General features: G+C 38.7%; 3 protein-coding genes and 1 long non-coding RNA gene across 5 annotated transcripts; 3 read left to right on the plus strand and 1 right to left on the minus strand.

The window, feature by feature from the left end:
• Nucleotides 1-2,485: 2,485 nt before the first annotated feature.
• tent4b (terminal nucleotidyltransferase 4B) lies at nucleotides 2,486-21,041 on the plus strand. Of its 2 annotated transcripts, none has more exons than XM_007889438.2 (12): nucleotides 2,486-3,244; nucleotides 8,559-8,682; nucleotides 9,060-9,106; nucleotides 9,856-9,976; nucleotides 10,650-10,757; nucleotides 10,935-11,063; nucleotides 11,528-11,741; nucleotides 12,908-13,034; nucleotides 13,129-13,232; nucleotides 15,768-15,958; nucleotides 16,192-16,332; nucleotides 16,885-21,041. In XM_007889438.2, exons 1-12 carry the CDS (start codon nucleotides 2,673-2,675, stop codon nucleotides 17,059-17,061), a joined length of 2,055 nt encoding a protein of 684 aa, XP_007887629.1. In that variant the 5' UTR covers nucleotides 2,486-2,672; the 3' UTR covers nucleotides 17,062-21,041. The 2 variants fall into 2 exon arrangements, with proteins under 2 accessions (XP_007887629.1, XP_007887630.1); XM_007889439.2 differs by having other exon boundaries at nucleotides 13,132-13,232.
• A 2,195-nt stretch (nucleotides 21,042-23,236) lies between these two features.
• adcy7 (adenylate cyclase 7) lies at nucleotides 23,237-69,067 on the plus strand. The gene is given in 27 exon segments (XM_007889440.2): nucleotides 23,237-23,637; nucleotides 47,447-48,038; nucleotides 48,570-48,767; nucleotides 49,808-49,975; nucleotides 50,764-50,913; nucleotides 52,633-52,787; nucleotides 53,372-53,483; nucleotides 54,031-54,158; nucleotides 54,335-54,493; nucleotides 56,958-57,090; nucleotides 57,251-57,442; nucleotides 57,535-57,572; nucleotides 57,980-58,060; nucleotides 58,356-58,425; nucleotides 59,863-59,960; nucleotides 60,098-60,182; nucleotides 60,449-60,586; nucleotides 61,540-61,611; nucleotides 62,402-62,586; nucleotides 63,450-63,543; nucleotides 63,647-63,805; nucleotides 63,925-64,071; nucleotides 64,422-64,529; nucleotides 65,915-66,002; nucleotides 66,005-66,028; nucleotides 66,377-66,501; nucleotides 67,521-69,067. Coding segments are annotated over 26 exon segments (3,210 nt in total). The 5' UTR covers nucleotides 23,237-23,637; nucleotides 47,447-47,864; the 3' UTR covers nucleotides 67,650-69,067.
• Nucleotides 69,068-69,207: 140 nt separating this feature from the next.
• Nucleotides 69,208-81,618, minus strand: brd7 (bromodomain containing 7). The gene is made up of 17 exons (XM_042340319.1): nucleotides 81,462-81,618; nucleotides 78,901-79,103; nucleotides 78,447-78,576; nucleotides 78,118-78,172; nucleotides 77,615-77,759; nucleotides 77,013-77,123; nucleotides 75,946-76,139; nucleotides 74,914-75,043; nucleotides 74,644-74,719; nucleotides 73,904-74,011; nucleotides 73,531-73,666; nucleotides 73,104-73,215; nucleotides 72,259-72,315; nucleotides 70,955-71,048; nucleotides 70,190-70,333; nucleotides 69,715-69,858; nucleotides 69,208-69,423 (listed from the first exon to the last, which is right to left on the minus strand). Exons 1-17 carry the CDS (start codon nucleotides 81,508-81,510, stop codon nucleotides 69,320-69,322), a joined length of 1,992 nt encoding a protein of 663 aa, XP_042196253.1. The 5' UTR covers nucleotides 81,511-81,618; the 3' UTR covers nucleotides 69,208-69,319.
• A 20,550-nt stretch (nucleotides 81,619-102,168) lies between these two features.
• On the plus strand, nucleotides 102,169-125,774 carry LOC103176083. The gene is made up of 3 exons (XR_487561.2): nucleotides 102,169-102,349; nucleotides 122,468-122,561; nucleotides 124,726-125,774. It is a non-coding gene; the product is annotated as an uncharacterized LOC103176083 (long non-coding RNA).
• Nucleotides 125,775-144,179: the final 18,405 nt, after the last annotated feature.

Genomic DNA, 144,179 nt, shown 5'->3' on the forward strand with positions numbered 1-144,179 from the left:
GTATGTTACAATTTGACGAGTGCCTGGTAAACCTTCAATTCTGTGTTCATTCTGCCCATATCAATAGACCTTCCCACTGACTTTTCTGTACAGTACATGATTATAATAGTAAAAAAAAAGTGCTCTGTGTGGGTTGAAAATGTTGGCTAGAAAGCAAAATAGGCCAACTGCGTACTTCTGTGCAATGTATATATAAACACAGGACCTGATGTTTTAAAACAGCACATGTGTGAATTTTCAACACAATATAAACTGAAATTAGAAAAAAACACAAATAGATTATTTTCTGCGCTGGACATTACGTAAGACTATAAATTGATTTGAGATTTTGTTTCATTGAGAAACCTAAATGAAGGGTTAAATCAAAATGCAGACCCTATAGTTATTAATATTGTATTCCAGTAATTCATTTTCAAAACATTTACAGTACTTCCCACATTTCACTATTAAGTGGAAGGCATCACAGTCAGGTCTAAAACACTTATTAATGTCCTCATTACCAACCCTTTTATACAAGGACATCACTGGATAAACAGGAACATTCTTGTTTATTGATTGCGTGTGTGATTTTCCCTCTGGTCCACGTCTATTTGAAGTTTAAGAGGACATTATTTTCCAGTGATGCAACAACAATGGTTTTGGTGGAGCTTTTTTGTAATGTGGTTTCTTGCAAAAACACCTGGCAAGTGTCATCCCCTTGCAATCAATCTCCTCTGGTTTCATGAGGGACAGTAATGTCCCTTGTAAATTACACGACTCCCAGTACCGCATTTCGCCCAGACATTTGCAGCACAGAAGGTCATTCTGTCCAGCACGTCTGTGGTGGCAACTTTTCCACTTCTTGTCTTGATTCCAGGACCACTGATGTTCTGGCCACCTGTCTGCCAGACATCAAGGCCTGGATGAGCTTCAACTTCCTGAAGGTTAATAAGGAGAAGGTGGAAGCCATCCTCAACAACAAATTACATTTGTATAGTGCCTTTCACATCCTCAGTTCCTGCGAACATCTCTTCCCAGTTCTGATCTCCTGCACCTGAACATGCTCAAATTCTCAGTACGCAACTTGGTGTCAGCAACTTGGTGTCCTTACTTCCTCACGTTTGGTCCTTGAGAAAGACCTCCTTCACCTCCGCTACATTGCTTACCTCTGCTTCTATCTCAAACCAACTGCCTTGACTTCTCCAATGCACTCCTTGCCGGTATCACTTACCCAGGAGTAATAATAATAATCCGAACATTCCTTGCATTTGAATACAGCGCCTTATCACGTAGTCACAATGTCTCAAAAGCGCTTCACAGGATATACTGTATTTTCTTAAGGGCAAGTGGGAAGAGGGGAGATTTAAGCTCCCCATCACCGAACGAATCGATTTCCTTACTCCATACACCTGATAATAATCCCTCAAGAAAAAAATAATAATTGCTCATTTCAATCCACGACTGTCAAGAAAATAATAATTGCTCATTTCAATCCACGACTGTTTGTGGGACACTGCTGTGGGCAATTGGCTGCCGCGTTTCGCCCACAAATATACGGTCAATTCACTTTACAGCATATTCTGCGAAGCGCTTCGCGACGTCGAGAAGACTTGAAAAGCGCTCGCATCAAATGCAAGGATTATTATTATTATTATGATTACCTCTTCGACCTGTTTACTCCCCAACCCACCACCCGCTGCCTCCATTCAACTGGCTCCCGCCCTCCTGGTGCCCTCCGTTCCACCATCGGTAGCCGCGCTTCTCGCCACAACGCCCCACCCCCCCCAAAAAAATCTTTGTCTATCCCTCCGCCTTACCCCCTCCTCCGCCATCTTCAGGTCGCGACTTAAACCCCCTCCCCCCCCCCCCCCCCCGGCTTAGCGTCGTGAGATGCTACCCTCGAGAATGAGGAGCCCGGGGTGGGGTGTGGGGGGGTGGAGGGGAAGGGGGGGGGTGTGGGTGGGGTGGAGGGGGTGGAGGGGAAGGGAGGGGAAGGGGTGGGTGGGGAAGGGGGGGGGTGTGGGTGGGGTGGAGGGGAAGGGGAGGGGGTGGAGGGGAAGGGAGGGGAAGGGGGGGGGGTGGAGGGGAAGGGGGGGGGGGGTGGAGGGGAAGGGGGTGGGTGTGGTGGGGGGGGGGTTGGTGCCAAGATTCCATTTGGCATCATCACCCGCCTGGTGAGCCTGAGCGTGCGCGTGCGCGCGCTCTCCCCCATTCCCTGCCCCGGGCGCGATCACAATGGGGGGGGGGGGGGGCGGAATCCGACGGTGGGCGCGCACGGCGTGTGTTCACGCGCGCGTCAGGCGCGCCGACGCTGCCCCGCCTCTCCCCCCCCCCCCCCCAAAGCGCCTGCGCACTGACGCCAGGAGCCAGCAGCGGGCGAGCCCGAGCAGCAGCAGCAGCAGCGGGAGGAGTCACCTCACAGCCGACGCTGCCGCCGCCATTTTCCGGCTCCCCTCGTTACGGCCCAGCGACGGGGTCAGGGTCCGCCAGCGGAGGTGGGTGGGGGGGGGTGGGAGTGGGGGAAATAGAAGGAAAGAAGAGAAGGGAAGAAAAGAGGGAGCGGCGCAGCCGTCATCAGTGCCACCGCTGAGAGGCACACAGGGAATAACGCGGCGCTGTTGGAAAGAGGGGAAAAGGCGAAGGAGCGAGTTGCCGGGGCTCGGCTCTCTTGTTGAGGAAACCGACTCCGTTTGATGGATCCGAGAATAGCCTGGTTTCAGCCAGAACAGCTCGGACCTGCCAACATTTTGTGGATGCAGATTTGGGAGACGACGCAAGGCCTGAGGAATCTGTTCTTTAATAATAACTGTGCGGCGGCGGCGGCGACGGCGACAGCAGCGGCGGCGGCGGCGACCACCACCACCACCGCCACCACCACCACCACGACGACGACGACGTCGACCACATCGACGACTCCGGTCGTGGGCGGCGAGAGTATGTACAGGGAGAGGGGCGGCCAGCGTGCAGGAGGAGGAGGAGGAGGAGGTGGAGGAGGAGTAGGAGGGGACTTCTTGGCCAAACAGGGCGACTTCTTACCGTTGGAGCCCAGTGGGAACAGCAACCTCCAAGCCGGGCCCGGCGGGGGCTGCTGGAGGAAACACTACCCCGACCTCATCAACAACAGGAACGTGGTGGGTTCGGGCAACAAGCGGAAACGCGACAACAAGGCCAGTACTTTCGGCTTGAACTACAGCCTCCTGTACGAGAGCGGCAACTACACCGGGACCCCTTGGAAAAACCGTAACTATAGCGAGGGAGTGGTGGGGTAAGTCAGAAAGCGTCTTCCCTTCTTCCTTCCTTCCTTCCTCCCTTCTCTCTCTCTCTCTCTCTCCCCTCCCTTTTTTTTTGGTCACTTCGCAGAAAGAAGGCCTTTTTTTTGATGGAGCGGCTCTCTCTTTTTTTTTTGAACCGGTTTTATGGCGCACGCCCCGACTCGGGGTGTGAAATGGAGTCTGTCAAGGGCTTCCTTCCACACGCCCTTTTAAGGATATCTATCTCTCTTGTGCCCGTGTGAATTATTTATATATATATATATATTTATGTATATATATAATGCTGCCACTTTGGTGGCACAGGAACGCATCCCTGCGTTTTATTTTATTTTATTTTTAATAATTTTTTTTTAAAAAAAAAGGGTGGGGGAGGGGTTGGGGTGGATGGAGTTCACCGCGGGAGGGAATGCAAATTATTCCCCACCGCTCTCAGACGGAGAAAAGTCGTGCTTTTTTTTTTTTTTTTCGGTGATCGGACAGAATTTTGTTCTTTTTACCAAAAAAAAAGTTGACGTTTTGTGCGGCCCGTCGTGTTGTTTTTTTTTATCGTTTGTCCGGGGGCATCGAGAAATGCCCACTTTTCTTCTCTCTCTCTCTCTCTCTCTTTTTTTTTGGAAGACTGTCTGTCCCCCTTGAAAGTCTATAAAATGGAGTTGCCTTAACTACAAGGGAGGGCTCGACAGTACTGTGTGGGACATTGCAGTGACCGGTCTCTGGGACACCTGCAAACTGCCCACTCTGTTCATCCTAATGCAGTCACGCCGGTAGCCATGTGGGCCCCTCCTTCAGTAATGTCACCACGACTGAAGAGCATTTATTTACCCACATTCATTCAAAAGAGGATTGTGGAGGTAGGTAGGTGGGTAGATGTTCAGTTAGATTCATTGCAGCCATGAGGATGCAGTGACTGTGTGTCCCCTTTTTGTGGGTTTTTTTTTTGAAGGTCACCAACGTGTCCCATTTGTATTTCAGAATGGCTCGCTTGATCATGGCAAAAAAATAAAATTTGGGGGGGGAGTACGGGAAAAGTTTACGATAAAATATCTTGCAGATTGATTTGTAGTAGTTAGTCATTCAAAAACTGATGAAGCAGAAAGCCTTCTGCAGTCAGTTCACCCATGTGTTATTTCTAAGGTCAAGTGTAAAGGTGGTTGTACTTCTATGTGCAGTATAATTAAAATATTACTGCATATATGTCTTACAAGCCTACGTTTTTTTGAAATTCAGAAATACTTACATAACTCATTTCCCTTACCAGAATCAGCAATAAACTAACCTGTTGTTCTTTGCTAAAACTCGTTTCTTACTGAAACCATCAATAGATATCTTGACATTTTAGGAGGGGATAACATTATTTTCTTAAGACATCTTTTCATGAAAGCAATGCTCCACAATATTTGACTCAGTGAAAACTACTATAAGATGTGCTGAGTCATACAGAGCAAGTCTCAGGTTTGATTCTTGGATTTGCTGAGTTTCAAATCTCAGCTGGAGTGGCAGTAGAGGCGATACAAGTGGCTTTAATATCCCTTGGCTAGTGAGGAAAACCATCCGTCAAAGCTTCATTGCCTGATCTATATCCTGTGACCTTTAGTGTAGGATTATATGTGTGAACATTAACCGCAACTGTGGTTTTCCACTCCTCTTTCTCTTCCCCCTCCCAATTATCAAATAGCCTCTCAGAACTCACTGTCTGGGCTCTGATGATGAATGGTTACTGGGACAAAGTACCACAATATTCCTAGTGCTTATTGAACTCCAGTATAATGCTCACATCTTCGGGAAGGGAGGAGTAAGAAAAAGAACTGATCTGTTACATCTAAAATAAAATTTAGAGCATTGATTTCGAACATATCTTGTATTCTTAGCATTGCTGAAAGTTACAGAATTTCTAAATAGTGATTTCATAAGTGTCAGTTAGTTATATTTACTGTGAAAATAGGACTCAGATTATTTTCCTCTTTATTGTGAATCACTGTTCGCCCACTGGATATCTGTTACTTGTACATTGAATTTCTGACCTTGAAGATGCAGAGCAGAGACCGGTGATTCTTTACAAGTAGGACATTTGGAATGTGAATTGATTCATTCTGCTCTTGCATCCCTCCAAGTGGCAGGTTTCCGGGGGGAGTGGTGGTGGAGAGAGAAAGGGAAGAACATGAATGTGTCCTCCATTTGTTATTGAAACCCCTGTGTGAAATAAATTAGACCTGCCTCAGTTTAGTTTATGGTGGGCATTGGTTCAAAGTATAAAGCTGCCTTGATTCGACATTCAAATTGTCATTCATTCAGGCTGGTGGTTTGGTAAATGGAAAAATGTTGTGCTTTGATACAGTTGTGAGTGCTGTTGTAAGATTGGAAGCTTAGGTAAATTATTGTGGTTGTGCGACATTATGGTACATTTCTAATGCAATGGAATGTTTACAATGTTCCTTGAAACGGGGAGAAAAGATGATGGGGACAGGATAAGCATCCATTGAATATTTCAAGCTAAAATCTGAAATTTATGGATGTTTGTTTATTATGCCATTGCATCTGAATCTCATGACAAGATATTTTTATTCAGTGCCCCAACTTTTGAATTTTTTATTTCCCTTTGTCTCAAGTTCTACATTTTCCCTGGCTAAAATTTTCAGCTGCAGCAAGGCACAGACTTTTACAAAGCTGTCCGTTCGCAGGACTACTAGATGTCGTGCCTGGACTGTAATGTCATTAGGTCAATAGAGTAGTGTGTCTCAGGTCATATCTTAGTGTTCTCGGGTTTCCTGACATACATGGATTTTAAAATAAATATCTGGACTTTGTTGTCTCTGGACTGGCAATATTGGACACTTTCACAATTTTGGCTTATGCTGCAGACAAGGAGTTAGTACTAAAGTATGCTTTTCCAAACTTCCTTACAGTTAGGTACTTCTGCTGTTCTTGATCTGATGATGAAATGTCTGCCGTATGCTATCTGGGAGAATGCCTGAGACATGACAATTATTTCATGTATAAAGTGCCTTTCACGTAAAATGCTATGAAGCATTTTCCAAAATATAATTGATTAAAAATAAAAGTATATGTTGAATATTTTAACTAAATTGGATTCGTCTGGTGGATAATACTTTTGGGGCTGATGGTTCCAGTGATGTTCATCCTGCCAACAACAATGAAGTCTGATGTGAACATGGTGATCGCTGAAGAGAACGAAACAAACTTTTTTTTCTTAACATGTAAAATTCTCCCAGCAGTCACTTTTGTGGGTCTTTTACTACCATAGCTAGTGTAGGCCTATTTTTCTCAAACCATCTTGCTTCGGTGCTGTCAGTTTCTTTTTCATGTTTGGCGGAGCTTGCTCACTGTTCAGCTGTCTGAATAGTCGAAGTTCAACTGCAGGTATTTCTACTTGATGAAATAAACTAGGGTGTCCCTTCATTGTTGAGTTTTACATTTAACAAGAATACTTAATTTAATAATTTACTATGAATTAAAATTTATACCAAGTGTTGGTTTGATTTGTGAAGTTTGGCAATTCTAGGATTTAAAAGCAGCAACCATATGGGCGAGAAGCAAACACTGTATTCTTGGTTTTTTGTATCTGAATGCTTTATCAGAGAAAAAATATTCTTGCCTCAATCAGCAGTATATTTGACATCCTGGAACCTTGAAACGACCTGTTTACTAAATAAAATGTCCTTATCTTGAAACGAGTCAATTTTTAACTTTTGAATATTTGAAATAGCTTTGTAATCGAGGCAGTGTAAGTCCATAGGTTCCATTTGAGTACAGATATATTTGTAATACAGGCCCACTTGCGTCTGTTCAGAACAGTTTGAAATTTGCTGTTTTTTCAGACTCCAGCATTATTACATGTACCAAATATTATTTTTAAATTCTATCTGTTCTGTCCTATATGTAAAGATATTTTTAGTTATCGTGGTGGGGGGGGGGGGGTGCAAGAGGGGGCAGGAATCTTAGTTGTGCAGGACACCTCATTCTTATTGAAAAATGTGTGATGAAGATGAGGAAATCCCACAGGGAGATTAAAGATTCTTACACATTACTACCTTATAATCTGCTTGAGTGTTTATTCTTGCAATTTGTATAACGAAAATTGGTAGCTGCTTTAAACTTTTAGTAGCCTGTGAACAGCAGGTGTGTTGTAATAATCGCTATTTTAGGAATCTCAGTAGTATGACGAGTGATTTGCCATTTCCAATGCATAAATTGCTGCGTTAGGATAAATGTTAGTATTCGGCTACACACCTCTGAATGGGCAGAGTGTAGAAAAGGTGCAGTGGCTTAATTTTAAGGGATAAGAAAATGCTTACAGGATAAGCTGTCAATGAAATTCAAGCGAGTTAGCTTATTTTCTTCCTGAATACAGATAAATTTGCGGAATCTCCAGCCTGATTCAAGTGGCATTATAATTGCTTGTTAAAAGGTGACTGGATACATATTCTGAAGTTGCTCTGATAACATCATATAATTAACATGAAGCCTGTAGCACCATCATAGTTTTTTTTGTTCCCACTTATCCCATGCTTTGCAAACTTGTGCATCCTGCCCTCAAAGAACTGAGTCACTAGTCCTTAACTGAAGGAGCTGGTGTGTTGTTAGGGATTTGTCAATATCACTCCTGGTGGGCTGCTTGGAGATATGAAAAAAGAGCACCTCACCAACCTTGTGGCTAAAATTATGAACTCTATGGGGTATTGTGGGTGTGCAAGCCAACACTTTGGCACAACCCCTTGAAGCACCAATGCATTGTGTAATTGAGATGTCTCCTACACATCTACAGTAGAATTTATCCCAGAACAACCAGTTTTGCTAAAAGTTGTGATGCTCTATTGTGTGAGTTTTGGTGTTATGTCAACTTGCCAATATGTGTTAGCAGCCAGCATGCAGATGTGCATAATGAGCCTGTGGACAGTCTTTGTTGCTATCCATGTGACAAAAAGAGCTTTGTTTTAAAAGCAGTTGTGGTAAAATTATTCCTGGTATCAATTCTATATTTGAATTACTTGTATTTGGTTTCTTTCTTACCCAGTGGTTTTGATCTGCCCTTTTTTGTAAACTTGACTAAATACACCTCTTAATTAATCTTGTTCTGATTGTGGTTCAATTAATCTTTGGGCAGATATATATAAAAAAGTTTACTCTCTTCACACCCCAAAACAACTTGATCTTACAGGTAGTCTGCACCAAACTTTAAAAGTGCGTGGTTTGCTGATGCAATTATTTGCCCAGTTGTATGGAAGAAATGTTAACATAGTTTATATAGTATATTATACATTATTATACATATATCTATTTTAATTTTAGACTTCATGAAGAAATTATTGACTTCTACAATTACATGTCACCTCGACCAGAAGAGGAGAAAATGCGAATGGAGGTAGTTGCAAGAATAGAAAGCGTCATCAAAGAACTGTGGCCCAGTGCAGACGTAAGTATTAAAGTGAGGGTTTTCAAGGGTAGGTAGCATAAAGCTTTATTCATGGGGGGTGAGAGCCATCTCCTGCTTCTGAAGGTAATCAAAAACATTGTATGTTGTATGATGAGTTCTAAAGTAACATATAAGCAAAGTGCTTGCGTTTCCTAGCACCTTTTATTTGGTCAGACCAACCAAATCTCACCGTTTATGGCAGTGTCTCAGATAGAACAGTTCAAAACTTCATTGTTGCCACCAGTGGGCAGTAGATGTCAACAAACTAAGTTGCTCAAGGCTGTTTTTACTGTGAAATTTATACTGCATCCTAATCATTTGCTGTATTGCTAAAGTTACATAGCCATTGTACTAATGCTAAGAATTTTATATTTCAGGTACAGATATTTGGAAGTTTTAGTACTGGCCTGTATTTGCCAACAAGGTAAAGCATTTTGGAAATATGGTAACTGTGATATGCTTGGATTTACAGTATTTGCTAATAATTTACTAATGATTTATAATTTTTATATACTTCGGTGCCTCCATCAGACTATCACGATTAGGGACTAATTAGAAAGTAATGAAAAAAAATTAATCTTGGCATTTGTTTATAGCGCCTTTCAAGTCGAGGAAGTGCTTCACAGGATATATGTTGTAAAGTGGAGTGACTGTATTTTGTGGGCGAACAAAATTTCCACACAGCAATGTTCCACAGAAATCCATGAAGTGATTGACCAATTTTATTTGGGCGATTGTTGGACATAATTAAAAATATGGGATCATATTGCATAAAATGAAAAAAGGCAACTTAGAAAGTACATTTCAGTTTTTTTAAAAAAAACAGCTTATTTTAGTGGGTTGAGGCGAATGTTGATGCAATATAAACGTGTCTCAATAAAACTAGATAATTCAGCTGTAGTAAGGACTGCAACTCATCCATCAAGTCAGCATTTTGAAACCTAAGCACTACTACCCTGTCTTGGCTTGTTGTAGTTTTCAAATCCCATTTGAGCCCTCTAACTGTCGCAGTTATTCTAAATCATGCAGATTGCCTTTTCGCTTTGTATTTTCATTTAAACTCATTTGTTTCTAAGTGACTAGAGTATAAAAGGTTGCTCCATCATATCATTTTTTAGTTCAGACTAAATTGTGTTTTGTAAATCCAGCTCTCTTCCCCCCATTTTTATTCAGTGATATAGATTTAGTGGTGTTTGGAAAGTGGGAAACGCTACCTCTTTGGACACTAGAAGAAGCACTTAGGAAACGAAATATGGCTGATGAGAATTCTGTTAAAGTATTGGACAAAGCAACTGTAAGTACTTTCTTTATGAATACTTCTTTCTATAAATGGGGAAGTTCGAATAGTGTTTTTTGCATGGTGCAAGATCTTGTAGTCTTTCCACTTTAAGGACTTTTTGTGAAGGGTAGAGGGCAATTGATAGCTTGAAGCTTGACCAGACATCAGGTTGCAGTGTCTTAATGAAAAAGTAAACAGTTTCTTACCATGCATATTTCAGACAAATGTAAGTGCATTATATTTTGGTATTTGTTGTTTAATATATTCACTTGTGGAAATGAAGAAAAAAAGTCATTGTCGTTATGCAGTGATAGGACTATTCATAAAATGTTCTTGGTGGGGGAGGCGGGGGAAAACTTGCTGGAATTGTATATTAAAGTTAACTGTTCAAAGTTAATTTCTCCTTTTCCCCCTTCCCCTCCCTTCTCCCCCCCTGACCCCAGCTCGGGTCTGAAATGCTATACTCTGTCCAGCTCCTTGGGATGTCCTCCCAATGTGAAAGGCGCTATACAAATTTAATCTTGTTGTTTATAATCTTCCTGTTCCACAAATTCTTCTTTGAATTCTCCCCAGCTCTGGTACAAATCCTTAATTGTCCAGCGTCTTTGGACCTCCTTCCGCCATGTAAAGCTAATTTGTGTTTTTGAATGTAACTTATGGTCTGACTTTGTTTTTGCTGATGCATCAGGTGCCTATTATTAAACTGACAGACTCCCATACTGAAGTAAAAGTAGATATCAGCTTCAATGTACAAAATGGAGTGAAAGCTGCTCAACTTATCAGAGAATTTATTAAGGTGAGAAGATATACAGTGTGATTCCACGTAATCCTGTTTAAATATTAATTGATCCCTACTTCCTTCTTTGATTTATTTTATTTTTAATTATAGAGTTCATTAGAAATGTACAGAGTTTTTGATACTGGGATGAAGTAGTTCAAGCTTGCATTTAATTGATGTTTTACTTTTTTGTAGAAGTTTCCGGTTCTCCCTTGCCTGGTTCTAGTGCTGAAACAGTTCTTGCTGCAGAGAGACCTAAATGAAGTGTTCACTGGTGGCATTGGCTCCTACAGCCTTTTTCTAATGGCTGTTAGTTTTCTACAGGTGCAACTGCATTTCTCTCTTTACAAATGTTACACAAATACAAGTGGTATATGTGTAGTGACATTTTAATTCTTCCATTAGATACATGTTTAATTTGCAGTTTAAGATAGAAACTGTTGAAACTAGATTAAAACAAGTACGTATTCAATACTTTACAAATAAATAAATTCTGTAATACATTTCTATCAATGCAGTATCCTGTATATTATTTTCTTTAGTAGTTTACTGCTTAACTGTCAGCCAAGTGGCCCTTGTTAGAAATATGTTTGGTTTCAGTTGTGTAAGAAGGATTGTGACTTGACAAGTGGTCATTGACAGTTCATTAAGAAAACCATGATCCAGTCTGTCTTGTCCTTCCAGCTGAAGACAACTTTGTCACTATGGTTGGCTGTTTCAACAAAATAAATAAGGTCAGTTACAAATAAAAACATGAACTAATATTCATAATATGTCTTTAATTGTAGTTACATCCACGGGAAGATGCCTGCAACCCTGATACTAACCTTGGAGTGCTTCTAATAGAATTTTTTGAACTGTATGGCAGACATTTTAATTATCTTAAGACTGGCATTCGGATAAACGATGGAGGTTCCTACGTTGCTAAGGATGAAGTGCAAAAAAGTATGACGGATGGATACAGGCCATCAATGTTGTATATTGAAGACCCACTGCAACAAGGTACAGTTCTGCCTTTTCAGTGTTTTGATAGCAATTTAATAGTATCTATTTGCTGAAATTAAGATTATAGAAGTACTCAGAATACTCCATCTTACATTTTCGAATATAGTGACGTGATGCTAGAGAACGAACAGCTATTGTAACACTAAGGCAATAGTCTGGCTGCTTGAACCTTCTCTTTTTTTCTCCCCAGCATTTGGGTCAGATTAACCTGAAACTTGTAATCACATTGTCATTATTGACATAGACACTTCAGATTACATTTTTTTAAAACACTCTCCTTGCTATTTGCCTGAATGATCAGCTTTTCAGATTCTCATTCCCTTGCTGAATTCCTTGTTTCTCCCTGTTTTTAATTATTTTGGTGCTATACTCCCACTTTGCTCCAGTCTCCATTGTTTCCCTGACCTCCATATCTCAACTGCATTTTTGGTTTGCTCTGCAGAGGTATCTTTAATCCAATCAAAAGCTTTTAATTTGATTATTCTATATCTAGATTTTTTCCCTGAGGTTTCTAAAAATGCAATGAATAAAAATTTATTTAGGTTGTATGGGGTATTTTTAGGATAGGTATTTAAGAGTAAACCAATGAAATTAATATTAAAGCTATATTCAAAAGACGTGCAACATTTTCCCTTTGTGTCTTTATGATATTGAATATTATATTTTATATTAGCACTTTTCACCAAAACATGTACTGAAAACCAGAACCTGGTCTGTATATTTTTCTTGCTATTGTGTACATTTTAAAAATGTAAGTTGGCATTGAGTTTTCTGCTGAGCACTCGCTGTACAGACTGGAAATGTCCATTCGTTTTGCCGTGGGAATTCAAAAACTGTTTCTGTACCAAGGTATTTGGGGGGTGAAGAGAGAGAGAGAGAGAGAGAAATCACGTTGGTTGGTAAATTTATCCATCTTGCTGTGCAGTTATATTGGTATCATTTTATTCTAAATGTACAAAGTGTGTTAACTTTGCCAGTAAATTTGTCTTTCACCCCACTTGACTTTGTATGGTGTTCGCTTGTATTACATAGGGTAATTCCAGTTGCATTAGATTGCTCTATAAACCAGTGTGCAATTAAAAATTGAGAGAATGTTAAAGAACTATTATTGAATCTTAATGGTATGAGTATCATTACTGATGATTGTGTTTGCTCTTTTGAAGGAAATGATGTTGGTAGGAGTTCATATGGTGCCATGCAGGTAAAGCAGGCATTTGATTATGCCTATGTTGTGCTAAGCCATGCTGTCTCTCATATTGCCAAGTACTACCCAAATAAAGAATGTGAAAGGTAGGAAACTTTTAACTTCACATTGGTTTGATGTTAACAATTTATATTGATGAAATTATGAGCTGGTGTAAGCTTTAATCTGTGTTTATATTAGCAGCATATTGGGTCGAATTATCCGAGTAACCCAGGAAGTTGCTGACTATAGACGCTGGATACAGGATAATTGGGGACCACAGAGTAGCTGTACTGCATTCAATGGTGGGTTTGCTGCCTTGATTATTCTGATTTGCAATAAAAGCCATGGTAAATTAAATTTTGTATGGAATGTTTCCTAAAACGTTTCTCTTTCTTATTCTCTGTGCTGTGTGTTTTAATTTTCGATTGATTCTCTGGGGGAGGGATCTTCTTCCAGTTTTATCCCTTTTATTGAAAGTAGTGATTTGTGATTCCACAGTGATGGGTGCCCCCTCATACTTCACCCAAGTGGGTATTCTTGATGTGTGAACCTAAACAGTGGTTCATTCAATCATGATGTAACTTACCTGAAACATGACTCTATCATCACTTTGTCTATTTCAGCAGAGCTCTCTGATCAAGAGATGTTGAGGCCACTTGTAGTGCCCCAAGTGGATATCAGCTTACTCAGCATGAATTGCAAATTGAATTTAGCACCTTCTGAAACTATATATGGCTGACACAATGGGGGAATTTATTTACCAACTGAGCCTTTAAGGACTATTGGGTTGTTACTATTTCTTTTTACTTCAGTTTTGACAACTCAGATGCATATGTTGCACAAATGTTTTCCGATATTCATTACATGAAAGCTTTTTCCATTTCCACCCTTAGAAGATATTTATTTACCAAAGTGTGACCAAATTCAATTTTTTTTAACAAATCTAATACATTAAATTTGTTTTAAAACACTAATCCCAATTGGTATATATCTTTGGATTCAATGATAATCCTCATGATTTTACAGTTTGCAATATGTACCAGTGAGTTTTAGCTTACAAGAAAAATCAATAGTTTTAACAGAAATGTGTCTACAGAATTTGGCCTAGTTTAGAATTGCCTGCCCGAAAAGTACTCGAGACAAAAGACTTGAATTTCCCACCACAATGGAAAAAATATTGACCTCTGAATTTAGTGTAGTATATAACTCGTTTTTTAAACGGGCGTCTGTTGTATATAAAAACTTTTAACCACCCATTCCTCTGAGCACAATCCACTGTTGAGCAACAGTTTCCATGTAGTCCTGCTGTGATGCTACTGGAAAAACTTTGCAAGCTGCCCAGCAACAATAACAACTTGCGCTTATATAGCGCCCTCCATGCAGGGCAGCGCTTAACAGTGGAGGGTGTGGGAAGGTGGCTGCAAGCACGGTCGAAGAGCAAAGGTTTTTAGGCGGGACTTGGAAAAGGGGAGAGAGTGGGCAAGGCTTTGACATTGTACTAAGTGGGGCTGTAGGTTTTGTAAAGCCACTGAACACTAAACATTCTAAAAATGTATAAATGAAATATAAGGTTATATGACTAGTGCTGGTTCACCAAAAATGAAATATCACACAACAGACTCAATAGGTGAATGGTTTTGTTGTCGTGTCAGATTTAATTTTAAGCTTTCAACTTCTTTATTTTTGATTTTTATGTGGTTACTTTTACTGATCAAATAGTTTACATTTTCAGTAAGTCTGATTATTCAAGGAAACGGTAGCAAGGAGTGAAAGCTACAATGTTACAGAATGGAGCTGAGATGTTCCTCTGACTTTATGGTGATGAACCTGAGGTTGTGAGTTATGTAAATTAGATATCATGATTAGTCAAACCTGTAGGAGAAGTGGGCTATTAATAGAACAATTTTACCGTGGTAGGTGAGAATTATTGTAGGTTTAGGAAGTGATTCAAGTGCATCTGCTTGGCAGAAGCAGGAGGCTTGTGTTGGCAGAACCCCAATGGGAATCTACAATAACAATTTACATTTATATAGCACTTTTCAAATTGGGAGGATGTCTCCAAGCACTTCAAACAGCTGACTGGACTCCCAAACTGGGGGTGGGGGAGAGCTGCGGAGGATGGGTGAAGATAGATGATCGAAAGGATGTCTTAAGGGGGTTTTAATGGTGTCATGAGGCAGAGGACTCCAGGGTGGAGTTCAAGAGGGGGACGGGATGGCTGACATCTCGCCTGCTGAGGGTCGAGTGGATCAGGCCTGAAACAAAGCCTGTTTTGGTTGCTGAATAAAGGAAGCAGCTGGGTTGGTAGGAGGTTGTTGAGGTAGGATGGAACGCGACTGGAGAGATTTGAACTTGAGGGTGAGAATCTTAAATTCGAGGGAATCTAGCAAACCCTGCCCATCATAGATAATAATAATAATTGCATTTGCATTTGATATAGCACTTTTCATGTCTTCTAGATGGCTCAAAGCGCTTCATAAAATATACTGTAAAGTGAATTGACTGTATATTTGTGGATAAAATACGGCAGCCAATTGCGCACAGCCATGTCCCACAAACAGTCATGGATTGAAGTGACCAGTTTTTTTTCTTGAGGGATTGTTATCAGGCATGTTGTTAGATACTGTTATCAGTGAAAGTCTTCAGACGAATGAAACTTGCCCAAGGTTTTACCCTGCCGGGCATTGAACCCAAGTCTCTCGCTTGTAAGGCAAGTGCTCTAACCACTGAGCTACAGGACTCCACAAAGATGATCTTTGGTAAGAGATGCTCCTTAGGAACAGGATGACAACTAAGTAAGTTAATTCTTTTCTTTTGCCCCCCCCTCCCCCATTCAGGGAATGATGTGACATTGTTTGTTGGCCCACAACAGCTGGACAAATGCAACAACAATGTTTCAGAAGACAGTGAAGTTGTAAACGAGTCCAAGAGCAGGACCTCTGAAGCATCTCTTAGTAAACATTCTTCAAATTCATCGTCTGGACCATTGTCTTCTGCTTCTTCCACCTTGTCCAGCTCAAGTGATGTGGTAAGCAACCAGAAATTCACATCTGCGTTGAGTGGGCCTGTTTTGGTTTTTCAGTAAAACTGAATTTGAGTATGCAAACTTTTTTTATTTGTTTTGGTAATAACAAAAATTTGTTCATGTTTTGGGTTAAACATTCTACCCACTGCAGATTCCAGAGTTAGTGTTGGTGATTCCACATGGTGTGTTTTCATTGTTAAAACTTGGCAAAACCAGTTATGTATTCTTACACTTAGGATTCTGATGGAACACCTTGCAAAACGTCCAAACAATCTGGCAGCGCTAACAGACCAGTGGCACAAGAATTACCAGCAGGATCTTCACAGTCAAGTTTGAAAACGCAAGGTGGCCCATCAAGCAACAACAATAAAGCACAGGTTTGCAATGATTTTGTGATGTCTTATTGGTATGCTATTTAGCTCCAGATGGAATCTCCTTCAAATTATGCTGTCACTGTTCTAGTGAATATTGAATGAAGTAGAGAGGGCCACTGATTATTTTAAAGGGTATATTCCTCACTACAGGAAACTGCGTTTATAGTGTTTTCCCCTTTTTATATTGTGGGAACATTTTGAACAGAATTCTGCTTCTGATTTTTTTTCCTTTTGAGAACATGTTGTCGATGGGGTTTAAAAATAATGCACACCATGAAATTATGTGCATCAGCATTAAAATTTGATTTAAGTTATTCGTATTAAATTCAAAATGTTACAATTTTCTGAACACATTGAAATAAGTTAGGAAGTCGACCTTATGAAGGAGGTGAGTCAATAGAAATGAAAATTAGGCCAATGACAAAATAAAACATTTTATATTGTACATGTCGAATTATGTTCTTTTAATCATGTATCTCAGGACGACAACTACAGTAAATGCTTTATAAGATTTTTTTGTGCTAAATAAATGCTTCTGGTATTGTTCTGTTGCAGCATGGTGCAGCAAGACCATTTTGTTCCTCTATCAAAGACTTCCAAGAGCAGCAGAACTCTGGTCATGTCGGAAGTGTATCGAACAAACAGAATTCAGGCAACAAAACATACCAGATATGCTTTAACAAGAAGCGAAAGGTCAAGAAAGGATCTGGTTCGACAGACTTGTGTCGGTAGTCTGCTGTTGATCCAGTTACAGTTTACTCTTGCAGTGATCCCATAAACTACAGATATTGCTAGTACTCGATGGGATCTGCTCAGACGTTTCCAGGAGTATGGATTTTGATTTTTTTTCCAGCTTGCCGTAAAAATGATCATGGGTTATGGTGTCGTCACAAACATTGCTTCCCTTAATAAATAGGCCATGAGCTGCAGTGGAGCAGATTTGGAAGAAGATGGAATCGATGCACAAAAATGACCCTTAAGTGTAAGTTCTGAAGGAAGTTGGTCAAAAAAAGGCATCAGAGGATCTTAAATTTACTGAAAAAAAATCATTTGTTTTGTTTGGAAGGAAAATTCAAACATAACAAGTAAATGTATACTTTATGCATGATTTTAAAATTATTTTTGCATATACTGAGATTTTTATTGTGTATATACAGGAAAGATCGTATCAGTACAGTATTTGCATTAGTAATCTTGTGGTTTTTGTAATAGTTTTTACATGTCATTGCAATTTAAATTCAAAATTGAATTTTTCAGTACTACTTGGTAAGTTAAGGGATCCCTAGAATGTCTCTGGCTGCTTATATAATGGAAACAGACTATACAGTATGCTTGAAAGTGCCGTACTAAAACACTTCCATTTAGCAACTTCCTAATTCATTTATATGTGTTTGAAGTAGAAGACATTGCTCCAGCAGCTGTTGAAATACACTAAGTTAAAGGCTTAACATAGCACACGGCATCTGGAAAATTTAAAGCAAGTTTTTTTTATATATTGTAATTCTGTGCACAGCATGTAGACATTTGTACAAGCTGTTGAAGATGCTGTATGAACAGAATTGTTCCTATTGAATATTTTGAAGGAAGTTTTAATATTTCCTTGTCCTCTCAGGTGTAAAACAGTAAATATTCATATTGTATTTTACCAAATGGAGTGATCATGAGTTTCCTTCCAAACACATCCTTACGTATGGCAAAGTAAATCTATGTAGGTCCCAATTTCTGGCTTTTCTACCTTGCAATCATACCTTGCTATATTATAATCTCCCAGCATTTTGCTCACAGGTACTTCTGTTGAACTTAATGCATGCATATGTGTTTGTTTGAGCCCTTCCATCCTGGTATACATGTACTTTTGATTTAGTTCTTCTCGTGAATAAAATGACCAAATAGCATTGAGCAAACAAAAAAACTAGTAAGTTGTTCCCAAATTCAGCCAGACATCTGCCTTTTACAAACTTGTTTATTTAAACTAAAACATGACTGAGAGAGATTAAAGGTATATTGCTTTTAACTGTCGATTCATCTGTTTGGTATTGATTTTAAAGTCTTCAATTCATAGCTTGCTTTTTTGAATAAAAAAAGTGTATCACAATACTAATATTCCAAGGAAGAAAGGTCAAAAAGGGCCTTCATAAAACCAGTTGGGGAGGGAGGAATTAAGAGTTTTTTGTTTAATTATTTTGGGGGGAGGGAGGAATTGCTTTTGCTAACGTTGTTACCCACCAGATGTAAAAATAAAAAGGGACTATTGATGGATAATGATCTGTGAATGGTAAACACTTTATTATTCTGCTTGGGCAAGGTATTGGTTAAAAGGAGCAAACAAGTATCCTTGGATAGGTGCTTAGTAATAAGGTTTGCTTAGCCAAATACCATCACAAACATTATTTATTGGGGTTAACCATTCTTTAAGTTCAATTATATTGGGGTTTTTTAAGCAGCATTCTTTGCAGTCAGTCAGAAATCACCAATTGGGTAACTCATGCAATCAGCTTCACAATCTGCATATTCCCAGTATTGAAATCGGCAAACATTGATTTGACAGACTGTATCCCACTTCAATTTTCACCAAGCATTTATAGCTGGAATTGGAGGTGCTAATAAAAATCAGCATTGATTTTTCACATAAAATCACCATTTACACAATCTTTTTTTTACAAAACAAGTACAACAATAACTAACAATCCTACGATGAATTAATGTAACTCCTACTATCAATTACACATGAGCACTTGCCAAATTACATGCGTGCTTCACATGTCTACACAAATCTTGATGTAGATTTATTTTAATTGTAAATATCCATGTTTTGGAATTGATAACAATGTTCACAAAATTGAAAAAAACTTATAACCAAGATTCCACTAATATTAGATGTTGATCTGAAATTGAGCCAGTATCTTTAAGATTAAAATGTTAAGAACATTTGTGTTAAGGTATATAAAGCAACAGTAAAATAATTTGTCTATTCAATAATACTTGGATTATAATTCTTGCATTTTTGACTGTAGTAAATTTTACTAATCTAGTAGAGGATTCATGCAAGCGATACTCCAAACTAATGTCCTTTGTTTACTGGTTAAATGTTTTATGTTAAAGAATGTTTAGATTTGTTTATTACATGCAGTCAGTTTATACAATTTACAGTATGCTGCTAAATTATTTTTTAAACCAAACTGGTACTGTACAACAAAGGATGTTGAGGTAAGCCAAAATATATATACTTGGGAAAGGGTGGAAACCATCATGCGATACATGTAAACTTTGTTTAAAGAAAAGAAGGCAGGTGGTTGTTTTATTTTGTCAAATAGCTTGTTTCACATTTTTTCAAATGAAATTTGATCAGGCATTTGCTATTGTTTAGGTTGTTTTACACCATCAGCTTGTACATCAACTGCTTGTAACATGATAGCCATTGAAAAGGATCTCGAAACATGCACACCAAATAATAACTGTGGTAAAATGCCATAAAGGATGGGCAGTAGTTGGAAGATTATATTGATTCCTTTGAGAATCTTTGCCAGCATATTAAGAACTTTTGCTATTTGTATTAAATAATTAGTTTTGTTAATTGTTGAAAATGAACCTCAGTTTTTGAGACAGCACAACACCCTTGAAGCAATGTACTCGTACTTTGAAAATGAAAGATCAAACACAAGAGGTTTTTTGCCTTAAACTTTTTTATAGTCATTCATAAAAAGTGTAAAACTTCCAAAGTTCAAAACATTGTTTATTCATAGTAACAGCTGACCTGTTCATTTTTGCCTAGCAATTTGTAATTTCTTACTTGTATTGGGTTTGCTTGCTCAGTTCATTCATGGTACACGTGTACAACACATTATTTTACAAAATTTGATTTACCAGTTTTGGGTCTCAAAATTGTCTATGACAAAATGGATCTTTATATACTGTAACTTAGGGATGTATAATTTTATGTAATGAGAACAAACTTTATTGCCTCTAACAATGTTAAAATATTCAACGCACATCAAATCTGAGATTTTTCATGAAATACATGTAAATTTGTGGTTTATTTTATGAAATTTAAATGAAACCAGATTACACTCAGATGTTTTTGAATCTGACACCACAGTTAATCTCACTCCTCTATCAGATTTGTTACTTATGTTTTGCTCCAAAGCTACCTTTCCATTTGTCCAACTGCCGGTTAAAACTGTTTCATGAATAGACCAGGCACACTAATTATCTCCTGCCTTAATTCTCCATTGATGTTGCTAACACTGCTGCCTCAACTCTTACCTAATAGTTTTTCAACTGCTGCTTTAACTTTTATCCCTCTCTCTGGTTGCTAAATTTTAATTTTTCCTTTGGTTCACCTTTCCTTTTTGAATGCCTGGAATTATTTATGCAATCTCCTTGAAAGCTTCCTTCCGTCTTTTGCGGACTTGTACATTTGGTTCTTCTGTTTCTTCAAAAGTCACCTGTAATCACTAATACAATAAATTATCAACCCTTGTCCATGACTTGCTGTCTCAAGTATTTTTTTTTAAAAAAAACAGCTGCATGGGAACTTTGATCTGGCAATTCAAACTCATGATGATTAACTCTAGACCATGTTTAAGCAGGAGATAGTGTGAATGTAATTAAAACTTGAGATGTGCATTGAAAAACTCCTTTGTAATTTAAGATGAATGAAATGTCTGTAAACTGGTATAAATATCAGCAATAAAATAACTGGAAAAAAAAAAGCCTTTTGAGAGATTTTTTTTTCTTTTCCCTCTTTCCCCCCCCCCCCCCCCCACCCCCGAACCTCACTGCTGGTGAAAGAAATGAGTTGATTCTGTATGAGGCAAATTGGAAGAGTATCAATGATCTGCCCACTGGAGGAGCTAGAGGGGCACAGGCCGGATGGGCTGAAGAGCTTCCTACAGTTCTGACATTTCTATGATTGATCAATTCGAAATTGTGCGCTTTATATTCCAGGCAGGTCAGGGTGAAACCTTGGGCAAGTTTCCTTACTCCACACGCCTAATAGTAATCCCTCCAAAAACCCCAAACAATAATAAATTGGTCATTTTCAATCTACGACTGTTTGTGGGACATCGCTGTGCGCAATTGGCTGCCGCGTTCGCCCACAAGTACAGTCAATTCACTTTACAGTGTGTTCTGTGAAGCGCTTTGGGACGTCCTCCCGACGCGAAAAGCGCTATATCAAATTCAAGGATTATTATTATATTTCCTTTGAGAAACACAATGCGGTTTCAATGCATCTTTCGATAGGGCCGCCGGAGGAGGGAGGCTTGGTTACAGAGATGCTGATTCTTTTTCCACAGGTGGGTGTATTGGGAATTTACTAATTCTTTATTGGCAAAAATAGTTTTTTTTAAAAAAGAGCAAAGTACGTCCAGAATCTGGACAAGTGGGACGTTTCGTAGCATATTTAAACTGATTGATTCCGATAGCATAATTAAGAAAGAACGAGCCTTTAAAAGGGCTGGAAGAATCATTCCGGGCGAAGCTTTCCTGGAATAATTCTCAAAGCCTTATTCCTTGCTCTGAAATGGGGGTTCCTCTCCGAAGTCTGCAATCTGTGCGGATTCCCAGACAACATATTTAAACTGAATTAGTTAAGATTTCGTCTCTTCTCAACACCCCCGAAAGGTGACACCATTCAGTTTTTAAAGCGTGAAGAACAAGTGACAGATTGTAAATGATAAGTCTATACATATATATATATACACATATATTTAAATAAGAATGGTTATCTATGTAAATGATAAGAGTGTGTGTGTATATATATGTAAATGATAAAAGAGTATATATATATGTAAATGATGAGTGTATATATATATGTAAATGATGAGTGTGTGTGTATATATGTAAATGATGAGTGTGTGTGTGTATATATGTAAATGATAAGAGTATATAGAAATAAGAATATATAACAAATATATATAATAAATGTATAATAAAACATATATATATATATAGAAATGATAAGAATATAAATATATACAGGTAAAGGGTCAGTGTGTGTGTGTGTGTGTGTGTGTGAATCCAGCCATGTAGACAATAAACCCATGTCTCGGTTTATGTTTGGGGGGTATCTGGTGGTGGAGGAGAATTATTTGTGCCGAGTGTGTCAGGTTTGTGCACACACTCACAGTCAGAGACCGATTTATATATATATATAAATCTGACTGATTTCCGTCAGAGAGCTTTGGCCAAGTTTTGCGCGAATCACTCATTGTGCGCGGCGGCTGGAAACAGCCTCGGCCATGTGCACAGCCCCTGGAGATCAGGAAGGAGGGACACACGAGACACGCGCGCCCCGGGGGCAGAGGTGGGGAGAAATCGGACGGGGATTTAACCCCCAAAAAAAAATAAAGCCGAGTAGAGGTGGAGGGGAGTTGGTCTGACGTGCGGCTGCTCGTTAACTCACTCCTCTGGTGGAGAGTCAGAGCGAAGGTGCGATCTGATTGCTCACAGGCGAGGGAGTGACTGACTGACTGTCTGGGTGTCTGGTGCAGGTAACGAGCTGCAGAGACAGACAGAGACAGAGAGAGAGAGAAAGCTTTTGCACTGGAGATGCTGCAGGACCAGACCACCACCACCACTACCACCACAACCAACCAACCAACCAACTAACTAACTAACTAACTGCCAGCTCACCCCACCCCACCCACCCTCGTCTGGATGGATTTCCGAATCGTCCTCCCCTTTTTTTCTCTTGGAAAACAATGAAGGAAAGTCACCCGACACCAGGTCTGCCATTCATTCATCGTGGAAAGGTCACTTAGATCAAAGCATTCTTTGTTTCACAAAACTTGCAGAGGTGCAGTGCAGTGCAGGTGGTTTCTCAACCCCCCCCCCCTCTCCCCCCCTCCCTCCCTCTCCCCTCCCCTCCCCACCACCCACCAAACCCCACCAAAAGACTTGGCCGCTGGTCCTGTGCTCTGCTCAGTGCTGCTTCGCTTTGCTGTGAGACACTGATTCGGAGAGATCTTTTGTTGGAGACTGTGAGCCTTTCTGAAGGTTCATTTCCGCATTTCCCCCCCTCCCCCCCTCCCTCCCCCCGATCTGAACACACAGATACATATATACATATATTAAAAAAAACGCACCTTTTCCTGTTGGGCAATCACGCAGAAGCTGCTCTTGAGACGGAAGTTTTTTTTTTAAAAAAAAGGTTTTTTTTTAAAAAAAGAGACAGACTTTTCGCCCTGTTTGACTGTGAAGGATTATCAGCTCCTCGTTGGGGAGATTCGGTGCTGATCTCTCCCCTGAAACCTCTGGTACGGAATGGCTTACGATTTCCTCTGTACAGACTGTACAGACTAAAAGGTAAGGATCATCCTCTAAAGGCTGAGACTGTGCTCTGGGTCAGTCTCTTTTTTTTTAAATTAAAAAAAAAAACCCCTATGTGCATGTCATGTTGTTGGACACAGCCTTTGTGTTCGGTTTCAGTAGACATTACTCGTTGCATCATCAATTAAAGTGATCAGAATAAACCAGTCACCAGTCACAAACGACACTACTGTTGCATCCAAGTCGTATTTGGCATTTCAAGTCCCAAATGTCGAGCGTCAGAGAAGTTAGTACATTTGTGTCATGAACTCGGAACCGGTATAACGTGCAATCCATGTTAGTTGGGAAGAAGTCGTCACCAAATGGTGTGCTTTGTTTTCTAGACGTGGAGGTAAGATGCACAGGTATGCGTCGTAGGAGAGAGTTGTGCCAAAAAAAGGAAAGGTCTTTGTTAACCAGAAGCTAAGCCGGGGGAACTGAAAGACCACGAGGCCCACCATTTTGCCCATAAAACATGCAGTCAATTGACTTTATAGTAGTAGAATAATAATAATAATCCTTGCATTTGATATAGCGCTTTTCACGTCTTCTAGACGTCCCAAAGCGCTTCACGGAATAGACTGTAAAGTGAATTGACTGTATATTTGTGGGCGAACGCAGCAGCCAATTGCGCACAGCAGTGTCCCACAAACAGTCGTGGATTGAAAATGACCAATTTATTATTGCTTTTGTTTTGTGGAGGGATTATTATTCTGTGAAGCGCTTTGAGACGTCTCAAAGACATGACCAGATGTTCTATCAAATGCAAGGATTATTATTATTATCAAGCTTGCTTTTTCCACAAACTACTCACAACCTAAAATTCAAGTTTCCACATGAAGCTTTGTTAGTAAACTTACTGTCTAATTGAGCAGAAACTTGAGGGTGTTATTGTATTGATCTCTCTGCTTCCCCTTTCCACCCTCCCTGACCCCGCCCCCCAGCTTGGGTCCGAAACTCTGTCTGTCCAGCGCCTTGAGACGTCCTCCCGACGTGAAAGGCGCGAAACAAATGTAATTTTGTTGTTGTTGTATCTACACTGTTCAATCCAGGCCTCCTACAGGATGGAAACCAGGAGTTTTTATTGACTTTGCACCTATCCTTACTGTCCCTTTAAAACTGTTCTCAAGCAGATACAATCCAACCCTGTAGTAACATGGTAGGTGGGGGTCTGTTAAAATAAGACCCTGAACTGTAACAAATCTATACAAATGTAATTTTATTGTTGTTGTTGCCACTGTCAAGCACTCGCACTACCCTGTGTGAGGGGCACTATATAAATGCAAGTTGTTGGGGTGGTTTTGTTCCACCTGGGGTATGGCAGATTTTAAATACCTTTGTTAAAACCAAGGTCAAAAATAGGGTTTTACTTTTAGAACAAATAGTAAGACATATTTGTTTCACAATGAAGTGTGCAGTTATTTGATAGAATTAACAAGTCAACTAGCAGTTACTTGATAGAATATTTTTAGAAATATTTTTATTTCCTGTAGCTCAGTGGTTAGAGCACTCGCTTTGCAAGTGAGAGACCTGAGTTCAATTCCAGGCAGAGGGCGAAACCTTGGGCAAGTTTCCTTACTCCACACGCCTAATAATAATCCCTCCAAAGCAAAACAATAATAAATTGGTCATTTTCAATCTACGACTGTTTGTGGGACACTGCTGTGCGCAATCGGCTGCCGCGTTCGCCCACACATATACAGTCAATTCACTTTACAGTATATTCTGTGAAGCGCTTTGAGACGTCTAGAAGACGTGAAAAGCGCTATATCAAATGCAAGGATTATTATTATTAGAGCACTCGCCTCGCAAGCAAGAGACCTGAGTTCAATTCCCGACAGGGCAAAATGTTGGGCAAGTTTCCTTACTATACGAGCTTCTGTTTACCTAGCAGTAAGTAGGAACCCGGTTGTTAGTCGATTGGCGGATCGCTTTCCCAGGGATAATAATTCCTTCAAAAAAAATTCCCAAGTATGAGAGCCAGTATGGATTCATGAAGGGGAGGTCTTGCCAATCTAATTTACTAATCATCTTTGATGGTGTGACAAGGGAACTTGATAATGGTAAGGTTATGGATGTTGGATATCTGGATTTCAGTAAGGCTTTTGATACAATTCCTCTTGAGAGGTTGGTACTGAAAGTAAAGAAAACGGGAATCAGTGGAGATATATTACAATGGATAGGCAACTGGAAAGGGAGCAGCTAAATTCCCCGAACATGTTCATTTTACTGCTTCACATATTTGACTTATTCGAAATTCAATGGGAAGACATAAGTCAGATGGAGTTGTGACATTTTTATTTGTGGACAGCTTAAGTTTCTCTGTACTGTGTGCAACTCTTAATAGGAAACTTTTCAAGCCTGAGCACACAGTATAACCACCATAAACTCGAATGAGTAATAGATCATACATCAAAAGTAAAGCATTGGAATTGAAGAAATGGTATCTACTGTCTTTATGACCCTCTTTGTTTTGCTCAAATTTATAAACCACAACATTTTTTATTGAAAGAAAAATAGACATCCTTAAAAAGCTTGGAAGGTATTTCCATGTGGCAAGCTTAGATGTCATTGAATGAAATATGTCATTTCAAAGGTACAATTTACATTAGAGCAATTCTTTCCAGCTAAATTGTATTCAGTAAAATGAGCTTTCAAATGTAGTCCTTACTTATAGAAGAACTCTACAAAAACAGCGTTTGATGAAAGGGGGAAAAAAAGCTCGCTTGCCAAACCAGAATTAAGTGTAACAAAACTTGTCCTATTACACTAACTCATGGTTCCTATGAGGAATTTATGGTAGACTATCTGTTCTAAATTCTGTTCCAAAAAATATCTATTCTGTTCCAAAAAGCATCTATCCAGAGATATGTTTAGTGTTCATTGGAAACATGACTTAGTTTGTTTCCTGTTACTCCTTGTTCTCTTCAACTTTAGTCTTTCTCCGAAGCAGAGCCTGTTGCTTGAGATGGTTAGGTTTAATTATAAGGTACAGGTGGCACACTGTGCCATTGAACTGTATAAAAATAGAACACGCAGTGGTAGTTCACAGCAATGTAAACTACTGAGTGACCCATTACTTTGGCTTGTGAGTTTTACAGGTCAGTTCACTTGGTTTATTTTAGAGTAAAACACTGAGTCTGAGTTTTGTGTCTTATTTTTAGTACATATTATGTGAGCAAGATTAGATTTTATTGGTTCAAGCCGAACATAGTTGATACAAATCATTTACTTATTGTGGAAATGAGCTGGGTTCATTTTAATACCTAAGCATTCCTATTGCTGCCTTGGCTGCGATCGGCTAACTCCTTGCAGGCTGAGGAGAAAACCTGGGATTGCACAAGTTTGTGTGGCTGAATTTCATCCCAACAGCTAACTTTATCAGATGAGCTTTGATGGCAAAATTGTTGGGTGGAAGATTTAGTAATAATGCAAATCTAATTTCCTGGCTGTATACACAGGTACCTTATAAAGGCTTATTAGTACCACATTATTTTGTTTCCATCCAGCTATCAGTGGACCTGGAACAGCTATTGATCTGATCTTCATTATATATATATATCTGGTAATAATCTGTATTTAGTGTAAGGGGAGGTTTCCTATGTTAAATGCAATAAATCCACCAAGAAATGCGAAGTGTTCAAAATACTGAAAATTGTCTCGAGTGCTTTAAAATCTGCAGTATGGTATTTATATTTTATTTAATTCACACAGTCAGAATAAACATAATTGATTCCTTTTTTGCCCAGTTTATTTGTATATGTACACAACAGAAATTCATTTCTGTTACAGGTAATGTGTTATCATAGGTACTTTATTATTCTAGTAATGTCAAAGCAATATTTGTTACAGTCAATATTGTAAACTCAATATCTAGTTAAAATCTGGAGTCAGAGAGATGTATGCAGAATCTGAACATTGTATCAAACTTCATCAACAAGCTGTGTGTGTTTAAACTAAAAATACTTCTACTAAATCACAGCTATGGTCTTCGATGAATTGATTTTAATTGTTGCATATTATTATATTATGTTGGATAACTAAGCTTAGTTTATCTATATGGACAAACAAAGGTAGTGCTCTCAACGGAAAGCTATGTGATTTTAGCTGGTTAACCTCCAGCAGTAACCCAATGCACACTCTGCAGTCTACAAGCCTTAGTTAGTGCCAACTTTTGCGTAATGCTCTCTGGGATTAGGTAAGCAGGATGTGCCGCTCCAGGGAGAGAACGTGGATTCCATCCCAACGGATATCTCTGGAAATTCCATTTACAGATGGGATGCGTAGAATTCTCAGTTTGGTCTGTATCTCATTTAAAATCAATGGTTTTCCTTTCCAGTAGATTGAGGCACTTTGAGGAATAGGGACAAATACTGAATTATTTGAAAGTTACAGTTAAGGAAACAAATATCGTTTTCAACTATTAAAACAGTGAGAGGTTAGTGAAGGATATCAAAGAAGAACGGGAAGAAATTTCAGGCAGGAATTCAAATGGATCAATAGGTTCAGTTCTTTTAATAATCGTAATCCTTGCATTTGATATAACGCCTTATTGCTTCCTCCCTTACCTCCTTCAAGGCCGGTCTCAAGACCTTCCTCTTCGATCGTGCCTTCAATCGCCCTCCCACCTCTCTGCCTTCCCTCACCCCTACCCCACCCCTCCCCTATGCTCGGTTCCTGACCCCGGTCTGTCGAGCGCCTTGGAACATCCTCCCGACGTGACAGGCACTCTATAAATGTAATTTTGTGGTTGATGTTGTTATCATGTCTTCGAAACGTCTCAAAACACTTCTCAGCTTATATTATAAAGTGAATTAGCTATGTTTCGTGGGCGTACCTGTTATGCAAAATTGAAAAATATAGAACAATAGCATTCCTATTTTGAGCTACATTACAGAGTGGGTATTTATAGAGCCAAACGTTTTTCTGCTAGTTTGTTTCCAGGCAAGCAGTTGCATTCATTATTAGGGGTTCCCACCAACACTGATTATTGTATTGCGGCAATGTTGAAAAAAGACATTTTAGGGAGGACTAGAGTTGGGGGAAAAATTCCACACAGTCCTGTTCCACTCCGAGCAGTAAATACTGCATGTTGGTATGTTCAGTTTATAAGGTTTAATAGTTATACTGGATAATTGTTTCATAATCTGTGAGTTTCAGATTGACCGAAAATATTGAGATCACGATGAGCATTGAATTGGAGTCCTGTAGCTCAGTGGTTAGAGCACTCGCTTTGCAAGTGAGAGACCTGAGTTCAATTTCAGGCAGGGCGAAACCTTGGGCAAGTTTCCTTACTCCACACGCCTAATAATTATCCCTCCAAAAAACAAAACAATAATAAAATTGGTCATTTTCAATCCATGACTGTTTGTGGGACATTGCTATGCGCAATTGGCTGCCGCGTTCGCCCACAAATATACAGTCAATTCACTTTACAGTGTGTTCTGTGAAGCGCTTTGGGACGTCCTCCCGACGTGAAAAGCGCTATATCAAATGCAAGGATTATTATTATTATTATTCATTATATATACTGCTTAGTAACATAGTGGCTGAGGGTATCTGTTGATGTATTGATTGCATCAGTTTTACTCTTTTCACCATCTTCAAATCTTTTATCAGCACTAAGAAGAATAAAACCATTTGCAGAGTCTGCGGGTCTGTAGACAACGTATTTTACAGCTCAAAGTGAGGCTATTTGGTCCATTATTCGTGTGCCACCCTAGCAAGAGCAATCAAAATCTTCCCACTTCCCTGTTGTTTTTTAATTTTGACATATTAAGACTTGTTTTTAAAAAATTAAAAGATACGTCAGAAATGCTTATTCACTTAGAGTGGTTTACTGTAAGGGAATACTGTGCTCCTATATGCCTAGCTTCTTATTTTTCCAATTTGAAAAGGATGAACTTCAAATTATAGACAGGGGTCAGGTCAGAAAAAAATAGATTTGTTTTAAATTAATTAAAGTTAAGTAAAGCCTTTTTTTTTACATCCCAGTTTCCACTGGCAGGAATTGGACTTCAAGTGAGTCAAGATTTAGTGACTTCAATTAAAGTAAGGATTCAGCATGGTGCAGTCTATTAACATGATAAAATGCCAGAACTGAGCTAATATTAGTAACTGTTACAAAATAGTTTTGTAAATTCAGCCAAAAGTTTAGGCTTTACATTTTAGTTGGGAGTTCTCCAGATTTTTAATCAATTTCACATTAGCGCGATTGTCTTTATCAAGGAAACAAAAGTAACCTGCTGAGAAACTACAAGGTGCAGAATTGTTGCACTTGAATTCTTTGGCTTGATGAATGCTAAACAAAACATTGAACTTAAAGGGACAAGTCCATTGCAAACTGATGTTACTTTGCTCTTTGACTGCTGGGTTGTGATAAAGATTCTGGCAACATTTAAAGATCCCTTAATCTTCATACAGATCTTGAAGTACTTTTGAAGCTATAAAAGTAGACATTGTTTTATGAAGGCAATAAAGGATCAGTACTGTAAGGAAAGCGATCTGCTGTATCATCTGTGTGATCTTTGTGCAGTGACACATGTTTGCAGTGCCTGTTTACTTTTGAAAGCTGCACAAACACTTTCAATCTGGTAATTATTTTGCCATGTACAGAAGAACCGTTTTCTTCACTCATCCCACCTTGCAATTGAAAAAGAATGATTTTGATGCCTCTTTGTCAAATCATTTCTGAAAGATTGTACTTGAGATCTAATTTTGACCAAGTGAATTTCTCAGGTAGATTCTGGGACAGTATTACTCATTAATAGAAAATCTCCCAACATCTGTAGAATTGACAACCAACATGAACAGGCAAGGCAGCCCATGATGACGCATTTGTTGGTACATCAATTAATATCCCACACAATAGAAAGATTTGGGCAACACCCTTTGATATCCTCCACAGGACAACCACACTATGACTTCCTCATCACTATAAAATAATGATCTATTCATTACTTGTTCATAATGGGATTTCCTATATTGGAGGCAGTAGTCACATCCCTCTTGGCTTATTTCTAAAGTGGTCCAGATAGTCTGCAATACCTGAGCAAAGAATGATCACTGGAAAGGGAATCCAAAATGAAAGAGGGAATTTGTTTTAAAAAGGAAATAGAAACAACTTCAAGAATGAAACTGTAAACATTGACCAACAAATCAACCATACAAGACAAATCAGTAGAAAAACACTTCACGCATCTGTTTATTTATTTTATTAAAATATTTTATGTTAATCGTATAGACTCATGCATTTAAGAGGAAACTTGATACATACATAAGGGAGAATGGAATAGGGGGGTATAGGAGGGATAGACACTCGTGGAGTATGAAGATCGGCACGGACTAGTTGGACTGAATGGCCTGTTTCTATGTCTTCTAATTCTATGAATCACAGGGTAAACTCTGCCCAGTGCTCTAATGACTCTATATAAAAGCACCTCCACCATCTGGCAATTTAGGGTTTGAGTCTGTTTTCTTCTCTCTGCTTGTAGCCTCAGCTCCTCTTACAAACATCACTGGGTGTTTGCAACCTAGCGTCATTACTTATTGTCGCTTATTTTTGCTCCACTTCGTTTTCCTATTTAAAAAAAGTCTTGAAATTAAATTAATATGATTCTTTCTAACCCTTAAAGTTGCATTCAGTTAATCCACAGGTAGTTGTCTTGGGGTTAGTTAGTAACTACATACATGTGTAATTCCTCTTTACACATGGTTTACACCTGTGTTTCGTATGATAAGCACAACTTGTAATTTAGAACTCCCATACAGTTGTGAACATTTCATAAGCTAATCTGTTTGATAAATTGAGGCACATGTTTCTGATCTCAGATATGTTACTGAATTCCTTTAATACACTCCAGATGTAAGACTGCAGGAGCAGGTGAAACCAACCTAACCTTCAGTTAGGTCTCCTCATTATGGCTGTTTCATTTTTCCCAGTGACAGCTCCTTTGTCTCCCTTAATCTTCCACATACGCTCTCTACACTTGCGACTACAAAGTTAAAGAAAGCTGCAACTTGCAAAATAATAATCTGTTCATTCGCTATAATGCTTTTCATGTTGGGAGGAAGCCTCAAAGTGCCTCACAGGATAATAATCCTTGAATTTCATATCGTGCCTTATAATACCTTTCAGATGTCTCAAAGCATTTCGCAGGATATACTGTAAAGTGATTTGACTGTATATTTTGTGGGTGAAACATATGAAGGATATACTGTAAAGTGTAGTGACTATTTTGTAGGCAGTTGTGCTTATGGATGCATGCTTCAGAATTCTGTTTGCTATGTAAAAGGATAGATTTATTTTGTGTAACTATTTGAGCTGAAACTGCAATGTGCTCAGCTATAGAGCTGCCAAAAAGATTTTTCCCTTCAATTTTCTCCTAACCTCCCCTGAAGGCACTGACTTGTGAGAGTTTAATTCCGTGGGCACTATAAGCATTTCAGTGCCTCATAACAGAGCCTGTTCTTCATCCATTCTTCACAAGAGTGTCAGCAAACTTTGCAACCTTGGGGAGACTTTACAACTTAAGCTCCCCCTGTAGAGTTGAGACTCAAGTGTAGTTCAATGGTGATGTACACATATAACAGCACGGATTAGAATTGTAGCATTTTAGTTCTTCGGTGTGTTGGTGCTAGATAAACTGTGCTGCTTTTATTGCTTCTCCTGACTCGCTCCAAAATCTCTTCATCTACAGTACTTGCGCCTGCGCTCAGCAATATTTTATGTTCTGCAGAATGTCACATTGCACAATTACTGCTACCCATACAGAGGTTTCGAAGCACAATGGTGCTCTTAAAATGAGTGATTGTTAGTGGTGCAAGCTGTCCATTGCCTGAGTTACCACACTAGACTTCATGATTTAATTGTATTCACCTCATAAACCATTCTGTCTGATGGTAGGGTGGTACACTATGAACTGAAACTTGTACTGATAGTCCGAGCAGGGTTCAATGCTGAAGTTGATTGAAACACAAATTCCGGTATTATCGCAAGCCATTTTAATGCTTCAAGGATAAGTGTGGGAATTGGGAATGACCACAGCCATCCCAACACACAGGACTGCTGTTTGAACATCGAGTCATAAAATTATTTATTGAAGGTAAGCTTCGTTTTACATTCGATAGTCTCCTATGCTGAAGGGAAGTTTGNTTTTTTTAGGAAAAAAAAGTGTTAATGATCCTTTGCTAATGGATTCTTTTTAAACAACAAATATGTCAAATCCTATATTGGTGGTGACCTCATCTCTATGCTACTCTAGAAAAATGCTGACCCTTTTGAATTGTTTCTAAGGCAACCCCACCTTCTCTCCCAGGAATTTAAGTGTAATGGAAAATGCTGATGAACAACATTTACGTGTCGTCCTGCAGAAATGATGCACAGTTGAAATTTAGGGCCATGTTGATAGATTAACTGAATTGACAGTGGATTAAATAACTGATTTGTCATGAAGCCATTTGTCGTAGTACTCTTTATAAGACCCTGGATTTGACCTGTTGGACTGCATTCTACAGAAGACTGCTGACATTGTTTTAATAACAAAGCAAATGCTGGTATCTGATGTGATTGATTGGAAAACCTAATCCGAATGGACTTCGACTCATTCATCCCATTGCTGATATCATCTTGTGCCAGATGCTGAACACACAATTCAACAGGATGTTCTATCATTTTTTAAGGTTTAAATATTTGGTTCAGCTGTACAGACATTTTGTTACAGCACTAGTCTGGTTCAGTGATGGTCTGTCTGGCCCAGACATTTTCAAATTTGGAAGCACTTTCTGATCAAACACTTTGGGGGGAAAAAATGTGTAGAATGTCAGAATGAAAGCTTTGCTCTTGCTTTCTCCAAGCTGCAGTTTCCAGGTCCATTCAGTGTAGAGTCTGGATGAGAAAGAGATGACCAGGGTCACTGTGTGAATAGCTGATGATAGTGGGAGAGCTGTAAGTTATGGCCTCAAAGTGGAACAGTTGCCATTTCACCATGTTTTATTTTGTTGTTGACTATGCGCCTCTCTATGGCAATGCCAGGTGGGATGGCAATTTCCTTAAAAGTCTGATGCAACATTTTATCAGCCAAATTATGTGATGTTCTTTCAACATGTTGGCTTGCAGTTTGCCTTACAAGCATGACTCAGTATGGCTCTAACCAGTGTAGATCAGGGTTTAGAGCACTCGCCTCACAAGCGAGAGACCTGGGTTCGATTCCCGGTAGGGCAAAACCTTGGGAAAGCTTCCTTACTCCAAGCGCCTGATAATAATCCCTCAAGAAAACAAAATAATAAATTGGTCACTTCAATCCACGACTGTTTGTGGGACACTGCTGTGCGCAATTGGCGGTTGTATTTCGCCCACAAATATGCATGCAGTCAATTCACTTTACAGTATATTCTGTGAAGCACTGTGAGACGTCTAGAAGGTGTGAAAAGCGCTATATCAATTGTAAGGATTATTATTATGACAATGTTTGAAATTGTAAATATGAACATCATGAAAAGAAGCACGTAAACCTGTGCTCGGTAAACCAGAAATGCTAGGTTATTAATGGCCAAAGCTCTCCAGCAGTTATAAAAGTCTTAACAATGCTTGCAGACTGATGCTCCAGTGGATTGGTTCTTTTGCTTTAGCTGATTGCAATCATTTTCTGAACTGTAGCTAAATTTGTAGCTGCTTACAGTCTTTGGTAAATTGTTACTTATGTGCCATGAATAATAACTGTTCTGCGTTTAGTCAGTCACTTTTGTGACCAGCATATTTCCTGTTGAAGCCACATCCTATATACAGTCGTAAGGTCCCAGATGTAAGATCAGCATAACAAGACTAGTCACCCCTAGGAATTTGCAGTAAAATGCCATTGAACAAATTTCTAAAAAGAAATTAGCCGAATGTTTACTTGGTTTGGTGCTGTTGTATGATTCCATTGAATGAGTGAGAAGAAACTGCAACAGTATTTACCAGACACAACAGTAACAACTCCTAGTACTGCTCTCAGGAGCACATTCACCAGACACGGTAAACATATGATGTAGGGCTCAAACTGTAGTGTGAAGATATAATCATTATGAAGTGTACATTTTGCTGAGCACACTGCAAATCATTCTTCAGTTGCATTTAATTTACAATTACGTTTCGCCCACAAAACACACAGTCACTACACTTTATAGTATATAATGTGAAGCACTTTGACATATCATGGTGGCGTGATAAGGCGCTATGTAATAATAATCCTTGATAAAGCGCTTTTCATGTCTTCTAGAGTCTCAAAGCGCTTCACAGAATATACTGTAAAGTAAATTGACTGTATATTTGTGGGGGAAATGCAACAGCCAATTGCGCACAGCAGTGTCCCACAAACAGTCGTGGATTGAAGTGACCAATTTTCTTTTTTCTTTTTTTTCTTGAGGGTTTATTATCAAGCGTGTGGAGTAAGGAAACTTGCCCAAGGTTTCGCCCTGCCAGGAATCAAACCCAGGTCTCTTGCTTGCGAGGCGAGTGCTCTAACCACTGAGCTACAGGACTGCACAAATGCAAGGAACATTGTTATTATTTAATTTTAAAATAATTAGAAAGAAGCATTTTGCAACTATGTAGTTGAAAGGTATTCTAAGGAGTCAACAAATGAAAAAAATATACTTTTTGAGATATTGTCATTTGAATAATATAACAATTGCATCTTCTTAATTGGAATATTGGTAGCAACTGACCCAATTACCAGTATTTCAGGATCATTCAGTACAATAGAAAGCAGTCAATACCTGAGCTACCCGACACGGGATTGAATAGCCCCCACTCATCATTAATCATTAACCCTCTTATTATTCACATCTAACAAAAGTCTGATGAGATGGACACAATCTGCATTGTTATTACCTGATGCACAATGAAAGGGGTTAGACTAGTCAGTTATATATATAAATGTTTCATCTGGCCTTGCATGTACATCTGAAGTGGACAGAAATACAAAATGTTAAACACAAGTTAAACAATAACCTGAATTGTTATTAACAGAACATTGTGGTGCTCTTTGTAGTATTTGGTTGATGAGCAATGGTTTAAGTAGATGTGGGAGACACACCTTGTGCTACTGCAGCATTCTTCTCACAGGTGAGTGTCAGGATTGATCAGCAGCTTTATTTAGAGTAGATCTTGACCTTCCAAGACATTGCCACAACATAGTTGTTTAGTCAGTTTGCCTTTTGGGGCAGAAACAGAAGTCGCTGGGAACACTCAGCAGGTCAGGCAGCATCTATGGAGAAAGGAAGGTGTGTTAACATTTCAGGACCACAACCCTTCGTCAAAACTGGGCATGTTGGGAGGGCGAGGCTTAAGTTCTGAAGAAGGGTTGTGGACTCGAAACGTTGACTCACTTTCCTTTCTCCTTAGATGCTGCCTGACATGCTGGGTGTTCCCAGCGACTTCTGTTTTTGTTTCAGATTTCCAGCATCTGCAGTATTTTGCATTTTGTTTACCTTTAGTGGAATCAGATAGATAGCTCCTCGATCAAAGAGACACTTGGAATGTTATATGAAAGGCATATATTCAAGTTTTCACTCTACCATTGAACAAATGAGTACACAGGAGAATTGCCTAAATAAAAGATTTCTGAAATCTTATGTATTTAAGATTAATGCTTTTGACTGGCATAATTGATGTTCATCTTAAGTTGGATCCATGTTCTCCTATAATACACTTAATGGTGGTGTTTAGTTCCTATAGTAACACTTGTGTTACTACTGTATATATTCTTTTCTGGGAACTTGATTGCCAGTTTTGCACCTAGGGAGTATGTGTCTGAATAATTTAATGACAGATTTCTCCCAGCTTTCATTCTCTTGCATGCATCTTTGATGCAAAAGGCTATTTTATCTGTGCATTTTTTCCATAATTTAAGCCTGGAATGAGTCTCAAGGAAATAATTTTGGTATCTTGTTCATAGACCTACAAGGCACTGCAGGTGTTTTAAATGATTTAAAGACGTTAAGTGGCCCATAACTGCATCAGGGCATTTATAAACGTTACGGTAAAACACCACTCAGCAATTCAACCAACCAGTTCATAAGCGGAGGAGAAACATCAACATGTATCCGGATTTATTTATTTGTTAAACTAGCTTAACCTACCCCACCCCTCCCCAGTGGTAAATCATCTTGCAAGATGACTACTATTTTGGTCTTTAGCTCTTTAGGCACTTGAACAATATAGAGCCAGACCTAATGTAATAAATATTTTATTCTCTGCCTTTCATTGTTGTGTAGCAGACAGTACCTACCCGTCATCATAAAAGTTAATTTGCAAATCTTATTGTATTTTATTTTCTCCATTTATAAGAGTTGGATAGCATTGCTTTGCCTCATTGCCTAAAGTTAGTGTTGGCTGTACGTTCAAGACCGACTGGAATTGGATGGTTTCAAGCATTTTGTTATCTGAATATCTGAACCAGTTCAAATACACACAGTTCAATGTGACCCGTTTTCAGGTTGATAATCAGTAGATCGGGTGTTGTAATTCTTAGAATCTATTACTAAGTGTCTGTTTAAATAGGCAGGAATGCATGAATACAGTATTCCAGGCATTATTAAAATTGACCCCAGTTTTTATAACATGACAAATAATTTTATGTAGTTCAAAGTAACTTGTAATAAAGTAACTTAATACAGTGACTCTCTAATGAAATGTATTGGACATTAATCTTGTTAAACTTGGGTCACAATACTTTACCACAGGGAAAGTGTTAAAGTAAACCATATAGTGTGTGATTTTTAAGTTATGATGTTAGTATTCATTAATGAAAACTTGCATGCATGTTTCCTATGACTTCATTTGACTTTGTGTGAAGTATATAGGATATTAAGCATGTCTCATTTTAATTAATATAGTAATCTTCCCCTTCATGTAAAGTTTTTCATACATTTTGTGAGTTAAGTACAGGATGTTTTGACACAGTTGATGAGACACACTGTAAAGCGTTCCTCTGGCTCCGGTCTACTCCACATCCCTTGCCCTAACCTCCTTACCATCGGTGGCCGGGCCTTAATAATAATAATAATCCTTGCATTTGATATAGCGCTTTTCACGTCGGGAGGACGTCCCAAAGCGCTTCACAGAACACACTGTAAAGTGAATTGACTGTATATTTGTGGGCGAACGCGGCAGCCAATTGTGCACAGCAATGTCCCCCAAACAGTCGTAGATTGAAAATGACCAATTTATTATTATTTATTATTATTATTTATTATTATTATTGTTTTTGGTTTTGGAGGGATTATTATTAGGCGTGTGGAGTAAGGAAACTTGCCCAAGGTTTCGCCCTCTGCCTGGAATCGAACTCAGGTCTCTCGCTTGCAAAGCGAGTGCTCTAACCACTGAGCTTCAGCCTCTCAGCCCCTAGGCTCTGGAACTCCATCCCCCAGTGCCTTCGCCTTGCTTCCTCCCTTTCCTCCTTCAAGGTCGGTCTCAAGACCTTTCTCTTTGACCGTGCATTCAGCTCCCCTCTCGACTCTCTACCCCCTCCTCGCTCCCTCCCTTCCCTCCCCTCACCCTGACCATTTCCCCCCTGTTCGGGTCCCGACCCAACTGTCCAGCGCCTTGGGATGTCCTCCGACGTGAAAGGCGCTCTATGAATGAAATCTTGTTGTTGTTGTAAAGCTTGCACATTATGGGGTGCTTTTCAGTGCTTCCTGGACTTTCCTTTATATCAATCCCAGTTGCAGTGATGTCATGTAATTCTCTTCCACTTCATGCAAGTGCTTCAAAGTTTTAGGATGTTTGTCCTAGAAATAAAACGTTTCTCAATAGGTTTTCATTATTTTTTGGAGAGTTGGCCTTTGGACATATAGCATTCACCTTCTCACTCCAGTTGTGGAAGTGGTTGGTTTTATTTCTATTGTGGTAGGAGAATGGAACCACAGATAAGACTCATGTGATGAATACGTTCTCTGCTGGGAATTCACCATCTTTTATTCTGACTTTACCAAAAAGCTAAAACTCGAGCGTCCGACAACGGGAAGATTTATAATGCCATATTTAATTAATAATGTAGGACCGTGTTCTAATTTGCTGAATCAAATGTGCTTTTAGGAGTATTGAAGTACTCAAATTAATATGATGTGTATTTCAGACACTCCTGAATTATTGAGCTGGTTCCCAAAACAGCTCAAGAGTTCAGGAACTCACAGCCTGATAAAAGAGAGAGGGCTTTAATACCCCATTTGATAAATCATATGGCCACCACTTGCATCAAAATGTATTTTCTTTGGCTTGGGTTTCCATTGTTCTGTTTTGCTCTCCTCTCTCATCTTACTGGGGCTTCTATTGTATTCTATTGGGACTGGTTTAAAAACATTGAAGAACAGCACTAGACTAGATGTTGTTCCAGAAGCAGGGTTACTCAGCAAGTGAGACAGAGGTTATGTACAACGGTATGAGCTGGCCATCGGTGGGCATGGAACTGACTCATCTTTTTCAATTGAATGTAGGATAGAAACACACCTATAATATAAATGGAGCGTTATTCCAGAGCTGGCTGGTGCAGAGGGATGAGATTAAACAGTGGATTCAACACAAAGCGAAGGCCACATCTCACTTGTCTTCTAAACAATACCAAAATTACATTTGTAAAGCGCCTTTCACAAACATCTGCATTTGATTTCAGAGCAAGTCTAATCTGAAGTTTTGCCCCAAACTCATTGACGAGAAAGACCTTCCAAAGAAGTTAGTTAAGATTAACAAATCAAAGCCTAATAAGGTAACAACTTGCTTGTGGGTGATCCTATTTGGGTGGGTGGAGGGGCTTTCCCAATGCTGAAATTTCTAATCTTCTGGCTGTTGATTTGACATTGTGCAATGTAAGATTTACCTCAATTCAAATGAATGTGCATGAACTAGCATTAGCTAAATCGAAAATGTGTCCCATAAGGGTTTTGTGGTAGCAAGGAACTAAGTGCATGAAACAACCGATTGACGAAGTTTAAGTTCAGGAAATGGGGACTTAAGAGTGCAGCACCTCTGGTAAAATATCTTTTGAATAGTGATTTCATGGCCTCGAACAAAAGTCAATATCTGCAACCCAGAATAGGAAGTGGGAAGAGGTCAAAGTATATCTGCCCGTGGAGGGTAATTATGGTTGCTGTTTACAGAGTCATCAAATTTAAGCAGCATATGTAAAGCAACAGTTTATTGAATTGTTCTGCGTAATGCAAAGGAGCCTTGTTTTGAAGTCTGTTTGTAAAATTGTGCTAAAGATTGTAGTTGTTCAGTACCTTTGGGAGATGACCAGGAAAACATTCAATGATTAATGTTGGAAAAAGAGCAGGTAATCCTGTGGGAGACCATGTACCATTTTCCCAAGCAGGTTAAATGTGGGAGGAAATGTGAATGTTGGAGGGAACTAATCAAAAGGTCAGGATATTGAGATTGAATCCCATTGATTTAAGATAATGTTATTAATTGGGGGTGGGGGGGGAATCACGTGAGTCAGATATTTACACATTATAAATGTATTCATGTTTAAATTTTAATTACCTTCATTATTCTGTGTATGATTGCTCCTTTACAAGCATAACAAAAAATCAATAAAGGCAGATTTTGAGTCTCTGTATAAAGCAGTTTGTGATGTTCCAAAGAAACCTGATATGTTAATTGTTACAGTCATAACAAGGTTGCATTTAACAACATTATAAAAGAGCAGATTGGTTGCTCCTCATACAGTTTTGAAAGTGTATTAACAAACCCACTTGTTTCATACGTAATCATATGTGTAATTTTTCAGATTGCGCAAATGGAAAAAAGCTAGATAACTCTGAAGTAATATTCATGCATTCCACATTGACAGTTTAAATGTCAATGAATCCTTCAAATGTGGTTTCTTTGGAAGTGACACAAGAACCATGTTGTGGCAATGCTACTATATGTGGATCATGACAATGTTGAGTTATCTATATAGTTTATGTTGAGTTTGTAGGAGCTGAATCATGAATGAATAATTGACCTTTCCTTTCTCATTTACTGCTGTTATCAATAAAATTTCACCAAAAAATTTAAACCACGATTTTCCAAAATTTTATGGCAAAAAGTGTAGCTTTGGCTTTGCTTTCCTGCTACCAGAAACCAGTAGCGGCTAAAAGAACAACGTGGTTAACTGGCTTCTATTCCTATTGCTACACAAGCTTTTTTTTGCCCCAAATAATGCTTGGTTCCTCGAACTGACGTACATTTCCCTATTTATTTCAACATTTAATTATTTTGATTCTGTAATGATAAGGCGTGGAGCTAGTAAGTGCTCCAAAAAAGCATTTAAATTGTGGTACAATTAGCAGTTGGCCTTCCTCTGCTTCCTCCTCGCGGGTGAAAGGTCCTCCACAGTATGAGACAGCAGAGCTATTGCACCAGCAGGAGCAAGAAATTACAAATGTACGTAACCACATTGAGTCCGTTCTCACTATACATTTTGAAGACAATTTTACCACAAGGCCCCACTTTACTTATTTTGGATTTTCTTGCATGAATAAATTCTCAACATTTTGTAACATGGTTTATTTGAAGCAATGATAAGATCGCACATATTAGGGGCCTGTTTTGGGGTTTTATCCTACCTTGTTCTGTAATTTCAGCTTTACTTGGACAAACAGAAATTCTCTCATCTTCCTCTTTTGTGTTCTCGTTGATGAAAATTTACACATTGACATCAATGGCAGATATGTTTTCTTGATCTGGTCAAAATAATTGATTGCATTAGTTGGATGTGTTGTAGTAACAAATGCTTGTTGATGATTGAATTGATTGCTTAATAGTGTTTCCATTAAAGCCATAATCTGTTGGAAGAGAGAGGGAGAGAGTTTCTGGAATAATAACTGGTATCTGGGCACTTATTCCTTTATCAATACATTTGGCTGTGTCTGTTATCTGCATTCGTGTTTGTATTCACTTGTTTGTCCATCGCTTTGGCCACATTCATTGTAATATAAGATTAGTCATCTTAGTTGGTAATTATCAAAGGTAATCATTGTTACACAAGTTCAGTATATTGTATGTAATTTATGCTTAATTTCTGTGTGATCTGCAGAATTGAGTCTTGAATCCTTAGTGACAGATGGCATTTAACCAGCTACAAATGCCCTATTGACAGAACAGCAAATGAAATAGAAAATTTCTCAGTTTAATTGCTCCAGTTGTTTACTTTCCTGATAACTGTTTTCTTGTAAAACTTAATGTTGAATGTTGAGCTCTGCTAAATTTAGGTAAATCTGTCTCCACATTTGTTTTACTCGGTCTATGTTTTTTCCTATCTCTCTATCTTCCTATCTACCTCTCCTCCTTAGCGATGAAATAAACCAAATTGCATTGCGAACAAGTTACCAAAGGCCTCAAAATGACTGCTTGAAATATGCTGTGTGATCAATAGACATGTTCAAGCAATTTGTCTTGTGTGATTGCACACTTCAGTCAGGGGCTTTGTTTGTGATTCAGAGGCTTGTCTCATATTAACCTGTCGTCTGTATAAACAAACCAGCAGCAGAAATGGAGGAAGCCCATTTGAATTCGCTTTTTCAAATTTGCTTTGTATCCACAGAGCAAACAGAACTTCACCCTGAAACCATCTTTTGCCTGGTTAAAATTAGAATGTGAGTTCAGGATTGGAGAGCAAGAGCTAAGTAGTTCTCTCATTTTAACAACTTGGGAAAAGGAAATATCCTAAATGTATGGGACATTTGATGGCACCTGTAATCGGGACAAGTTTTGCTTGCTTATTCTGGAAACTTACTGTTATCGATTAGTCCAATCCTAGTTTTGTGCTAGGTTTATTTAGACTCAGTCTGACATATAAAGGTAAAGATTAGAAGAATGAGATCTGTCTGAACGATGTTTGCAATAGAAATATTGCAGCTGAATACACAACTATTAAATAGAATCACCAGGCTGAATGACATTGAAATTAGCATGTATTTTTTTCACGTCAAAGCATTTGGTAATGTGTTCAGTTGATACTGCTGAGCTTGATTCTAATACAATATAAATTTACATTGATATTGTGCCTTTCACGATGGGAGGATGTCCTAAGAGGTTAGGATGATTCATTATTGCTTCTAGAAGCAATGATAAGGATTTGTACTTCCACTTCAAAACTCTACTGGGTGTGGTGGGAAACCTGGCACATGCTGGCACTGGAATATCGGATTAGATTTAACACTCTGCAGCGATCTCAGTAGTCAGGTTCCTGAGCCAGGTGAGTCAGTAACTCCAGGAAGATGGTGGCAATGCTCTCATGCATTTGTTGCTGAACTGTGTTGGCCACCAGGAAGCTTGCAGGGATTTCCTGGTACATACCATTCACCAAGTGAGAGCTTAGACCCGCACTTGTCGGATGTCAAACGCCAACTAGTGACTATTGTCCTGGTGGGGTGAGGTAAGCAGGATCTTGTTGGAGCTGACCTGGCTCCAAGGGGACATGTTTGGCAATGGAATGTCAGAATCGAGCCAGCCCTCTGTGTTGGTCTTAGTAGTCCTTCAACTCAGTTACTGTTAACCCTGCAAGCCAAAGCTCTAGGGTGGTCCTTGCTGAACAAGCAGCGGGAAAGCTGCAATCAATGGCAAACTATGTGATACTATCTGGTTGGACTCCAGCAGTACCCTAACACACACTCTGGAGTACCCAAACCTTGGCTCTTGCAAAACTTGGCCTTAATACTTTCCGGAATTAAGTAAAGAGGATGCATCTCTCCATGGAGAGAATGCGCATTCCATTCCAATAAATATCTCTGGATTTCCTTGTGTAGGTGGGTTACATGGAACTCTTTGGGTTTGGATACTCTTAAGCATCATGAAAAGTTTCCACATGTGTCAGACAAAACCAACCACAAAAGAACTTCTGCAGATGTGTGCTGCCCTTTCTGAGGACTGAAACACATCCTCTTAAAAGTTATCTGCTCAATATAGTTTACAATTTAAACCTTGTTTTAAGTAAAAGGTATTTGACTCCAGCTAAGTTTTTGTTTTGTCCACAACACCCTCTCCCACTCTGGGTAGAGAATGTTTAGTTGAGTAGCGAATGCAAGTTAAAGGTGCAGTATGGAATGATTGATATGGGGAAGTGACTGGTGAAGGAATGCTAAACATCAATGCCTTTTAAGTACAATTGATGTTTCTGCTTCCCTTTGATTCCTCTTTTGAAGTATTAAAATGTTTCGAAGTTCCTCAAAACGAGTCACTTCCACATCAGCCACATTTTTTTCCAATCATCCGTTGTATCAAAAATACATTTGAGTGAATTTACCCATCCCCTTTTTTAAAATGGTGACAATATCCTAAAACATGATCATAAAGAGAGGGAGGAGGGGGGGGAGTGGCAGTCATAATGTGCATAACCGGTTTTGATTATATTTTCAGATGCTGCACTTTAAATTAGTTGCGCAATGTTGGAAATTTTACAGCTAACCCTTCGTTAAAGGAGCAGTACTGTGTTTTGGTCTTTAAGGCAGTGAAACCCACAAGAACTTATTTGTAGCTCTCTGCTCCTTTGCCGGTGGCTCTTGGCAAACCTGACTCTATTTCAGGGTCCCCCAAAGCCGTCCAACCAGAGAGATCCAGGACAATGCTGCTGGGAGACCAGTTTTAATTCCAGCATCCACAGAACAAGTACTACTTGAAACCCATTGGAATTACAGTCGAGAAATTGGGACCCCACCGGGTAGGGAGTCATCAGTGTCTAGAGCATTGGCATTAAAACGTTGTTCAGAGCAGTGACACCCCACCCCCCCATGAAAGATTAATAAGTTAACTCTGGTATATTGCACAGTTCTCTCCTCCCTCCAAATGAAATCTATTTTAAAATTAATTTTGTTTTTCTTGAAGTTGTTTTAAGGCTCTGACTGACTTCCTCCAGATCACTTGGAGCGAAACACGTCACTGTTGGCTTGTCATGTTCATCTCCACAACACGTCTGAATAAATACTGAAAATAAATACTGCAGGGGATAACCAAGCCTAGATTGTGAGGAAGTTTTATTACTGTAATATTAATGTTTGTTTCCCTGGCCCGGGTGCCTTTAGAAATCTTTTCAGCTCACTTCAGGCAATTAACGTCAGCTGGACTCATAAAGTGTAATGAGTGTGTGAGCAATGTTGTTTTTATCTTCTGATTCTCGGTCCTAAACTGGAAGTGTGGTTTTAAAATAATAACAGCTTTTGCATTTGATATCGCACCATTCAACGTAAGGAAGACATCTCAAAGAGTTTACAAATACACAGTCAATCCACTTTACAGTATGTCCTGTGAAGCGCTTTGAGACATCTCGACGACATGATAAGGTGCTATATCATATTGCAAGGATTAGTATTATTGTGTATTTTACAGATGAACATCTATATATTAGTACAGAGCATGGAATACGTTTATCCTGCAGTCTCCCCCCATTTGCAAAGTTCAACCATCGTTGCCCGGGACCTCTTTGTACAGCTCTCATTCACTTGCTTCAAGAGGCCATGTTTTGAATAATTTATCACTCTGCTGATTTGGTATTTCATGCTGTGCAACTCATCACAATGCAGCTTTCTCTCGTAGCAGAGATATTCTCCACAAATTAGTTCCCCATTTGGCAGCTGGAGAAAAATTCTTCAAAACAGAAGTCAATCCTGAAGCATGTGATGGAACGTGTTCCTCTTTTTGACAAGCATTTCTGTTTTTCAAACGTCAGTATCAAACGTTAGAAAATCAGATTTGCTCTGTGAGATGTTATTAAAACCTGCTGGAGAGTATTTTTATCTTGACGGTAAACGGAATGGGGTGTGGGCAGGGGAGGAGAGGAAGAGGATGCATGCTAAATGGGAAATTTACTGACAAGTGGATGTGATTGGACTGTTGGGGAGAACAGGACCCCACAACGTCCCTGATCTTGTCTGCCAACCATCACTGTTTAAGATCACACGTGATGAATGGATACTTGGACAATGCATTATAGGGCAGCCAGACTCCTGTGGAGTGGGATACTAGAGCGAGTCTGTGCTTCAAAGAGTGAAGGAGAAACAAAACTGCTATTTAGTGCTGGTACTACGCTCCACTATAGCTGGTAAGCTCGGAGACGCTGTTGTTGTTCTGGTTGTTGTTGTATTTCGTGTCGTGGAAGGTGACGGGTGACACTGGAAGCTGAGAGCCAGCACGAGGCTTTTGAACTGTTGCGTTGGGTCAGTCGAGGAGGGTCAGTGCACTTTGTGTTGCAGATGCCGCAGAAAAGCTTAGAGTAGTTTGGCACTGGTTGACATGGTTACAGCTGTGCATTCGCCCTCAGAGCCAGGGCACAGTTGTCCCAACCCACGCACCACCCTCACAGCTGTTGTGGGAGAGTAGTTGTGTTCGAGCGTAGGGAAGGAGAAGTTATTATTTTGGGCGTGGATAATAAATCCCATCTTATGTGATGATCGTTGGAATGTGAGCGATCAGCCTTGCAGAGTTGTTTCGTGTAACGCTGATTGTCCGAAACACTGATTGTCCAGCGCCTGGGGATGTGCTCCCGACGTGAAAGGCGCTACGCAAATGTAATCTTGTTGTTGTTGTTGTAAACGTGTTCTACATCTTGTTCTAAACCCTTTCGTGCTCCATTAGGAGACACTCCACAAGGCGCTCACAGCATGTGATGTGTGTTAGGTCCTTCCACAGGGCTGCGCCGAATTCCTCATCCGGTCACCTGAAATTTCAGATGTCCTTTAAATACCATTGTTCAAAGAAAAGCCCAAACTTCTCCTACAACTGTAACCAGATTTAAGTCTTAAAATCACCAATGAAGCAAGAATCCACTTTGTGATCATGTTTACAACATTAATACCCTGGCTCTTCCACAAATTTACCAAATTATTCCCATGTGGAGAAGAGCAAAGAACTGCCATGGTGATGGTAAATTACTGGTGAAGATGCAGTGACCATGATGATCAGTTACTAGTGTTCTCTCTCACCTCTCCTCCCTCCAGAAATCCTATTCTTCACACCATAGATATAAAAAAATCACAGTCTCCAGAGTGCTGAAACAAGTTCACTGAAGCATCCTTTCATGACCTATTGGTCATAGATGTATTCCTCAAACTCTGAACGCCCATTGTTTGCCCCACATTGCTGTCACCATGGAAGTGCTGCCAATAAAAGCTCTAAGGATTAACAGGCATTTACAGCTTTCCTGTTTCTGACTGAGAAAAAGTATGCAGATAGTGTTTTTTATCAGTGTCAGCTTTCTTTATACATTATTTATTTTATGAATGGATTCTCGAAGTTCAGCACATCGATGGGGGAGAGAATCTATGTACTTTAAATGTTTTTATATATGAAATTAAATCAACAAACCACTGACTCTCTGTACGAGTGCCAAGCAATTCTGCGTGCACTGTAACCTTCACAACAGTAGATGGAATTAGCAGGGGTTGAAGGTCAGCAGCTCGTAAGCGGATTGAAGTGCTTTTTTCTCATCCACTGATTGTTCCTGAGCTGTTATTTGATAGGAATAGTGACAAAAATGTGGCTGACTGACTTTGTTTTAATGTTTGAATAATTCCTCCTTTGAATTTGACACTACTGAATTGCAGTGCATGCAAGTTTCAATTCTAATTTATACATTTAGCGTTTTCAGAATAAATGCTGGACAAGAGAGACATTTATGTTCCTTTAAAGAGAGGTGAGGAGGTAAGCATTAGACAAAAACATGGCCCATGTCCGTTTAACAAAGGAAAGATTCAATACCAGTTTACCAAACGTACACAGCAGATGGAAATGTCAAATGTGTGTGTCTGTATATGCTTAAGCCTTTTGTTCTTACTGTCTTTCTATTAGGACTGACGTCACTGAAAGAAATATTAAACCACCAACGCCACAACATTATAAAGAAACTAATTTATTTGACGATGATCATTCAGAAGGACTGGCAGCAAGAGGGTCTTACAAGCTCAGGAGTTATGCTAAACAAAGTTGATGAAGAGCACATGGTGGTTCGAAGCGTCAGAACAGACTGGAAAGAGTGATCTCCCGTTCCTCACACTGTTTGTGTTTGTACTCAATTTGAACTGGAGGAAAAACGGCAGCCGCAGAATGCAACTGAACCAAGAACACTGCCTTTCAGCTTGCCAGAAACTAAAACAGCTGTTCTAACAGGGAACCCAAGTGACCATGTTGTAAACTGTGAACTCCCATCGTGTTACTGCAAACTCTGAGGAATAAAGCCGGACTTGGATTCACATTTGGGGTTATAACCATGCCATCCAAAGGAAAGTACTTTATTAGTGAAAGCAAAGCTCAGATAAATAAAGACTCGATGTATGAGGCTTACTGCTCTTTGAGCCAGCAATATCCGCTTGTTGTCCTTCTCCTCTTGATTAATATTGGGAGCTGTGTAGCTCTGATCATTGTTTTCTTTTCCATTGGATTGGTAAGTACCACAATCTAAAACACTTCACACTTTTGTACCATATTAAATTGTTTAGTCACAATGCAGACTCATGAGCAGACAACTGATTTGCTCATCTTTGGAATGTGTATTATTCATTTTCACCGCTTCCCATCTCCAAAGAGGTTCATGGATTAGATGCAACAATCTTATAAATGGTAAAGTAAGTTAGCAAATTTTGATCCTGACATTTTCTACAAAGTAAGCTATCTTGCTTGTCTATGATAACCTCCAGCACTGTAGGAGAAAAGGAACTGATATAAGGGTTTGAGAAATAAAGTGGAGTTTCTTTCATGTCATTTCATAAGTGAATGAGGTTATACCTACAACCTATATGCATTAGTAGTAGAATGCTTGCAACACCTCACTTTAATTTAATGAAAAATTGCATTGTTACACTGTAAACATGCAACTCCAAAGTCACTACATTTCACAGCAAGAGGTACTTAACCACTTATTTTCAAAATCTGAAATCTTCTTTTAACATTCGTTTTTTTGTTTTCTTTCGCACAGGAAATTCATGAACACCTTCTCTTCACTGTTACATTATTCATTGCTGTGGGAATATTTATAATCATTTTTATTCTTGTGTGTACTGAGGCGTTGTTTCAAAGATGGATGAAGATATTTGCATTGGTCATTTGGATATGTCTGCTTGCAATGGGATATGTTTTCATCTTTGCTGGTAGCGTTATCTCTGCTTGGGACCAGGTAAAGCACATCCCAGTTTTAAGTGTGTAGTTATAGTCGTATCCTGTAGCTGCCTCAAAAACATTATGATTTTCTTTTTAATATGGCATACAAGCTTTGTAATTGTTGTGTAATTGTTTTGCTGTGTTCTGTGTTGTGCTGCTATTGCTCTTTATTGTGAAGCTCACATGACCATTAAACTACCACTGTATCTAGCATTAGCCAATATGCCAGACAACCTGTATACATTGTATTAAAGACTGCTATTTTAGATAACCCAGGAGCCAAACTGGATTCAGTCCCAATTAGCACAGATATTGTGTTTTATACTTTTCTTTGGCTGGGGAGGAATAGAAACATTATTCATTCTAAAAACTGCAGTTTTTTTTTACATTTTCTGCTATAAGATGTTTGTGTGAGAAGTAGCTCTCTTCTACCAAAGCTATGGAAATGTTAGAAAAGAGTTCAACTCCTTGAATCAATTTGAAAGAATTTTTGTTGCGTTCCTTGCTAATTCATATCAGGAGCTAAGCCAGTCAGTGTTCCTTCTGCATATTGTATACTGATTAGTCTACGATCAAATTAAATATCCCGGGTAGTGATAATCACACAAAAGCACGAATGATCATAAATTGACTACTTAGCATGTTCAAACCATGTTTTGACTGCTAGGAAATGAAGTTGCTATTAATTACTCACCATGTATTAAGTTTCTGAGATGCTGAACGCCCATTTGATGATTGCTTTTGAATAACTAATAAGTGATTCCCAGCTATTGTAGAACTTAGGGTGTGACTGCGTATCAGTCAGAGTCAGGTGAGGAGGACACACAATCATGCTTGCAATTTTCCTGCATTACAATTAGAAATAGTCACCTGTTTGTCTGACTAGGGAGTGGTGCACAAAACAGGGAGGAAATGTATATTTTTTTCCTGCTAATTTTTTTAAAAAAAGTTTGTTTGTTCATAAAATGTTCTTAGTCATTTTGTGACATGGCGGTTGTAAATGGGCCAAGGTGCAAATCTTTACAGCTCGTGTAACAATGTCATATTTTCTTCTAGGTGCCATTCTTTTTGTACATAGTCTTCGTTTTATATACCATGCTGCCATTGAGTATGCGGGATGCCATCCTTGCCAGTATACTTTCATCTGTCTCTCATATTATAACCCTCAGTATTTATCTAAGTGTAAATGACTCTCCATTGTCAGCTAAGCTCCTGGCTTTTCAGGTGAGTAATGTTGACTAACTTGCTTCAAAAATATCTGAGTGTAAAATATTAGCGCATGACTCCAGGCCAAAACTGCTGAGAGAAAATGTGCTGTAAAATGTGTACCTTCTAGATCTTAAACCCAGTGTGAGTGTGGCCTCTCCTATTTAGAGAGCTGACATTTGGCTAATTCCACACTCTGTAGTGGAGATTTTACGTGGAATGAAGCTTATTTTACTCAAAGGTGTTATTAAAATTTTCTGCTATTCCTCAAGCTAGAACCCAAACATCGCCCAAACACATACAATAACAGCAACACAGTGATGCACGGCTGAGTCTTTAATATCCTATGTCACGTACAGTGTGATTTTTGTACCTATGATTTCCCACACAGTCAGCCTTCAGTTTCTAATCTCTGTGAAATAGGGAAGTATATTTCCATAGAGGTAGTCTTCAGCCATTCTTGTGCACTTTATAGTGGTGTTGTGTGAGTTCTGTGGAGTGGGTCTCCATAGTGCCTAGATTCAGCAAAGAATGAACGTGAACAAGAATAGTTTTTTCTAAAAAAAATTGACGTAAACTTCTTTTACTCTTAGCATATTTTTAACAATTGTTTAGAAGCCACTTTTTGCCACCTTTTGTATTTCTTTGGATTAGAATGGGATTTAGGCCTTGTTTTGAAAGCAACTAAAGGTTCCATTAGTTCGCAAGGGTGTAATTTTTTTTAAATTAGAGGTTATTCAAATGTTCAATGCATTTGGCAGATAAGAAAAAATGATGCCATAATTGTTTTATTCCTGTTATTTCAGATACTGGCCAATGCAGTGATATTTTTGTGTGGCTGCGTCGTGGGCATCTTTCATAAGTTGGTAATGGAACGTGCCTTAGAGCAAACTTACTGGGACACTTTAAGTTGTATTGAAATAAGAATACAGCTGGATGTGAAGAAAAAACAACAGGTGAGTGCTGTCTTGTTTGCGAAATTGCAAACTTCTCTTTCCTGCCTATTGTACATACTAATAGATTTCATTTTTGAAAACTCCATTCAATTGGGATTTGTGATCAAGAGAGGGAGAAGTACACATAATAAGACCATTCATTGAAAAAGATTTTCAACATGAAGCTTCTCGTTTTTACCGCACTTTTTCCTTTTTCAACTCCTTCACCAGCAAATAATGATACTGTATAGATAGAAATGCCATTCACACTATCTGTCAGTACAAAGGTGTTTTATACATTCTTGTAACAGACCCGAGTTGGACTGGTAATGGTTAAAATCTTTATTATTGTTATCAAGTGGATTACCTACTTTCCCCTGTTCTCCGAAGGCACTAACTAAAGTGCATTTCTATTAGCACCAATAGCCTTCTGTTACCTCACTAACATTCCAGGTATGGGTTCCCAATCCTCTCCCAATAGCCACACACTTTCCACTAGGAGTTACTGAGTACTGAGCCCATTTATAGCATGCATAATGCTGCCATTTGCTGAATGAGGCTAATGAGCTCAGAATAGGGCAAGGATTGAACTTGGGATCTTCCTTGTCTGTACAGCTCAATACCACACGATATCGTTAACTTACCCACTGAGTCATTGGAGATTTGCCGTGCTATTTTTTGCCTTGTAATCAGTGGCTGCAAAGGTATTATTGATGAGGTTGTAAATATTATATGTGGCTGACATCCGAAGAGTTTAAAGCAGGAGTTGTTATTATAGGGTAGGAAAATGCATGATAAGTAGCACGTATTGTATGTCAATGTTGCTTTGAAGCTGCAATGGACTTGGGTTGAGTTGAATTAAACCAGGTAGTGCAGTTCGATCTTTCGTGACTGGGATCTGGTTTTGAATACAACCCAGTTGTTAACATGCAAGGCACCACAGCATGAAGCTACTGCAATGGATTGAAACAAAAGCCTCCTTCAAGGCCGGTCTGAAGACCTTTCTCTTTGACCGTGCCTTCAGCTCCCCTCTCGACTCTCTACCCCCTCCTCGCTCCCTCCCTTCCCTCCCCTCACCCTGACCATTTCCCCCTGCTCGGGTCCTGACCCAACTGTCCAGCGCCTTGGGACGTCCTCCCGACGTGAAAGGCGCTCTATAAATGGAATCTTGTTGTTGTTATTGTGCAGGAAATGGAAAAAAATTAAAATATTTACAGGGGGAGAGGGAAGGAGAAGAATCTTCTGAACTGGCACCTGGTACATAGGAGGGGTACTAGAGAGAGCTTTAGTTTTGCTGACCTGACACTACCTGACCAATGTTGGAAGGGTTCATTCTCCAAAACATTCGCATTCAAGAGCACAAAACATCGTCAAACAATATAGATTTCATTTTATTGGAGAGTGGCACAGATTGTCGTCGCATTTTCCCCTGTGTTTGCACAATCAGCCATTTTCACAGCTCTTCGGTTTAAAAGAAAAAAGTAACTGGAAGATGAGAGAAATTGATTTTATTAAGTAATAATAATAATATAAAATTCCTTGCATTTGATATAGTGCCTTATAACGTAGATGTCTCAAAGCTCTTCACAGGATATACTGTAAAATGTAGTGACTGTATTTCATGGGCAAAGTTACATTTAACCCTAACCCTATATAAATGCAACTTGTTGTTTAGTATTTCATTTATGTTACATATTACCAATGCTAATTTTTAGAGTCTTTTATTTTTTTTAATTCCAGGAAAGCTTGCTGTTATCAGTACTGCCAGCGAATATTTCTATGAAAATGAAACTAGCTATTATTGAGCGTTTGAAGGAAAGCAACGACAGTCCACACAAACAGGATGTGTCAAACAATTTCCACAGCATGTATGTGATGAGGCATCGAAACGTGAGGTATTGAGAAAATATTAATTGGTGTTTCGTTCACAGTGATCGGAAAAGTTGTGTTTACATTTTAAATAAATCTGTCATTTTGATTCAATGATTAGGGAATCAGAAAGAAATTAATTCAAAAGAAGAAGGGAGTTTCTCCCAATGTCCTGACTAGTAGTTACTCAGATAACAACAACAACAGCTTGGATTTATACAGCGTCCTCCACCCCGGATGGCATCTCAGAACGCTTCACAGTAACGGATCCCGGGGCCGAGCCAGGGGGAGGGGGAGGAAGGTGACCAAAGGCGCGGTCGAAAAGAAAGATAAAATCGATAATTCACATTGCTATGCGTAAATTGATTGTCGTGCTCGTCCATATCATACATAGTCACTTCACTTTACATTAAATCCCGTGAAGCGCTTTGAGATGTCGTCCTGACTCAAGCAGTGCAGGTGTCAACAGAGATGTGGGTAAAGTTGGAAAGTTAACCAAGAAGATGACCAGTTGTCCTCTCCAGGCAGAGTTGTTTGAAAGTTGCCTTAGAAGTTTGTATTTTGGTGTCCTGCTCTTATTCCCATCTTTTTGATTTTTGGTTGCTGACAGCATCCTGTATGCAGATATTGTAGGTTTCACCCGTTTGGCTAGTGACTGCTCGCCCAATGAACTGGTTGTGATGCTGAATGAACTGTTTGGGAAGTTTGACCAGATAGCCAAGGTAGGCATTAGTTCTATTTCCCCGTATACAAATTGAAGTCCCATTATCAGCACTCATTTTAGAATGAAATACTGTGTAACTGCTTTTCTTTTATCTCAATCGCCCTGATTCTTGGTTTGCGAACGTATACGTTTGTGCACTCTTTAATAGGGCAGGCGTGTCGACTTTTGAGAATATTTTGATTTGGGTCTGAATGCAAATATTTAAAGAAGTCACCCATATGAAAACTACTGTATTACTTCTCCTGTATACGACTGGCTGTGATGTTTGAGATACTTTGCAGAAATGAAAAAAAAAATTTTTTGTTTCTAAATGCACACACAAACACAGTGGATATTGCAGTTTCAATTCTCTAGCGTACTTAAGAGTTTCTGTGTATTCCTCGTGGCAACCAACTTCAATGTATCCATTTCTAGACAGCAAATGTATCTAATTATAGTTATAAGGGAGTCCCTTATAGTATAGATGGTTTAATGTTTGCTAATAGTCCAAAGAGTTTGCTATGTTATAAAAATAAATGTTAATAAAATTTTGTTAATTTCTGTAGGAGAACGAATGTATGAGGATAAAAATACTGGGTGACTGCTATTACTGTGTCTCAGGACTTCCTGTATCGTTACCAAAACATGCTCAGAACTGTGTGAAAATGGGCCTTGACATGTGTGAAGCTATCAAGTAGGTAACTTTATTATATGATAAGCACTTCGGCAAATACTGTTTAATTTAGCAGCTAACAAGATTGGTTGTCGAATTACCATCGCTGGAAATTATTATTAGCCACAAATTTGGACTGTAAATTGAGAAGAAGGTGGAACTACGGCACCAAATCATGAGTTGTTATCCTTTTGCAGGCAAGTCCGGGATGCCACCGGAGTGGACATTAGTATGCGAGTCGGTGTTCATTCTGGCAATGTATTGTGCGGTGTCATTGGTCTCCGAAAGTGGCAGTACGATGTCTGGTCGCACGACGTCACCTTAGCTAACCACATGGAATCTGGCGGACTGCCTGGGTAAGATCTCTGTCTGACACTCTAACAGCAAACGTAGATTTTAAAGTACAAAACACTCCTGTCTGCCAGCCATCGTCAAAATTAAATAATTTTTAACAAGGACTGTCCTGGTGGCTCAGTATATGTCTGAACCAGACTAAACTGAAGCTGTCCCAGGTTGAATTCCTGGTTTATATGACAAATTAGCTGTTCTCCTCCAAGCAGGGCTTGGTTCAGGTCGATTTCTGCTATGGTGCTGTCCATCTCTTAACTTACAAAATGAAGCAAATCAATATTCTAATCTTTTCTGTATCTGAATCAAACTTAGTGAATCTTCAACTTATCCAACTGGGTCAAATTGAATGATGAGGATTCCCCAACCAGATTTTTGTTTTGAAAGTAAAGCACCATCTCATCCCTCAGCCAGACAGAAATGTTAAACCCAGGCATCAACAGATCTTGCATTAAGGTCATTGATTGTGTCAGCCTGAGTCAGGTAACTTTTGAAATGTAAAAAATCTGAAAACTCAAGGATAACTCTTTTTTTGTCAAATAAATTACAAAAGTTTGAGAAACTGGGGAAAGTCAGAATTAAGTTCCATCTGCTTTTTGCTTCAGTCCTAAATGGTTCCTTTAAGGAGAGAGCAGGCAGTATGGGAGTTTTTTTTTTTTACAGCTCTAATGTATGGCAACAACCGGCATCGCAAATTTTGGAAATTCATTGTTTTGTATTTTGAAAGTGTAAAGCTAATCCCCGATTAAAGAATTAATTAAGATAGAAGTTGAGACAGAGGGTGCAAAAAAACAGTTATTCATAGTTACAGGTATCCTGTCTATATGGTATAAATCTTGTGTTTTACACAAGGTGTTTGAGAACAGAAGCATTGTCAAATATTTCTATCAATATATAAGCTTTAGTTAGCTGCGGCAACAAAAACCCTTTCTTTTCATAGTTAATTTTTTGTGAATGATAAGAATAGCCTAGCCCTTGTGTAAGCTCTGGTCAAAATCAGAAATAGAATTCGAGACAGGAGTTGCCATGGAAATTGGCCTCACAGAACAGAAATGGAAGCCAATGGAGACATTTGTCCTAATTTTCACACCATTCACACCCCTGTTTGTTTTTACCCTGAGCAGTGACCAATTGTGGACTAGACGGAATTTGTTTCGTCTCTCACGATTTAGATTAAAATACACAGCAGAACTCTGGAGTGCAATGCTCAGATGCTGCTTTCTCACTGAAGTAACAGAATGTAGCTTAACTGAAACAAAGAGCATATTGTGCTTCAGTCGAGCAGCGCTGCCATACACATAAGCGATAAAGGTAAAGTAGAGCAATATTATGAAAACCCATGGGATAGACTCTTCTCACAAATGGGCCAACCCGATAATTCACCAGCCATCAAATTGCACATGAAATGTGATCAGCAGCACAAGTGGAATGTAAATTGCTTGGCACAGGTCTCGATGGTGTATTCTCCTGTGGAATAAAGAGATTAAATTGGTGCCGTGCCATCGGTGCTGGAGCGTAGGTTCCGTTTCCCGCTACTGTGCTGAAACTCTGAATGAATGAAGGTTAAACATGTCCCCATAGTCATGAGCATGGGAAATTGGAGTGCAGTCACTGACAACAATTTCAGACCCCCTCCCCCCACCCACCCCACCCCCGAGTACAAAGCGTGAGCAAACTGAGAAAACATTTGTTGGAAACGAGCAATAGAGCCTGCAGAAGAAAATTCAAAGGGCAATGAACTTGTTTATTGGTGTGCTGTCGTTTAGTTTCCATGGCACCAGCGGCAACAGAAGGCTAATCCAATTCCTGTTGTTCGATTTGTGTGTCAAGATTTTCTTCAGGCTATTGTTCATAATAATAATATGACCGTTGTTAACTTTAAATCTGGATATTTTGTTTGGGAAAATGGCATTTCACTGGACACCTTCTATCAGCACTGTGAGCTGATGGTTTTTCAAAGTATCAACCAGTCAAGTGCAGCAGGGGATGAAACTCACTGGTGTGAGTGAGCTGATGTCGGTCACAAACCAAGTTTGCTCTCCATTTAAAACAAAATTAACAAACATATTCACAAATAATTATTGCTGTTTAATCTGACACTCAACGTAATTTGGTATCTTGGTGTCAGAAAATCACTTTTTGATGTAGAAAAGTTTTATTATTTACATAGTGCAGAACCTGTAATCATTTTTTTAAAAAAAACATTATGAAAAACTTTTGTGTTGTTGCACAATTTATAATAAGCAGTAATACCTGTTCTTTTACATAGAACACAGAAACAGGCCAATCAGCCCATCTAGTCTGTGATGGTGTTTATACCCCAAATGAATCTCCACTCCTCCTTATGCCCTTTTCTGTGCCTGCCCTATTTCCTCCTCCCTCGTGTATGCATTCTTGCTTGAGAATGCTACATAAATATTTGGAATGTTAAATGTTTGTTGGTGACTGTACTTCACTTTTCTTTTGGACTAGTCGTGTACACATCACTGAATCGACATGGGACCACTTGAATAAAGAGTATGAAGTGGAAGAAGGAAATGGACACCAAAGAAATTCCTACCTCAAGGATCTGAACATAAAAACGTATTTGGTCATTGATCCAAGGGTGGGTGTTTTCATTTAAAATGTAGCTTTTCACTTTGTTTCAGTAATCTCTTTGTTTTTATGTGTTGTCATATTTTTGCATTACCCACCTAACAGTGACGTTCTTTAAGGCGTTCAGGTGTTTCAGTTTGTGTTTGCCTTCCTGTTCCATTGTATTGCAGACCAAGCAGCAAAGTCAGAAGATCAGGCAGCTCCAGAAGCCAAAACATGTAAACGACGGGCTGAAGATGAGAGCATCTGTCCGTATGACACGATACCTGGAGTCGTGGGGTGCAGTGAAACCATTTGCTCACCTCCAGCAACGAGAAAATGTTAACAGTGAATTCCCAGCAACAAATGGAAAGATCAGGAAGGCAAGGCCACGAAATCTGATGCATATACACATTTTTCATTGGAAACCTATCGATCAACATTTTCTGAGATTTTTTTTCCTCTTGTGTTTTAGGATATACCACTGCGTGGTCTCCACAGGACATTAGATAGGTAGGTCTTTGTAAACCGCATTCCAGATTTAAAAAGGAAATCAAATTTACAGAGGATATTGAGTAAAAATATTCAACAGCAACAATTTTATATAGCACCCTTCACACCGGTAGCCTCTCAGAGCACTTAACAGCAGTCTGGTTGGTCTGATGCTGTTCTGTCTGTATTCAGAATCTTTCAGACAAAATTGCTATGCTACTTCGTAGATTTATTACAAATATTAATTGCTCAATTTTTTCTTTCACCACTTTTGATTCTTGGGTTTTCTCAAATGGCTGCAACATCTATCTAACAAAACATTGAACGACTCTTTCCTGCATCACGCTAAGCTCAATAATGATGGCTTGAATTAGATGGTGAATAGTGCACATGGCTTTTCTCTGACGACTGCATTGTTAACTTCCTAGAAACCAATCGCAAAAGAGACGACTTGAAGAGGAACTGCACGATCGGATGTTAACAACGATCGATGGAATCAATTCACAAAAGTATGCAACTTTTTAACTTCCTTCGGTTGAAAAATGCTTTTATTATGTACAATATAATACAAATTTACATTTATACAGCACCTTTCATGTCGGGTGAACATCTCAAGTATTTGAATAATAAAAGATCTTAGGGTCAAAAAAGACTTGAAACATAAAATGCATTTTGTGGTGTGTAATTGAACCATAGAGTCAATGAATGTGAGTGAAAATCTATTGCTTTCCTTAACCATAAGCACATTGTATCTTAATTACATCTGGCTCATGTCCTGCTCTATTTGTTTCCATTTTTTCACAGACAATGGATTAAATCTGATGACTTTTTCAGTATATCACTGTTTTATAGTGAGAAGGGATTGGAAAAACAAGTGAGTATGCATGCTAATGAACACTGGCTTATCACACTGCATGCTGAGACATGGTAAAGAGGTAAAGAGGTGTTATCGTAAAGTAAAAGAAAAATGACTGTCTCTGATATGTACAAAACTCAAAGTAGGGAGAAATCCGTAGTTTGTTTCTTTCAAAGACGCACAGAGCCCCAGTCACTGGTGTTGTCATCTTGAATCAATTAATGTAAAGGTTTAAATCTATTTTGTTACAAATTGTAGGTAATGGTCAATATCAAACAATAATAATAATCATTCCTGACATTTGGTTTAGCTCCTTTTACATCAGGAGGACATCTCCCAAAGCTCTTCTTGGAATACACTGTTATAGACAATAGACCGTTGCTCAGAATTGAAAGAGTGCAAAGAACTAGGCATATTTGGATAGCACTTATTCAATCTATCGTATGCTGTCTTTCAATAATGCAGCTCTTATCCTGAGATATCAAATTCAGCTCAGAATTGTGAAGCAGAACTGAATTTAGCCTCAATTTTCTGAATGAACCTTTGTCCCGAAGCAGTTTATGTGTTTTTACTAAAACACTGAGTGGATGTATGTTCTGTGCTGTGGTGTATCCAGAGCCCGAAAAGTACAGGGATTTAAATAAGGTTGCTAATGCCACACCGCTTCGATTCCCTTTTATTTCGGAGCTAATTTTAAGGGGATAGATAGCAGGCTAACTCCAAGCCATCATGCTCCACCTAAACCAGCCCACGTTGTATTCTTCTAGATTTAAATCATTCTCGAAATTTAGAATCCAAATTTGCTCCTGTAGCAAACCTAAGGATTCTGCTTCACTTTAATGTAAGATCTGGTTACATGCCCTGTTCGGTTGGGGCATGTTTTCTATATGTAGTGAAAATACAAAGCGTTGATAGCATTTTACTTTCATAATGCTGAATCCCGATTCTTAAAAGTTGGTGATGTAACTGTGGTGCAGCAATTCAAATCTACTTGAGGGAATGGAGTGATCTGCTCATGTCGTGTTCCAATATCTCTTCAGAGCAACTTGTCAGTAGCAATCAGTTTCAGTTCTTGTGCAACCACTCACACTCCAGACAGTCACACAGGCAAGTAATTCTATCTTTTATTAAAGCAGCAGTCAGAAGAAGGCCGATGCAGATTGCTGTAAGGACACAAGAAAGAAACTCAGTCACAGAATCCCATTTGCAGTCTACCCTCCCTGCCCTCCTCCCCTTCCTGATCCCAAACACTAGCTTGGTTTAAAAAAAAATGCTGTGAGGAGAAAGTACATAATAATAATCCTTGCATTTGATATAGCGCCTTATCACATCTTTGAGACCTCTCAAAGCGCTTCACAGGATATATTGTAAAATTGACTGTACTTTGTGGGTGAATAAATAAAATGGAAGCTCTGTTGTTTATTGTATCTTACAATGGTTGTTTTTGCTTTGCAGTATCGTGCAGTCAGTATTCCTTCCTTGAAGTATTACATTGGTTGCGTCATGTTCATATTTCTCTGTATATTTGGGGTCCAAATGTTTGCAACCGAAAGGTAAGTACTGGCCTCATGAATCGACTTCATATTTACGTTTAAAGGTGCTATACAAATCTTGTTGTTGTTAAACATTAAATAACCGATTCTACCTTAAACAATTGTTTATTTATCTCTTTCCCCACACCACCCAAAAGGAATGAAACACTTGGAATATCATTTGGAATAGCTGCCTTTATTCTCCTGATAATTCTCTTCATTTGTTTTGCCGGGCACCTAAAGGTGAGTTGGTTTTAAATCAAATTCTCATCGGTCACTGAATCTGCCAAATTCTCTTTCAACAATTCATTACTCACTGCAGAACAATTGTAATTCAATATATCTATTGTATTTATGTGTAACCTTTAAAAATATTACCAAAAAAGCTTTTTTTTCTCTGAACAACTTTAAAATTTATTTCTGTCGCAGACAGTTTTGCGTAAAACATCTGTTATAAAGTGTAACAGTGAAACAACTGTCGACTGATCTCTCCTCTCTGTTCCGCACAGCAGTACTGCATAAAAACATCTTCCTCTTCAAGTTGGTTCAGTCTCATCTCAGAAAGTGTTACAAAGAAACCGATTGTGCGATTACCGTTGACTGTCATTGCGATGGGAGTTGTGCTACTCATTGCAGTTATCAACTTGGTGAGTAATCATCAAGAGCCATGACAAATAGTCCAGTACCTAAGGATATTAAGAAATATGGAAAATACAATGTAATGTAATTAAAGAGTTGGCTTGGACTTAATAGTAGAGTGGGTTGATGGGCCAAATGGCCTCCTTTTTCAATGGAATTTAAAATAATGATCCTTGCATTTGCTATAGCATCTTTTTTGATGTTGAGAGCACTTCACAGGAATTACATTAGAGTGTTTGCTCACAGCAATGTCCCACAGAGAGCCATGAAATGAATAACAAATTTTATCTGGGGGATTATTGGCTAGGACACAAGGTGGAACTACCTTCTCTTTTTGCAAAGGTCCACGGGGATCTTTATCATCCACCTGAACTGGCAGATGGGGCCCTTGGTTTACTGTCTCATTATAAGGGTAAAATGATGGAGTGCTCCCCTTGCACTGCACTGGAGTGTCAGCCTGGACTGTGAGTTCAAAGTCCCGGCATAGAGCATTCAACATGCGGTCTCCTGATTCAGTGGGCATGTACTACCAACTCAGCCAGACTAACACTTACAGCTGGAATGGGTTACCAGGAAAGATGATTGAGTCCAGGACACATGATTTCATTTAAAGTTCAGGTTGTAATGGGTGGCTGCAGACTGGGATTGCCTTGATCAGACTCCATAGTGATTTGGAGAGGTGCTGAGCTGTAACTGGAAGTGAAATTTCCATTTTGTTTTTGACACTGCAAGTTAGCCATCAGTCAGATTTATAAAAACAATGCTTTTCTTAGACTGTGTCTGTTCCAGTGAAAGCTTTAATTTTGTTTTTAGATTAAATAATTTAATTTTACCCACAAGATATAGTCAATTCACTTTGCAGTATATTCATGACGTCTCGAAGACGTGATAAGGTGCCATATCAAATGCAAGGATTATTATAACTTATTTTTTTATTATCATTATTATTTTTTGTCTTCAGTGTATCAATCCCCCTAAAGCGATGGGCAACATGACAATTGTTGAACAAACGAATGCTCTCTCCTGCCTTCCTGTGAGTATAAATACTCATCCAGCCCTTTTTACAACTTTCTTGACCAAAAACATCCATTCAACTACAATGCCAACAGCTATAAAGTACCTTGTGCATTTCTTAAAAGAATGATCGTGTAGAAGTTAATAGGTTTTGAATATTTTATGACTCAAATTTGATACATACACTTTATCTTTGCAAATTTTTCACAAAAAATTTCCAATGTTCAAAAAAAAATGTTTGTGCAATTACAGTTTCTCAAGAAAAAGTTTAACAGCAGAATAAAGATTCTACATTACAATCTCTTCTTCCCTCTTCAGTGTAGCTAGGAGTGGAGTATTTTTATATTTCAATCCATATATATATATATACTCAGTAATACAATCTAATACAGTCTGGTCAAGACAGATCTAATGTTTGATAAATTTGGTGTGATAATACAGTAGTAAAATTACTCCTGATGTTGAGCAGCTATTATTATGATGATTGTTTTCAGTACCAAGGCAAAAGATCTGTTTAGCTGCAGTTTCTCAGGACCTGCTGTTGGTCTGAGGGTTGAGCTAGCTTCCTATATTGGTGCCTAGCAGGACACTCATGTTTTATTTTTTTTTGGTGTGGCTATTCTGCGATTGTGTCAGGTGCCCTGCTTCATTCACATTGATATAAAAAAGGAGCGTTAAATCGAGAATCGATGCACAACTCATTGCGCGCTGGCCAAAAGGTTGTTAAATTGGGTTTGTTTCCACGAGATGGTTGCTGAAGACTATTGTACATTCTAAATTGTTTTTTTAATTTGCTTCTGTTTTGGCAGTACTACATCTATTGTTGCATTTTGGGACTCATTGCTTGTTCAGTTTTTTTCCGAGTAAGCTTTGAACTCAAAGCAGCCATACTAGTCATTGCCTGTGTGGCTTATAATTTCATCCTCCTGGACTTCCAAGCTTCCTTGTTTGACGTCTACAGAGACAAATTGTACACGAATGAAAACGGTACCAGGTAAGACTTTATTAAAGGTGGAAATAAACACCTAAAAGTAAATCAGCCAAATGAATAAGGATATTTGACACTGGAATGCATTTAGGAAATCTCTTTACAAAAATGGATTGCAACATCTTCGGTAACAGCTTCAAAACGCACCATTTAGATGTGTCATATGTAAAAGAATGCCTGTAAATACTTTTGTTGAAATATTTTAAGAAAGTAAAATGTGAAATTGTAAACTTTGCTCGTTTTATTTTAGTGCCACACTGTTACCTCACACTTAAAAGAATTACCTTGTTTAGTCAAGGCTGACTTACAGCAAATTCAACTCAAAAGCTTTATATGTGCATCAAATTTCTCATTGACTAAGTCTCAGATACACCGATTATTCATTGCTGCTTTTATGCGTTATAAATTACGATGTGCTGAATCTAAAATTAATTAGGGATGTAATGTGTCTCTACTTGTGATGTTGAATGGTGTTGGAAGAGAAACAACTAGACCATGCAGTATTAATTCCACTTACTGTGAAGCGTTGTTTATCTCTGTGTGGAAAAGCTTGTCCCAAATCCGAGTGAGACCTGCTGTGTCTCCAACGTGCATTTGGCCTGGCTGCTTATCAAACCTTTTTTTTGAGTTGACTTGTATCCTATTATATATGGAATTTTTCACACTCCATTAGAGTGTCAACCTAAACTCTGGGAGTTCAAAGTCCCAACGTGGGGTTTGAACTCACAGCCTTCTGTCTCAAGAGGCGAGAGCGTTGCCAAATGAGCCAGCTGACGTTTTGTTGACTTGTTATCAAATTGTTGGTTTACGTGAATTGACGTGGAAATAATTTGTCGTCAATTACAATATCCCTGATTTATATTTTTCAGCATTGAAAAACCAGGCCCTTTGAAAAATCCAAAGATTATGAGCTGTTTTTACCTGATTCTGTTTGTCAGCACTCTGCTGTTTTTAACAAGACAGGTAACAAAAACAGAAACTCTACTGCATAACAATACAGTGTACACTTTGTTTTTCTGCCAATAGTTTACTGATATGTACGAGTGTGTTTTGCTTTTGCTCGCAGAATGAGTACAACTGTAGACAAGACTTCTTGTGGAAGAACAAATTCAAAAAAGAAAGGGAGGAAATCGAGACGATGGAGAACGTGAATCGACTTTTATTGGAGAACGTGCTACCAGGACATGTGGCCGCCCACTTCATTGGTGAAAATAAAAAGAATGAGGTTTGCTTTCTTGATACTCGACTGAACTCTCCAGCACAGGGTCCCTGACAACTCAGTTAACTTAAACGTCACGTAATATTAATAATATGTTAACTGTTGCATGTTATTTTCTGTTGCAGGATTTATACCACCAGTCCTATGACTGTGTTTGTATCATGTTTGCTTCAATTCCTGATTTCAAAGAATTTTACACAGAATGCGATGTAAATAAAGAGGGACTTGAATGCCTCAGACTATTGAATGAAATAATAGCTGATTTTGATGAGGTAATTATGGGTTCTGATTCCTGGAAACTCGTTTGACACAATCTGACAGTTAAACATAATCTGTTTCACCGGCTCTCTAAAAAATCTATTTGTTAATGTTTTCTTAAGAATTTTGTTGCTTTCCAACATACTTGCTCATTGCAATTGGCTATTTGCTTTCAATATATACGAAAAGCATTACTTTTTCTGTTCTTCCACGCATTCCATGCGTTATGCACTTCTGACTATTTTATAATAATAATCTCTGCATTTGATATAGCGCCTTATCACGTCTTCGAGACGTCTCAAAGCGCTTCACAGAATATAATGTAAAGTGTAGTGACTGTGTGTTTTGTGGGCTTTTGTTTTAGCTTTTGTCAAAGCCGAAGTTCAGCGCTGTAGAAAAAATCAAAACTATTGGTAGCACCTACATGGCAGCTGCAGGTCTCACTATTGCTCCAGGTCAAGAAAATAAACAGGTAATCGCGAGTCACTGTAACATAATCGGTGCAAATCTATCTATTTTTCATAGTACCGTCGACGATTTACCTATTAAAGAATGGTTTGCAACTTCTAAAACCTGCTTGTTCACCTTTGCTTTATTCGCTTGAAGGTAAATTTTAGCTTTTTGTTCTTAAAGCATGTGAACCTGCTACATTTACTGGCATAAAAAGATAATTGAACCTTCTCTTGCTCACTCATCCCCTCCGCCCAGACTTTGCTCTGTGTTAGAATTTAATGGCAGCTGCTCAGCAAAATGCTAATGCTTTGTTTGTCAATTTTACAACCACCAGTAAAATGTAACCAGTGGTGGCTTACAAGCCAATATCTTGGGATCCCAGCCCTCTTGCTTCCATTTCATTCTCACTTTACCTCTGAGCAGGCGAGCCAGTGGAAACAAAGATGTGTTGCAGCTGTTTAGGAAAATTTACGCTCCCGAAAGTTATTTATTAAGCTTCTTTGTTTGCGTCCCATTGAGCAAGCTTCTTTTCAGCATTTTCTTTTAAGAGAAGCCAAGTGTTTTTGTTTGTTATCTTTTATGTTAATATACAATTGTGTACATATTTAAATTGGTCAGTTAACACCTTTACGGCTGTGCAAATTTTCTGACAAATCGCCTTTCCAATTTAGATACAAACATAACTAATGACAATATAGTGATCAAATGATCNTTTTACTTTTCCACAGATGAAACAGATATGGTTCTTATGAACCTAAATAATATATTTTATTAGCAAAATTTGCTTGTGCAACATTCATATCTCAGGATTTGCTCTGAATATAAATTCTTACTGAAGTGGAATCCATTGGTCAGCTAAATGTCTGATTTTTATTTTAATTATTTAATTGATGATTGACTTCAAAAATAGAATCAAAGCGACCGATTTCCCCTTCAAGCAGGTTGTCCAGTGATCCAGTGTTTGACTTTTTAAATCACATTACCAGTCAGCGAGGAGACAATACTGTATGGAAATACTTTTGAGTGCTGCTCTGTTAGACCGTTGGGAGTCTCGTGTAAAATTAACAATGGGACCTTGACGGTTGTGAAAAGAACATGGTGCCATTCTGTGGGGAAAGTGTTGTTGAGCGGGACACACACACAAACACATGGGAGAGAAACACAGACAATCACAATAGCAGGGCCTCCGAGTGGAGTGAAGCCCATTTGCCGCTTGCGCTACACCGCACAGCTGCGTCCAGAGCTGTCTGTTTACCAGACACAGGCTGCGCTTTTCTATTAGCCCAGGTTATGACCACGTTATAATTTTTTTAAAAAGATCCTCCTTTTTCATGTATTTCGTATGCATTTCAATGAAGCAAACGCATACCTTTGCTTTGTTGACTTTTGTTTTCTTTTTAACAGGATGCTGAGAAGCAATTTGCTCAGATTGGTATCATGGTGGAGTTTGCCATTGCCTTAATAGGCAAATTGGATGGTATTAACAGACACTCGTTAATAATTTCAAACTGCGTATTGGTAAGTTGTATTTCTAAAACCTGGAGTGTTACAACTTCTTTCTTATAAACTGCTACATTGTCGATGAACTTGCAAGTTTTTAATATCCATTGATATCCTTTTTTTTATTGTGTACCACAGACATTTGTGCTCACACTTTAAAACTCTTCTCCATTTAATAATCAGTACAAGTGTAACTTTCTTTGTTGTGCACTAGACCAACTGAATGAAATGCCATTCATTATATGAGAACTATTAGTGAAATGTCCACAGTATTCAAATTACAAATTGCACAGAGGCTTTTTGTCTAATCTAAAAAAAATTAACTAACTTGTTATTGGATCATCCTTTTGATACGTTTATCCACAGGAATAAATCATGGACCAGTGATTGCTGGTGTGATTGGAGCACAGAAGCCTCAGTATGACATATGGGGGAATGCAGTCAATGTTGCTAGCAGAATGGAAAGTACTGGTCAGTTGGGCAAAATCCAGGTAACATGACAAGCTCCTAATTTCCTTGTGGACTTGCTTTGGGAATTCACATCTGTATATATTCGTGAAAACTTTAAGAGACGGTGACCACAACACTCTTAGCCGTTTTTACATTAACCTACAATTATTATCTTCTAAGTCAGTCAAAGTTTTAAAATCAAGACTGATAATTAAGACTCAGCTCATAATGTAATATTTCTTTGAAAGAATACACTCTCGTGTACTAATTACTGGCAGTCAAATGACTTGTATTTTCTATGTTCTGGTGCAGCAGAGTACACACACTGCCGTTGCTTTAAATTACAAAGGTGGGCTTCTTGCTTAGCCCACCTCATGTTCTGCTTTCCGTGCACTTTTGCAGTGTTCTCTTGCACTCGTGCCTGTACCAACCACTATGAGGAACAAAGGGATTTTCAGTAAATCGCGCTCCATTTACAAAGGTTACAAAGACCGTACAGTACAGAAACGGGCCACTCAACCCACACCGGTCCATGCCGATGTTTTTACCCACGAGTCTTCACCCTCACATCTTTCTGTTCTCCTCTCCCTCATGTGAAGGTCTAGCTTCCTCTTGAATGCATCTACACTACTGCTTCAGCCAGCGAGTTCCACAATCACACTGCCAACTGCATGAAGTAGTTCCTTGTAAATTTTCTTTTAGATCCCCCCAGTTGCTATCCTATATTTGTGTCCCCAAGCAGTGCAAATAGCCTTATTCAAACCCACGTACCCCCACCTCAGTGTTTCTTCTTTAGCAAAAGAAAGCCTTACCTATCCAGTCTATCTTGATCGCAGTAACCAGCCGACCCTGGTGACATTCTTGTAATCCTTCTCGTATGGAGACCAGAATTGGGCACAATACTCCCAAATGTGATCTAACCAAGGTTTTGTATAAATTCAACATCACCTTAATTAATTAACGCTTGCTGTGGCATCAGAAGCTTCAAGTGAACTCTTCACATACAAGTTGTTGTTGTTCACAGTGTATGTGCATTAACAGCAGTATTGTATGATTTTAGGTAACAGAAGAAACATGCAATGTTTTGGAATGCCTGGGCTATTCTTGTGAATCTCGAGGATTTATCACCGTGAAAGGCAAAGGGGAACTAAAGACTTATTTTCTGTGCACAGACATCAAGTCACATTAATGGTGGCAAGACTAACGATACTTCGTAATAAGCCTTGGATCATGGTTCTGTGTGTGTGCACTTTCAAGAGCAACACTGTCGCAAAACAGTATCATTTTCAGTTCAAAGGCAAACTTTCCATTGCCATTGCTTGTCTCACAACAGGCATTTTATGAAAGAAACGGTAAGGAAAATGATTTCTGCCTGCAGCGATACAATTGAAAATGACATAGCAAACTGGAATGACTATTCCGCATGTCTTATTCCAATTGCTCAATACTGTGCTCACTTCCATTTGTGTGGGAATATCATTTCTTTGTTTTGGCTACATGCTGAGCTCTGAAGATATGTCCCACTCTCATGCTGCGTATGGCAGTGATATGAGTATATTTTATGTTTCAAGTCTAATTTAATTGTATATACTTCTGTATTGATGAAGACTGTCTTAAAACAAAGCACAGATGTCAACAGCAATGAAAAAGCCAATATTTGTGCCTTTTTTGCATCTTGAAAAATGAACAAACGTATTCTGCAAAGGATGGTTCCTGACTAGCTCAGCTGATGTTACAATTATGCAAAAATGTTTTAGTTCTTGTTCCCTGTTGATAGTTAAGTTGTGGCTGCTGCAAATGTTGCAGTCATGCTGAGTGGATGCTTTTTATATTGTTTATTACGAAATCTGGTTATCTAGTTATGATATCCTGTATTTAAGTCCTCCTCAGCTAATATCCACAAGTATACACTGAACTCAACTACTCTTTAGACCTGCTTTAGGGGACATTTTCATAATGATGCTGTGCCTCAGATTTTTTTTGGAGGGGGGGGGGGGGTTTCCAAACAACTTCTATAAGTAATTCTTTACCTAGTCTTGTTCTACTGCTGCTGTCTCACCAATTACTGTGTAATTTCTTACCTGGCAGCCACCACATCTTAAAGCTCTGTGTCTGAAACAAGATTGTACTGTTTAACTTAATGTGTAATCATTAAGCTGCAGAATTGTTTTAATCAGTAATCATTTGACTCTAGATATGCATGTGTCCATATTCCTGATTTAACCATTTAATCTTTTTCAGTATATTTGACAAATCCTGCCCAAACCTTATTCTTGCACATCTCTCAATTGCCCCCCCAAATACTTTGTCTTTCGAGGTACAGCCTTAAATTGCTGAGCACAGTAAATTCAGTAATTGTAGTTTTATATTTGGGAGATATCTTCAAAGTAATACCTTTTCAATTTAGTTACAGATGCACTTCATCTTAATGGTTCATGTTCTATGTCTGCGAATGAAAATAACTAGAGCCTGCACATTAGATAAGACTAGTAAAGTAACGCGTGGAATCCTATTGGGATGGAATATAGAACAAAGTTTTGGATTTTGTTAATGTTTTTTGTATTATAATAAAGGAGGTTGAAAAAAAAATTATGCATTTTATCAAATGAGGATTATTCTCCACGGCGGTAGAGTTACTGGCAAAGAAAGTACCAGCACTGGATAAGTAGACCAGCTGTAATCCAAAGGGACACTAAATATTTCTACTCATTGATGTGTATTAGACGACAAAAAATGAATGCAGAAAGTTATAAAAATCTACATTTATTATGCACACACTTTACAAAAGTCATACAAATGTTTCACTACTGCCAATCATTTAGAAATGTTTAAAAGTACACACTTAAGCACACCGACGATTCATACAGAAATAACAATTGGTTCTTCACCACTGATGGTAATAACCTGTTCACATCGCTCACACTCTGTTTCCATCGCCTCCACTTGGTCACCACTGTTAGCCCCTGTTAAAGCACAAGCTCCACTTAGTCTGTTTAATTTATACAATTAATCTTATTTTTGATATTTGGTTACCACATGTAATTTTTACTTTTCCACTGCAACTAATAGGAATTCCCCCTACCTACCACAGTCAAACGCAGACTGCTATTATTCTATAAGAAATAAGACCATGACTATAAATGGTTAACCTTTTTTCATCCTGAACTCAATTTGAGAATTTGCACAAACCCACAGGCTATAGGTCCAAGCGGCTGTATGAAATGTTGTACATCATTAATTCTGATGCAACTCACCATGTAAAGAGTCTGGCAAAGAGTCTTCCAGCATTTCCAAAGGAACTGTGACCCCCATGGCCTTACGGATTCCAGCAACACTGGTGATGTCACCAGGAGTCACCTGGCTTGCCAACTCTTTAAGGTTTCCAGTCACCTTTTCAGCTGAAAAGACAAAACAGAATATGCCACATACTTTGAAGTGCAGTAATGAGTTCAACTTAATGGATGATGATGTAAATTGCAGAAGTCTGAATGCTGCCGAGTGCACAATACCAAGAATGCAGTTAATGGTTGCCATATTTGAAGGTCAGATGTAAAGGCCACTGAAACGCTAGTTATTCCCATGTCATCTTATCTGCACTGGAGTGGATGCGGGTTGCAACATGCATATATTCAAGGGTTTCTCCACTCTGAAAAATAAACTCATTCTTTGACCAAACACAAATTGCCTAATACTCATTGCATCACAGGACACAAAATCCATCTCACTTACCGATTTGATACTCTCGGATCGAAGGGCCCAGTAGGCAGAGCATGGTTGATGAGGGTTTGGTGCTGAAACGCTCATTCTGTGCTTGTTGCAGCTCTTGTAATAACTTGGTTGTTTCATCCAACTTCTTTTGGAGAATCCCAGACTCTGAAATCCAGTCAGAAAGTTAATGCTTAAAATCAGTTGAACAGCACAAAGCGCCTGGGTATCTTGAAGGACATTACATTTTCTACAACAGCGTGAATTTGCCCTGCAGTGCCTCAAAACAATATTATTAACACTTGTGGAAATTAGGAATAGCCTGGGTTACTGTGGTGCTGGAAAGGCTCCAACTTTACAATCTGACCATTTCCCCCCTGCTCGGGTCATGACCCAACTGTGCAGCGCCTTGGGACGTCCTCCTGACGTGAAAGGCGCTCTATAAATGGTAGCGTTTTCAAATATACAGCCAAGATAGATGGCACACCGTTTTATTTCAAAGTGAAACGTGCTCTGCCAACAGCTCAATATGTAATACATAGTGTAAACTGATACTGACATATTAAGTCGGAACAAGACATGACATCCAGTTTCCAGTATAAAACTCAGGGACTTTCAACAATTTCTGATGACATTTCTTCTGAAGAACCAAATTAGCACAATAGGCTTGAGCAACAGTTCAAACAACTACACGAATAGAGTAAGTTAAACTTTAATCAGTAACAGGCTATAAATAGATGCTAGAGAATTGTAACAATTCCCCTTTTAAAGCAGTCTTTCATTACACACCTTGTGACTCGGTTTCAGTGTTAATTACAGGCCGTAGGGAAGCAAAGCTATCCTTGGTGTTCCCGTGGCCACATTCCAACTCGGCTGGAACAACCTAAATAAAACACAATGCAAATCAATCACTTTACTCGACTGCCCTCAATCCAGAGGTATCCCCATTTTCTATATGGCTATTAGTTTCACATGTACTGGAGCTCTAGTAGCATTCATCGCTGCCTGGAAATTAATCCTGCAGCTACCTTCCTTCCCTTTGTTTAGATGGAACAACTCTGTTGTGTGGTCCCCACCTCACACTATACTTAACTCCTAGGAAGTGCCAGAAATGTTTGGATTAGAGACAACCCTAAACAACCATAAAATGAAGGAGAGATCACTTGTAGTAATAATTTCTATCAAACCTTCCAGGGCAGCCAAGAACACTTTGAAAGCAAGTAAAGTGTACACACCCAAAGATATAATGTGCCCTTTATTCTTGAAAGCCACCCGATGGGGAAAATAATTTCCTGCATACAATATGGGGTTGATGTCAAACGAGGGTCATCTTTCCATGTATCTGTTTCCCCACCACTGACATATTTTCAGACAGACTGAGGCCACCTTCCCTGCCCACCACTCTCTTAATGTCTCTCTTTGTGGCTTTAGCTGGTTAAACCCAAACAGTACTCTAATAACACTCTGGGGCCCTGAGCTCTCCCAACCCCCTCCTAATACTCTCCAAAATTAGGTAGGCAAGATGTGTCTCTCCAGGGAACGTGTGTGCATTGCATTCCAGTCACGTGGAAATTTCACATATACATATGGAACTGTCTAGTTTGGCAAGTCTTACATACAAGTTTCCACATGTGTTAGACACTCTCCTGACCAAAACAAGTTGAACTAAACATGTCCATGATTGCTATTCCTTTGCCTCCCATTTCTTAGAATCACAAAATGGTTTCTGCTTATCTTTACCTACTAATTGATATATAGACACATTGCTACTGAGTCTGGGAATCTACAGAAGAGAATTTCTGCTGAAGTAATCAAGTGCACAGTTCAAGTGAACTATGGAAAGTTCTTAATCCCTCTTAAAACCTATACTGTGACTCTGAGGTTAATTTATTCTTTATGCTGCTTTGCTATTTCAGGATCATGAAGATGTTTGGCATTTTTATTTAAATAAACCATACAGGAAAAACGTCAACGGTTACAACAAATAGACCCCATCTGCATAACAAAACTTACAGCAGATTTAAATCTACATAATGTGAATAATTAACTGCACTTCTAGTAGAGAATAGTCTATAAATAAATGTCAGTGTTACCTGTACATCTTCAGAGGCTTTAAGAACATTCAGATCATTTTCATTGTTAGATATGACCTGCAAGATTGCAAAAATAAATGCTAAATACCAACAAAAATATATACAAGTTACCTTGAACAAAATTAGGTTGAAGAGAAGGAGCAAAGATTCTTGTTTGTTACAGAGGGACACAAAAGGTTTTCCACTGAGAACATTTTTTCGCTTGCTGGTCAAAACAAACTGCGATAAACGGTAACATAATGTATTTAAGTGAATGCAAATATAGTTGCATTCACTTAAATACATTATGTATCAAAACGAATAGGACTGTCAAAAGCAGGTGGAGTACAAATATTTACATGTAAGTTTGATAGACTGAGACATATTTAAAATCTCTGATACTATCCGTGGATGCAAGAAGTCACAAATCTCCTGTAGCTATTCCTGATGCAGCACCTTAAGGTGAATTAAATTCTTGTAGCAATGAGCCGGGCTTTAAAAATACTATACCTCAATTTGATGTAATAAAAAGAGGGGGGGATAATGCTGTAGTATTTGGTTTTTTCAGACCAACTCACATCTGTAATAAATTACTTCCATATCTGAAGAGAACTTTCTGGAATTTGGAAGAACTGCATAAAAAATGAAGCCAATCCTGTCTCTGCTTATTGCTGCTTTTTCCAGGGGTTAACCAGTGATCTTCCAGGTCTAGATGACCAGGTATTTTACCGTATGACACACTGAACCCTCAGCCAATAACTTGGTTAAATGTTTCAGCCTTACAATTTAACAGGATTGTTGGGAAACCACACAAAAGCAAACACTTTTTAAGAGCACCACCACTTTTATACAGAACACAGACTTACTGGTTGCAGCTCTTTCAGTGCTTTCGAATGCTCGCCATTTGTTAGTGAATCTAGCAAATTATCCACCATGTCAACACTGTAGTCACTGTTGCTCGCCAAGAACTGTTGAACACTAGAAACAAATAGATTGCAAGCTACTTCGGTTTTGTTCAGCGTATTTTACAGATAATGCAATAATACAAGTCATTTGCTTTATTCAGGATGAAATATACTATTCCACTTTCCTGAAAGCATTTGATTTTCTCTCCCTCTTCCCCATGCACCTAACAATGCATCTTTTAGACACTATACTTGTGTTTTGATTATTGATCTTAAAAAGGTGAAAAAACTGACCACGGTTCTGAACTTTCTGGCCCCAAGGCAATCGCTTAACCAAGTCAGCTATTCCATGGCATTCCTTCTGTGAATAGAAGGTGTTGTTACTCACCTAAAGGACCCAAGCAAGCTTGAATCATCACCATACGTGGAATACAACAGGTCAGAATCCTCCTTGCTGAGATTAGCACAGGTAGAATCATAACCTGGAGCATAAGAACTGAATGGTCCATAGTTCAAGTACATCACTGCAAGAAAATATCACAGAGAAACATTACCACAATAGTCAGATTCACATTAAACAGTCAGCTGAATCATTAATCCAGGATTAAAGTTAAACATAGTTCCTAATGATAATTCAGTGATAATTCTACCAGAATCTAATCTCAGCTAGACATAGAGCATTTGCTTGCTAGCCAGTTATGCTTTTTGCTCTACTTCCCAATCCTCCTTGCTATTCAAATCAAGCCGTTTGCAGTACTAACCTGGTATAACTTTATTGCGTTTATCCTCTTTAAATCCTTGAAGTGTGTTGATACCAGACTGCAATCTGCCTGTCATCATTCCCAGCTTCACTGGACAGTAAGTTGGATCTGCAACAAATAGCACATTTTACAATAGTGCACTGGAGGAAGAAATACTGAAAGCCCAAGTATCAGTGGAAGAAACTAATTCTCTGGAACCAGGAGAGGGACCGAACATAGTAAAACTATTGTTTATCCGTCAGGACTTGGATTTTAATTCAGCTCCAAATACAATGGGACGAAATCTATAGTCTGCTGAATGCAAATCTCAACCATTTCCTTGCAAGAACGCATTTCAGGACAAACCTGGCCAGCAATTAAAACAAAAAGCAAAACCAGGGAAATGGAAAGTGGTGCCTGCGGTTGGCAAATAACCAGAAGCAGTCGCAACACAATAAAATGGGCTGAATGACCTCCTCCTGTACCGTACATTTCTTTGGTCTCTATATACACACACACACACACACAAAAGCACCAAGCTTACAACCCAATACTGCATACATGGTATATTACCATATTTACAATATAATGTACATAGCACTTTTACGTCAGGAGGGTGTCTCAAAGCACTTTTCACTCCTACAACACACATGGTTACAAATAATTCATAGTGCAGTTGAAGCTTAAACTCAGAAGGTATTACATGCCACAATATTCTGATATTGAAACACAACTGAATTCCAGCTTATTCTCTTACTTACCTCCCATGTCAGGTTCTGTTGGATTCCTGATTCCAAGGGTAGTGGTGCCATCATTTTTTCTTCTCTGGAATTCAAACTGCAGATAAACAGGCACAGCATGTATGTTATTAGGGGAAAGCATTAAACTAGAACTAGTTGGCTGAAGGCAGAGTATTTTCCCCTTCTGCCAATGCTCTTTCTCTTCTGAAGGTGACACTGGGCCACTGTTTGAAACAGTAAAGAAACAGTAGAAAAATTATAATATCTGTACGAAAATGATGACACCTGTACCTTGCTATCTGTTTTACGCCGGGTGAATTTTCCAGAGGATTCTTCAATAATGCGATCAAGCTTTTTCGTTTCTTCATCGATCGCATGATTAGCACCAGTTAGTGCATCCTCGCCAGTGTCTTTTTCTGACCTGTGTAGAGCATTTCAACACAAAAGGATCATTCAAATTGCAAACCTTGCTACTCTCTGTCTCATTCCTAATAATACACAACCACCATTTGACTCTTATTTGAACTATTTTCGAGTTATCAAATGATGACTATAAAATTCTGATTTAATGCGAACAACTTCTTTTAAGTGCAATATATTCTTATGTGCAATTACAAAAGCATTAGACCATTACTTAAACTTTATCTGATGTAAAATGTATAATAATTTGCAAAGTTATTTTGAACACCGCTGTGTTTGCACGACAACAACAACAACAAGATTCCATTTATAGAGCGCCTTTCACGTCAGGAGGACGTCCCAAGGCGCTGCACAGTTGACCACATGGTACTCTGCACTGATGACAATGTTCCTTCTCGTACTTGCACATGAGTTGCAACACATCAGTTCCATATCACGACAGGAAAGATTCACCTAATGGCTGATTCAATATGCTCTGAATAATTCAAATAAAAATAGAGCGCAAAGCCTCTCACTGCACCTGGGAAACAGGGAATATCACGCAACATTTTACTTCTGATGCACTTTCAGTAGTCAGGTTAAAAACTCAAGGCAGACAGAATAACTGATGGGATGCACTCGGCTATTTGTAAAAACAATTTTGAACAAATGTCATACAGAATTAATGTTGCAAAGCGTTTTAATAGAATGTGACTGCTGGAAAGAGCCCTCCATGAGTTGTTTTTGAATAGTCTTTTTCTAAAATCTTCTTTGACCCCCCCTCCTATCCTGATGGCAGTAACTCACACTGGAATAGGATTCCAAAGGTACCGGTTGAAATTAACTAACTCCATACAGAACAGGAATGAGACTTGGAATCTTCTATGTCTGTGTTTCATACTTCCAGTTTCCACATCACTCTACCTGTTGTCTTCACTCGTTTGGTTCGCTGAAGCTCTTTCACCCTTCTCACTGTCCATGGCTTTCCATTTTTCATCCTTCTCGTCCTTTCTGCATTCCCCATTCGATTCTCCCGTTCTGGTCTTATCCCCTTGCTTGTGGGATTTCTCCAGGTCCTGCATGAAGTCTATACTTTGTTTCAGAGTCTGGATTCTCTCCTAGGAAAGCAATTCAAACATTGCTCTATTAAAATTCATGTACTACTACCTGAAGATTTAACTAATGGAGTCCTGTAGCTAAGTGCATGTGAGAGACCTAAGTTCAATTCCAGGCAGAGGGTGAAACCTTGGGCAAGTTTCCTTACTCCACACAGAGCCTAATAATAATCCCGCCAAAAACCAAAAACAATAATAAATTGGTCATATTCAATCTACGACTGTTTGTGGGACATTGCTGTGCGCAATTGGCTGCCGCGTTCGCCCACAAATATACAGTCAATTCACTTTACAGTGTGTTCTGTGAAGTGCTTTGGGAAGTCCTCCCGACGTGAAAAGTGCTATATCAAATGCAAGGATTATTATTATAATAGCCGCACCAATATCAACACTATTTCTTTACCTCAAGTATTCTCAAACTCACAAGGTAACAATATACTACAGCCTCTACAAAACCATAATGATTTAAAAGATTCAAACCCCAACACATTTTAATAACAATAGTAATAATTCTTCACCTTTCAGTGGCAGCAAATTGGCTTAAGGAAAGGAGTTCAGCAAATGAGTTAGCGGAGAAGGATGAGGACATTTCAATCCGACTCCAGTGCAGAATTTGAAAATAAAAATTCTGAATCATCTAAAATTTTAAAACTTTTTTGATAAAACAAATTGTTTGTAGAGGTCTGAAATGTTACACTCCACTCCCTTTGCTTACAGTCGACTGTCGTTGTGTTTGTGGGGATAATAAGCCTGAGTGGAAGGAAAATTGCTGAAGCATTTATAACATTAATAAAGGCATAAATTTAGTCTTTTTTAAAAAAACTGTATGGCAAATTTGTTTTCAAGTGTATTGAAATATATATCTGTTGCCTTTACCGGGCTTAGGATTTTCATCCCAGAGTGCAGCAGTTTCTTTGCAGCTTTGTAGTAAATAGTTTCTGGCCGGTTGTACGTCATTGCATTTTCACACATGGTTCTGAGGTCTCCCTGAAAATTAAAAACAATTAATCTCCAAAATATTTAAATAAAATATACAACTGCAACAGTAAAACTGACTTTTTAAATAAAATTACGGAATAAAGTATTGTAACCATTTCTGCTGATGCTGTATACCGTCCAATTTATTTGCAAATCATAAATCTCTTAGCAATGAGAAAAAAAAGCAAGTTACCAATTGGTCTTTTGGAGGGGAGATAGATGTAAAGTATATTTTTTAAGTTGTCAGGGAAAAGCTAGAATAGAGACAATGAAGCCCAGTTAAGTATTTTGTGATGTTAACTAGATTAAACTGAACACGAGGGATTGGCCGTGTCATTAATTGTTCCAAACTCTAGATTTTATCTTGTGTGACACAGGCAGGTACAAAGGTTACTCTTTGAGAAGAAAAATATGCTGTGAAAGTGATACTTCACATGCTTTTTCAGACAGGTTAAGGTACGCGTCTCAGGCTGTTTGAAAGCGTTGGTTTCATACTGTACCTTCAACTCCTCTAGACTCTGATACTCGTTCTTCTTCACCCTCTCTTTCATCGTACTGAAGTCCATTGGATGTTTAATGATCATAGTGTAACCAGGGGCGATAAAATCAGTAACGGGGAATGAAAAAAACGCATTGGGGTCTTTCCTGAAAGAAAGTAAACAACATAAGAAACCCTTTTATTTGTGCATGCTGCTGAGAATGAGACCTGTACAGTGAAGGTCTCGAAAGTGACTGCATCCTAAGGGCAACGCTATTCTCTTTGTGTGTTTACCTGATGGTACAAATTCAACACAGCCTACAAACTTCACAGTTATGGAATTCATAAAGCATCACAGCACCTAGTTCAACTTGGCACCACCACTAAATGTTATATTCCAGCTTATCAAGTTTCATGATAAGTATTATACTATATTAATTGCAGAATTAAGCTAAAACCCTGATTTTTGTTTAATTAAAGTGCACCAAGCAGACACTAAGATGAATTGGCAGCACAAGTACTTGCCTCTGAAGTTGACGCAACACCTGATGTAGCAGTTCTTGAAAGGGAGTTTGGTATTCTTCATCATGAAGGTAAAAGAAATACAGGTTAGAAAGAACAGTTAAGTAACACAGCACTGAAGAGGCTCATATATATAGGGATTGAAAAGCTTAGCTAAAGCACAAGCATAATAGTTGCATAAATCATGGCTAACTATACATTCTCTCAACAGATGAAGCAATTATTTATCAAGAAGAACTGAACCTTGCAGCAGCTTAAACTCTATCGAAGTTTAAAATGCAGAATAGAAACATTTGGTTGATATTAAATGCTCCATCTACAGTAGACCTTACCTTCTACCTTCAATAAAGGAGAAGCCATGAGTCTGTCCACTGGCATCTCAAACCTTGTAGGTGATTGACTCTTCTCCTCCTCGCCCCTTTCACCAGCGGGTGGCTCTTTCTCTCGCTTTTTCTTGTCATCCTTAAAGAACAAAATTAAAAGCAAAACTTTTAGCAATGTATTGATAACTCACATTTATAGAGCACCTTTCAGGAAAATAATTGATTAGACATAATAATAATAATCCTTCAATTTGATAAAGTGCTGTATCATGTCTTTGAGACATCCCAAAGCTTTTCACAGAATAAACTGTGAAGTGAACAGACTGTGTATTTTGTGGATGAAATAAATGTGAATGTTACATAAGAAATTAAACTTTACATCTTTGCGTTAGCAAGGAAGAAACAACTTAGCACCAGATGTGGATGAGACAGGCAAAAACCAAACACATGTACTGACACGTACTTTTTTCCTTTTTCGTTCATTTTCAGTTGTGCGCTTCTCCTTTTCAATCTTCTTTTTTTTCTTTTTCTTCTTGTCTTTGTGCTTGTCGTAATCACTTTTGTCTTCAAGTAAGCTGGACTCATGTCCTGAAGTTGCCGTCGACAGTTCTGTTATTTCATTCCCACCTACTTTAAGCACCAGTTTCAGAGGTTTATCTTTATATTCTGCAACACAAAAGAACCATCTTTGACTATGTTTTCTTTGTAGGCTGACAAAATACAGAACTAAGTAGATGCAAAACATTTTCTCGTACAAAAGGTGACATGGAAAAATAAAATGGCAACGGTCGTGCTCTTACGTACTTCATAGAAGCTGAATAAAAATTGTCTGCTAGCAGCCCTCCTGGGCGGAAATTACATCTCAAAGTGTCAACGGACAAAGTGGGGAAGGAAAGAGAATTTTTTTTTTTTTGCGAAGACTACATTTGCTTGAAAACCCAAATTAAAAGAAGATGCAGGTGCTCCTTTTGATAAAATACATAAACTGCAAATGATATGCTGCCACCTGAAGGCTCCAATTTCTTTACAAATTGCTGCAACAGTGGCATCTAGTGGTGTTATAATGGTGTTCCCTTATGTTGCTTACAATTTCCTTTGAGAAGTGCTGTTCGAGTTCTATTTCTAGTGATCCTCAAAACACAGGATGGCGGTTTTAAAATTAAAAACGTGCATTAGATTGGTCATTGAACTAAAGGAAATGGAGGCTATTGGCTAAAGGGGTATTTCTTCCCGAGATACTGCATCAGCCATTAATTTCTCACCTCAATCATCTCATTCATAAAATCGTATTCTGCATCAGAAAAGTGCGGGTGCTGTTACTTCTAACGGCGAAGTTAAAGTTATATTTAATAGGAGCTACTTCAATCTAGAATACATATAAACCTCATATTTCAGTGTGTTTTAATTAAACAAGCTTAACACACCATTGGGAATATCCAGTAAATGACAACAGGAAAAAAAGTGAAGCAATGGTACTCTTAACCCTAGATAATAGAAATTCCTTCTGCAAAGACCAATTGCAGATTTCTTCATGTCCCTACAGCTATATTCACCAAAAAAAATCCTACCCGGCTTCTCCGATTTGGCTTCACAGAGGGAGTTAAAACTCTGGAGTGTCGCAGTACGGTTGAAATACCAAAAGGAAATCTTTAGAAATTGGTTCTTTCGTACGGCAACATTTTTAAAAGTAACCGTTAATCTACTTATACAGTGCGATGGGCTGAGCGAAAGGACGGCACAGGCTGATGATACGGGGGAGGGAGAGACCAGAATATTAAGGGGAGAGATTGCAACAGCGGGTTCTGAGAACGCTGTGAATAGTTCTGTCAGATTCTAAACAGGAACCTTTTATTCCGTCGCGCGCCCTGATCGTCAACACACACCGCGACGCGCCGTATCACACGCACAGCTCGGTGGGGGGGAGGGTGGGGGTGGGGGTGTGGGCGGCACTGTTTTTTTATGGGGGCGGTCGGCCGGGGTGTCTGACACACGCGGAATCCCGTCACCGCGTTAAAGGACATCTAAATCTGTTAAATCTAAATCTAAATGAAACCGATTTAAAACAGTTCACCCGATCCGCACATGGAAATCCCAGATAGATTGGGATGGAGTGGAATGCGCGCTCTCTCTCCCCCCCCCCCCCCCCCCCCCGGAGGGATGCATCCTGCCTACCTGATCCCGGAAAGTATTAGGCGCAGGGTGGCAAGAGCCAAGGCTGGGGGGGGGGGTAGCCCAGAGTGTGCGTTGGTTGGGTGGGGGGTAACTGCCGGAGTCTAACCGATTAAAACCGCACAGCTTGCCATTGATATCACTGTCTGGCAAACTTTCCCGCTGCTTCTCCGCCACTGTCAAGCGCCCTGGGACGCTATCCTGCTACATAAACACAAATGGTTATTGCTGCTGTTGTTGTTGTTGTTGTTGAAGGACCACACTAACCCTTGCAGTGTTAACAGGAGCCGAGGGGGAGTTATTAGAGCCACTGTAGCCACACACACACACACAGACACACACACACACACACACAGACACACACCCACACAGACACATACACAGATAGACACACACCCACACACACACTCACACAGATACACACAGACACTCACACACATAGACACACACCCACACACACCCACACACCCACACACACAGACACACAGACACACACCCACACACACAGACACACACCCACACACACAGACACACACACACATAGACACACACACCCACACACATAGACACACAACACAGACACACACCCACACACACCCTAATAGACACCTCCCGCCCTCCCTCCCCGCCTGGCCTCAGCCTCTCTCCCACAGCGGGGGGAGCCAGGGCGAGGCCTGAGTTCCGGCTGTGAAAGCTTAGGCCAGGCCGAGGCTTCACTGGGGCCTCGGGAGGGAGTGGGGGGGGGGTCTGTTGGGAGAAGCGGGAAGTGTGTGTGGTGTGTGTGTGTGGGAGGGGGGGAGGGAGGGGGTGCAGCAGCCGTCTCTCCGGCCTCCCTCCCGGCGCTCGGCCCCTTACCCTCCAGCTGCTGTCTGTCCGCCTTGTGCCTCTTGTGTTTTTTGCCCATATCTCTGTCTCTCTCTCTGTCTCTGTCTCTCAGTCCGGCCCAGGGCAGCGCAGCGAGCGCCGAGAACACCGATCAGCCCCGCCCCCAACCCCAACACCGCCACCAGCCTCAGCCCTGGGAGTCGAGCGCAGACGCACCGATCGGTCAACTCGCCCATTCGGCTGATGACGTCACACAACACCTGCTCACATCGCAGCATCACTTATTCCTTATGGGGGGGGTTTGGGGCGTTTGGGGGTGGGGGGGTTTGGGGGTGGGGGGGCCGGGGTGGGGGGGTTTGGGGGTGGGGGGGCGCGGGGTGGGGGGTTGGGGTTGGGGGGGTTTGGGGTGGGGGGCGCGGGGGTTGGGGGGGTTTGGGGGTGGGGGGGCGCGGGGACGCTGCTGTGCGCAATCGGCTGCCGCGTTTCGCCCACGAGATGTGCAGTCGGTTCACTTTACGGTATGTTCCATGACGCGCTTTGAGACGTCTCGGAGAGAAGACGCGACAAGGCGCCATATCCAATGCGAGGCTCGTCGTTGTTGTTGTTGTTGTTGTTACTATTTGGGTAAACTCATCTCCCGCTGGCGGCCCCGCACCGGGTCATCCCTCGCAGGTCCGCATCGCCACCTGCCACCCTGCGTGAGGGCGTCTCTAGCAGGTCCTCTCCCCGCCTTTGACTTCAGTTAGTTATTGGTGCCTGGTCTCTCGCAGGTCCGTTGCGCTGCACTGCTTCTAGGTGTCCCGGCTACAGTGACGGCAGGTAAAACAGAGCCCGTGGCCAGAAACTATGTTTTAAAGCAGAGACGCTGTTTATAGCGGATTCCGCAGAAACATTGCAGCCACAATTTTTTATTGGCCCAGGCTATGATCTCCTGGTGATTGTGTGTAATATCAAGACAACACATGCTTGCTAAGACATTTGGTAATATTCCACCGCCGTTGTTGGATATTATTCAAACTCTTAGACAAACTCATTGTGCAACATAGAGCATGAGATGGTTACACGGCTGTACTGTATATCACTGCTGAATTCTCACTGTCAGGGTCATGGAATGGTTATTTCTTTGTCCACTTACCACAGTGATCTTTGATGTTCCCTAGTCCTCATGGTGGCGCTGTGAGACAATTGTAGAGAGACCTCTGTTGAAACCATTTCAAGCAGTAGGATACTGGAACACTGCAGAAATGTTATGGGAGAATTTACATCAGCAAAACCAGCATAAAGATCACAGGAGTCAAATTCAATTTAAAACTATATTCCGTCTTGCTTTCTCCACCCACTCCAAAAAAACATGCTTAGTAATCCCTTGAAACAATTGCAAATTCTAATAGCATTAAAAAGACATATATAAGAGAAAATAAACAATTGTGTTTTTTTATTTGATAAGTTTTCTCCTCTTTTTCCACTCTTCTGAAGTAACTCGTCCTGGTGTATGGTTCACAGGCACTCAAAGCCATCTGGTACCTTGCCCCAATGGCCTTTTTCATGTGCAAATCCAGTGAGTGAGTGTCAACAGGCTATTTGACCCTGGGGGGCATCACAGACAAACCTGATCCCTCTTCACTTGAAGTCCATCACAATGACTCCAGCAGTAATGATCCAGAGCTGGAAACCATTGCTGAAAATCCCCTCCTTAGCCTAGGAGCACTGAAGCCAATTGTAGAACCCACAATTCCAGCTGAATCGAACTAACTTAGCACAGACCAGGGATCAAATTACAGACTGGCCTGATCTGTATAACATTTATCTACTCACCTAACAGTAAGCCCCCTTATTTTTGTCATTATTGAAACAGTCAATTGATAACATAAGTAGGATCAGTGAATTTTAATGTCAAAATGGTACTTCTACCTTTTCAAAGGTTGTTGGCCTAAATGCTGTTATTTGCTCATTTGAATATTTTTTCCGCTCCATTAAAAATATCAACGTTCAGGTGCACTGGTGTAATGGGAAGTGTTACAATTAAACTACAGGATGGAAAATGAAAATGTACGTTCTTTATGTATGCACTTAGGCAGTGAATATTGGCAGGCTTATTCAACTGTGGTGCACATCATAGCCAAGCCTGACCATGTACTTGCACAAAGTGCACCCAAGAGCAAGTTCCAGCGGGAGTGATGCAGAGCGGGAGCCCTGCTGATTTTCCTTCCTTGATCATTCACTGAACGTCTCCAGTCAATGTGAAGTTTCTATCCTCAAAGCAAATCAAACACTAGGTTGCATCTTTAGGGAATTTAAACTATAAATTGAAAGAAGTCATTCTAATCTTGTATAGATTATCGCTGAGGCCACATTTGAATTATTTTGCATGGTTTGGCAACCTACCTTCAAAAAGAAACTGAATGGGATTCAGAGGAGGGCAACAACACAACTTACAGTTCTTAACGGTTTGAATAGTGGAGACTGTTTTGCAGTTTTTTCTTGATTACCTTTTGGGTTCAGGGACTATCTATGCTGAACCTTTCTCCCCAGAACACGTGGGACAGTGAGTCCATGAAAAGGAAGGTGCTGGGCAGATGGGAGATGTAGGTTTGAAGCAGAATAATTAGGGAGAGGTTAGAAGGAATTTCTTCATTCAGAGGAGTCTGTAGGGTTTGGAATTCGTTGCCGCAGGTGATGATTGAGGCCGGATCAATGTAATTATTCAAAAGGAATTGGATAAACATTTGGGCTTCAAAAAGCATTGAAAGTGGGATTATTGTTTTTTTTTAAAAAGTGGCAATTTAGTAGCAGTAGCACAGACACAATGGGCTCCTTCTGCGCTAAAATTCTATGATGGGTCAAATGGTCCTTACACACTCCTTTTTTTATGTGACCTTAAATGTCTTTCAGAAAGCTTCCCAGATCCCTCAAGCCTTCCCTCTCGTGATTCTACCCACAGTTGTAAATAAATGGCAGCAACGTTTTTATCAGGATGATGAGCAATCCAACATCTGCAGTCTTTACAGAAATTTACATTTTTACAATCTCACGCTGGAATTGTGCTTTTATGAATTCAGAAGGAATGGAATCCATGATTTTTTCCTGGTATAAAAAAGGCTTTTTTTTCCTGTACTGTTAATGGGGGTTATTCTACTCCATTCATTTAGTGTAACAAATCTTTCTTTCGATGTGCACATATAATGGGAAATTCCATTAATTTACATTAAGGAGTTGGTGTGACACTGAATCTACAGCTCCCATTCAACTGCAAAATCTATTAGTTCAAGTAATTTAAAGGTTTGAACTAAGACATTTCTTGAAGTACATTACACTGTTTATTATATTTGTGGGAAACCTTTTGCATTCTTTTAGTTTGTTGTAATGCGAAGATTGTATTTCTATCAGAAAATTTGTTTTATGAAAACAAGGGAACTCTCTAATAATGGCTCATTGTGAAAATGGAACATATTGGGAGGTACTGGGTCATACAGACTGGGAGAAATGTAGGTTCAATTTGTGATTGGTACTGAGTTAACTGACATCTGGTTGAGTTACAATGGGCATGATTCGATTGGCTTTGGTGTTCATCGTGGAAGTTGGGCCCGATTCCTACTCCTAATTGTTGTCAAATATCCCCTTATCGAAGGCTTGTAGGTTTACATATCAGATGTGTGAATCTGCAGTTGTCAATAAACTCATTTTAGTGGATAGGTGCAACTTATGTGTGGAACTTCTCAGTCTGGTTTGGATTCTCTTATACATGGTGATGGATTTCTGCATGTGTCAGCGAAGTCCCATGAACAGCCTGAATTCAATAACCAATTAGTGTGGAAGAGGTGGTAAACGCTCTGCTGGAGGCAGCAGTAAATGTAAGATAATTTGGATGCACGGGGTGAAAAGCTGTTTAACATGAAAAATGATGGGACAGTGGCACTTACATGCTGGAACAACAATGCACAGTGGAACTGAGCAGGGAGATACAGTCTACATTCTCCATCTCAGCTGTGCTGCGATGAGCAGAGGCCAATTGTCTGTCTGCAAAACAGAGTTTGTTTCACTTTCAGGCAGCTCATGGCTGGCTACTGCACACTGAATTGGAGCAAAATCTATTTGCAAGTGTATAGTTTAGTGGCAGATGGGGTTGGATTTTGTCTCAGTTTGAGGACTCTTAAATAAACATCCCCATCCCAACCAGATATCCTGAAGCTGAAATGAAAGGAGTGCTAACAGGCTTTGTTACATTTGTGTTTAACAATTTGGAAACATTTCCAGTTTCAACAATAACTAATCAGAAAAATCCTGGTGATTTAATCTCCAATTATGAATTTATTATGAATTTAATCATGCTTTTACTTGATTTAATCTGTGAAATGTATTATTTTGCTTGCATGAATGCAACGAGGAAATAAAAAGTTGATACCATTCTTTCTGGTTATTACAGAAAACCATGAAAAGGAAATATTTTGGAGGCGACTCTTAAGAAGAGGAAACTGACTTTACACCTTGTGTTAACAAGGAGTGAGCAATGAATAATTTCCAACACTAGTCTCAGTTAAGCAAAAATGAAAACCACAAACGAAGCTGTCAATTTTGTGATAATATTCATACCCGCTGTGCATCCACCCACTCATTTCAGATTGCAATGGCAATGGTGTTTTCTTCTTGCAGGGAAAAATAAGAAGCAGAAACCTTTTTCCTTTCTTCCACCTTTGTAAGGAAGAATGCACAATGAGGCCTAGTTGTACAGAGGTCATTATTGGGCAAAAGGTGCATACAGAACAACTGTATGTAATCATTGAAAAGAGATCTATGCAATAACACAGGTAAATTATACACCTATTTATGTACAAACTGGTGCTGTCCCTGAATGAAAGGACATTATCTTAAAAAGGACATTTGTAGAAACATAGAAATTGTCTCTGTTGGTTACCTCAAGAGTAATCATTTCTATCCACCTTACCTGCCCTTTCCTCAAATCCCTATAGCTAACTTTTTTAAAGTTATTTGTCTAATTCCCTCTTGAATGTCAATATGGATTCTGTCTCAACTACTGCTCCCAGGAGGGCATTCCATATTCTAACCACTCTATGTGTGAAAAAAATCTCCTAATACTGGGCACAATATTCTAACTTAGGTCTAACTACATAAGTTTAGCTTTATCACTTTGCTTTCATCTAGCTGAGTTGTACACATATCCCTTTTCCAACATAAATAAGGAAAATGCCAAGATGTGCGTATGATTTCTTTGTTAGTTTGTGCGAGATGTTTTTGAATTCCGTATGTCAGAATCTGTTAGCTTTGTTGTGTTAAATTCAGTTATGCATGAATGGGTTTGGAAAAACTATATTTAATCAATATAAATAAGCCATACCAGACTAAAGCTATGTGACCGCACTAAACTTTCATTAAAATGTAGATAGCTGATGTTCTATGATTTAATCTGACAGGTTATTAAAATTCCTTTTTCACTAAACATCATTTACACAATGGCTCTCTTGTACACATTAGTGATACAACATCTATTTTGCAAAGTTCAATTGTTTTTACATTACAGCAGTAAGTCGGTATTTTCATTATGCAGCCTCATATGATATTTGGCCACAGTGTTACAGCAGAAACATCACCTGCTAAAGTTCCAATATTTATACTTCTGTGCATTACTGAGGGAAAACATTCTGTATTAGAATGTAGTTTGATACACATCTTTACCTTATGAAGCTGGCACCATCACTGTAAAAACATTTTCTTAGCGTTAAAAAAATAAAGAAAACATCTTCTCATATCAATAGTTTCAGCTCGATGGAAGTAAATGATTTAGATAGAAAATGTCATTACCTGAAAAGAAAAAATAAATAGATTAAACAATTTTGGTGTCACCCTCTATAAGCATCAGGCGATGATCTAAGGCAGGGTACTTTTGGCTACATACCTTGTATGGAATCAACAGAGGTAGAATTGTGTCATTACTGCTTCATCTGTCAAATACCACATTATTTAAAAAGCTGTATAAACCTTTGATAACAAAGATAAGTGATTGTTAGATAAAGCTAATATATGTATAAAATATCTGAATTATTAAGACATATAATTCACAGTTTAGGTTTGGCTTTGGAACCCATTCTGGTATGATAAAGAAGGATTTAATTTTGGAAAAGGTCAGAGGAGGCACATAGCAATATTGCAAGAGATTGGGAAGAAGGCTGTCATCAGACTAATAGGAAATTTGGCTTCGAATTTCTCTAGCATTTTTGGGATTGTGCTGTCAGTCCTGTTGGTGCAACCTTGTCAGATTCAATCAGCACATTAATACAATCACTGACAGATGTTTTCTTTATGGAATGAAGGTAGTGCAGACTCATTTGAAAAGATTTCCAGCTTATAAAAACTGTTCCATTTCATTTGCAACTTTCAACACCGTGATCCCCAGTTGATTTCCGCCACTGTTTTAAAATAAATAGCAAGGGATGGATGTTAATTAAAGTTAAAAGAGTGCTGTCCTTTAGCACAACAAGATATTGATGAAGAGATTGGAGGTCTTTGGCAAGGCTTTTGACAAGATAGCAGGAAACTTTCTAACCTTTTACATTAACTGAAAATATTAGAAATATACCTAATAGTGATAGAAATAATAAAAGGAGAGACAATAAAGGGAGGAATACACTGTAACATACATGACTTGCCAATTGTAATCTTTTCAGTGTAGGCTGTTCTGTTTTTTAGTGCACACAGGTCACTTCCTCCACTTTAGTATGAGCAACCATTAACTATTATGTCAAACTTATGCCACATTATGAAGAATGCCATTGACACAGCTATGAAAATCTGGAAATCGATGCTTGGTGGCGTGTTGGAGCTAAATTTACCAACAATGGGAATATCTTTTGTGGGACACTGCTGTGCGCAATTAGCTGCCGCATTTTGCCCACAAAAAACACAGCCAATTCACTTTACAGTATATTCGGTGAAGCGATTTGAGACATCTAGAAGATGCGATAAGGTGCGATATCAAATGCAAGGATTATTATTATGTCTGGCTGAACAATACTCGCAAAATGATGCTAGACGTTTATAACAATGTTATTTTAGTTATTTTTCAATAATCTTCAAGCAATTCATTAGGAATCTCTATGATCTGCATTTAAAATGCAGTAAAATGGAAAAGAAATGCCTGCATTTTTTCCGTCCCAAATACAATGACTTTCAAAAAGTAGAATTTCAACAGTGACCTCTTGCCACTTATTGGAGACGTTTAGCAGAGATGTCATATTGATAAAAAAACATGCAGAATTTACCTAGAGTTTGAAATTCTATATGCAACTTGAATGAACGTGACCACATAATTACTGCCAGAATTCAGATTATTGGAGAATAACTCTACTGCAAAACGAAAACACAATTAGTTGCGCCAATAGTAAGGAAGGAGGCTTGATTGAAATAGTACATTTTTCTGAGGTACAGAGTCATGCTGTCATTATTTAGAACTGGTTTAAACCTCCGCTGTGGTAGGAAAGCACTCTTCGGCAGCGCTTCCCAGCTGTGCCAAATAAATATTTTATTAGCTGTGGCCATCATTGACAGGTCAACAAATGGTCTGTTTTGCAGCTGGAAAATCTAATGACTGCTCCTGTTTTACTGGTAAATGCTAACGTAGGGAATAAAAGAGGACAAAGTAATTTTGGAATTTGTCTTAACAGCATAGTTTGCTAAAGTTATACTGATGCGGTGATGGTTGGATGAGTGTCTGTACCTTTAGTTTCCCACCCACTGAATTCCTTCCATCAGCTGTGTAATGTGGGAAAGCACAGGGCCCAACACTTCTTTGCCCTTAACTGCTTACACGCATCTATCAGCGTTGGAATGAGGCCTGTTTTCACGGATATGGATTGCACAAGCACAGAGAAACCAATAGAAAGGAGACGGGAAGGAAAGAATTTCTTAATCCCTCAAAAATGTAAGTTATTTCACTATGTATAGTACTATGCATTCAAAGTAGAAATCATACATTGTGTTTCTCAGATTTGCAGGTCCATTATTTTCAATATTTTCACAGTAGGCAGTGGCATGTCTCTGACTCATTATTACGTATGTTGAACATTATTGACGTAGATGTGTAAGGAGCACTGACAGCAGATGAAGGGGCCGTACAGAACGTTTAGTTTGCTGGTAAACTCCTGCTGGTGGGATCAAACTTTTCCTCCGCCTACTCCTAAACAAGTAGTCTGTATCCTCTATGGTTTTACTCACTCAAAAGCTTTCATTTTTGAGCCGCAGGTATTTAGACGACCAACAATTCGCATTTGTATAGCACCTTTCACATTGGGAAGACATCTGAAAGCGCTTGATAAAAGTTATTTATCTTGCCTTGATGTGACTCAAATTCATATTTGCATTATTGTCAGGGGCACAAGTGTGCAATCTAACAGTTATGATAATTTCCCATTTTAATTTCCCTAAAGCAAATACTGCATATAAATTATGGTCACTTACGGGCACCTGAGGTGATTTCTTTCAAACAAATGAAGTGTTCCTGTTTCGTCTTTAGAGCCGCTCTCACTTCCAAAACATCCTTTAAGCTATATACTGTGGCAGATGAGGAGGCAAGCTGGCTGCTGGCCTTGCCTATTCACAGTACTTTTATTTCAGCATGATAGAAAGCAACCAAATACGACCCAGTCAAAAGTCAGTGACTCAGCTTGACATCAGTCCAATTCACATTGTGTAACCGTCCTTTTGGGGTCAAGCAGGAGCTTGACCTCAGGACATCAGGGAAGTAATTTATAATGAATGCACGTCAATGGGTATGGGGGAGGGATGTGCCAAGGAAGACATAACTTCACTCAAGGTTTGACCGTTACTTGGACTCACGCTGCTTTTTGTTCTCCTTTTAGCAAGTGGAATCTTTGTCTTGTGCAGCCTCGGAATTTAAATTTAATGACTAACGTTTAATGGAATTTTTCGGTTAAACAGCGCTCATTTGCCTCATGCCTCACCTGTAACTTTCTCCCAGAGGGTTGGTTAAGTAAATGCAGTCAAATGGAGTTTGTGTCGCCTGTCTTGGGATCTAGTGCCATTGCTCCACATTGGCTTGTGGTGGGAAGGATACAATTTTAATGTTTGCTCCGGTGAACAGTCGAGGCTTTGGAGTATGAACATTACATTGCATATACAGGAGCCCACAGCAGTTAAACAGAAATGGAATTTTAATCCGTGATGGTATTGGTGTGAAGGAAGTGCAATAATCCTTATTCTGCACAATGCATTTTGATGATTTTTAATAAAATTCATACATTCACAAAATGCATCATTTATAACAGCAAGGGAGGATGTGGGAGTGAAATAATAGTGGTGGAAACAATCACAAGCACCAGATAAGTGGAAATGAAAACAACTTGCGTCTTAGGAAAATTACTGAATAAACCCACCCATGGCACAAAGAAAAAACATCTGAATTGGTAAATTTAAATCTTCGGTAAAGACTCTCTTCAGCCTTTGCTCCTATAAACAGAGAGATTGAAAAACACATTAAAAGCTTGATAGAAATTTATTATTAAAAGAGTGATACATGCTACAAACAATTAGTAGAGCAAAATCGTACTTTTTGGCATTCTACATACACACCTTAAGCATTTGGGGATCTTCAGTTCAAGATACAGTTCAACTCGAGTGGAAAATAATTTAACATCTGTTGCAACTCTTAAATCACCTGATGGGTTTTTATGGTGTTTAAACTGAACACAAATGGAATGACAAAGTTCACTAGTAGCATTAGCATACTTTAAACAATCTGAATGTATCTTAACTGTTTGCGCACTAATGACAAATGATACTGTTATGAAACAAAACTTGGTTTGCCCTTCTGAGACACTGCTCTTTTATAAATACAAGCAACGTTTCATAACTTTGACATAGTAAGTTAAACAGGGTTCTAAAGTGTGGGAAAGTGCCATGGCTATTATCTGTGCTAAACACATGTTAGGTAGTGGAAGAAAATCGAAGGCTACTGGTGTGTTCTTCACCATCTGTTGTTTTTCAGCAATGTCATGATCTGTATTCTTTGTGTTCTTTCTTGGAGTTAGTCTCCATTCCGCTAATTTCAGCATTTTAGTTTCACCAAGAGAGCAGTCGCATGGCACACACATTCCAAACTCATTTGCCTTTACTGGGATCAGGGTTTGCAAGGCCGCAACAATTAGAAACAGAAGCAAAAAAAATGCATGTCAAAATGATACAGATGTCAAGGTACTAAGTGGTTGTTACACATAAAATAATGATCACTTGACTGTGGAGATGCCCTTCTGGGGAAAAAGCTGAGTAGCTTTATACCAGACATGTTACTTACAAAGAAATGTTACTTGAATATCTAATTCCTCAATTATTCCCTCAAAATATTACATAGGTTAAAAAGACATTATATGTGCGATTAAGCTGTAGCTTTCAAAACTTCCTCAGTGCCTATCTTTTGCTTATAACGTTTTTGCATTCGTTCAGGCGTTATTTAATTTTATGTGAGTTTATGTGCCAGCAGAGGCTGCCCTTGTGCACTGCATACCCTCGATGTGATAGTATTTACACAAGTTACTGACTTTGAGTTAATGAGCAATAATGTACAGAGATTACAGGGCCTTGTATGTCCAGCAGCAATCACTGGATATTGATTGGGATTGGGATCTCTGGCTGATTTCACCCCTTCCTACAACAGCGGACACTGACACCTCTTGCAACAGCTTCACTGTCATCCCGTTTATTATCTAAACCTGAGACCTTCCCAGTCTCCATGGCTCAGTTTCACACTGTGGCTTCACTAATTGAATCCTTGGGGCAAATATCTGTTTATCACATTATGCTATATACATATTTATTATTGAATACATTGAAATATTGTGCAGCGTAAATGTGATATTAGGACTCAAATCCACTTTGCAAATATTATGTTTGCAATGGCACTCCAGGATTTACAAAATAAGTGAACAACCCTCAGTATTTGTTAATAAGTGTGACAGCAATTTGAATGGACTCTGTACAATCACCAACAAATGCAAAAACAGATGGGTAGAAATTTCACCCTTATTAATGTCGCATTTCAGAATGCTCAGATTTTGTCAAGTTCTTAAATAAAGCTGTTATTTTAAAGTTCTTTTAAGAACTACGGAGGATGAATTTCAAAGCTAAAACTAAATTCAACATTTTGCCAAATTCTGCACTCTGAAATGTTACTTTAATAGATTAAATCTAGTCCCAGGTGGAATTTCTATTCAATAGTCTGTTATTTCATATTCAACTAGCAAGTTGTAAATTTATACCTCAATAAAAGAAATCTTGAAGAGTCCATTTCAGATGATTCAAAAGTGGGGCCATTGATAAACAAATATACTCAATAAAATAATGCAATAATGACAGAAAGGTGTTTGCTAGAATAGACATTTCAATTTAGTTGTATCGGGAACAGGACAAAATAAATAAACCATGCAGCTTTCTGCTGAATTAATACTCAGCTCCCAGTTGATATATGCATATTACATGCACCATTATCAACATTTGCACAATATGCACTCTGTCACAAACCATTACATTGAATTTTTCCCGTTTGACAGAATGCAGTGGGATTCTGTAGGATTATTTCAATCTCTTTTAGAATGTTGTGCTTGGAGAATATTTGTAAGATTTGTTCCGAATACGTGTGTCTGTTCAGTGATCAAATGGGTTTTGTTTTCTTCTTAAAAAGCTACTCCAAAGCAAAGCCTCAGAATTCAAAGCAGTATTGGAGGCTCCGTAACCAGCAGACTGATGTTCAAAGAGGCAAGAAGTTTTTACACCACGTTTGGTTGTCTGCTTTAGATTTGCTGTGGATTATTAGCTCTTTTGACTTCATAGATGTCAGAGATCATGGGGACAACTTACAAAGCAACACAACGCAATGGGCTTTTAAACTGTCAAATGCAATCAATAGGCTGACAACTATTTATTTCCAAGAAGAGACAAACCTGGCAGGGAAATTATTCTCCTGAATAGTTTCAAAAATTCTTAGGCACACGCAATGTGATTTTGAACAGTTATTTTTCATTTGGGTTTTAATTCCAGATTAATTTTGGGAAAGGCAACACAACTAAAAACTGTACGGTTTAGTTATACGTACATGGTTTGCAAAGTAAGGGACATTTGCATTGTTACCTGCAAAGTGAACTGTGCTTCTAACTGAGTTCAGCAGTGGAAAGAATAAAAAATCTCCAGAGCTGCATCCCACCTAACAATTGCAAGATACAGTTTGTGACCTTTTTCAGTATTTCTTATTTTTGGGAGGTATTACTTAGACTGGAGTTAGAACATACACTGGGTTGGTTAGCAGTAGAGTTTTAGTGCTAACAGTCTGCAAGATTCAAGATCCTACTAGTTCAGGAAATGATTACAGGCAAAGTATCTGTTCTGCTTCTTTGGTATGATTGCCATGTTCAGTGTGCTAGATTTTGTATACAACTGCAAAATGTGGTTTTGCGAATTATCTGTTCAGTGTCAAAATTATCACTGTAAAATGTGTGACAATTATTTAAAAACAATGCCCCCAGGAAGGTTAATAACTCTTTACACCACAATAAATATAAAATTGAATTTAAACATGTTGATTTTCCAAGTCTCAAATATATGCTGTGAAATTCAGTGCTGTGTAGCACTATTGATATCAGCATGAAGGGTGAGAAATTTCTCTTTCCACGAAATGTAGCCACTTTGCTGATGCGCATTTACAACGGGAAAATATCCTAAATTATTAACATTGCTACAGGCAGTTTCTTTGTACAATATTATAATGATTTTACTCCTGGTATACTTTGTTGTACAGACTCCTTTTTTGACATATTTGATAAGTCTAGCGTTTCATCGATTTTGCTAAATGCCCTTTACCAGTTTTATTTGTACCAAGATCATTCCAGGGATCTGCAAAAAAAAACTCTTCACTCTGTGAGTGTTTATAGTCTGTTTCAGCTTTCGCACCACCCATATCTTTTACAATTTATAAATACCATTCACTGAATTTTGTAGAACAAAATTACACATCGCAGAAGATTCATCCTTCCCCTCCTAATTGAATTTAAAGAAATTCAAGTGCTCTGTCCACTGTTACATAAAATGAGAGGGGATAGTTGCTACATTCTATGATATGTCATGGTTACATCTAATACAGTTCTATTGCACTGAATTTATAATAATAATCCTTGCATTTGATATAGGGCCTTATCACGTCTTTGAGACGTCTCAAAGCTCATCACAGAATATACTGTAAAGTGAATTGACTGTATATTTTGTGGGTGAAACGTGGCAGCCAATTGCACACAGCAGTGTCCCACAAACAGTTGTGGATTAAGTGACCAAATTATTAAACTTGGTGGCATGGACTTAACTCTAAAGAAGTTATTTGATGCAACAATTTAAAAATGTTCCTTGTTTTCTTCATGACTCTGGAGGAGTCACCTTCATCCTGACTTACGCAATAGATTTCCCCTGCAATTTCCCAGTTAAACACTAATTTTTTTTGTAAAAACTTTCTCTGGTCTGAGATCTATAGGACAAAAACATCCTTCATTACATTTTACCAGAGCTGGGTGTAATAAACCTGCAGCAGTTCACAACCAAATCCTCTAGTAAGGCTAATTTGGAGCAGAAATGCAGGGTTCACTGCTTTGAGGGAGGTGTGGGGGTATTGCTTGTTTAGATCTCTTTGAGTTGAGAATATTTGAATCCTAACATGTCAGAGGGTGAATCAACTGCACTTCTATTTGTGGCAAGATGAACATCCCTTTAAAAGTGAGGAAGTCTTTATTTGTAATGCTCAGTGGGATCTTGGGTTTGTTGCTTCCTCATCATTTTGTTGATGCCTTCCCTAAAGAACAGTGTCACTTTAGTGGGAGCTCAGAGATTTGCTTAGTAATCTATTGGCTGGTCAGAGATCCAAAGCCAGACAAACCCGTAGAACAATATACAGACAACTAAGCTGCGGAAAACATCAAAGAATTGCATCTCTGATCTGTGGTTTGGTGGTCTGTATTACGATGCTTATTAAGGCAGTACTATGATACAGGCTGGAACCTGCAATGACATCTGCTAGTGAACATTTGCTCAATAAATCTGGTATGCTACCATTCACATCTGTAAGCTGTTTGTGGAATGGACCCTATTACCCCATAGATCAATAGAACTGAATTATTTCAGGGAAAAGAGATTCCTACCCATCTGGATTCTGCTATGGAAATAAAAAAAAATCATTTTAAAATATCTGCTCCATGACCTTCAGGACTTTGTTCATTTTGCAGCTGGTGCATGGAGGCTTCATGCCATTTAACAGACTTTAGGTGCCCAGGAATTGAATGCTCCCTTATCTCCTGTGGTCTGAAGGTGTGTGGAGTGTGGCGTAGCAAGAAGAGGGTCAGGGGCCAATTTATGACCGATTTTAGGACAATGCATCTCTTATAAAGACTATTGTTCAAGACATTTAACCGCAGTTTGGTTTTCCAAATTTCCTTCAGTGAAGATAAAAGTGGACATTGAGAATAAAACAGTGGGTAAAAAAAACTCATATTGGGATGGCGTCACAGGATTAACTGTAAAGTGTATTGACTATGTATTTTTGTAGACAAGCGTGGCAACAAGTTGCTCACAGCGACGTCCCACAAACATACTGTAACTTGCACACCTCTCCTCAGGTACACAAGATCTCTTTTTGTCTATAAGTTGCTTAATTTGATCCTTAAGTTTACAATCATGTTTATACTTTTAGGAATGACCGAGGGAACTCAGTTCTTCAAAGTTTAGTATTTCAATTCCATCAGCATGCCTAAAAATAAAGAAAATCCCTGTACCATGAATTGGATTTTGTCTGGTCTTCTATAATATAATAATAATAATCCTTGCATTTGATATAGCATCTTATCAAGTCATTGAGAAGTCTCATAGTGCTTCATAGAATATATTGTAAAGACTGTGTATTCTGTGGGTGAAATATGTTTTGTTTCACAAAGTATGGCAAAAAATAATCAAAACATGAATTGGATTTCATTGTTAAATTTGACGTTACAACACTTGTATTGGATTATCAGTCATTAAAAACAATAACCGCGAATGGTGTTGTTTAATGATACTTCGACTCTAAGCACAGATTATCACATAAATAGTGCACACCTTTCTATTTAATTTTAAAGGTGCTGGGCCATTAGACTGTGTTAGTCCAGAAAATCAGTTTTAACCTTGTTTGACAGGGCTGCTCTTTTGATGTGATGAGAACAGCTGGCCGAAACATGTTAATGTCGCCACTGTTGTTGAGGCAAATCAACATTAGTTAATAAAAATGCCTTGAACTATATTTTCACACGAGAGGGTTCTATGACAGTCGACCCTGGATGACCACAAGTAGTGAAGCATGCACACCTTTAGGTTCATTAATACTATTAAGTTACATTTGAACGTGTATAGTGTGACACAACTCAGGTCAGTTGGTAAAAGGATAAGTTTCACATGAAACAGATAAAGCATGAAAACTTGAAACACCTGACAGGAAGGTAAATGAGCGAGTTTAATGATGCAGAAATAAAAAAAGATTAATCAAAGGTATGGACCTTATGTCTGTATAGGTGTCAGTGCAGAAACATTTAAAGTTCAAACCTTTCAATTCTTGTGATATGTAAATATACTTTAGAAAAAGTTTTATTCTTTGGTTGACACCTCAGCTCTTTGTGACATCCTCCCGACATGAAAGGCGCTATACAAATTTAATTTGTTGTTGTTGTGTGGAATTTCCTATTTATGCTTTAGACAGGTGAATAGGTGATCCACATCACCTCACAGCTCTGGTAAGGAAACCCTCTCAGTTACTTTATTGAGTCAGCCTGTGTTTCTTTCTCTGAAAAGCTTCAGATGTGAAAAAACATAATTGAAAGAGAATATATATGACAACGGGGGTAAGTAAATTCTCTTTATAAAAATAAATAATAAGTGGATACTGACTAATGCGTGAAGGCTGTGAGCCCAGGTCACAGAATGTCCTTTCATAAATATTAATCCCTGATTAGGTCATGAATTGTTATTGTTAACCGCAATTAAGTGTTTTAATGCAAAGTGCATTGTTTAAAAAGAGTGAGCAATCACTCCTTACATACAGCAGATTGCATAATGGCAAGTAGCATTTTGTTTTTATCCACATTTTGCAGTCCAGAGTTCAATATGGAAGGTATTGATGGGGAGAAATTACATCTGGATTTCAGAACATTCAGAATTTGACAAATTGTTGAACACGGTCTTACCTTTGAAGTTGATTTTCTGGAGTTTTTAAAGCTGATTTTCTTACAAATANTTTTTTTCGAAAACATGTGTTTATTTATATATATAAAATATACAAGACAAAGCTTGTGTAAGCTGTGAAAAATTGCATTTTTTGAGGAATTAGATTTTTTTGTGCAAATGTGCATTGTTCGATTACCTAAGTAACACTGAATGTTGTGCAGGTCAGTCTTTGCCTGAACAGTCAGAATGGAACAAGATCCTGAATCTACTTGCAGTCACTGGCTTTGCAGTTGTATAGACTCCGGACAACACGCATGGGAAACCATGTGTAATTGCTAAAGTTTAGCAACAACTGCATTTTAAATAACCATTACGTTTCTCGGAGAACGAATCGGGATGCAGAGCCATCTAAGCTGTATCATGTCCAGTCGTATTAAGGCATCGTTAGCAAAGGCATTTTCTGAGGTATTCCAGGCTGTCTAATATTGAAGATTGTGCATTATTATTTTAAATCATGTGATGGCTTTGTCCCATTTACGTTCTAAATCTGTGGGAGGCCATATAATAAGATTTCTAATACAGTACTTACAAGTCATTTATACAATTCCAGCTCTTTCTCTTTTAGACATATTCCTTTGATGTCTTCCTCCTGCTGACAGGTGAATATGAATCTGCTGGAAACGTAAGACCTCATCTAATGAGTCTTAGTAATGAGCAATGTATAAAAGTGAGGCAGCACTCTAGTAAAGGAAGCCAAGGCTCTTTGAGAAGCACAGCATCTTTGTGTTAAATCCTATAAAATTGTTGGTTTGAATAATGGAAAATACAAGGGTTAAGTGGGACAATCTGTGTTCTGAGGCACTTCAGAGGCCTATTTATTTAAAGCCTGAGGCATGAAAGAAACATACTTTCCTGTTGCACAGCAATCCCATTAGTTCAATGGGGATTCTTCATCATGGAAAGTTTTTGCTTCAAGCAGAAAAGAAAATGGATAGGGGTACAAATACTTTCAGTGAAAACAGAACTGCTGGGAATGATTGATTGTTCCCTTTCCCCCTCTCTAAACCCACGTACGAGGATTGTTTCTAAGACACGAAACAGATGATGTGCACTAGAAGTGTTATGCTTTTATGCAGCAGTATTTACAGCAAGTATAGTGTTACCCGTATTGATACTAACTGCAAAACATAAAAAGAGCTTTAGGTGTTGGATCCTATCGGATTTCTGTGCCAATGACAATGGGTTTCCCTACTTGTATGTTCCATTTATTTTTGTCATTTAGAAATGTATTAAATCTGTAACAGTTTCTGTGATAATAGAGTACTGTATTAGTAAAAGTTTGTTACTACTGTAATCATAATTTCTTTCCCATGTAAGGAAAGGTTCTAATATTGCCAAGACTCATTTTGCCAATTGGATGATTATTTTTTGATGAGATGCTTTTTCACATTTACCATTCATGAAGAAGATAAAGTGAGCAATGATTTGGCTTATTTATTGAATTATTGGCAAACGTTCTATTGGCCTAAAGTAAACGTTTGCAATCAAAATATTGCTGCACTTTCATTGTTTGCATTCCATTGTATCACTCTGGTGCTGTTTTGAAATATTTGCTCACTTTCTCTGTAGCAGGCAATGTCCTGATAACATTGAGCAAATAATAATAAATAATAATAATCCTTGCATTTGATATGGTGCTTTCATGTCAGGAGTGCTTCACTGGATTTACTATAAAGTGTAATGACCGTATTTTGTAGGTCAAGGCAGCCGCCAATTTGTGCACAACAATTTCCCACAAATAGCCATGAAGTGAATGACCAATTTCATCTGGGGGATTGTTGGCCAGGATACCAGGAGAAACTTGCTTCTCGTTTTGATTCGTGCTATGGGATTTTTTTTATGCATTATCATCAATGTAACAATGACAAGTTCTTGCTGTAATTCTCAAGTGCCAGGTAGGAATGGTGCCAGGAACTAAAAATCAACAGCTGACAATCAGTTTGTGCAGGGGAGAATAGTTTATAATGTTGTTCAGGATCATTCAGACATTGTGGAGAAACATTAATTTATTGAGAATAAAGAATTCTGAATTATCTAAGTGGTGATTGGAGGAGAGGGGGAAAACCCAACTACTCAAAGTACAAAAGACTTTGTTCTCTACGCCTGTTGGTACTTTGAGGGTATTCACTGGTGAGATAGATAGTGATCCACAACCAAAATATTTTGAGAATCGAGCGTTTTTGTTGCATGTACGTGTGTGTGTATGTGTGTGTGTGTACGTGTGCGTGTGCCCACTTGAGGTTCCCCATTTTCTTTTGCTTATTGTCAAAATCAAAAAAAAATGTTTGTAAAATTATTTGCTATATTCTTCAATGGATGATCCTGTATTGAGCTAAATTGGACCAGCCTGATGAAATATGCAACATGCCACAAACCACTATAGCTCAAAGAAGCTGCAGCCATTATTGTTTGAACTGGAGAAATGCAAAATGACACCAGTCGCAAATCATCTGATGTGAAATGTTACTTCTAGTTTGTCTTGTCAAAGGAACCAACCAATCAAGTGCTTTGAACTCAGTTGAGCTGTATGCAGCCGGTTGTAAAATGCTGCATTAAGATATATATAACTTGCTGAGTTTCAGGTAGTTAATTGGTGGGTTCCAAGAAGCAGTTGACAAGTTGGTTTAATTTATGAACGCTTGTACGTTGCCGTCAGTAACTGCTTGAGGCCCGCAGTGCCAATTATAACTTATAACTAAGGCACAGGTGAGTGGGAGTTAACTTGTAATTCTGGGCCTGTGGTGGTATTGCTACCAGTGGCAGAATGATCTGGAGCAGGGAGCTTGATTTACATTCCTGCTCTACGTCACTCTAGGCCATTTAAAATCTAGTTTGAAGTTTTCTGTTTTTTTTAAAACATTATTAAGAAGTTTTTATGGGATAAATACAACGCTTTTCTGTCATCAATTGAGGCATTTGAGAGCTTTCCACAAACCTCTTGGGGGAGAGCGCCCAATTTGATTCACACCTGCCATACATAGACAGCTACTGAGATCAACTCCAGTCTACTTTGTATTGCATGCTTGGCAATTCTTCAACAACAACAACAACAAGATTGCATTTGTATAACGCCTTTCACGTCGGGAGGGTGTCCCAAGGCCCTGGACAGTTTACAGCATTTCAGTCTTCCACCAAAAATGCACTTTAAATGCATTTTAGCTTTACTGATTACAGTAACAATATACAAAAATGTGGCCATATAAGGTTTTGATACAAAATTGTACTCATTCTGCATCGCTTGCAAGTTACAAGTTGTTGTTATTGTTGTAGTTGTAGTTGTAGAAGAGTACATTTAAGAAAGTGCACAGATATTGAACCAACTATCAGTATTGCACATTTATTGCGAAACTGCCTTTTCTTTGCATGGAATCAGATAAACTCACTTCAATGAGATAATTTGATTAGTACTGTTATTTGGAATGGTTCCTAAACCTGCTTCATGCCTTTCGTGCTACATCATTGCTCAATGCACGTACTGCCTGTCGGAGTGTTTACATGATATGGTTATGTCAACATACTTCCCACATTGATGTGCGTTTATGGGGATAAACAAATCAAGTAACTACTCCACATTGATTTCTCCTGCTGAGATTTATTTTGGATCTGGTTGATGTAGAACAAACCTTTTGATGCCATGTCTGTAAGTGCAGCCTCACGTCATTTTAATGTGTTGTAGACACTAATATCTCTCAGTACGTGAGGACGTTTGACTGCTTTGAATGGGTTGCTGCTCTTGTCTGGCTTCACAACAGTCAGCCATAAGCACAATCTGCGACCTTTTTAAATGAAGAAATCATTGGAAGATTTACCTACAGCATTTCCCAAAACTAAGACCTATGCATATTAATAAGTGACTGTCATTGTTGTAGCTTTAGATGCAACACTTAGTATTAACATGGAAATAACGATTGTATTAATGATGAGCAGGTGAATGAGCACATTCTGTATAATTGCACACTGCTGTGTGCATGCTTTTGCAAAGTGAGACATCGAGAGTGAAGGGAACTCAGGACTAGGCATTATTATTTCACTATTGCATTGTTTTCAGGGGATGGAGTGAGTGGTGGGTGTGACGTTGAAAAGTTCTTGACAAAGATGTACATACTAGGAACAATAAGAACCTGATTAAAATGCTATCTCTAATGATAATAATAATAATAATCCTTGCATTTGATGTAGTGCCTTTAGTCGGGTGAATGTCTCAAAGTGCTTCACAGGATATACGGCAAAGTGAAGTGACTGAGTCATTTGTGGGTGAATCTGGCAATTGATTTGGATACAGCAAAGTCCCACAAACAGCCAGGAAGTGCAATAGAGGGATTGGGAGCTGTTGGAGAAGTAATTGGACATTAGGCTTTGAGCCAAGGTCAATTTGTCCCAGATCATGTCTATCAAGTTCACAGGCGTGACCTTCGAGTAGAATAGAGGTTGCTGCTGAGTGGAATGTACAGTGATGGTTCCTTTATTGAATGTGTTGGGAAACATTACAATTTTACCTCTGTTTCAGCCTGTCCACCACTGGTAATGCAGATTTTGAGCGGGATATGCTTGAAAGCTCATTGATTGAGTTACTATTGCTAGAAGAAGGAGCCGTGAAGAAGAAATTTGAGATCGTAAGCTTCAATTGCCTAACTGCAAAATACTGAGCTAGGATTCTTTTCTCTAATTCTTTTTGTTTGGTGTTTTAGAAGCTCTGGTTTTCTGTTAGTGTTTTTGAAATTCTGGTTAATATGCAGTTTCTATACAAGTCTTTGTTGTCTAATATATTGATGCAATAATACTAACACTTATTGATTCATTAATACAGTATTACAAGGACGATATTTTTCCTTTAGTTGCCTAAAGGAGATTTAAATTTTGGATAGTTGTTCCAAGGGTTTAATAAGAAATTGGCTGCACCCAATTTGGGTAAATTAATAATTATTATTCAACTTAAAAAGTTTTTTTTAAAAAAACGCAAAATGGAATTACTGCCCTGAAAATTATGGGCTACGTGGCATTACTTATTACTTAATACAGAAATGTACTTTGTAGTTTGTATAATACAAGAAGTCATAATCTTCAGCAGATGATCTGTTGCAGTGTCTTCAGGCATGTTATAATGCGGTATAAATCTCTAACAGCAGAGCAGTCCAAAGGATAATTTACAGCATTGTCATCTTGCTATTTTTGTTCACAACTGAACCCAGCTCCTCCAAAAAAAATCTAATTACAGCACTGTTTACATCAGTGGTCTGTCAGACTGTGAAATATTACGATCTGTAATATTTAATGCCAAAAATAAGATAAACTAAAAAAAATGTACATTTAGAGATGAGTCGCTGTAAAAGAATGTTTCGTTTTGAATGGCTGGCAAGCAATATCCCGAATAATAACAGGATTGCAAACCAAGGAATAACTGTTCCATTTAGTAATGGATTTAAATGTTGGTTACAGCTAAGCGTTTGAGCTTGAAGTGATTGTTAGGCTTTTGATAAACACTCCATTCCAGCTCCCAACAAGATATAGATTGATCTGGACAGTGCACCTTGACCAAGAGAAAGAGTAGCACTCTCGCCTCTGATTCAGAAGGGTACTGGTTCAAGTCTCATGTTGGGACTTTAAACTGACAGCCTAGGCTGGCTGTATTGTTGGAAATGCCATCCTTCAGATATAACATTAAATCAAGGTTCCATCTGCCTGTTCAGGTGAATGTTAAAGATCCCACAGCACCATTCAAAAAGAGAACAGAATTTCTCATAGCGTCCAGGCCAACAGTACCCCAGATTAATTAATTTCATGGTAAGGGCAAAACCTTGGGCAAGTTTCCTTACTCTACATGCCTGATAACAATCCCTCAAAAAAAAGTGTTCACTCAATCCACGACTGTTTGTGGGACACTGCTGTATGCAATTGGCTGTCGCGTTTTGCCCACAAATATAGTCAATTCACTTTACAGTATATTCTGCAAAGCGCTTTGAGACGTCTAGAAGACGTGAAAAGTGCTATATCAAATGCAAGGATTATTATTATTACTTTTGTGGGACATTGCTGTGTTCAAATTTTCTGCTGTGTTTGCTTATAAATAAACAGTTGCAACAGTTAAGTGAGCATTATACTTAACAGCAATTACTTGTGGAGTATTTTGAGAAGTTATAGGTGCTCTACCAAATGCAAAGATGACCGTGAAATCATAAGATTAACAACAAAGTCCTGTGGGATTTTAGTTTTGCGTGCCCTTTCGATCACCCCAAATAAAGCGTCTTTCTTAGCATGGCAGAAATATTAATATCTTTTGCACATGATAGTGCACCTTGCAAACAGCATTGATAGAGCAAGCCTTACACGAAGTGCAGTGCAACAGCAAACATTACTTTGGGTGTTTTTTTGTCTTCTCTTTGTATGGTTTCTATCATGCTTCTGAAGGTAAAACTGAAGCCCTGAATATCTTTCCTTACCCCCTATTGTGCTGTGCAACAGCAAATGAATATTTAATGTGCATACTAATCAGTTTTGTTTCACAAGCTTTTGTCACCCTGTGCCATGTTCTGCTATTGCATATAGTCAAAGTAGGCAAAAAAAATGCCCAAGGCAGTATGTGTTTAATTATTCCCCCCCCCCACTCCACCACCACAAGATCATGTGACATTATTTCCTGGACGACCATGAAGAAGGCTTTGATCTTGGTAATAAAGCTCCGTACTGTATATTTAAGGAAGAGTTAAGGAGAATAATAGCGAGTTTAGCTTCCTTCTCTACTCCTCTCCATTCACACCAGCAAGAGAAGAAAGCTAGATTGTGGAACACAATAGGACACCTCCTCCACTCAGTGATTCTCAATGATCCTACATGTGATGCTCTGGGGGCAAGAAAAAAGAATAGTTATAACGATAATAATCCTTACTTTTGATATAGCGCCTTATCACATCGTCAGGACGTCTCAAAGCACTTCACAGGATATACAGTACTGTAAGTGGTGTGACTCTGTATTTCGTGGGAGAATTCCATCTTTATTACAGTCAGGAATTTTGCATCAAATGTTTGTTCTGCCACAAGTGAGCAGTTGTGCACAAATTGTACTCCTAATACTAAGGTCATCTGATAACAATTAGTAATAAGTCCAAACATGAGCTCAACTTCCCAAGAACGCCTTACAATTGTGGAAAGTCAAACCCAGACAAAGCCACTCTGAGAGGTTTGGGATCCAAAAAGGAGATCAAAGGGCGATAATAGGCCTAGCCGCTTTTAAATTGTCTGAGAGATTAAATTTACAAAAGTGGGAATGGTGCTCGCTTTTCAGTCTAAAAACTCATGTCAAAATCTCTGCTAATGGTGAGAGCTGTGTGCGCTGGACAGACCCCAAGTGTCAATAAAATTCATGGACTCTTTATAATAACACAAATTAATACTGGGTTGAAACATAATCTTCTGGAGTGCTGCCCACTGCAGAGGAAAGAACATCTCCACCTGACTCTTCCACCTTGAGATTTCTGGCTGCTAAGAGGATATCATCACACATTTAACCCTGTTTAAGTCGCACTGTATGAACAAGATATGAGGCAAAGTATTATTACAAGGGCAGGATTAAAAGTGATCTTTTTTCTTAAAGCTACTTTAGTAAATCAGACACTTTCGGCTGAGAGAACAGCCTCCTTAATTTCCATCAGAAGCTTCACTTAAGTCACTGCACCAGAATAATGTAAATTGAATTGGCTCAGGAGCCTTAAAGGAATTAAACAAATAAGTCCAGTTGATCATTTTAGCCCGGATTTAAAAAGAAAGATAAACTTATTAGGACACTGATTCTGAATCCTTCCAACATTGGCTGAGAGGCTTGTACCTCAGGTAATGTCAGAACATGTCAGTACGTTCATAACTACAATTGGCTTGGGGGTGTAGAGTTACATGTTAACTTTTATAGGCTCCTTGCTCAGTAGGGCAGTTATAATAATAATAATCCATGCATTTGAGATAGCGCTTTTCACGTCGGGAGGACGTCCCAAAGCGCTTCACAGAACACACGCACAGCAATGTCCCACAAACAGTCGTAGATTGAAAATGACCAATTTTATGATTGTTTTTGGTTTTGGAGGGATAATTATTAGGCGTCTTATTATTTGTCTGTCTTTCTGGTGAATTTGCTCAAAATCTTATTTTTCACTTGTCTTAACTATATTATGGAAGTTCCCATGAATTCTATTTACTCTTGCCATGTCATCAACCAACTCTTACACACCTCTCGACAGGTGCACTGAGCTGGAACTAAAACAAACTTTCTACACGTTCAGACATCATCATCTAACTACAGAAAGACCATATCTTAGTTTAGGCATCTTCAGAACCTTACTTTTGATGGATGAGATGATACTGCTTACCAACATTAGGAGCGTACAAAGGCTTGATTCACTGAGCTGCTCCCGAAGATGTGAGATCGGGAGGTTTCTTTAGACAAATTTTTGATTAGATCCACATGGGGAACAAAGTTTCAGAATCATCAGAATTTACGACTGGGTTAAACAGTAAACACACTACCGTAAAATTCGCATACGTCTGATCTATATAATTCGTATAATTGCCTGAGTCGTACATCTGCCCAAGTCCCGTTGAATTTCCTATAACTTATGCAGGTTTGACATAACTCGTACTTTGCATAAGTCCTATTAAATGTATGGTCCCAACTGATATGACTTAAGTGAGGTTTACTGTACTAACTTTGGGTCATTTGCTTACCATTTTCCCAAATCAATTACTGCTGGACAGTTTGGCGTGCCCAGAGGAAATATCCATTTGCCTTAAGGATACAAGCTTACACAGATCCCTGCAGGTATCATAAAGAAGGGAAATAAAGGAGTGTCTAAATTATTAATACTTGGATGAAAATATTATTGCCCACATGGAATTCTTTTGCTAACACACACTGGTTACATGCTGTGTTACAGCGAATTGCAACTGCTCTTAGAATCATCATGGGGATATGCACTTTGAAGGTCAAGCCTTTATTGTAGATTTACAGTGGATACAAAGAAGCTAAACATCTTTAAACCAATCTATGCTCAACAGGTATTATGGAACATTTTAAGGAAACGGAGGGGATTGATGCATTTTTACTTACTCTTCTGTACCTCTGCAACCTGCTAAAACCTTACCAACCAGCCCGTTCCCTCCGCTCAATGAGTCCTGGGCTGTGCCCCACCTTTGCCCGCCCGTTGAGCCTTCAGCCTTTCTGCCCCCACCCTTTGGAACTCCTTCCAGGAATTCCTTGGCTTCTCCACCTCCCTTGCCTTGTTCAAGGCCCGTCTCAAGACCTTCCTCTTTGACAGTGCCTTCGGTCATCCTCCCAATCCTCACCTCCCTACTCTCCACTCCCTTGATTCCAAACCCCACAGCGGGTGCAAACCCTTGACTGTCATGGTGTGCACATATATTTTCTCCAAAAAAAAAAGCATTTAAAATTTTTGCTGATTTTAAAAAAATTCTGAATTCTTGATCGGATGTGGTCAGAACAGGTGTGTGATTGAGATTTTTGTTCAGAGTAACTGAGAAAGTGGAAACCAGTCACTTTATCAGTTGTGTGCTGAGACTGTGTTGCTCACACTGGTGCTAAAAATGTTACAAGTAGTATTTTACAATTGGTTCATTAAATCACAACCCGCAGCTAAATTTTAAATTGACTTAATTTTCAATTTTCAAGTGTTTAAACTACTCATTAACATTATTACATTACACATTTTAGGGGGGAATCTGAAATGCAGTGAGTTCAAGATTTCTATTAAGGCTAAATTTCCTATATTAGGCTAAATCTATTTTGCACTATCTATTGTGGTACATTGTGCCAAGAAAGAGTTGATAAATCAATCACACACAAGGCTGTATGGAGGTGGGGAAAAAAGCCAAGCTGGAAACTATATTTCAAAAATACAAGTAGATTGGCAGTGTCTTGACAACACATGATCAAATAAAACTACCACTATGTATATGATTTACACCCTGATGCCTCACTGTCATCTTAAAAGCTTTACCAGGCAGTTGAAGACAGTATATAAATGAGCTTTTCATCTTTTTTCACTTTTATGATCAGATTGTTGAAGTCATCCTTAGAGGAAACTGAATAACTGTACTACAGCATGTGGGTTTCATTATGAATACCAAATCAGGTTTATTATCTGTAATTAGTGATCAGATCACAGCAGGTTAAATTAATTACTGTTAGTGATTGTGGCTGTGGGCTTTCAGACGAAATGGAAATCTGCGTAGATTTTTCCAATCATTTCTATGCGATTGCTTAGGTGTTCTGGTGACATACGAGTGCGACACATGAAAGACAAAGCACAAATCAACAAATCTGCCAGCCAGCCATTGTTGCTTTGAAGAAACAGTTTCAATCAGTTTATTTCTTCTTTATGTCAAGTTGCCAGATGGCTTGGGTCTTTCAGAGGTTCTGTACCACGGGGCTTACAGAGAACTGCAGCAGCTTCAAAGCTCTTTTTTAATCTCGAGGAACATCACAGAGCTGAGAAAGTGACTGGCTCCCTGAAGTTTCCCCCACAAAAGAGGCTGCACACACCCATAATGAAAGCCAGATAAAGGGATTTCTGGAAAAAAACAGAGGGAAAAGAACAGTAGTTAGACTTTTGGTAACATTTCAAAAGAAAATCTAAAAGAAATGATGCCTTTGGGTATTTTTGAAAATAGATGCAAACGGAAAGAGATGCTGAGACAGAATCTGATGACCCGTAAAATCGCTCACCTTGTCGGAAATGGAGGTGGTGGAGGTTGGTGGGAGGGTGGGGGGAACAAAAACTAGAATCTGTAAACTTTTTCAAAATATGCCTGAGTGAATTGCAGGGATTCTTCATTCAATTGTCTTGCTAACTATTAGCCCTCTCCCCACACAAAAAAAAGTTGAGTTTTAAAATAAAACATTGAATTGACGTTGGCCATCTTCCATTCAACAAAAAGAGTTGCTTCCAAGCAAGAGACGCATTAAAAGGAATGAATGATTACTTCTTCCCTTTCTGTAGTTCAGTGCCTTGGGACGTCCTCCCGACGTGAAAGGTGCTATACAAATGTAATTTTGTTGTTGTTATTATTGAAGTTATGTTATGGATCATCCAAGCAGCAAATGGGAAGCAAATGTTTGGACCCCCTGTTACTGGGTTTTTAATGAAGCAGGCTGATTAAATCTCATGGTTAATTTCCTATTTGTTTTTAATCTCTTTGTTTCTGAGACTCGAAGACCACAACGTAAAGGAATGTATTTCGCTTTAAGGAATGCTGGTGTCAGAGTCTGCATTCTGTTGTAGTCGGATGAACCCACCCATGGATAATTATTTGGGGAGGACAAGTTTGCAGGGCTATGGGGAGAGAGTGGGGGAATGGGATTGGTTTGGATATAGCTGTTTTCAAAGAGCTGGCACAGACCACGATGGGCTGAATGGCCTCGTTCTGTGCTGCATGATTCTATGATTCTATGAATGCACTCACTGTTGTTCTGGGCATTCCAGCAGTGCAGTCTTTGCCTTCCCCGGCTGCTCTCTCTCTAAGATGAAGGAAGCAACTAATTTAGCGGCTAAGAAGCATGCTTTCCCACTTGCCATTTTCTTTTGCAAGTTTGATGTATTCCTTTTGGCTTCTCTCGTTGGAAAGAAAAACTTACAAGAGTGAAAACCATCTACTCAGACGAGAAGAAAGATGAAAAAGAGAGAACGGAAAGAGAAAGAAACAAAAAGACTGGAGTGGTTCATTTTCTTTCTCTCAACTTCTGTCGCTAAAGCTTTCTCTCTTTTTCACTTTCTTCTCTCTGGAGAATTTCTTTTCTGTCACTGTCATATTTCTCTCTCTCTCTTTCTATCTCTCTTGAAGTCTATCTTTTTCTTCTGTACCTCTCTGTTCTATGCACCTGTAGAAACGGGTAAAACAATAAAAGTTGTCACAGCTGTTGCAGAATGCAACGTATGTTGTCCACTTACCTGAAAATGCTAAAGTCCTAAATCTTTGACAACAGAAAAATCTCAACAACTTTCATAGGCTTAACTTGGTTGAATTTCCTTTGGGTTGGACAGTCTGTGCTGTAACTCGCCTGATAATTCTGCACACATGTATTGGTTTCCCCACGGGAATAGTGCAGCTCCTGAGAGGATCACACGGAGTGATTGAAAAGTAGTTGAGTTCTATTGTTGAGAAGCACACGCATTAAATTTGAAGTGCCAGTTCAAATAGAGAAGCAGCTGCTTTATATCCCTTTCGAATTCTAATGAAGACTCGATGATCTTTGATAATATTTTAATATTATCAATGACAATCAAGAATTTACGATGTTGGATTCAAAGGAGAAAGTCTTGCGTTGTGCTTCAGAACAGAAGCAAAAAAAATAGCTTTGCAGCTCGATATTATATATAAGACGTTAAAAACAATTGCTCCGCCGAGTTGTTTCAATCGCTAACAGGTACTGCAAACAAAGTACTCTACAATTCTGAAGTGTCCTTATCCCATGAAAGGCAAAAGTAGCCCTAAAACAGGTTAAGGTTCCAATGTTGTTCTGAAGTTGGCTTTTTTTTAAAAACTTGCATTCACAGTGAAGGACCACGTTCCAATGTGTAGCGTACAATCAAGGTTGCTGATAAAACTGTCAGTCAAGAAGTGTTCGGACTATGCCAAGCTTCGTTGTTAAAAAACCTGCAACTTATCGGAGGATTGGGTGGCGGGTGGGGGGGAAACCTTGAGTTCCTGGGAAAGAATGCGTTCAAGTTCTGGAAACAATGTAATGAGTTTTGATTACAATAAAACAACATTATTGGGGGAGGAAAAAAGGATAAGCTATTGGATTTTAGGAGGAACAGAGGAGAACGTTCACAGGACCAATGAATGACCATAGTAAGAAGCATTGCTGTCACAGAGAAAGCCAGGAAAGATTGTGTTTTATATATCCTATACCAAAAGAGGTATAGAGCAAGTGGAGGGAAGGATGAGCTCTCAAACCAAGTCTTTTTTTGTATTTTATCCAGGAATGCAAGAGATTCTTGAAGAGAACAGAAATGATGTGAGAGCAGTACTCAAGCCTGGATGAATTTGGGCATTATAGAAACTTAGCGAGGAAAGGCAATGTTAGGCACAGAACAAACAGCTTTAGGATTGGTGGAGCTGTAACCATTCCATCTGATACAAGAGTTGAATGTTATTTTCAGTGAAGTTACATTGAGGAGCAGTATTAGTGGACTTACTGAGGTTTACGAGATTCTGAGCAGAGATATTTTGGCCTAAAGCACTTCATACTGATTAAGATGCCTGGTAGGGAAGGCAGAGTATTTATAAGAGATGGCAGATAGAATTGGACCAAGGTGTAGAATGAGATATGAGCCATTTCCCATGTAAATTAGAATAGTGTTGGCTTCTTCAGTGGCACAGACAGAAGAATCAAAGAAATAGAAATCGCATTTGACTAGGGAAAAGTAGCACATGATTCTCTAACACCACCCAGACAGCTACTGACAGGCAATGAGTCTTACTAACTGCCTAGTGTAGTCGGAGGCCATTCTACAAGATGAAACATTGGAGATGAGGAAATGCATATAGTGTGGGGATTAAGATTGAAGGTAAGCATGGTCAGGTTCCTACTGATGATGCTTGCTGCAATGTGCAAGAAATACAAACACGCAATTACTACACTTTACAGTAATTTCTTGTGAAACGCTCTTGACAATGTGATCAGATGCGCTGAATCAATTACAAAGATTATTATTGTAAGAAGCGCCACTGACTGTTCAAATATTGGACCCAGCCCACCGCGATATAATGGGGTCATGCTGTACCATGAACCTCTGACCAACACAGTGTAAACTACCGTGAGTGGAATGTGCAGCAAGTTGAATCCTTTAATTATTATTTGTTTGTTTGTCAACAAAATAGGAAACAAATGAAAGTTCTGGGCATCAAATATAGTGTAATGCTGATTGCCCCCTTACAGATTACCGAGTTGCCACATCAGTAGACTAGCCACTAATTTCTGCGGTTGGCTGCAATGTAAATGATGGTGAGTTAAAACATCAGCACATCAACAGCACACAATTTAGCATCACTCTATTAATGTTCCTCCTGCACAAAAGTCTTCAAATTGCCTTTGATTTAGCGCCTTTCATGTCAGGAGGATGTCTCAAAGAGTTTCACATGATATACTGTAATGTGTAGTGACTAGTTTGTAGGCGAATGAGACATTCTTCTGACATCAAAGGCACAATATCAATTGCAATGATTATTATCATTATTTTTTCTTAAATTAAACCTTTTTTTCGCTAGCTCATTTTAACATAAGTCAACAATGTCTAGCGAGATGCAAGCATCAGAGCTTTCTCACTTGTAAACTAACAATGATGTGTCATAACATCAGTGTGGAAAGTTAACGTTGAATCAGTTAAGTGGAGTCTGTCAGTGTATCTTCAGCTTAAATTTGAGCCACTGGAAATTCAGGCGAAATGAAATCTCTCACAGTTACTTGGTTAATTGTGGAACTTAGTGAGTTTTACAAGTTTTGAGCTGGTTCAGATTCAGAGTTTAGGAAAAGCAGAACAATTTTACTTCTGTCGTACACTCTCGGTTCTTCTGAAATGGTTTGATGGTAAAAATAATGCTAACTTACCATTTACCATCGGGTCATTTCAACAGGAAATATCCTGAAGTAGCAAAACTTCCAGAGATGCAGGTGCTGGTGCTGAATGCAGTATCTTGTCTTGAAATGGCCACAACTCTCCTGGATATGAGCAAATGGTTCTCAGGGAAATACGCGTGAGTGAGGAACTCTCGTTCTTGATCCTTTGCCTAAAGTATGTACTTGATCTTGACATACAGAAGGTTGTGAATACTGTACTGAGCCTTAAACCTCATGTGCCTGTTTGTTATTGAGACTTAGAGAAACAACTGCGCATTAAAGCATAAAATGTACAGATGTGTTGCGTTTGAAAATAGTGACAGTTTCCAGAAATTAAAGCTGGGATGTAGGTATGTGAGGGAAAATTATTTGTGGGCGTGTGTGTGTGTATGTGATGTTAAAATAAAAAAAATCAGCTATTTGAAGCACTAAGAATAAGCCATTTGAAGAGCCCTGGCATTTTCTCCATACTGCTTCAAATAATGATTGAATGTTAAGGGGCTTGAAGTGGTAAATCTCTGCAGCACGATTCTTCCCAATAGATCACCATCAATTGACCTCAGCAACGAACATGGCAGATCTGCTCCTGTCAAAAAGATTTCTTGAAAGGAAATACCAATTTTTTAAAACAAATGTCATACAGCTTGCAGATTTAAATGTACAGGATGGGATTTTATTACCCTGGGATACATTAATACCCTCACATGATCTGGGTTTATATTCCAATTCAGTACTATCCTCCAACAATCCTCCAAATAAAATCGCTCACTTACTTCATGGCAGTTTGTGGGACATAGCTGTGCACAAAGTAGTTTTACTGCAAAGTACAATCTGTTTTCAGTCAACATTATTTCGAAGCAAACCCTGGTAAGCCTCCAAAATGGCACCATGCCTATACATATAGTTTAATAGTTTTGAATAGGAAACTGCTGTTTATGTACCAAAAACAAATTCCAGTTTGTATAGAGATTTGAAAGAACAATTATATTGTACCCACATGTACGAGAAGAAGTAATGGGATTAGCATTTTATTCCACTTTTGGGGAGTAACATCTGCAGAACAACATCCTTATTGGCATTAAAGCCTTCAGTCTTCATTTTATTTTGCTATAATTGCAACTTTCGCACACATGGTTTCTGCGTGAATATATTTTAAACAAAAGCAAATGTTTAAATGATTGTGTCATATTTTAATTTAAGGAGCAAATGAGACGAGACAAACTGACTATGATCAATTCACTCAACGTCCAAGAGTTCTTCTCAGTGATCAACTACGATGACAACTTGCATTTACATGGCTTCTTGCGTGTAAAGATTTACAGTGATGGGGATGGAAGGGAGAGGAAGTGATCATCAACTTAGTCAGAGAGGGAAGTTTAAAAGTGGGACCTGAAGACTGATAGAGATCAAGTGCAGGAAAGACTGCAAAACAGTGAGACTGCAAATCAAAGCGACTAAAACCTGCCAGTGATAGAGATAAAGTGGGAGTAAAAGTCCTCCAGGATATAAAAGGAAATATTGTAAATAGTTAACTAAATAAATCAAGTTCTCTTTAAGGGCAATTACTATACAATGTGTGTATTTTGAACAGTTTTATTGGTTAACCAGTGGCACTAATCCCCAAAATGTTTGACACTCTAAGAACTCTATTCTATGAACACCATTTCAATTTGAAAGAGTAACTCTGAGCAATCCAATATCTAATGGCCACAATCCAGTTCTCAGCAGGTTTCACTTGAATAGTGGACCTTGAGTTAATTAAGAGCCCATTTTTTAATAAACCCTGCAAGCTTTTAATCAACTCTACACTTTTCAGTACAGCATCGAACCTGTTTGAGGCTACAACTGGAGTTCCAGTCAATGTTTCCAATAAATATATCAAAACGTTACATTAACTGAAATTGCTGAGATCAGAATGTTCAATTGCTGCTATTGACACTTGCTTCAAAAACTAATGTTAAAACAACTGTTCGATGATTTTGTAATCTTTAGTCAATTTATAAACTCTGAGGCATGATTGCTGCCATCTTTGAATTTCATAATTGTGAAATGATCTTTCTAAATAAACCTGCCTGTCTAGTGTTGTTGTTGGTAGTGTTGGTAGAGGGTGATTATGTCCACCATTCTTCCTATTCATTATTTTTGCTTCAATTTTCTACTGTAACATCAACTTGTTAATTTGCAATGATTATTTCCAAATTAGTTCTCCGCAGTTCTTAAAAAGAATTAGCTTCCAACTGAAATTAAGGATTTTCCAGAAATCTGTCCAATCTTAAATTTTAAGCCAAAATATTCTTAACAGGCTTTTGGGTGGAATGAATTGAATTTATGGCCTTTTGTTCTTTATTTAACTATTCATTAATTATATTATGTTGAAGATTTTCCCTCATAACATTAATGTATCTGATGGGAAATCCTAAGGAATGAAAATTGATGACTATTCAGCAGTAGCTGATACCTGTTCAGTTATCTTACACTTTTTTTCAGTAACATTCCTATAGTTTTGGTTCATTCATCTCTCAACTGCAGTTGTAAAGAACTTTTGTAGAGATCAGACCAATATGCATCATATTCTTTCCAATTAATTCCACCATAAAGACTGCAATCCATAATTTGTTATATACCATTGTTCACGGTTATGTGATTTATCACCTCAGTGACTTGATGTAAGAATGTGGCAGATTATTGAAGAGGCAGTCAGTGTGGCCATTGAAGACAAGTTTACATATTGTGGGCTGAGACTTATTTTCTGGGTTGCATAGATTAAAGTTCAGTTGTATTTTAGCTAGGAAGAAGGCGACTTCATTTCCCCATGTGAACATTTGGTAAATGTTGAGTCTTTGGAACAACATCTGAGATATTTTAAGCATGCCAACTCCTGCATAGTGATACTACTTCTACCATCATAGCAGATCCACCTCTACCCTTCTCATTAGTGTGGAATAGTTCAGTTGGAAAAGTACATGCTCAGTCTAAGCAAACTATTATCTTCACATATTTCATTTCTTTCTGAAGCTCTCATTCTGGTAATGAACTGTAAGATTCTGGAAAGCAGTTCAAAGAGGTTGGGGCTGCTTCTGATTTAATCTCAAAAACATTTTCCCAAATGTGTCAATCAAATTGAGCAAATGTGGTGCAGCTCATGATGTGACCTCGAGGAGAACCAAATATTATGATTGAGTGGAGCCCGACAATAAACTGACCTCTCTGGTGCCCTGACTAAGTGTGTATTGCCACAATAATGATTTTAATTTTAATTCTAGAATCATCCAATTAAAGGAGAAGTGAATTGTTATTGTATATTGTCTATTGATGTCTACCTTGGCGTAGGGGCTTGAGTCATCAGTAGGTATTAGACTCTTAATCAAAAGCATATAGCAAGTATGTTCACTATACGTACAAGCTGTCAAAAGCCTTCTTCTCATTGTCATGGTGGTAGTCGCCACTGAATCCACCAATTTACTGTAATGTCACACACTTGGCTTGTATTATCTAAGGCATAAGGTAATTGTTACTTAATGAATCTTGCTGTGTTGTGGCTGATGGCACTGAGAATTGTTTCTAGATATCTTGCCGTAATTTTCATTTTATTAAAATAGTCATTTGAGTGATTATCCTATAGTTTCTGCTGGAGCTATAGTTAGACTCTAAGCCTCTTTGATTAACACTTGTTTTCTATCTGCTTTCTGTATCTGGCCTACATTCTGTTCCAAATACTATAACACTTCTGCTAAGAGTTATAAGATATCTAGGTGCCAACCCTTTTAATGAATCACATATGATAAAGTATTTTCTCTTTTTACTGAGGCACCATGGCTAGATGATTTATTTTCAGTAACTGCTTTCCACCATCTGTAAGGAAGAAAATTCTGTGTGGAATAGAACCTTCAGCCAATATTTTATAGTATGCACCCGCTAGTTTGCTTAATTGGAAAGTCTTGACAGCTTTGAAATGGCCGTTATCTATTCATTATCTATTCGTGAACGGCTATTTCTTCTTCATAGCTTGTTGGCCAACACTTGAAATCTGCACATGATTTCCATGACAAGCTATCAACAGTTTAATGCTGATAGCTTCCGTGATGCAGATGTCCTGATATTCTTACCCATTGAGCCATCTGTCTTTCTGGATTCTTTACATTTCTTATCTATGACGGACCAGGAAAGAATTGTAATGCAACCCAAGGGAAGAATAAGGATTTATAACAGAGCTAAGTTAAAGTGTGGGATGCTCAAAATGAAATGTCAATAAGAAAATACAGCAGTAGGAGACTAGGTAGAATGGATGCAAATTTTGGACAGGATGCATGCAAACTGCATTAAACAGTCCATTCCATTAATGAGGGTGTGAGGTAGTATGAAAATAATTGAATCTTTTAAGGTATAAAAATTTGCATTACAAAGTAATTGTCTTGTCAAAATGTATAGACAGATGGATAGATAGAAATGAAAATGATACTAGAGACCCGAAGGTTAGTATCTCTATGTATGGTGAATATGGTACTGTCTGCCTTGTCGAACCTCTGTCTGTAATGGGTCCTTTCCTTTGTTGGTACTTTGGAAGGCAATATATCATAGTCTATCATTTGGTTGCTTTCATGCATGCCACCTTTTTGGTGAGAATAGATTTGAGTGATTGCCGACAATTTCTAAGGTCCTCAAAAGAGCCAGAAACAACATTTTCAATAATCTCCTAAAAATCTAGTTTTGGCATAAATCTAGCAAATATTCAGACACAACAGATCTTTTGCATCCTTCTTGTTGGATTCTACAGGGTCCCACCAACCACTAGTGTATGTACCCTTTGTATTGACCAGCAAATATTTTGTGGGTATGAGCAACAGTTGTGTTTAGTTAAATTGCCTAGCATTCAAATTGTAACCCTCCCTTATGAGAGAAACCTAGTTTACACATATGTTCTTGCAAGTTTGAGATGTGTCACTTGGGTTCAGAGTTCAGACTAAATTTTAGATTGAATACTGAATAAATTACCCTTTCTTGACTCTGTGTGCATTCTACAGGTGCACTGACTAAAACATCACCAATTGGTCTCAACCTTACTTTGAAGAATGTCAGCATTAGAATTTTAGTCCACAAACCCACTGATGTGCTTTATAATTCTATGTGCTTTGGCTTGGCAATCATTACCGTACGTTTACAATTGATTTATCATATCAATATGCAGTCGATAGGGATTAATTTCTTAATGTATCTTATTTATTGACATTTTATTTTAAACTAAATGTTAAGTTCTCTGTGTGGCTCCTAAGCTTTTCAAATGGTATCCTTTGCCTCAGAACATGTTACAGTATAATTTTGCATTGTTTGTAAATATAGGTGTTTTATACCTGTTTTTGCTGCTGGGAATCCCTGGAAATGAACCCGTATTTACTTTGAGTGGAAAAGGAATGTGGAGTTGAAAGTTCTACTACTCATTTCTCCATTGCATTGTTTGAAGTCCTCGGAGAATTCTGTATATGTGTAACTAAGTGCATAGACAGAACTCTGATACACTATGTGATTTTTTGATATTACTGTTGAAAAAATTGAGATTTACCATGAGCAAAATTGTATAAGCACATCATTACTTTCAATACCATTACTGAGGTTATTAACATCAATTATATAAACAGCCAAGGATCCGACAGACAATTCCTGGAGGACTCTCCTGGTCATCGTCTCTCAATTAGATCCATTACCTTTGATGAAAAGCTTCTGTTTCCTATTATCTAGCCAAACAATTATCCAAATTGCGAGGCCTCTCCCTTTTACCAATATGTGTTTTATGAGAGATCTTATCAGATTTTTTTTGTAAAGATATAAACTATAATATCAACAATATGAATGGTATCCTTTACACTCAAAATGCCTTACTTTATTATGATGGATTGTAATATTTTCCCAACATAAATGTTGAGATGTACCTTTAATTTCTAGGAGCATACCCCTGACCTTTTTTTTAAAAAAGGTTGGAATAATATTTGCTATGTTCTGGAGGTGGAGGTTGGGAGGTGGGTTTTTGATCTTTTCAGTTTTCTGTGTTGGAGTCTGGCCAGTAGCGTTGAATTTTGCTTCTTTATTAGACACCCCATAGAACTTTCTGGTCTTGCAATATATTCATTTATGGTTGTGAAGCATTATTATAGATGTACAGCAATACAGGTTTTTTAAAAAAATAACTGTTTTCATTCTCTGTCAAGTCGGTCTCCTGTACTTATGGAGCTCATGGTGAATGTTGATGGTAAATGCATTCTATCTGGTTACTTTTTGATGTAAGCCTTAAAGTACTTTACTTTTTTAATGTGCATTTTGTTGCTAATTATTTTCACCATGAATTTGGATGGGTTTCCCATCCCTTTGGTTGTAAGAATGGAAATGCTTCAATGTCTTCTACTGTGAAAACTGATATTTAAAAGTTATACCCTTTGAATTACACCTCTACTTATTCCTTAGTTATTTACTTCAGTTACAGAATGCTTTGTAACGTATTGAGTTGTTGCAGAAGACTTTCTCAAAGGGCACTAATCAATTTGGGGTGAATTGTTGGCAACTTTGCACTGTGGATTTGCGTTTATTAAGAACTGGATTACGTTTACCCAAACCTCATTTTATATACATCCCTTATAATTGTAGAACAAGATAAGCTTTTCTTTCTCCATAGATGCTGCCTGACCTGCTGAGTGTTCCCAGCGATCTCTGTTTTTGTTTCAGATTTCCAGCATCTGCAGTATTTTGCTTTTTAAGCTTGTATTCTTGTCGTTTTAATCTGGATTCACATCCGGCTTTTAGAGTTGAAAATACAGTGTTAACCCACATCACCTCAAGATCTGAACTTGTTCAGTTGCTGAATGGTGATGTATAGTACAGTACATGGGTTTCCTTTACCCTGTTGGCTGAATTATTGATGTTGAGGGTCAAAGCCGGTTCCTGTTTGACACTCTATACATGTGGGTTATTCGCCTTTATCACCAACCTACAAAGGACCTCAGCAAACTTAACAAAGCATCTAAAGAGGAATAAAAGAGCGATCGGAAACAAACTGAAGAACCTCTCTAGCTCCAGGGTATTCTTGTGTTCGTACTTTAAGTTCTTTGCTTTCAAATGCCTCCCTTTATTTTCTAATTTCTCCGAGCACTTAACAAACCAGTTTCAGATAGTGCTGCCCATGAGGGTGCTTCCCTACGGCAAATCTCTATCAGGTTCCCCAAATGTACTTCAGCGTGAGAGACACAGATTTCATTAGCAATTGGCGAGTGTATTTTCATACAAATGGATTGTTTAACGCTAATAAATACCTACGATTGTAGTTGGTTTACAAATAAATTTGACATACATTTGTAACTTGCTCATTATCTTATGTTACTAATGTTAGAGGAATTTTTATTTGTCAACAACCGACAGATCATTTTGTGGTTGTAAAAGATAGTATTTAGGTAGAATCTATTGTTCTAGTTCCAGTTATCAAGCATGTAGCCATTGTTCCCCAGTGTTTGTGAAAACAGCAATCAATACACAGTATATAATCAAACTCATTGAGTGACATTGCACTAACTGTTACAATATAATTTACATTTTACGGGAGAATTTCTCAAAGTGCTTAGGTTGGGCATTCGAGTTGTGGCTGGGGGCCGAAGGGGGTGGAGAGAGAAAAGATGACTGAAATCGCTGTCAAAGAAGTTTGTTTTAAGTTTATCTGCCTATACATTTCAATCCTAAGTAACATCTGATCTGCTTGTATGAATGTCTTGTTGATTTTCATAAATTTGTTTCCAGAAGTGTCTGTTCCTGGCTACTAAATTATGCTAATACAAATCATTGCAATTTTGTGTGATTGCTTCCCGATGTGTGTTTTGTTATTGATGTTCATCTTCAATGCTGTTGACTGAACTCACTGAACTCATTCCAGATATCAGTAAACAGTAAGCAAGCAGCAAGTGTAGAACATTTCCAGGATATTAAATGAACATCGTTTAAGCATATTTTATATTCAGTAGTGAGGACGAACATTTACTGTTTACTATCGAGAAGTAGGAGAGACTGTGGCTCAGCGATGTAAACTTTTGAACAAAAGCAGTGAGAAAAGAACCAAAATGAATTCCTTGTATCATCAAAAAAAAATTAAAAAAACCTGCAGCTCTTTGTAAAGGATAAAGGGACGAAAGAGCTAATTTTAAAAAATGGATAAAAGTTTTGATTTGCTATTGTATCTAACATTTTAAAAAAAATGTTATGCTTTGATCTGTTACCTTCTGATGGAGTGGCAATATCCATTTTTGCAACTAGGCCTTAAAAAGCAATGCTTAGAATGGGATAACTTGAGGATTTGAGGCTAATAAGCAAGTCCAAGTTCTGAAATGTTGGAGGCTATGGATTTTGTTTGCAGTAGTTTATTTTAAGAGATGACAAAATAGAAAGAAACAACAATTTGTAACAGCTACCAACGGTGAGTAGTGGTAGACCAGTGTCATCAATGGATTGGAGATGGAACCTGCTGCTCTCAGCCAGGGGGCAGGGGGCAAGATACGTACATCATGGGACCATAAATCTGGTAGACTGCAATCTGCATTGCATGGAGGTTTTGAACTTTTAGCACTTTGTTTCTTGCTCTGTCACTTGTGGAATAAAATGGATTGTAAAAAAAAATGTCCTGATTGCTTGCTACTGGTTACCTTGTGGGCAGTCTGCTGATTTTCTGCAGTGATGTTGAAAGCCTGTGTGTTCTTGTATCCCAGCAGAAGGGTTGTGCCAGGTGAATCATTAAAATGGTTAGATTGAGGAATGTCAGAACAAGGCTCGACAGGCTGAATGGCCTCATCTTGGTTCTACGTTTACATGTACAGCATATTTGCTGCTGAACCTTTCAAATAAACCCTACAACACAGTGTAAATCAATGTAGATATGGTTGTTGTATAAATGTCAAATCCTAAACCTCTCAGGATTCATATTAGTGAATGACAAACAATCCCAATAGCTCTATAAATAGCAGAACTTGTACAGAAGATTTGTGATCAAGAGTTTCACTAATTGAGGGGAAGTATCAAGCCGTACTTCAAATATACTTCATAACCCATATTTAGTGCATAAAACATTGCAGAACACTTCAGATTGGGTTGTTTTGTCAAGTCCTTCCTTTATAATAGGGTTAATTGGCATTTATTTGTTTGTACGATCGTGTTTGTACTCTAATTTAACTCGGGAAAATACAAGTTTGCTGTAATGCAGCCAATATTGGGCTTAATAATATAATAAAGATTTTGCTGACAGTACTAAAGAGCACCAACAATGCAGAAAGCAGAATGATTCCACAGTGTATAAGGTGTGAAATTCATGAGTTAACGTGGAATCTTCTAAGTTGTCTATTGAAATTCAAAGTGTGTTTTCAACATTAATTCAACATTAATTTCTTGGCGTTAACAGGAACCACATCAGGCCTTGCTGGATAAATGGCTTTGATGTGCTTTTGTTGTCCTATCTGCAGGCAGCCTGTTTCAAAGATAAGCTGCACTTGGTAGAAAGGACAACTCATAGAATGTCCTGTGGGAAAGTAGAAGTATGACAAACAGATACTGTAACAGCTCTCGTCCCCGAACAGAATGTGAAGTGTTGTGAGTTTAGAGCACTCAGTGGTCTAGGGGCTTTGTTTGTGAAATTGAAAGAAAAGGGACTTTGAATGCCAATGATGCATTTGAATGTGGTTAGACAGAATAAAAGTAGTGTGCAGCGGAGATCTGCGATTCGGGCTGTTCTTTATCACAATCTCGGTTTGTGTTTGGAGGGGAGGGGGAAAAAGTTAAGATCTCGGAGACAAAATACGCTTTTTTAGGAAAGAAAAGCTGCCGATATTCATAAGAGTAAAATGCAGAGGGCACAGAATGACATGAAATTGCCTGCAGANTTTTTTTAGCTTTGCAGTAATTCTCTGCATCAGGACCATGCTGGGATTTTTAATTAGACACTTTTGTGTAATGTTTCAGTGACATTCCTAATAAAATGGGAATGTTTATGGTACAAGTGAAAATCAAAGTCAAAGCCTGTGGAAGAGTTCTGAAAAGCGGTCATGTGTGACTTTTGTTTTTTATTTTTTTTAAAAAAAACTCTCTTCTGTCTCAGGCCACTGGAGCACTGTCTCTGTCTGCTTTTATTGGCTCGGCTAAACATTACAGGGAGAAAACAGATGTGAAGCAGAGATGACTTGAAAGAGCAGGTAATTAATATCATCTGCTGATCTGCTCTTATCTTGATGGGCTGATGTTTACTGCGGTGACCCTAAGGTTGTAACTGACATGACCTTGCCTACATAAAACCAGGAAGGTCCAGAAGCAGTGTGCTCTAGAGCCAGCACTGCTTCCTCTGTGAAGTACAAACAGCTTGGCTTTATAAATATCTTTTTTTGCCCTGATCTCAGTTCACGACGCTGAAGATGGTCTTTTAAACTTTCATTCCGCTGCCTTTCAACATAATTGTTACCATCACATTGTGCGCCCTTTGAATTAAATACGAAACATATGCCACGGACAATATGAATTCATATTTTATTGATTTGTTTTAAAAAAGCCACAACGCCCTGCAACTCAGCTTTCTCACTGATATTTATAGAATTGCTGATGGAAAACAATGCCCTTTAATGTCTTCGGCTGCCAGTCACAGAGCAAGAAACCAGAGGGTTCACAGGCTGAATGAAGGTCGGCGCCATCTGTAAACTGAATGCAAGCCTGTGTGGTTAGATCTCTGAAAGGGAGAGAGGGGAGAAAGAAAAAAAATCTAAGTCGGATTTTAGTTAAATAAATGACTTCAAACTTCATCGTTTGCTATAAAACTTTATACGGCACATAGCTGTGAGCTACTATCACATATTTAAAAACTGTATAATCCTTACAACGCAGTATAACGTCTAGAGTTAATGAGCATTACTTTCATGAGAATTTTTTTTGCTATATTTCTTGCAAGTGATCTTTCATTTTTAATGGAGTACAGTACTGATTTTAATGAGGATCCCATTTTCATGTAATGTTCCAGAATTTTGTATTTCCGTTGCTTACTCTCCTTTTTATTTAATTGCATGAATATTTCACACTTTCTCTCTTACAAACTTTTCTCCCTCACACACACACACACATTTTTATTCTCGCTCTCACACACACAAACTTTCTCTCTTTCTCTCTCACACACAAACTTTCTCTTGCTCTCTCTATAACTTTCTCTATCACTTTCTCCCTCTCTCTCTCTTCCCTACAGTACCAACCTATTCTGGTGCCTGATTTACCTCAAATTACCTGTCACTCTTACACTTAAACTGGAAATTCTTCCCTCACATTGTGGAAGAGTTTCTATTTTCTCACATTATGTGAGGAATATTTTTCCCACCTGAATAGGCATCAGTCGGCCAGGATACAAAAATCTCACTTGTTTCAACAGATCTTGAATTTATGAAATGCGTCTGAAATGGAAGAACAAGTCACTGGAAGTGAATGTGTGCTGCATCACTAACCTTTTATGTGTTTCCAAAGAAGCTGGAAATAATAATAATAATCCTTGTGTTTGATATAGCACCTTTTTACATCTTTGATACGTTTCAAAGCACTTCACAGAATCTACTATAAAGTGAATTGATTGTATATTTTGTGGCCGAAATGCAGCAGCCAATTGTGCACAGCAGCGTCCCACAAACAGTCGGATTGAAGTGACCAATTTATTATTTTTTTTGAAGGAATTATTACCTGCGGAAAAGCGATCTGCCAATCGACTAACAACCGGGTTCCTACTTACTGCTAGGTAAACAGAGGCGTGTGGAGTAAGGAAACTTGCCCAACATCTTGCCCTGCCGGGAATCAAACCCAGGTCTTATTATTAATGAGCAGCTGCCTTCTTTGGAAAAACAATGGTTTAAAGCAGTTCCCTGTCTGCATTTTTTTGCTTCATCCAAACCTTCAAAATACAAAAAGTAATTTAAAATCGGTGATTGTGGTAATGAGTAAAGGCACCACCTGACTGCAGCACTAGGCCATATAGACCTTGTAAAATCACAACATTGGTTTGGATGAAGAAGGTACTTTGTCCCATTTTATTTCATAACCTTCCAGAATATGCACCCTACCAACTTCACACCCCCTTTTTTTTGAATGACTCCAGTGTCCTGTCCTCAGTCATCTTCCCTGTAACCTTTTTCCAGTTGTTCATTACCCTCTGGGTAAAGAAAATACTTCCTGTCCTGAAATTTTCTTTTGCAACTGTAAAACTGTGTTCTCTTGTTCTATCATCTTAATGCATCTGAAAGTATTGTTCTGTTTCTTTTTCAATCCTATTTAAATGAAGGTTTAAAGGTTGGAAGGTTGGACCCAAAACGTTGACTCACTTTCCTTTCTCCATAGATGCTGCCTGACCTGCTGAGTGTTCCCAGCGACTTCTGCAGCATTTTGCTTGTATTCTTGTCGTTTTGTTTAAAGGTTGGAATCACATTTTGGGCTGCGTTAGCTGATCTCAACCAGGCAGAGGTTGTGGGGTTATAATAAACTTCAGTAATCCAGGGTTGGAACGGGCAAAATCAACAGATTTGCACCCTTGATCGTGACTAAGAGAAGGCTGCTGGAAGTGTGTGAATGGCATGTGAGAAGACGATGAGACTTGGCTGTGATTTATCCCCTGCCAATGATTGCCTTCAAGGCTTTCGCACGCATGGATAAATTGGGTGATGTACCATTGGTTACTTGGATGAGGTGTATCAGAGATCAAAAATTCCTGATGAGATAAGCGAAGGGCAAATTGTGAATCCCAAATTGGCAATGTCCTCAAAAAACAGCTCAGTCACCAAAATCCCACAATCCATCATCTTAATAAAAAATGCAAAAATAGTGATGGGAACTTGTGACGGGTAAATTAAGTTTGTGTTTTTGTTCTCTGTAATATATTTCCACAGTCAATAACAAAAGCCAACTGGCATAAAAGAGATTTAACTTCTTTACCAAATATAAAGTGCTTTATCACATTCTTTGAAGCAGTGTTGTACTTTACTCTGTGTACTTTCTTTAAAGTAGAACCAGTAATGTGCCAGATTTGTGTTGAATTTTTGACCCATACAGTATATGTTTCTCCAGAAAAACATCATATTCTGTATTATTACAGTTCTGTTGACAATGCAATAAAATTTCTGTATAGCAGTTGAAAATACAATTTTAAATAAACAAATGCAATATATACAGCACTGGTACAATATAAATCTGTGGCTTATAAATGAGGCTTATCAATAATCGATTTTACTCGAACAATGTATTGAAAATAAAAAGGCATAGGAAGTGAGCATTATATCTGATCTGTTATATATTTGCTTATTTGTTTGCCTACAAAATACCCAGTCCCTGCTTTATATACATTAAATTATGTGAAGCACCTTTAGACATCTTCCTCACATGAAAGACGCTAAATGCAAGGATTATTATTATTTACACCTTCCATTTAAATTTTATGAATCAAACTTGTCATTTCTATCAATGTACTGCTGGTTTGATCTGTCTCGTTTTGATTAAGCTGTCCGTTATTTTAATGGATTGATTTTAATAGAATAAAATTTTATTCTTCAGCAAGTTTCTCATGTTCTGGGTGGTTTACTGTCGAAAGCTCAAATGTTCCCTAACTTTCCTATACACTTTCTATTTTTAAAAGGGATATTGTTACTGAACCTAAACCAATAGTATTTAGAATTAATAGTTCTGCTCACATGTTGCACTGTAACTTTAAAAAGTATCAGATGTCACAATGAACAGACAATAATATGGCGCCAATCTGCAGACAAATATTTAGACAACCTCTTGAACAGAGGGTGTGTAAAGGATTTTCTTTCACTTGAGCTTCCTCGGAGGATTTGTAAGGCATGTGTACATCAATTTACTTTGGATGTTAGTAAATCCTCTTATGAACAATTAGTATTGTCCAGGCGAACAGTAATTCTTAGCTCAAGAAAAAAAACATTATTTGTTCTATTTCCCTGAATTTTATTGCTTCATTGGAGTAATGCTGATTATTAGTGCTGTTAAATTGTTTATCTTATACTCTTATACTCCTTCTTTGAGAATGACATCTAACAGCACTGATTCTTTGCTTTGGAATATTTTGGAAAAACTAATATTAGGGAAGCTTTGGAGACATGCTTTCACTTTATATGAAAGTTGGATTTTCAGAAACAATAGTTGTGTGGTTAAACAGAGCAGCAGGTTATGTGATCACATTGCAACACTGAGCTCCTCACTTTTAAGTGCCAGGAGATGGCTGATGTTCAAAGTCGGTTGCATGTGTGGAGAATTTCCCACTCCACTAGTATCCTCACTCAGGGTGAAAGCTGATGATCTGTCCGTCTTGTCTTCCCCTCCCCCCCACCCCACTCCTCCCCACCTAATGGTATTCTCCTTACTTCTGGTTGATCCATCGAGTTTGTGAGAAAGTGGTATTCTGGCTTTGGACAATGCATTCAGGCTGAGCAGCTCTGTGAAGGAGTTGGGAAAAGAAGTGAAGGAAAACATCAGTGATGGCATCTTAATAATAATAATAAACTTTGCATTTGATAGAGCGCCTTATCACCTTTTCGAGGGGTCTCAAAGCGATTCACAAAATATACTGTAAAGTGAATTGACTCTATATTTTGTGGGCCAAACTTGCACCTTGTGAATTTTTGCCACCTCGGAATTAAATAAGAGCAGTTAAATTGCAATCTCTCCAACCTACCAGATTTAGATTGACTTCAACTTGTAATCTCTGACTAATTCTTTCTGTGCTCTCTTGCTGATAATTATTGCGAGACCATTTGACTTGCCCTCAGAAAGATAATTCTGATAATTGGACTGTTCAGTTTGCCTCCAAAATACACAGTCGCTACACTTTACTGTAAATTCTGCGGAACGCTTTAAGATTTTTTTCCCCCTGACATGAAATGCACTATATTAAATGCAAGGATTATTTATACAGTCTGTTTAATTGGCCTCACAATATAGGAAGTGCAAACTTGATCTTTAATAAATCCTACCTAATGAAAAGCAGTCCCTCCAGACAGAAATTGGTGAAAATTGATCACAAATTTGGCAGCCTGGTGCTTTTTTTGTGTGTCTTTGTAACACTCTCCATATTTAAATTTGTCAGAAATGTTGACTTTACTGTGAAGGTGATGTATTGTCAGTACAGAGTAAGACCATTAATCAGGGCCATTTAGGATTGGTGCTAAGTCAGACTGCCTGAAGTGTTGTGCCCTTCCAATTGCTGAATGTCTGCACGCTTGTACTGGAGATACGGCATCTGTAACACATCGAAGTGTTGACATGCACTGCAGATGTTTCTGTGAGCTGTTTACTCCACACTGACTAGGCACTGTAAAATCTCTGGAACGAGTTGGTATGGAGTCAGTAAAGAGTACACGTGTGGGTAAGATGCTTCTTAAGAACATAAGGTGCTGAATGAGAAAATGCTTTTCCCCTCCTTTTCTTCCCCATCGCCAACCATCCATCAAACCCGTACTTTCAACAGGTCGCATGCAACCTATTCAATCATTGATCATCACCTATTAAACTGATTACCGTCCAGGCTAAGGTTGAGGCACTTGTAATCACAGTTCTCAAATGAGATATTTGTGTTTGTTTTATTGTAGTTTTAAAATGAATTGGGAAGCTCATGCAGTTGAAGAGAATGAACGAAATGATAAAGTGTTTTTCGATGGTATAACGCACCAATTTGCATTTCTTGTTCTGTGGCCCTGGGACCATCACGAAGATTATAAATGTGTATTTGAAATCATAGGATGTAGTTTTGCTGTTTCTCAACCTTTTTGATAGCGGAGCCTGGCTCAGTTTCTTCTTAAAACATAGGAAACAATTAGTAAATAAGCCTGTTGAGTCATTGATTCTGAAAAGATTTCTGGGGTGGACCGCTGGGAGCTTGTCCCAGACCAGCAGCAACAATAACAACTTGCATTTATATAGCGCCCTTCATGCAGGGTAACGGCCCAAATCGCTTTTATTATAACTACATAGTTGTCAGCAGCAGTGATCCGACACAATCTTTGAGAAACAGTATACACCTTGCTTTCAATTTCTTGTTCTGAAGGCTAAGGAAGGCAAAAGTTTACAAAGGAAAGCACATTTTTTAAGGTGGCAATTTCAAGTAGTCCTGATGGTTCATCATTTTATAACATTGTCACTAAACTCGCCCTAGTTTGAACTGAAGAAGCCAATTGCTTTAAAGCTGCATTTCTGAAATCAAAGAGCTTTACCTACAGTATCTGAAAAGGGTTCATTATATTGAATTGAATGTTAATCTGCAATTAACTATGAATATGGCCTTAGGTGCTCACGTAGTAAGAGGTTACTGATTGTTTTAAGATCTTTACTATAGCAGGCAAGTGGAATTGATTTCATTTGCAGATTCACGATTAATTCTACCGGTATTTTGCTTCCAAAGTGTGACTGGTGGTACAATAGTAGCCTCCGCTTAACATAGCAGCATCGTTCCACTATGGAGTTAACTGAATATTGTAATAGATGCAGCTGTCAAGAATTGTCGGTATCAGGGTACTTAACTGATAAATATTTCTCTCTGTTTTGCTGGGATGTAAAATGCTGTGTGTGTTTTAAGGCCATTAAATCTTTTGCGCAAAATAGACTTTTTGAGTTAATTATCAGCACTTTCTCTGAATGTTGGACTAAAAAGACCAACCCCTGCTGTTTGGATTCATATAGAAGTTTTCAACTCAAATGCACGCAGCATTAATTTTGCGATACTCAAGTCTGTTAGAAATCTTCAAGCGATGTACAAGAACTTATTTAAATATTTAGCAGTCATTTTAATGAGGTAATAAATGTGATGTTGATGTTTATTATTAGTTTTTTTAAAAGGATTAATTAGTGATACTGGTAACAGGGAGAAAGCTAAGATAAGTACATAAGATTTTAGTGTAAAACAACATTCATAATAATGCTGACTTCCATTGGTATTTTACACGTTGCTTATTTTGAAATGTTTTTAAAAAACAAATCAGCAAAATATTCTTCAGATAATTTAAATGAAGTAAAGTAATTAAGAAAATTATATTTTGCAATAAAATCATCTGTATGTAGCTATGACCTGACACTTAACTGTTAACACCGAATGTCAAGCCCCCACATTGGGACAACTGCCTGCATGAAAACCTTTCTTCTGTCAGAGCTCCAGTTTAGCATCGGAGCAGGGGATGGTTTTGCTTTTGGCATCCTTCTGCCACTTATAGTCCACAGCTATTGACTGCTACAGTGGATGCGCTGCATGCTTCTCAGTTTGCACAATGGCATTCAATTCAGTGTCTAACCAGCCCTGTGCTGTAGACAATGGGAAGTGGGGCCCATAACCTACAGGTTGGGTCTTTGTTTCTTTAGTTGAAGGACTCTCAGTAAATCTGTCTCACAACCTTGTTTGAAGGAGAAAATAAATAATAGCATAAAACATTCAGTAATATTTATTCAAGAAGTCTTCAGTCAAGAAAAAATGACTGGTATGTTGTACTCTATACAATTATTATATCTTGGATCCTTTGAACAGCTGGGTGGTGTTAGATGCTGCAATAAATATAACGGTGACATGCCAAGTTACAAACAGTAGGCCAGGCAGCAGATCAGAATATCAAAGCGATATAAAAATTCCATATGCACAATGGAATATTATTCTTCCTTTATAGTCTAGACAGCCTTTGGCATTCCTATTTAAACAAGAAGGACGTTTTTGACGGCAGATTCTTTTTAAACCTTCTTGAAAAGGCAGATTTAAATTAAGAGAACGGAGCATTGTTTAACGTGTCTGCTGGCTCGTGAGGGTACTATTTCACCCCTCTCCTTTTTCATCCCTCCCAATCTCAAGCAAAAGAGTGACAGACTCCCAACCAGAAGGTTGCAACTCGAAAGCTCCACGTTTGCCTATCACCCAGGCACACCTGCTGTGTTGGGCTGAGACCTGTCACTTCTGAATATGGGCAGAGGAGACAGATAGGGAATTGGCTTCACTTGAACCATGCCTTCTCCCAGCCAAAAGGGGATGTTATCAACAACATTCTTGGAGACGTTTATGGCCCATATAGTAGGACATATGTCTTTATATAGAATTAAGAATTATCTAAACCTGCTGGAAGAATTGTTTTAACCACTTGACCAAAACAATTGTTTCCTTTAAATTTTTTTTTTCGGGGTGGGGCCTCTTGTATGCATTTGACAAATCTGCAAACCATAAGTTGCTGATCTTGGCCTGAACCATCTAGAAATGGCATAAATCAAGAAAATGGACTGTATTTTAATGGCCAGTTATTAAGGTTGACCATCACTGGGTTAAATGCAAGTAACTTCCTTCCCATTTACGGCAGAAAGGCTATGACTTTTTACGATGTTTCACTCTTATTTGCTGTTTCTCAGCTTTCAAATTGTTCTCTATTAAATAGGTACGGAGGATGCTTCAGGCCATGAATACCTCTGCAACTGCGGAGGTGTTCATTCAACAGAAGCAAACGTGAAATATAGATGTGTCTAAATCCTGGGTGGAGTGGTTTATCCCTGGGTAGCATTGTATTACAGCTTGAGGGAAGTTTGATTATGGGGCAGTTATGAATTAGTGTCTTGGGCAAGATCTCCCAGGTTTCCCAATGACCATCACCTTTGTCAACTGCCAACCGCTTATAAATGTGGGCCATCGGCAATCAGCGATGACCTGCATTGCCACTTATTCACGCACTTTAACCCAGATTTTGTGCTATTTCGCGACGTGGAAGAATGTTGCGACGTTACCTGCCTCGCCAAGCCCATTCTCTGGACATTGCAAACTGAAACTTCCAAAATATCCTAATCCAATATTCCGAAAACATTACAAACCCATCTGCCTCTGCCAAGAATCACAAACTCTGTCCACGGAGGCTTGCGAAGACTGAAAGAAGTTAAAATTCAAATGGGACCTGTTAAATGAGGCTCCAGAACCATGGGATTTGCCAGACCACACATGATTACATTTTGTGGCATTTGTTGGAATTAATATGTGTTTTTTCTGCACCCCTGCGCCAGCGATCATTTTGATTGTGACATTCAATGTAAATTGACTATTTGCGGGTCTGCCAGTGATCCTCTCCAGAGTTGACCCTTGGTGTTCAGTGGGGATCAGGCTGATGATTTTCTTCTCTCTCAATGTATTGGAGGTGTCAAGTGTCGGATTGGCGTGTCCTGATGTCAAGCCTGGGAACGAAGAATACGGGGTGCAATGAACGCAAATAATTTCTTATTGCCGAAACAACACATCATCACTTGAGTATCCTTCTCCACTGCCTTCAGAGCAAGGTTTTTCTCTGTTTCTCTGCATTTTCAAGGCTGTCATCTTATTTTCTGAGCAATAAATTTCAAGTTTTATTGGGTTTCACACAAAAGGAATTTTCCTTTCAAGGTAAAAGTTATGTTTAACTTTCTTTAAAAATAAATCCTTACTTATCCTAAAAATTCTAATTAAAGGGCGCTTGAAATGCATACGCTTGACTCTATCTTAAAATATTTTACTGATGTTGGCCTTTATCACAAAGCAGGAGCTTGTAACTGGGCTGACTGATAGATGGAGGATAGCAATTTATGGTCACTAGTAGCGCCACAGTATATGATCTTATGCAATAAACAGTGGCATTTTTCCATAAATCTTTGTTTTTTTAAATAGAAAAGAAAGTTTACAAAACAGGAATTTGTTACTGCTTTGTATAAAACTGCAGGTTAGTAGACAAATGAGATATCACCACAGGGATGGCAAGTTTACATTTAAGCTTTGTTGTTAGAACAATTTTTTTTAAAAAAATGCAAAATAGAAAACAACTTATTTGCAATGTTTGTATGTTTTTTCCTTCTCTTACCACTTAAGGTTCTGTGCCACCCATAAAAGGTTCATTGGACAAATGATTAAGTCCAACCTTGATCTGAATTATGTGATAGCTGACATGATGGATGTGATTTATAAGTTGCAAATTGCAATGTCAAAGGGCTTTGTCACACACGGGTCAACTTTTGCACTGCGATTTAAATGAGGCTTTGAGATTCCTATGTGTCCTTCCACAATTGATTCAGCCTGATAATGTGCAACTGGATTTGAGAGACAGTGAGAGGCATAGATAGGTTTCTGTCCTGTAAAAATCCCCCACCACCATCCCCCATTTTTGAACATCATCCCCTCACCTACAGTACGTAGTCGCTATTTTTGGTAAGCAATTAACCTGTGAACAGCTTTGAAAATGTTTCAATGTTAATAGGTGTGAAAATCCAAGGACTATGATGATAATTATTATTGTTAGGCTCCATATACCACATAACATTCCTGGGTCAAGATGGCATGCAGGTAATCTGCTTTAGACCGTAGCTACCACAAGGAGGTCATTTAGAGCAGCCCAGGTTGACTTGGTGTGGAGAAGTGCCCAGTATACTGTAAGCATTGCTTCCAGATGGTAAGGCTGAGACTCAGACGGAACTTGCTGTGCTGGGAATAGGGGGTGGTAACTTGCATCCTGCCAACCTGTGATAGTGAGCACTGGCACATCATCACACGGTACGATCACACCACCCGCTAAGGAAGTTTTTTTTTTATTCAGGAGACTTTGATATAAGCATCTCAAAATTTGGATTTTTATAAATTAATGCACATATGATATTCAGCCAATATCAATACTCCTTGCCTGACTAAAATATTACAGAAACAGCACAGAGATGGCCCGAAACATGCTGTGAGAAGTTATATCAGTATTTTATAGTAAAACATTGGGATCCTTCATGTCTGCATTGCCATTAATTTCCTGACTGTGTCTTGTGTATTAAAGATTCTTTTGAAGCATTCGCACAAGTTATCTACAAAATCTGTTATTAGCCACAGGCAATAGCTTCTAATGTTATCTTACAAAGGTCCAGTAAATCAACTTTATCATACTGAAAGCACAAATGGTCCCTAAATGGATTGCTAAAGCTCTTTTAGAATGGTAATTATTTGTATGATAATAATGAAAATATTTTTTGTTTTTCTTTATAGTTACTAAACTCGTTCCAAGTGTGACCAAGCATTTCTTTAGTGTTAGCAGGTTGCAATTATAACTGAGTTTGAAGTCCCTCTCTGTGGGGATTTGACTTGGAATAGGTATCAAGTTGAAGTCTTTGTTGATCTTGTTTGTTACATTAGCCAGTTGAAGTTATTATTGTTTTCTTTATATTCAGATGTAATGGAACAGATCCATACCTTTTAAATCATATAGTTTAAAATGGTTTGGAACAATCTCAATCCTGAATCTGAACATATATCCTTTCTGCCTTGAAAAAAATAGACCTTGATCAGTCACTGAGACTGACCCAATATTTGCTACACTCACCAGAGTGTTGGATTAACAAAAAACAAAAGGTTATTTTTGTGTTTTAGAGGAATTGGACTGAGAACAGCTAAAATGAAACACTGAGAATATTGGGGATGGATTGGTTTACTTCATTGTAGATATGGCAAAGATTACAAGAGCCTGTTTGACATTAGTTTACGGTCAAACACAGACCCTTGTGTTGCCCCATTGAAACGCTTCCACTCATACATTTCTCCTCTGTTTTGCTTTGATGTCACAAACCCATTATCAAAATACTCTACAGCTTTACCTATAAAGGTGGTTCTAACCTTTCCTTGGCCTCTGGTCAGTGCCTCCCCATTATGATTAAAATAAAAAGTTATTAAAGTTGTGAGAATATTAACAATGATATTTATGATCCGTAAGAATGATGTGACTTCAAATATGTTGAGCTATGCTCAGTTTTTCTGCATCATTTTCCATTTCCCACCACAGTAATCCTGGGGTCTCTCTGTGTGAGACTGTCAAATTAAGGGCAGTTTTGTGTTGCGAGCCCAATGCTCACGAGAAGCAGTTAATGGTAAGTGGAAGTCGCTGCTGTACTAATAACTTATTTAGTCTAATTATTGATGAGGGCTGATGAGTTTGGAAGCTGGTTACCACAGTAATTGACAACCCACGAAGACCTCTGGTTACTGTGATTAATAACTGATGAGTTGAAGAGCTAGTTTGTGCAATTAACGATGACTGATTCTGGAAAGATGAGATCTAATGGGTTGATGGGCTTTTTTGATACAGGCGCGTCTTGTGATAGAAATAGAGTGACACTGCCCAAACCCATTTCTCAAGGCTCTACTCACCAGATATTTGCCCCATTAGCCTCAAATGGATTTAGTCCCCGGTCACAGAGATGAAAGGATGGCATCTCACCCATTGCAGAAGTGTCATGAATAAAAAGATCATATTTTTTAGCCAAAGGAGTGATTGTCAGTCCTAATGAGTGACGGTTGGCAGGCTGGATGATGCTACACCAGGAATGGCAAAGTTGGAAGCTCATTAAGTGAGGAAACAATGCATAAACCCGTGCCTTATCCTTCTGCAGCATTAGAGAATCAACTTCCTCCTGAGGATGTTGACAGAATACCACCATTTGTCGACAGAACTCTTTTGGAACAATTAATTTCAAAACTCATTCATTCAGCACCCAGTAAATAGATTGAACCTACTGCATCAAATCTGTTCTGAAATGTCGCATTTTTCACCCAATATTATTAGAAAATCTGCGCAAACATCCTACTTTCTCCATTATTCAAAATGATACAAGCGAATAGCAAATGAGGTCTAATGATTTCATTCTGAGCTCGCTGTGTCCATATTCCTATTAGATGCTTGCCCTTCCCCTACCTACCTGCCCGTACCCTCCGTTCCTCTGGCTCCGGTCTGCTCCACGTCCCCCGCCCCAACCGCCCTACCATCGGTGGTCGGGCCTTCAGCCTCTCAGCCCCCAGGCTCTGGAACTCCATCCCCCAGTGCCTTCGCCTTGCTTCCTCCCTTTCCTCCTTCAAGGCCGGTCTCAAAACCTTTCTCTTTGACCGTGCCTTCAGCTCCCCTCTCGACTCTCTTCCTCCTCCTCGCTCCCTCCCTTCCCTCCCCTCACCCTGACCATTTCCCCCCTCCTCTCTCCCTCCCTTCCCTTCCCTCACCCTGACCATTTCCCCCCTGCTCGGGTCATGACCCAACTGTGCAGCGCCTTGGGACGTCCTCCTGACGTGAAAGGCGCTCTATAAATGGAATCTTGTTGTTGTTGTTGTTGTTCATTACAGATCCGATCAGAAATTGTGCTCAAAGAGTTAACCAAATGCACTGCAGTCACAGTTTTATTAAAGTTCTGTCTGTTCTTTGGCTAAGGGATCATATGGCGAAGAATTGTTAAAAAGCAGACGTATTAATTACCTGCCTCATGGAACATGTTGACAGAATGAATAAAAAAGATGAATAATGGTAATGTTTTTATGCGTGACATTACCATGGCGTGTCACGGAAATTAAGTAAATGAGCTTGGTATGTGGTCAGTGGTGTAACATGTCTGACTGTTTTGGGTGGTCTTTAAGTTTTTTTCAAGCTTTTCATTGACTTACATCAAAACATTAAGAGAGTGATTGCATCTTGCTTGAAACTGTTGGTTTTGTTCCGAACATTTGTCTCCTGGAGAAGTTTATTTGTTTTCGACAAAGCAACTTCTTAAACATTGATTTTCCTATTGGCATGCCATTATATTGCATTTGGATACTCAAATATTATCTACAGTTCTTTGTGAGTGAAAGTATCCCCAAACCCTTTGTCTGACTTTTTGTCTCCCTGCTTTTAAAACTCCTTCAAAAATCTACTCATTAATTCTGCCTTTGGTCAAAACCATGCATTTTTTCCTTCCTCTCCTCCCGGCTCTGTTCCCCCATCTTCTTTGTGAAGTGCCTTGAGATGTTCATCCTAAGTGAAAGGCGTGATATGAGTGTAAGTTGTTGCAACGTTTTACAACCAAAAGGTTCACGGATGTAATGGAATTTAAAGCAGGCATTCACACAATTTCCCTCAAATTTGAATTTGTATTTATTATGTTGACATATACATGTGTGTATATTATAACCTATATATCTAATCTATATGCATATGCACACCAGCAAACTGTATAGCCAAAGCAATGCTAATGGTTAAGCACTATAGAACTTAAACGGACTGCATGTTGACTTTTAGAGTGAGCCCTCACAAAGTCACCAGAACTCAATCCTTTCTGAAATAGAATTTTTAAAGCAGGTTACATTCTGTGATCTCTTCCTACTGGAAGGCACAATAACAAGGTTCTCTTGTGAACAATCAGTTGACTAGTAAAATCTCTGATTTTGCTAACCCTTAGCAGAACTGAAGAAACCACTTCCAGCTCGTGTTTATAAGCTGAAATGTTCTTTTGATCTTCCGATGACTTCTCTTTGAAGACGAGCTGTCCCACACGATAATGAAATTGTCTCACAAAAACAACGTAAGCAGGTGACTCTATCTATCTGTCTGCCTGTCTCTGTCTGTCTATCCCACAAACACAGAAATCATATCTCCTGAGTCTATCAGTAAATTTTAAACCTTACGTGGAGAAATTTTATAGCTTCTTGCTAATTAAAGCCAAACATTGTGGGAAGAAACCTTTGATCTGTCCCAATCGAAATGTCTGAAAACACTTGTTTCTAATCCACTGCCATATGTACAGTCCTGCCAGTGTAATTTTATCTGAAAATATTGTTTCTGGCTCACTTCTCACTAATATTTTCACACACTAGCAAATTGATTTCACTTAAAAGTGCACATTCGGGGGAAATTCAAAATCCAGATATAAAATTGCCGTGCTTTACACTTTAGAAAATATAACAGGATGGGAATGTATATATCCTTTTGAGATCATTGATCAAATTGGACCCGCATGCCTCAGGCAGATGTGTTTCTTTTTCAAACCTGTCAATTTGTAATTTAATTTTACACTTTCACCTGGATAAAACATTGGGAAGTTGATAGAACAGAGTGAAATCTGCGACACTTCAGAATGCGTTTGATGCGAAGCTTCATCGAATATTTTATAAAACACCACAATTACATCCTCATCAGGAAACCAAATGTGCAATTGAAACGAGGTACAAAACATCTATGGCATCTGTATGAGTTCGGGTTTTAGGTATGTAATATCATTTCAATGTTAGTTCAGCTAGATTCAAAAGCCACCTGTGTTAGACAGACCATTTGCTTTCGCCCAAGGGTTTAATAAAGTCATCAATGTAAATGATGCAGGTGCTGGAAAATACCATTAATAATAGCTGCTGCAAAGACCATTAACAGTCTGTAGTACTTAATGAACTTGACATCTGCTTTAGTTTTTTTTCTTAACGTTGAAAATTTTGCAATCATTTTTGCTTTCCCTTTGGACATTTAGTAATGGGTTGGGGGTGGGGGAGGTCTTCTGATCAGCATTCAGCGCTGATCAGCGCTGTGTTTAGCTGATATATCTTACTCTTGGGAGTTGATCTATCTCATCAGTATAATGTTAGTTTTGATTACCAACTCTTATCAGTTTTTAAGATATGTAACCCCTATTGTCTATTCTTCCTGAATCAGACCACCCATGGCTGGTTTATGACGACATGTCTTTTTTGAGGTTAAGAGTTGCAGGTGATACAAGTTCACAAAACCTCTTTAAGCTCCCTTTGGCTGTAATTTCATAGCACTAATTGTTTTCTTTCTTCTGCAGGCTTTAGCTGCAAAGAGTCTATCCTGAGACAGAGGAATGAAAGATTATGTGCAGGTAGCACAAGCTGTTTTCAGAGTGTAAACTGCATGATACATTATCAAGCACTGCTGCAGAATACTATACTTTTGCACATCCACTATTTACAATGTGGTCAAATGTTGTCATATACCTACACTTGTCAAAACTGAGATGTGCTTTTGCTTGTGAAGGATGCATAATATTAATACTAACCCTAGCATTTGATATAGCATCTTAGCACGTTGTCAAGATGTCTTAAAGTGCTTCATAGTATTTACTATAAAGTGTCATGACTGTATTTGTAGTCAGCCAATTTACACACTGTAACGTCCCACAAACAGGCATTAAGCGAATGAGTAATTTTATCTGGGGGATTGGTGGCCAGGACACTAGGAGAAACTCCCTTCTCTTTCGAATCATGTCGTTGGATGCATAATGTCTACCTGAACAAGCAAACAGGACCTTGGTCTCATCTCATCCTGCTGGCCTTCTATCGACTAAACTATTCAATGTAGCAAATGCCTAACCCCGAGTAAAGAGCTATGATCTTAGTTGACTGTTTTTGGAATGTTTAGAGGTAAATGTAGCCTAAGATGAAGAAATACTCTAAGAGATGTTGTGACTGTGCTGCTGGGGATGGAGGATGTGTGGCAATTATATTATGGTGGTAAGCAGACCTGGGTTGAATAATAGAGACGTAGAAGTGGTTGAATATTTTAAAGATTATTTTTAGTGATCATGGATCCTATTGTGGAATCCACCATAGGATGTTTTCAGGGAAGGTAAGGAGTGACCTTCATGGGCTGAAATGATGTTTCTCATTCCATTCTCTCTTATTTTCTTTATGGTTGGGTAATGTAGTGAGATATGCCAAGAAAAGTAGTTGAGCAAGGTGCTGTAGGCATAGTGATGTGGTTGATCACAGGAAGCACTGGAGAACTGGCAGAAATCAGTCCAGCTGTGTTTGCTAGTGTTGGCATGATGCCCAGGGTATCAGCTGCTGTTTCATTGGGAAAGCACCAATATCAGCATCAGGATGTTTTGTATGTACTTCCATGGTCTGTAATTAATTTCAATAACTGTGGGAACCAGGTTAAGATTAATAATGCAATTGAGTACATTATTCATTTTAAGGTGGTTCATTTATTTGACATTGTGTAACCTGTCTTAGCAGCATAAATGGTCAGAATTAGTAAACAAATGAGAGTCCTGTCCAATTTAATAACTGGTCTTTGACTGGTAACGTGAGCAGGCGTGGAGCTTTTATATCCACTTATTAATCACACAGATCAGCATACTGAGAATGATTGCATTTGAGTGGGGGAAATGTGAAGTGGATAGGGTTTTAAACAGATTATTGCACTTCACACTAAAACTTATCCCGAGGCAGTAAATGGCCCATAGCCAAATGAACGATACCTCATTACATTAGAGTATCAACTCAGCCTAGACTGTGAGCTCAAAGTCCCGATGTGGAGCTTGACTCACAGGCGAGAGCTCTATCAACTGAACCAGGATGACGCACAAATGTGTTTATGTGAATCACACAAGTTTCCAGTGTATTTACAAGATACAGAGGATGTAAAGTCAATAAGGTGGTTGCAATAATAATAGTCCTTGTATTTAACATAGCACCATATCACATCATCTCAAAGCGCTTCACAGAATATACTGTAAAGTGAATTGTCTATGTTTTGTGGGTGGGCGAAATGCTACAGCCAATTGTATAAGTAATGTGTGTGTTTATATATTATACATAATGTATGAAGCACATTGCAGATATGATATGATGCAGATGTATGAACCTGCCTGGAATATTGGAAGGGGAGGAGGGGGTTGCGATCTGGTAGGTCTTTTAAATGGACAATTAGAGACTTCAATCCAATGTCACAGCTGCCTTGCAGCAACATTTGTTCCAACCCATATGAAAGATTAGGATAAAATCACGTTTACCTGTGGAAAATTGTAACTATGACACAAGAAGCCGAGCCAATAGGAACGGGCGGAAGAGCGAGCCAACTGCAGGAAATGGTTGCTGATAATGAAGCTTTGTGTTTAATAAATAAATAGAGTGCCAGGGCGTTACTGATAACATCTAATTACTGACAACATTTGGCTTTGAAGTTCTGAGCACATATTTGTTCAGCTAAGCCAGCTTGATTGCCAGGTTGCATTTGCATCAAAGTTTGCAAGCACTTGTGTAAGATTCGAAGACTGTGCATTTGTTGCAAACATGCAGCTGGAGTTTCTTGACAAATTGCTCATCAAAACGCCCCCGTTAGTGACTGTGATCTCAGTTCAGACATTCTGACGCTGGATGGCAGGTTTAAAGCTTGCTGTGAATCTGGGAACCACCTCACTCTATATCTTCTGCCATTTTGTCCCCTAAAGCTAATATGATGTGTGAATGCAATTTGTAGGCAAATGGATTTAACATCATCTTAGGAGGGAAATGGCTTGTTTTGGTTCAATATTTGACCCTTAGTGGCCTGACGTATTTATAAGGAAATTATTTGTTATGGGGACACCACATGGACCTGCCTCCTGTGAACATCCCTTGTTTGTCTTGTCAAATGAATTATTAATGACGGTACTAATATTTCTCACACCTACGGCACTTTGAAACATGATCCACAGTTACTGCAGGCAGCAACTGGGTGCATAGATTTTTAAAAAAAAACTGAATGATACAAATCTGCAGAAATCCAGAAAATACTGGAAATACACAGCAGGACAGATACTGTCAGGTTAACATTTCAGATGTAACCCTTTGTCAGAAGCCATTCTCTATACTTTTTGTTCAGATAGCATAGAACAACTTGCATGTACGTAAGAGCTTTTCAAGTAGGATATAACATCTCAAAGAGTTTTACAGAGATGGCATCAGATGCCAAGCACGTAGCATTGAGGATGGGAGAGATGGTCATTATCAACCGGGCAGGTTTTCAGGGGCTTTTAAAGGCAGTTAGAAGGAGGGAGAAAGATGAAGGGATTTAGAGATGGAATTCCAGACGGTATAGGCGTAGCAGCTGAAGCCATTGGCTTCCGATTGTGAGCTAAAACAAATACTCAGAGATTTCAAGTGGAATTTTCTAACAAGGAATCTGAGTTGCAAATGGAGGGTTTATTTCAGTAATCGGAAGTTTGTTTACAAATACACTAAATTTACAGTAAAATCCTGCAAAGTGCTTTGAGATGTTTCGATGAATCAGGTGCAAGATCAAATGCAAAAATTCTTATTTTGTAAGTGCATGACAGTGACCAGCAGAGAATTCTGCACTTTTCCTGCGCTTCTGTTTGATGTACTTCTGGTTATTGGGGAAAAAATCCCAGTTTACAACTTGGAGTCCTTATCAAGAAATCTAATTTTGAAATTGCTGTGTTTCTTTGTTTTATTTAAACCCCTGTTTCTGCTGCTTATACAATTTGAATATCCATATTATTTAAATAATTCAAACAATTTGCTTTTGCATTATCAACCTCCCCAGTTCCTTCAGACCTTTTGAACAGTTTACTTAAAGGTAAAATTTACCATCTGAAACGATCCTTACAAACTTAAGAATATAGATGACAGCTGAGCACTGCAGCATTTTCCTTGCTTGAGGCATCTTCTTTGATTAGACACATAAAAGAACAAAATTCTGCTGCAAACTGTAGGACGTCTGATCATATTTTTAATACTTTTTGCGCATGCAAGGAAATTAAACTCCTTAAAAGCAAACTCAAGAAGCAGGAAAAGTTTGATATTATAGAATTTGCCTATAATATGCAATGAGATAGAATTTTCCTGTTTGTCTGACTTTGTTCCCACCTCCACCCCCCATAGCTCAATGGCTAAATAATAATCTTACATTTGATTAATGTACTTGTGTCCAGTGGAGCAATACGGCTTGGATATCAGGCTGGTCCTAGAGTATTTTCAATGGTTCATTTTGAACCAGGAAGGTGAGTGTGCTTTAATCAAGTTTGACGTAGCTGGGCTAAGAAGTGGAAATAGTTAGCTCGGCAGGGTTCTCGCTCCTGCTTGCTGTTGAATGGGACCTGTAGTGCGAGTGTGGGTGTTGGCTGACAATGCAACTGATATTTGAGCAACCTGCCAAACACTTGCTGCCTTGGTTCATACATAATAATAATAATAATAATAATCCTTGCATTTGATATAGCGCTTTTCACGTCGGAAGGACGTCCCAAAGCGCTTCACAGAACACACTGTAAAGTGAATTGACTGTAAATTTGTGGGCGAACGCGGCAGCCAATTGCGCACAGCAATGTCCCACAAACAGTCGTAGATTCAAAATGCCAATTTTATTATTGTTTTTGGTTTTGGAGGGATTATTATTAGGCGTGTGGAGTAAGGAAACTTGCCCAAGGTTTCACCCTGCCTGGAATTGAACTCAGGTCTCTCGCTTGCAAAGCGAGGGCTCTAACCACTAAGCTACAGGACTCCACATTACATGAAGGAATGTGACTGGAAGGAGGCATTGAAGATGTGTTCCTAAACATAAATCACCTACTGGCGCGAGGGGAACAATAAGTTCCCCTTTCCTTGCTGGCCAGCATAAATCATTCCATAAAGTTATACTGTTCAGCCAGGAGCCTTGCAGAACTTGCCAGAGAATATACAGTAAAATCCCCTTCAAGTAAGACAATAGACTCATTTGATATGCACCACCTATTTATGTTTCTCTGTGGAAAGGAGAATGATAGAGGGAGGAGAAGGAGAATGGAGAATTGACCTTGTGCTTTTATTTTTGTGGAGACGGTTTTCTTTATCAGACCACAGAAGTGTATTTTAGGCAGCAAATACATTACTCCGGCACCAGTGGAGAGACAAAAAAAAACCTGAGCATAACTTATCCTAAATATTTCATGGGTGAAAAGGACAGGGAATGAGCGGTGCTGAAACTTTTAATGAAATTCACAAGCCGTGCACGAAGCCAGGACATAGACTTGAGAACATTGACTCAAGAGCCTCAATATGAGTTCAAACTGAGCTGATCATGTTCCAAAGAAATGTAAAGGGATTAATTAATTAGATAGCTCCACAATGAATAAGGCTGTTAGTATTATGAAGCGGCATAAATGAATTCTACTGAATACCAAGTAACATAATCATTTTAGAGTTAGTCACACACATAGAGAGAAGTCTCCAAATCATTGTCTAAGCTCTCCTTGCTTGTCATCTTATTCTTTTTTCCTGACTTCACAGATGATGGGGGGAAGCCATCTCTTGGAGAGATTTTACTTCTGGGCCATTAGCTCATGAAGACCACTGGACCAGTTAAATTTCAGAACCTGAGACTTGAACTTCCACCCAGTTTCAATTGTAAGACCATTTTGATCGCAAAATTTCAGATTGTGCAGAATTGTGGGAAATTCTCAGATTCAGACTTACTTTTAAGAACCGTGCGAAACAGATGGCATCTGGATTACAGAATTTTTTATAACCTTGTGAAATCTTACATTTTAAGACAAAATGGTCTTTTAGCTAAAGACTTAGCAGAATTTGGAGCATTGCTGTTGCTATGCAGAACATTCTGCAAATAAAATAAAAGTTGCTTTCATTATATTTTACTACTCCAACTAAAAATCCTATTTTAAATTTTATGCTAAATTACTGAATCACTGTTGTGTAGATTTATGAGTTTGTGTGTGACTAAATCTTTTCTATCCTTACACAAACGTCTAATAGAAGGCTTTATATGATGCCTACTTATCTTCCTCACTCCCCACCTCACCACCACAAGCCATGTGAATAAATATTTCAAACATTCTTTTCCATTTCAGATTGCTATAACTGTGTTGCATCCTATGTAAGTGGGATGTTTTGAGTGATTATTATTCTCTGTCTTCGTATTTACATTTTCCATGTCTAACTCCCTGGCAGGCTGCCTGATCTTTCTTGGCTTTACATTATGTTTTGATGCTTGTTCGAGGAAGAAGGCATCTGTTGTGTGAAATAGCCTGAAGGTAGGTCTAGGTTAGGGAGAAGTCAGAAGTTCCTGACTTGTTAAATGTCACTGTAATGGCTGTCTTCACATATTGAAATGTCACCCTGTTTCTTTATGGGCAAAATGCATCACATTACTGGTAACAGAGCTATAGCTTTTGTTGGAGGAGACTGTCTGTCTGCTGTTTTTGAGAAGTATGATTAAATTTTCCCTTCTATAGACCCTTGAGCTAAGCTGGAGTGG

The sequence above is a fragment of the Callorhinchus milii genome, unplaced genomic scaffold (assembly GCF_018977255.1).
Source record: "Callorhinchus milii isolate IMCB2004 unplaced genomic scaffold, IMCB_Cmil_1.0 Scaffold14, whole genome shotgun sequence".
NCBI classification, from domain to species: domain Eukaryota; kingdom Metazoa; phylum Chordata; class Chondrichthyes; order Chimaeriformes; family Callorhinchidae; genus Callorhinchus; species Callorhinchus milii.

Coding starts and splice junctions, on each gene's coding strand:
- brd7 (XM_042340319.1), bottom strand. CDS start 81,510: ATGGGCAAAAAACACAAGAGGCACAAGGCGGACAGACAGCAGCTGGAG. Junction 72,316..73,103: donor CACTGAAAGAGCTGCAACCA/GTAAGTCTGTGT, acceptor GCAATCTTGCAG/GTCATATCTAACAATGAAAA. Junction 71,049..72,258: donor AAGCCTCTGAAGATGTACAG/GTAACACTGACA, acceptor TGTTTTATTTAG/GTTGTTCCAGCCGAGTTGGA.
- tent4b (XM_007889438.2), top strand. CDS start 2,673: ATGGATCCGAGAATAGCCTGGTTTCAGCCAGAACAGCTCGGACCTGCC. Junction 9,107..9,855: donor GGCCTGTATTTGCCAACAAG/GTAAAGCATTTT, acceptor ATTTTTATTCAG/TGATATAGATTTAGTGGTGT. Junction 16,333..16,884: donor GCAACAACAATAAAGCACAG/GTTTGCAATGAT, acceptor GTTCTGTTGCAG/CATGGTGCAGCAAGACCATT.